Source organism: Paroedura picta, chromosome 1, assembly GCF_049243985.1.
Source record: "Paroedura picta isolate Pp20150507F chromosome 1, Ppicta_v3.0, whole genome shotgun sequence".
NCBI classification, from domain to species: Eukaryota; Metazoa; Chordata; class Lepidosauria; order Squamata; family Gekkonidae; genus Paroedura; species Paroedura picta.
The window spans coordinates 63,496,842-63,634,120 of NC_135369.1; the positions used below are offsets into that span (position 1 = coordinate 63,496,842).

At 43.9% G+C, this 137,279-nt stretch overlaps 1 protein-coding gene across 1 annotated transcript; it reads left to right on the top strand.

The window, feature by feature from the left end:
• The first annotated feature begins 31,588 nt into the window (after positions 1–31,588).
• On the top strand, positions 31,589–78,440 carry CAPN14 (calpain 14). The gene is made up of 21 exons (XM_077310388.1): positions 31,589–31,603; positions 33,306–33,375; positions 35,433–35,554; positions 37,371–37,507; positions 37,653–37,827; positions 40,185–40,250; positions 43,269–43,354; positions 44,065–44,139; positions 47,464–47,627; positions 48,594–48,757; positions 49,513–49,524; positions 55,091–55,296; positions 55,604–55,640; positions 56,836–56,898; positions 59,948–60,002; positions 67,319–67,383; positions 68,666–68,734; positions 68,915–68,993; positions 70,934–71,050; positions 71,849–71,904; positions 75,932–78,440. Exons 1-21 carry the CDS (start codon positions 31,589–31,591, stop codon positions 75,956–75,958), a joined length of 1,860 nt encoding a protein of 619 aa, XP_077166503.1. The 3' UTR covers positions 75,959–78,440.
• Positions 78,441–137,279: the final 58,839 nt, after the last annotated feature.

The following is a 137,279-nucleotide window of genomic DNA, read 5'->3' on the forward strand; positions in this document are numbered from 1 at the left end:
AGGCACCTGCTGCCCCCTGTTTTATCCTCTGGGTTCCTTTCGCTAGCATGGATTGATTTATCGTATGGTGTGTGCAGTGTAGCGAGGAATTCTGAGGATTGTCGCAGCCAGGCAGTGGATGTTTGTTTGTTTATTTACCAATCTCCCCGAAGGCTCAGGATGGTTTACATAAAACAACAAAATGGTACAGGTAACATTTTGGTAACAGTAAGGTGGTAATAACATTATCATATTAACAATAACAGTAAAGGAAGGTGGGACTGCAGAGAGCCTTAGCTCAACTCCTACTGAGACCCAGGGGTTGGGAGGATGTTCAGAGGTGGTTTGCCATTTCCTGCCTCCGTGTCATGACCCCTAGTGTTCTTTGGAGGAACTACCACCCAAATTGTTTGAAGTTTGCCATCCAAGTACTACCCAGGGTCAGCTGTGCTTAGCTTCTGAGATCTGACAGGATCAGCATGCCTGGGCTATCCAGATAATAGTTGCTGATAGACCTTACCCCTTGTCTAATCCTTTTTTAAAGCCAGTGGCCATCGCCACATTGTGGACCAGGAAATTCCCTCCATAAATTATGTGCCGATGAGTCGACCTGAATTTGTTTTTCCTTTGTCCTCTGAACTATGAGAAGTCTGGAGGGACAGCAACGATTCTGAGCATGGTTTGTCATGAGATCATGGCTAGTGTTTGGTCATGGTTACTAATTTTTGGAAGAGGAAGTTACTTGAGTGATTTAGGGTTTGTGGCTCAGATGTCATCTCTGTCATTATTGCTTGCCTTCTGTAAAATTGATACTGTGTTCCAGCAGCAAATGTGGGAAACGTGGTTCTGCAGAAGTTGGCAATGTCCTTGACTTCACCAATGGTAAGCATAGTTCTTCTTTCTGCCAAAGTCCTTTTTACCCCCCCCCCCCTCCCTTAGGACTGCACTGTTAGTTGAATGTTGTGGTCTTTTGTTGGTTTAACAATGAAAATACGTCATGTGGCTGCATTCCTAGGAGAATTTCTGTCTGAAGTGCTACATTAAATAATTAGTTGAACTGTTCGTAGTTATGAAGATCATAAGAAAATGGAATGTTTGTATTTGCAATACTGTGGACATAGTCAATATTGTTTCTTTTTTAAAAGGTATCATAGCAGAACCAAAAATATTATGTATTGTGTTATTGTGGTTTTTAAAATTGAATGACCATCTCATGCCTTGTTGGAAATGAGAGAAGAATTAACAGGGGATGGTTTTGATAGTGGAGGGAGACTATTGTGACCACTAGAGTTGCCAGTCACTAGTGGAAACCTATTGGCATGAGGCATAGGCTTACTAGAATGCCCGCCATGAGATTTTTTTCTGGCCCTGGATTCCAGCTCCTCCCATCCCTCTTCATTGTAGTGGGAGCAAAAATGGAGAGTGGGAAGTGACATCACAAGATGCACAATGTAATGACATCACCTCCAGTTGTACCCAGAATTGATATCACAGTGGTGTAGGAATCACCCAAGTTCCTATAGTATTTTACTCCCAGTTTGTGCTCCCACAAGCAAAGAGGCTGACGAGCAACCCTAGCAGGGCATGACATCTGCATCTGGAAGTGACATTACCTTGTGCCCCCTAGTCATTCCTCCACTGCCTTATTGGGAGCCAACAAGGTACAGCTAGTGCCAGTGGGTGTTTGCCCACTTATAGCAAACAAATGGCAGCCCCAATGAGTATTGTTGGTGCAATGCCTGGCAGCTATCTATACTATTGCAGCATTTATACCTGCTTAGTCAACATTACTATATTTGTATGGTTCTGACACAATGAAGCTTGTTAATTAGAAACTGAGGCGTTAGATCCTGTGCAGGATTCCCAAAACTGAAGGGATTTCTTCATTGTAACTTTTTTGCTTCTTCCTTTAATGGCCAAAAATGCTGTTCCTGGGAGATGAGCCCCCCCCTCCAACAGCACAGGCGGAATTGGAGGTCTGCAATAGGAGGGGAAAATGTTCCCCTTGCTCCCCTTGCTCCCCTTGCTCCCCTTGCTCCCCTTGCTCCCCTTGCTCCCCTTGCTCCCCTTGCTCCCCTTGCTCCCCTTGCTCCCCTTGCTCCCCTTGCTCCCCTTGCTCCCCTTGCTCCCCTTGAAGTCAAAGTAACACACGAAAGATTACCATAACCTTATTTGGTACATTATTAAACTGCTTCTTCACAAAGACCAAATATAGGTGCCAATTTTTCTGATTTTTTTTTTTTTTGCTGTCTTGTATTTACAAAGCTTGTCAATTTTGCCATCTTCCTCAGTTAGCCAATTTTGGCAAGCCAGCCAGTAAATCCCAGTGCATTTTCTTGCTTCTAGTTCTATGTTATTATTAGTCCAGTAGTGGTTGTAGCATAGAAAAACAACACCTTTCTTTCTGGCTTCTCAGAGTTGCTGGAGCACCCTTTTGCTTCCATATGTGCCTCAGGGGTTTCCTCATGAGGGCTTCCTGGTAAGTGTGTCCCTTGTGGAATCTGCTCCTGTAACACACAGACCCTCCATAAAGCCCCCAAAGATCCCCCCTGGGCTTCTGCTGTAAATCAACCTCCCTAATCCGTTACCCTCTAATACAGTTCCTCATATTGTGGTGACCCCCAACCATAAAAACATGAAAGTGTTCTTTCACAGAAATTAAACCGAAACTGAACAATGGCGTTCATGATTGTATATAAATCATATACAATCATGAACGCCATGATCGAGAGCCAGTTTGGTGTAGTGGTTAGGAGTGCGGACTTCTAATGTGGCATGCCAGGTTCGATTTTGCACTCCCCCACATGCAACCAGCTGGGTGACTTTGGGCTCGCCACGGCACTGATAAAGCTGGTTCTGACCAAGCAGTGATATCAGCGCTCTCTCAGCCTCACCCACCCCACAGGTTGTCTGTTGTGGGGAGAGGAATGGGAAGGCGACTGTAAGCCGCTTTGAGCCTCCTTTGGGTAGGGAAAAGTGGCATATAAGAACCAACTCTTCTTCTAAATTGTTTTTTCTGGGGTTTCTCAGTTCAGTTCTGCCTCTTGTCCTGCCAAGCTGCACCACCACCTGGAGCATCTGGTGGGAGACTGCACTGAGCTGGGGGCTCGGCTAGAAGATGACGATGATGGCGAAGACCAAGTATTGGTTCTTATATGCTGCTTTTCTCTACCCGAAGGAGGCTCATAGTGGCTTACAGTCGCCTTCCCTTTCCTCTCCCCACAAGAGACACCCTGTGAGGTGGGTGAGGCTGAGAGAGCCCTGATAACACTGCTTGGTCAGAACAGATTTATAAGCACTGTATCAAGCCCAAGGTCACCCAGCTGGCTTTTCTCAACTTTTTACCACTGAAATATTTTAGCCTGAAATATTCTTTAGGCTTTGACAGACCCCAGAAGTGGTATCTTCAGGGATACCAATCTCTAGGTGGGACCTGAAGAATCCCTACAGAGCTCCTCTCCAAACTACAGAGATCAGTTCCCCTGGAGGTAAGGGCTGCTTGGGATGGGGGGGGGGGTGTAGCACTCCCTTCTACAGACAAACACACACAGAGAGATTACCGAAGAAAAAAGCATTCCTTCCTTCTCAAATAGCAAACCTTATTAACCACAAAATCATGTAGGAAATACCTGAATATCTGCTACCTTGGATTGCTTTGAGAAGCCATGGCTAGAAGGTCTATATTTAAAAGGAAAGAATTCCAAAATAGTCAGTGAGCAAATCAAAAAAGACTTACACCATCCTCCTACAATAGCTTCTTCTGCCTCTTCTCTAGCTACATCTCTTTCAAGCAATGGCAATTTGTACAGCTTGGTGTAGTGGTTAAGAGCAGCAGCTTCTATTGTGGTAACCTGGATTTGATTCCCTTCTCCACAGGCTGGGTGACCTCGGACCTTGGGAACAGTCCTGTTAGAAACTGTTCTCACTGAGCAGTTTCTCTCAGAGCTCTCTCAGCCTCACCTACCTCCCAGAGTCTGTTGTACAGAGAGGATGGGAAGGCTATTCTAAGCAACTCTGAGACTCCTTTGGGCAATGAAAAGCAGGATATAAAAACCAACTCTTCTTCTCCTGGGAAGGTACTACTGGGAAACAGTAGTTATCCATCCACATGACCTCATGGCATTTCTTGGCCCCATTTTTACTTTCCCCATCTTCCATGCCATTGGTCTCAAATTTGCTTTGTTGTGGTGGTCTTAGAAAGACTGCAGCAAGACCAAGGTGGTATCCATATTGAAAGGGAAAGTCTACATCTTCCCAGTCCCACCCACATCAGCATTAATTTCCCTGCTGCAATTGCCTGTGATGGCTACACCCAAAGCACTCCACCCTTCTGAGACAGCACATTGCAAACCTCACATGACTTACTCATGAATAAACATTCCCAAGGCAGAGGCTTTTCCTGGTTGCCCTCAGTCCCAGAGGGTCAGCAGGGAGCTGTTTCTGAGCCTCCCACATCCTCCCCCTCCAGAAGGCACACAAGAGACAGCTTACTTTCCCCCATGTCCTCTGAGGTGAAAGAGGCCAGGGCAACTTACCAGCAACAGGGCATGCTCTGTTCCCCCTCTTCTACCCATCAAACTTCTGAAACTGGCAGGAAGTTGGAGGCACAGAGTTGATTCCTCCTGACTAGGGTTATACTACCAGTGTGGGTCAATTCTGGCAGAGGGACATCTTTTATTGGGGGAATAGTTCTGAGGGGACCAATCAGGTAGGGAGTAAATTGCCTGCATGCAATTTGAGCTGATTGGCCCTCATAGTACAATTTGAACTGACTCGCCCTCATTGGCAGCTTGCAATTTGAACTGATTGACAATCATTGGCAGAGTACTCTCTCCCTATTAGTAGCTCACTCCCAGGGAGGGCTAATTAGGTAGGGGATTGTCTGCATGCAATTTGAGCTGATTGGCCCTTATTGGCAGAGTGCAGTTTGAACTGATTGCCCCTCATTGGCAGAGTGCTCTCTCTCTATAGGTGGGACGACCTCAGGGAGGGCCAGGGAGGGGGTGAGTTGTCAATGTGAGTTTTTATTATGTTTAATGATAATGATGATCTGTGTTCCAGCAATTCTTTTCAAGTTTTACAGATACAAACCAGGGAAAGGGAAAGAGAACAAGGACCCAGGCTTCCTACTAAGTGTAGCTTCTCCACTGCTTTATTCAACAATGTCTAAGTGCTGAAATGAACTCTGACTCTTTAGTCCCTAGAGGCAGAGGCTGACACTTTGTTTTTATTTTCTTTATATAGATTTTGTTAATTTAGATTTATTTAGACTATGTACAAATGTAGGCAAAGGCCTCTGTTGTCCTTACTGGATTTATATGCAGCTTTTGATTTAGTAGGGAATTTTAGGGAGTTTCAGAGAATGGTCTCCCATCTGTACTGTTCTAAGCTCATGGACTTCAAATGATTTGGAAGACTGTAAATCTTCTTAGGATGGCAGTGTTTATGTACCAATGTACTAAAAGGACTAGCTTGGACCACAAACCATTTCAGAGAAGAAACCATGTCAGACTGTCCTGAGTAAAGCAGTCCTAAGAGCTGCCAGATGACACCAGTTCTCAATCTTTTTATACAGTTGTGGATATGTTTGTTTTTACATTGGAGTTAACTACTCATATCTAACTTAAATGGCAATGCAAAGAGCAAAGAGAAACTAAAGAGCCTTTTGATGCAAGTGAAGGAGGAGAGTGCAAAAGTTGGCTTGAAACTCAACATCAAGAAAACAAAGATCATGGCATCTGGCCCTCTCAATTCCTGGCAAATAGATGGGGAAGAAATGGAGGTAGTGACAGATTTTGTTTTCCTGGGCTCCAAGATCACTGCAGATGAGGGACTGCAGCAAAGAAATTAAAAGACGCTTGCTCCTGAGGAGGAAAGGAGGAGGACACGCAGTAATGGAGGACACGCAGAGGAGAGGACACGCAGTAATGGGTTTAAACTACAAGTACAATGATATAGGCTAGATATCAGGGGGGGAAATTTCACAGTCAGAGTAGTTCAGCAGTGGAATAGGCTGCCTAAAGAGGTGGTGAGCTCCCCCTCACTGGCAGTCTTCAAGCAAAGGTTGGATACACACTTTTCTTGGATGCTTTAGGATGCTTAGGGCTAATCCTGTGTTGAGCAGGGGATTGGACTAGATGGCCTGTATGGCCCCTTCCAACTTTATGATTCTATGAAATAAAGAACATCATATACTGTTTCTTCCCTCCCTGTGCCTGATAAGTTCTTGGTGCACATATAGGGTCTCCCACTCTCCATGCATTCAGTCAACATGTCGAAGAGTCATGAACTGACAATAATGTCTGATTTTTTCACTGCCTTTTACCTTTGTTTTCCATCAGACCTAGTGGATGACTCATTCTGTTGTGACACTATAAATACACTAGATCTTCCTGTATTCTTGGAGTGGTTTGTCATTGTTTTATGGCCCTTTGTTTATGGAAGTATATGAGGTGAAGAGAAGAAATCACCTTAGGCAGCAGATTTTAGAACATGGCAACCGCCCTTCTTTCCCATTGCTGCCTTACCCACGCTCCTAGATTGCTGTTCTTGCCCAAGAGCCACAAGCCAATACTCTTGTCTTCCTTTAAAAAAATTAGCATGGCAAACTGTGCATGCTCTGGTTTTGAGAGGCTTGGAGGTAGGGGCACGCTAGACTTTCTCATTTAGTGGGATAAACTTGTTCATCAGTCTTGATTTTACTATTGTCAAATTATCCAGTCATGAAACTGTACCATCTTTACATTACATGCCAAAATCTGATTCTACCAGTTTTAGAGGCAGCTATTGTTACATCTGTGGGTTCAGAGACCAGGACGCTGGAAGTTCATTTCAGCTCTTTATTGACCCAGCTCTAAAGTACAAAGGACCAAAATTGAACTGAGACACACTCCCCCCCCCCAAAAAAAAAACACCAACATATTTACAGGATTGAACTTCCTCCCAGTGCGCACTATTGGTCAATTTCAGTAAAAACTCATTGGATCTGGCAGTTAGGATCCAGTATGCATTGGCCAATTGCAATAACAAGATTACGATCCTACCTCAGATCTCAAGTTCAGATCTTTGGCAGGTCTACATACACAACAACTACATTGTAGTCTTCTCAGAAAGACTCTATTGAATAGGCTTGTAAATAAAATATGAAACATACTGTACATTTTATAAAAGAGACACCAGCCACGTTGATGAGCTGCCAGGAGGTTTCGACAACTGATTTGGATGTAAAATGTGAATTAAACAAGATGGCATGGAAAGTCGACACAAACTACCTGTCAGTTTTATCTGATTGACACTGTCAAGGCTTTTGTTAATCAATGAGTAACAAAAGAGCCTGTGTGTATACTTGCTCGGTCTTTAATTTTCAGAAAGGCAGCTGACTGATTATTCTTTTATTGCATCAATAGACTGAATATATACAAAGTAAAACTGGTAAATACACTGTAGTAAGCTATCTTGAATTCTTTTCACTTCATTCAAAGCTTGTATTCGGAAACAAACCAAACTGACATTATTCGGACTTTCCGCCAAATCATCATAGTTTAGATTTTCATTGTAAAGAAAATAATAAATTGTTGCTATTGAACATGGTATGGATGTAGTCACAGTTGCAGCTGTATGATAATAGCATAAGAATGCATGGAAACGTTTTGTACAATCCAGGGCGGAAAGATGTTCCTCTGAATTTTTGGCCTAATTCAACTAAGGTCTCAAATTATTCTTTTGTTAATTCATCCCTAGACCTTGGCCCCAATAAGTTCACCGTGACCTCTTCCTGAAAGCAATAAAAGGAGGGTGCGTCCTCTCTCTCAGGCCAAGCCTCCCTCCTATAGCTGCTTTCTACTCTGGCCCTTTCTGGCTGCCAGTCCTCACCTTGGCAGATTGCTGCTGGGCTGTCTAGGTCTCCAGCCTCTCTGGGGACCTTTGGTTGGTTGAGGCCCACTGCTCCTAGATTCTCTGCTTCCTGGGAAAGGGCCCTGTAGGTAGATTCCTAAAAATTCTAGCGTCCCATTTTCACATGTCAATTTGGCTCCAGTTATTTCTGGGGCTCGACTGGGTATTTGCTGGTGGTTAGAACTTTGCTCAGTATTCCGTTTGGAAGTGTTCCATTTGTCTTGCCCAAGTTTCCTGACCTTGGTCTTCCTCCCCAGACCATTCCCTTCCTCTCTCTCTGGTATAAGGTCCACCAAAGGTGCCACTGAAACAGCATCCTCATAATCAGAAGCAGGGTACAGACTCTCTGCCAGGGAACTGGAATCTAGGAATGCTTCCTCCACCACTTCTGGATCACCAGCCCCCCTCTTGTGGCCTGCATCTTTCCCCAAGTCCTTGGAGGAGCAGATGTCAGGCTTGGCTTGCTCAGTCCTCTTTACTTTCCTGGGTGAGGGGGTATCTCATCCGAAGAAGTGGTGTCTGCCCTAGAGGTTTTTGCCGTGAAACAGTTTTACATCCACTCAGCCACCCTCTTGCTTCTTTTATGCTGCCATCTCTTCCCTCACTGCCATGAAGGGTAAAAGTGGTGATGGCAGGGCTCCTAAAGGGAAAGGTGAGAGTAGCCCCCTCCCCATGAAACTGGTATTTCCATAATCCCTAATGGAGTTGCCAGATCCATCCAAGCTCCATTTGGAAGGGACCTGCGTACTGCTGCCCAGGGGAAGGTGTTGTCTGGAGCAGCTGCATGCTAGTTTCTGGGAGCTGAGGGGAGGCCAGATTAGATGCTACTCTCTGGTAAAGAGAAGAGTGGGCACTGCTGGTGGTACTGGATGGCGTCATGTTGGTGGCCACTTTTAAACATGTGGCTAGCACTATTTTTGTCCTGAGTCCCCTCACGCCCCATGTGGGGAGAACCAATCTAGTCACTATGATCTCCCGACATGGGGGGATCTCCATTTCTCCTGGTCTAGCTTGGACTGACTCTGTCAAGGTCCAACGTTCCCCCCAGAAAGGAGCAGTCTCATCATCAGGGCTCACCAACCCAGTGACTCTCCCATGTCAGCCTTAGAGTCTTCCTTCTCCAAGCGGCTGCCGTCTTTGTCCTGAAGTCAGGCATCAGAGGAGCAACCACCTGAAGCCTTGGGAAGCTCACTCGGCACCACCTGTTGTGTTTCAAGGCTATGCCTGGTGATTGCTGACACAGTCTACAGTATCACATAGGCAATGTAATAAATCAACTGTCATGTCAGGCCACTGCCTGTTCTTTTACTCTGCCCGGCAGTTTCCGGGAGGCTAGAGGCAAGTACAAGACGGTAAAGCAAAATTGGCTAACCAATCCACAACAGGTCTGGAAGTCAGGTGTTCTGTCCAAAGATGCATCTATTTCCTCATCCACAGAAGAAAAGGCAGTTGGCTGACTCATGACACTACCCTTGTGATTCTGCTGCACACACCACTGTCGCTATCCCCCTCCCCCGGAAGCCTCAAGTTTATTTATTTCATTTATTATTGTATTTCTATTCCGCTGCTCCCAGAAACTGGCTTGCGGCAGTCCACAAACAGTATCAATAAAAATTCTCACCCCCAAAAGTAAAATAATAAAATACAAATACAAGGTGGCGGAATACAAGTGGGGTAAGTAACTGTTTCCTTGCTGGACAAGAATGAGGAGTAAGGAGCAAGTGATGGGTACGCTCTGACAACCCCTGAATCTTACTTTCAGGCGTAACATCACACAAAGACCTTGACCTCTCTGCCCTCTTTATTTATTTTATTCATTAATTGAATTGATATATCACCCAGCACTGTGACAACTTAGGACAGTGTACATGGAAACAGTAGAACAAAAGTACATTGAAACTTTTGCAGCATTATGAACAGAAAGCATAATGATGGTGAACAATCAGTGTCAATTGGATGTTTCTAGTAAATCAGACCCCCTTCAAGGATCGCTGCCTTGTTGTGGCAAGGGGGCTTGCGTAGCTCAGTGAAGCTATGAGCTATGCCGTGCAGGGCCACCCAAGACGGACAGGTCATAGCTGAGAGCTCTGACAAAAGGTGATCCACTGGAGAAGGAAATGGCAAACCACTCCAGTATCTTTGCCATGAAAATTCTATGGACAGTTCCAAAAGGCAAAACGATATGACGCCGGAAGATGAGCCCCTCAGGTCGGAAGGTGTCCAATATGCTACTGGGGATGAGCAGACGGCTAGTACGAGTAGCGCCAGAATGAATGAAGTGGCTGGGCCAAAGCCGAAAGGATGCTCAGTTGTGGAAGTAACTGGTGGCGAAAAGACAGTCCGATGCTGTAAAGATTTTTATTCCATAGGAACCTGGAACGTCAGATCCATGAATCAAGGCAAGCTGGACGTGGTTAAAAAAGAAATGACAAGACTGGACATCGACATTTTAGGAATCAGTGAACTAAAATGGACAGGAATGGGTGAATTTAATTCAGATGACCATACTACTGTGGACAAGAATCTCGTAGAAGAAATGGAGTAGCCTTCGTAATCAATAAGAGAGTAGGAAAAGCAGTCTTGGGATACAATGCCCAAAACGACAGAATGATCTCAGTTCGAATCCAAGGCAAACCACTCAACATCACAGTGATCCAGGTCTATGCCCCAACCACTGCTGCTGAAGAGGATGAAGTTGATCAGTTCTATGAAGCCCTACAACACCTTATAGAAGCAACGCCAAAAAATGATGTGCTTATCATCATGGGGAATTGGAATGCTAAAGTAGGAAGCAAAAAGATAACCGGGATAGCAGGTAAGTTTGGCCTTGGAGTACAAAATGAAGCAGGGCACAGGCTGGTAGAATTTTGTCAAGAGAATACAATGGTCATAGCAAACACTCTTTTCCAACAACCCAAGAGGCGACTCTACACATCGACATCACCAGACGGTCAACACAGAAATCAGATTGGCTATGTGCTCTGTAGCCAAAGATGGAAAAGTTCTATACAGTCAATAAAAACAAGACCAGGAGCTGATTGTGGTTCAGATCATGAGCTTCTTGTTGCAAAATTTAGGCTTAAATTGAAGAAAGTAGAATCATAGAATCATAGAGTTGGAAGGGGCCATACAGGCCATCGAGTCCAACCCCCTGCTCAACGCAGGATTAGCCCTAAGCATCCTAAAGCATCCAAGAAAAGTGTGTATCCAACCTTTGCTTGAAGACTTCCAGTGAGGGGGAGCTCACCACCTCCTTAGGCAGCCTATTCCACTGCTGAACTACTCTGACTGTGAAAAACTTTTTCCTGATATCTAGCCTATATCGTTGTACTTGAAGTTTAAACCCATTACTGCATATCCTCTCCTCTGCAGCCAGCAGAAACAGCATCCTGCCCTCCTCCAAGTGACAACCTTTCAAATACTTAAAGAGGGCTATCATGTCCCCTCTCAACCTCCTTTTCTCCAGGCTGAACATTCCCAAGTCCCTCAACCTATCTTCATAGCGCTTGGTCCCTTGGCCCCAGATCATCCTCGTCGCTCTCCTCTGTACCCTTTCAATTTTATCGACGTCCTTCTTGAAGTGAGGCCTCCAGAACTGCACACAGTACTCCAGGTGTGGTCTGACCAGTGCCGTATACAATGGGACTATGACATCTTGTGATTTTGATGTGATGCCTCTGTTGATACAGCCCAAAATGGCATTTGCCTTTTTTACCGCTGCATCACACTGCCTGCTCATGTTTAGTTTACAATCCACAAGTACCCCAAGGTCTCGTTCACACACAGTGCTACCAAGAAGTGTATCCCCCATCCAGTAGGCATGCTTTTCATTTTTCTGACCCAGATGCAGAACTTTACACTTATCTTTATTAAATTGCATCTTGTTCTCATTTGCCCATTTTTCCATTGTGTTCAGATCTCGTTGAACTCTGTCTCTATCTTCCGGAGTATTTGCCAGTCCTCCCAATTTGGTGTCATCTGCAAACTTGATGAGTAGTCCCTCCACCCCCTCATCTAGATCATTAATAAATATGTTAAAAAGTACCGGGCCGAGCACCGAGCCCTGAGGTACCCCGCTACTCACCTCTCTTCAGTCTGATGAAACAACATTGACAACAACTCTTTGAGTGCGGTTCTCTAACCAATTCCCTATCCACCTAACTATCTGAAAATCCAGATTGCAGTCCTTCAACTTATCCATCAGAACATCATGGGGAACCTTGTCAAAAGCTTTACTAAAATCCAAGTAAATGACATCAACAGAATTTCCCTGATCCAGCAAACCTGTTACTTGGTCAAAAAAGGAAACTAGGTTGGTCTGGCAGGACCTGTTAGAGACAAATCCATGCTGACTTCCTTGGATCACCAAATTGTCCTCCAGATGTTTGCAGATCGCTCTCTTTAATATCTGTTCCATTATCTTCCCCAAAACAGAGGTCAGACTCACTGGTCTGTAGTTTCCTGGGTCATCCTTCCTCCCTTTTTTGAAGATCGGAATAACATTTGCTCTTTTCCAGTCCTTCGGGACATCTCCAGTCCTTAAAGAGGTTCCGAAGATGATGGACAAGGGCTGTGCAAGTTCTCTGGAAAGTTCTTTGAGTACTCTCGGGTGCATTTCATCCGGACCAGGGGATTTGAACTCATCCAGTGCAGCTAAATGCCTCTCAACAACCTCTCTATCCATGTTAACCTGCCACCCAGACACTATCCTTTGGCTACGGCCATCTCTAGATGTGCCTAAACACTTTGACCTGTGGGAAAAAACAGATGTAAAATAGGCACTAAGCCTTTCTGCTTTCTCTGCATCTTCCGTTAGAGTTTGTCCATCCGCACCCAACAGTGGGCCTATTGCCTCCTTTACTTTACGTTTGCTCCTCACATAACTGAAAAATCTTTTCTTGTTACAATGGGCTTCCCTGGCCAATCTTAGCTCACTCTCAGCTTTGGCCTTTCTGATGATTGATCTACAGTGCCTAGTAACCTGTAGGTACTCTTCTTTAGAGCTCTGTCCTTCCCTCCATTTCCTGAACATTTTTCTTTTCTTTCTTAGTTCCTCTTGAAGTTCTCTGTTCATCCAAATAGGCTTCTTCCCTATATTGATCGTCTCCTTCCCCTAGTGGCTTTAGTTTAAAGCTCTCCTGATGAATCTCCCCAGGTTCCTGCCAAACACATTCTTCCCCAGTTTCGATAAGTGCAAACACGTTCTTCCCCAGTTTCGATAAGTAGGGAAAAGCACTAGGCCACTCAGGTATGAACTAAATCATATCCCCGACGAATATACAGTATTGGTGACAAATAGAATTAAGGAATTAGATCTGATAGACAGAGTGCCTGAAGAACTATGGACGCAGGTTCGCGACATTGTACAAGAGGTAGCAACTAAAACCATCCCAAAGAAAAAGAAATGCAAGAAATCAAAATGGCTGTCTGAGGAAGCTTTACAAATAGCTAAGGAGAGAAGGGAAGTAAAAGGCAAGGGAGAAAGAGAAAGATACACCCAATTGAATGCAGAATTCCAGAGAAAAGCTAGAAAAGAATGCCTTCTTAAATGAACAGTGCAAACAAATAGAAGAAAACAATAGAATGGGGAGGACCAGAGATCTTTTCAAGAAAATTGGAGATATGAAGAGAACGTTTCATGCAAAGATGGGTATGATAAGGGACCAAAATGGTAGGGACCTCACAGAAGGATAAGAGATTAAACAAAGGTGGCAAAATTATACAGAAGAACTATACAAGAGCGAGCTTAACATCCCTGATGACCACAATGGGGTAGTTACTGACCTGGAGCCAGACATCCTGGAATGTGAAGTCAAATGGGCCTTAGGAAGTCTGAGCAGCAATAAAGCTAGTGGTGGTGACAGCATTCCATTTTAAGATTTAAAATCTTAAAAGATGATGCAGTAAAAGTGCTACACTCAATATGCCAGCAAATTTGGAAAACTCAACAATGGCCACAGGATTGGAAAAGGTCAGTTTACATTCCAATCCCAAAGAAGGGCAATGCCAAAGAATGTTCAAACTACCGCACCATTGCACTAATTTCTCATTCTAGCAAAGTTATGCTCAAGATCCTACAAGTTAGGCTTCAGCAATATGTGGACCGAGAACTTCCAGAAGTACAGGCAGGATTTCGAAGAGGCAGAGGAATTAGAGATCAAATTGCCAACATATGCTGGATCATGGAGAAAACTAGGGAGTTCCAGAAGAACATCTACTTCTGCTTCATTGACTATTCTAAAGCCTTTGATTGTGTGGAGCACAACAAATTGTGGCAAGTTCTTAAAGAGATGGGAATACCACAGCATCTTATTTATCTCTTGAGAAATTTATATGCAGGTCAAGAAGCAACAGTGAGAATTGAACATGGAATCACTGATTGGTTCAATATTGAGAAAGGAGTTCGGTAAGGCTGTATACTGTCGCCTTGCCTATTTAACTTGTATGCGGAGCACATCATGAGAAAGGTGGGATTAGAGGAGTCACAAATTGGGATCAAGATTGCGGGGAGAAATATCAACAACCTCAGATATGCAGATGATACCACTCTAATGGCAGAAAGTGAAGAGGAACTAGAGAGCCTGTTGATGCGGGTGAAGGAGGAGAGTGTAAAAGTTGGCTTGAAACTCAACATCAAGAAAACAAAGATCATGGCATCCGGCCCTCTCAGTTCCTGGCAAATAGATGGGGAAGAAATGGAGATAGTGACAGATTTTATTTTCCTGGGCTCCAAGATCACTGCAGATGGGGACTGCAGCAAAGAAATTAAAAGACGCTTGCTCCTGGGGAGGAAAGCTATGGCAGATCTAGACAGCATCCTAAAAAGCAGAGACATCACCCTGCCAACAAAAGTGTGTTTAGTCAAGGCTATGGTATTCCCAGTTGCAATGTATGGCTGCGAAAGTTGGACCATAAGGACGTCCGAGCGTCAAAGAATTGAGGCTTTTGAACTCTGGTGCTGGAGAAGACTCTTGCGAGTCCCTTGGACTGCAAGGCGAACAAACCGGTCAGTCCTAGAGGAGATCAGCCCTGACTGCTCTTTAGAAGGCCAGATCCTGAAGATGAAACTCAAATATTTTGGCCACCTCATGAGAAGGAAGGACTCCCTGGAGAAGAGCCTAACGCTGGGAGCGATCGAGGGCAAAAGAAGGGGACGACAGAGAATGAGGTGGATGGATGGAGTCACTGAAGTAGTAGGTGCAAACTTAAATGGACTCCGGGGAATGGTAGAGGACAGGAAGGCCTGGAGGATCATTGTCCATGGGGTCGCGATGGGTCGGACACGACTTCGCACATAACAACAACAAAAGTAAATCAGAAGGGGAGTGACAACAGCTGGGCAGTAGCTTTAGGTGAGGGATAGGTGGCAAGCTGCTTGCTGGAGGATTGGGATGATGCGGTCTGTCCACAGTGTTCGGATGAGAACAGGGGCAGCGGCATTTTGGACCAATTGTAGTTTCCAGAGCAGGGATAAGGGAAGGCCCGCATAGAGCGAGTTGCATGAATGCAGTCTAGAGGTGACTGTTGCATGGATCACTGTGGTGAGGGGTTCTGGAACCAAATAGGGTGCTAGTAGCTTGGCTGGGTGGGGATGGAAAAATGCCAACTGTTCTATTTTTGTGACTTGAGCTTCCATGGTTAGGGAACAGTCAAGGATCACGCCCAAGTTTGTAACCGATTGTGCAGTTTTAAGTTGCACACCATTCAGGTTGGGGAGACACGCTTCCTGGTTTGTCCCTGTCTCAGCTATCCAAAGGAGCTTCATGCGGCTACACTGAAATCATTCCACTACTCTTGTTGGACCTCCAGAGGAAATGGTTGACTGCTGTACGAGATGGGATGCTCAACTAGACAGACAACTGGTCTGATCAGGAGGGCTCTTCTTGTTGCCACTGTTGGCTCACTGCTTTCCCTGGAAAGGTGCTGACTTTGGTCACCTAAGTGATCACTTGACTCCTCTGTAAGAGTGGAGTGGTGAGCTCCCCCTTACTGGCAGTCTTCAAGCAAAGGTTGGATACACACTTTTCTTGGATGCTTTAGGATGCTTTGGGCTGATCCTGTGTTGAGCAGGGGGTTGGACTAGATGGCCTGTATGGCCCCTTCCAACTCTATGATTCTATGATTCTATAAGAGTTTCCTAGTTGGTTTACTGCTTGGGTCTGCAACTGTTTACTTTGAGTCAGTTAAACCAGTCTTTGTGTCTTGCCAAACTGATCTGCACGATTGTCTTACAGCATTTGTTATCAGCGCAGGGGTAACTGTGGCAAGATCATATTTTCTACAGAAGGGCTGTGGCTGGAATTCCTGAAATTGCTTAAAGTTTGTCCTTTCAGTAACCTCCAGACATAGACAATGTGCTTTATCAGAACTTATATTCCCTCAGAACTTGACATTCGGCTGTTGATTCATTGTTTGCTTTCAAGATGAGGCTAGAAACTTTAGCAGTACCTCAAATTAGTCATCTCTGCTGAAAAACAGGAGGAAGCTGGGCATTTAAAAAAATTGTTTTCTCACGTGGACTTAATTTTGAAGATAAATCAGTTGCTATTCCCAAAAATAAAGCATGACTAAACCTACTGGTTATAGGATAAACATTAGAGTGATACCAATTGCACTTAATTAAAAATAGCAAGTGATGTGGTTTATTTTACTAAGCTACCAAATTTTCCAACTGTTGGAATGTGATCTTTTTCATGTATAGGCATTAAAAGCAATTAATTAGACTTTTTGGTTTGTATCTTACCTTTGCTTTGCCTATAGGCCTTCTCCCTCTCCCAGCATGGTGTAGTGGTTAAGGGCGGTGGCCTCTAATCTGGCAAGCCGGGCTTGATTCCCCACTCCTCCTCGATGTGCAGCCATCTGGGTGACCTTGGGTCAGTCACAGTACTGTTAGAGCTGTTCTTACAGAGCAGTTCTGTTAGAGCTCCCAGCCTCACCTAGTGTCTGCTGTGGGGAGAGGGAAGGAAGGAGATCATAAGCTGTTTTGAGACTCCTCTGGGTAGTGAAAAGCAGGATATTAAAAAAAACCCCTCTTTTCTCTTCTAATGCAAGAATCCAGATTCATCCTCTGAAACTGAAGATTGGGAAATTAAGGACAGACATTCATGAAGTATTTCTTCTCACAGTGTCTAGCTAATTTGTGGAGCTCACCACCTCAGGATGTGGTCATGGCCACCAACTTGTAAGGCTTTAAAAGAGGAATGGACAAATTAATGGATGATGCAGCTATCAATGGTTACAAATCTGGTATCTGTACCAGAGATAGCATGTTTCCTTGAAGCAGTTTCTGGTGAGCAGAATGGTGGCATCTTCTTATATTCTTATGATGATATGGGGGGCTAACAAATAAATGAATAATTAATAAATAAATAAATAGGGCAGACAATCATTAGACCAACTAAGTGAAATGACCATGTAAATAAAGGTTAACAAAGGATTAAAAGTGATGAAGGAGACAGTGAATCACCCCAGACTGGGGGGGGGGGGGGGGAGTCTCCGGATCTGCAAGAATCAGCCAACTACCACATCCCATCTTGCATATGGCATTTCTGGGGATGGTGGTTGAAAGGGCTGCTGTGGACCAGTTACTAGCATACTTAGAGGAAGCTTCAGTCATGGACTTGTTTCAGTCTGGTTCTGACCAGGCCATAAAGTAGAGATGGTCACTCTGATGGACAGCCTCCAACAACAGCTAGACTGAGGTGAATTGGTGCTGCTCATGATGTTGGATTTCATGGATGCATTTGACATAGTTGATCATGAGCTTCTGGCTTATTGCCTTGCCAACATGGAGATATGGGGGACAGCTCCACAGTGACAGAATTCCTTCCTCCAGGGTTGCAGATAGAGGGTTGCAGTTGGAGAGAATTTATCACACTGCTGTCAACTCCATTGTGGAATGTCACAGGGTGCAGTTCTCTCCCCAACCTTATTTAATATCTTTATGCGCCCTCTTGCCCAGCTTGTCTGAGAGTTTGGACTGGGATATCGACATGATGATGACACCCAGCTCTACCTCCTGATGAATTGCTCCCCAGACTCACCCCCAGAGTCATTGGCCAATTGCCTGGAAGCAGAAATGGGATGGATCAAGCAAAGTCACCTGAAATTTAACCCTTCAAAGACAGCAGTCACGTGGCTGAATAGGAAAGGACCAGGTGAGGAAGTGCACCTATCCTGCTTGGACAGTGTTCATGAAGCCAAGAATCTTGATGTGATCTTGGATTCCTCCCTAACTAGGGAGGCACAGATCACAAGAGTAGCACAGCTAGAGTTCTTCCACCTCCACCAAGCCAAACTACTAGTGCTCTGCCTGGCCCTAGAGCACCTAGCTATGGTGATCCATGCAACTGGCACCTCTAGACTGAACTTCTGTAATTCACTCTACACAGAGCTACCCTTATCCTTGATCTGGAATTTGCAACTGGTCCAGAATGCAGCTGCCTAAGTCCTCACAGGAACTTCTTGGAGGGCCCACATTTCAGTTGAATTCCAGATCAAGTTTAAGGTATTGGTTCTTTCCTTTAAGGCCATTTGGAGTCTGGATCTGATGTACCTAAGGGACCACCTTTCTGCCTATGTCCCCTGAGGAGCCCTTTGCTCTGCAAATACCAATGGATTGGTAGACCCTGGCCCCAAGGAAGTATGTCTGGCTTCAACCAGAGCTAGGACGTTTTCAGTCGTGGCCCCTATTTGGTGAAATGATCTCCTGGAGGAGACCTCTGTGTTGTTGAAGCTGGCACAGTTCTATAGGGCCTGCAAGTTGGGGCTCTTCTGCTGAGCTTTTGGTTGGGGGCAGTGATCTCTTAACATCAAATGCCCCCCCCCCATAAAGAAAGCCTCCCACAAAAACATCATTAAATGGAAATTACGATAGCAATAATATCTATACTGCTGCAGTTGTGAGTTATAGAATGTGGTTTAAAATGGTTTTACAATGTTAGTAATTTTTTTTTATATTACTGTTATTGCTTACTGTTGTACACTGCCCTGAGCCGGCTTGCTGGGCGGGTGGTAAGTAAATGAATGGATGGATAAACACACAAACAAATAAATAACTAGGGCTGAACCTGCTTAACTTGCAAGATGTGGTGAGATCAGGCTCGCCTGGGCCACCCAGATCCAAGTAGACCTTAGTTTCTGGTTTATTTCTATCTAAATAAGAGGTTTGGCTTTCACTTTTAAAAGACTTGTCCACCATGCAATAATGAGAGAATGGGAGACACAACAGCAGATTTTGTTGTTAGAATGGTATGTTATGCAATAAGCAGTTTATTAAAAATGAAGTTTTGACTTGCCCCCTTAAGAAATAATCCCAGTAATAATCCCAATTTCATTGGGTCCAGGTATTGTGTTTGTGTATGATCTCAGTCTTCGTTAGCACATGCATTCTCTATGTGAAAGGAGAAATTTAATTTTCAAGTACTGGACTTAAGTTGAATAAATAAATCCATCACACACTGACAAGAGTATGTGCAGAAGACTGTCATGTTTATGAGATTTGAATTGAAATACAATTAACTAAAAACAGGAGGAAGTACTTTTTATCTGGGGCAACAGATGTGTCATTTTCTGATGAACGGACTTGTTCCTTCAGGTAAGTCAGATGACTGATGCAGAAATACCAGCTACTTGGGTGCTTCCTTGCCAAGGTTGTCTCCTGCCTTCCACTATATTTTAAATAGTGGGTGGAGATTAGTTCCTTGATTTGCATGGGGAGGGTGTGCATACACATATATGTTTAAGGAAGGCAAGTCATTACAGCGTTGTGAGTGGCAAAGTCTACAACTTAAGAGACATCCGAGAACAGCAGAAGTTATTACTAGCTCTTGGAAACAAGAGGAAGCTACTGGGAAGAAGGTAAGACATTTCAAACTTCTCGGCATATTTTGTGTAGCCAAAGGCTTTTAGAAAATGGAAGCTACATTATAAGTTAGAGTTTAATTTAAAAATCCAGAGACTAACTGAGTTGCCTGGGTTTTCCTAAATAAGAACAGACTAGTGGATGGAATCACAGGCAATTAGGCACTGTAAGAAGAAAGGCAAGGTGCTGGTTTCTTTATGTACCCTTCAAGAACTGGATGGTATGAAAAAATAATAGCTGTTAAAAACCCAGAAACTTTGAAGCAGCTATTTCTCTGCTTCCAGTTCTATTTGGGTATCAATGAATGTTGCTAAGACATTGAAAATAGTTACAGCAAAATAGACTTCCTCGGGAGGTGGTGGCTTCTCCATCTTTGGAAGTTTTTAAACAGAAGCTGGATAGCCATCTGACGGAGGGGCTGATTCTGTGAAGGCTCAAGGGGGTGGCAGGTTACAGTGGATGAGCGATAGGATTGTGAGTGTCCTGCATGGTGCAGGGGGTTGGATTAGATGACCCAGGATGTCCCTTCCAACTCTATGATTCTATGAAATATTGTGTAGCCTAAAGTGGAGTTGCATTTGTTTGCCTTCCTCTTCTTTTTGCCCCCAATCCTGTACTTTTAAAAGATCCAGATGTTCTGTGTGACTGATGGAGGCTCAGCCCAGCACTGAGACTGTTCCAGGCCTTTATCCCTTCCCCCTTCTTCACAAACTTTCTCCTCTTTCCCATAATTTGTATTGTCCCTGGGCTTACTTCCAGAAAGTTAGTGTTTTACAAATAGTGCAGGTACATCCTGTACTCATGGCGATTTGAAAGGGATTGATCTCAGCCTACAGAAACCTGCAAATGTTATTCCAGCATAAAGGAAGTGCAATTAACTGGTCAAAGGGTGGTGGGGGGAGAAAAGTCATGGTGTGAAGATGCTTTGCACCAATAATCAGGGGAGGGGGCAGCTTGCAGTATGTCATGGCCATCAGTTCACATAGAGTGTTCATTTCATGTCTCAAATCAGATTTGATTTTCGGTTAGCCTTGAAGGATGAGTTCTTTTTTCATTCCTTTACCTGCAGAGGAATGTAATTCTTGTATCAGAAACAAAATACTCAAGAGGTTTGGGGTCTATTAATTCTTTTGGCTCAATCCTCTGCCCAGGATACATATAACCCCAACAGGGCAGTCCTAAATAGAATCACACCCTTCTATGCCCATTGACTTTAGTGGATTTAGAAAGCTTAACTCAGTTTAGGATTACAACAAAATGAATCCTTTCCTACTTGGGACAGTCTGTCTTTTCCTGCCACCATTTACAAGCATGGCATTTTCTTTTACAGGAAGGTAAAAATCCCCCACACCATTAATCATGATTAGGAAAATTATTGAGAGCTAATATAGTTGATAAAAAATATATAGGGCTTAATCCAAATTACTACCAGCAGAGTAAAGCTAGCAAGGGAGGCCATCCCTGTCTCCTCATCCCTATGGCAGTCCACTGAGCCCCAAAATGATGTTTTTGGATGTCAAAGGGATGCTCAGGAACAGTGTCAGGAATCTGCAGTAAAAAGGCTAAATAGGCAGAAGTCATTCTCCCTTGCTCTGCTAGCAGAAGGTCTTTGGAGTCAATGCACTAGTGGAATCCAGCCCATGGGCAATAGGTTTGTGGATGTTTTGCTATAACCATTTGTTTGCAAAAATCTATAGACTACATATGTATAGAGCTGGAAAGAAAATAATTAGAATAATAAATGGGGAAAGAGAACTGTATTGAAATGGAAATGTCCCACATGTTTTTTTTATTCTTTGAATTTGACAGTGATACAATATAAATTATTATAGAGGTGGTATTTCATAACTGAAAGACTTCATAGAACTTATGACTTGCTTAACATATCAGGGCATGCTTCCTAGTTTTACATATATGAGACCAAATGGTTCATTTGGGATATTAATTAACTTCTTATTGGAAATTGATTAGCAGTAGTGAAGATTATAATAACAAAGCACTAGGAAACCAATACTTAATTGTATGCCTCCAAAATGTTAGAGGGTTAATTTGTGTGGAGTTAAAATTAATGAATTAACTGGTTTCATTAAACTTTGGGTAATCAGAATTGGCTAAATGTTTCAGTTATTGAAATAATCTTTCTGATTGCTACCCTTAAGAGATTATCTCCTTTTACCTCTTTTTTTTTCTGGCAATACACATTTGCTCTATTCATAGATATGTGTGTTCATGCTTACATATTTTCTGACAGAAATGCTTCTCTGTTCACATAACTGAGATACAGGAATAACCAATACATTTACTCAAATGCACACATGCACAAACATTTCAATTTATATCCAGTGAACTGTATAACATATGAGGTAATTAACGGACACTCCTTAAAAAGGGATTCTTAGTGGACTGTGAACACCCATAACTACATTTGGTGAGGGAGAAAAATGGGTTGGATTCCGCAGAGGATTTCCATGGATGGGAGAGACTGATTTCCACTAATTCCTTAGTCCTAATGTAGACCTGTAGTGGGTATTTTTTTTGGAGGGGGGGGGGAACGTGGGCTTATCCATCAAGAGCAGCATTTGGTTGGCATTTGAGACTGCAATGGAAAGGAGAAGTTGAGAAAGTAATGCTCTGCAGGCAAAAAGGCCTTCCATCCATGGAAATCCTCCATAAGATCTATTAAGTTGATGTCCTCAACTTCCTTGGAGTTGCATAACTGTTGGCAATTATTTTTGGATTAACTTGATCTTTTAACGATTATATTTAAGGCTGTTTGACTTGTATAATAAACCCTTCAAGAACTGCCTCTATATGCTTTCTAAAAATACTATTACAGTCTTGTCCTGTGGGTTTGATAGATATGAATTACTTCTTACTATCCTGACATGGATGCAGAGGGAATATTAGATTGAATCTATATACATAATTAGATCTTTATATTTAGTATTGAATCTTTGGGTTGTTTTTTAGCTGGATGGATATTTCTTAGCCCACTAAAGATATTATGGTTAACGTTGATCAAACTGATCTCATTCTGGGTCATGCAATTATCAAGAGCAACTTTTGCTTCCCTTGAGTCAGCCCAGTTTCTAAGGAAGAGTCAGAGTAGGGTTGGAAGGGACATCCAGAAGCTCTTCAGTTCTGGAACTCTACCTCTCATGAAAAATAAATGGGCGGATTTGGGCTCATTTGCTCCCTCCACACTCTCCTGCTTCTCTCATCACAAGTCATGAATGAACGAGAAAACCTTACATTTGTTTGAATGTGCTGGAGTTTGTGAGGTAAAACCCATCTTTCAAAGGAGATATATTTTCCAAGGTAGGCAAATATTAAATGCAGATAAACATGGGTCTCTTAATTCACACATTAACTTCAGCCAGTGGTAATGGAGGTACAACTGGGGGGGGGGGAGGATGCATAAAATCTTATTTAGGGCTGCTAGCTCTGGGTTGGGAAATACCTGGAGACTTTGGGGATGGAGCCAGGAGTGGGTGGGATTTGGGGCAAGGAGGGACCTGAAGGGAATATAATGCCAGGAAGTCCACCTTCCAAAGCAGTCATCTTCTTCAGAGGAACTGATCTTAGTCTGGAGATGAGCTATAATTGCTGGGGATCACCAGGTACCACCTGGGGACTGGAATCCCTAATCTTATCCCAGGTAAAATCATGATGCCAAATCAGTGTTCGTACAGGCTCCAAGACTCATAAGTTACCCCGAGGAGCTGCCAACTTGTGTGGTAGTACAAGATTCTATCTTCAGTTTGTTTATTTAGAACATTTATATTCAACTTCTCCAGAGAACCTGCTCAAGGCAGTTCACAAGTATGATAAAATCTTAAAACATCATAAAACAAATTTTTGTCTCATCAGTGCTGTTGCCTCCCAAATAGGCAGTGTTTCCTTATATCCTGTGAGACATATTTACAGTTCAAGTCTAACTTGTTTTCAGGCTAAAATGCAATAAATCACATGTCAGAACTCTTGTATGTCCCATAATCTACACACCCAGCTTCATGAACATTTGTCCAACATACAAACCATTTCTGCATGGAGAGCTAAAATGCACATGGCCTCCTGCTTGCAAACATGGGATGGTAAACCTCATGTTTGCAGCCCTCCTTATGGAAGACCCCTCCAGCATTTTCCCTGTTGTGACTTTTTGCCTCCCGACAAAGCTGCAAGGGAAAACAAAACAAACTCACCTCACCCCGTTCCTTGGCTTGTCAATCACAGCAAGCCACCAATCACAGCACAGCAGTTCTCTTGTGGAATGAAACTTTCTTCCCCCTGAACCCCCCAATTTTTTTAAAGGCACTTTATGTTATGCAGTAATACAAAAACACAAGTGCATTTTTAATAAAAATCAACACTTCCACGTTGCTATAGAGAAACACCAGAATGATAAAGCATCCCCCCCCCCTTTGGGATTCATGTTCTTTTGGACTTATGTCTGGGTGGATTTCTTAGATGCTGAACATGATAACTGGAGCTCAAAGAACTATTTTGTGTAAATGGTTCGCTTAAAAACAAAGCGTACACAGGACTGAATGATATGGAGAAAGCTTCTCGATCACCTGCCCCCCCTTCCCCAGCTCCAAAAAACAGGTCTGTGTTTTGCCTGCCTGATTCTTCAGAGGCCGAACATGGGAAACTGGAGCCCATTTGTGTAAATGGTAGGCTTAAAAACAAAGCACATGCACGGCTAAATGATCGGGATAAAGCTGCTCGATCACCCATCAAGCCCTTTCCCTTTTCATTCCCCAGCTCCAAAAAACACAAATGGGTCTGTGTTTTGCCTGTCTGATTCCAAAAAGACCATGGACACTTTAAAGAAGATTTTATTTTACCTTTGACAATGTAGCTTTGCAGTTGCGCTGCAACGCAAACCGCGCCATTTAAAAAAAAAAATACTCGGGGCAGGAAATGGAGAGGGGAGGGTGGGACAATGCTACAGAGACTACCAAACCTTTCTCCTCCATATAGGCTTGCCTCTGGTTGATCACTGGTTGCTCACTGATGGGATGTGAGATAAAAAGTGGCAAATCCATCCTGAGGCAAATTTGGGCAAAACTTGAGCCAGCCCCTGGACAGCCTCGGGATGCAAGTGACATCATGAGGAAGGGGCTCTAAAACCTGCCAGCAACCAGAGGCTGTCTGGGGCAGATTCCCCGTGCGGAAATAGTCACACTGATAGTAAACATTTATTTTTCTTAAATAAAACTTAATTTTCTCAAGATTGGTTTTAACATCAGAGAAACTTCTACTTGTTTTGACAGGTATCAATCCCAGTTCTTAAGTCTTAGTGCAATTCCAATTTTACAGATGGGAATGTGATTTAAAAATGGGATATTTTAAGCTATTTGAGATATTAGGAGCATGGACTTTTTGTAAGCTAAATCACCTTTGGTCTCTTCCAACTGTCTGATAAGAAACAAAACATAATTTGAAACAAAGCTGGTCCTGCACTGAGCAGGGGGTTGGACTAGATGACTGGTATGGCCCCTTCCAACTCTAGCTTCCCGACGCCCTCTCCGGCCCCGTTTCAAGCGAGCCCCCTGGTACACCGAGGAGCTTCGCGACAAGAAACGGGAACTGAGACAGCTAGAGCGAGTTTGGAGGAAGACTCGTGACGAAGGCTCGAGAACATCTTATAGAATGCAGATGAAAGCCTATGAGATGGCGGTGAAGTCAGTAAAACACAATTTTTACTCGGCTACCATTGCATCTGCAGACTCACACCCAGCTCAATTGTTTAAGGTAGTTCGATCCCTCACTGCCCTGATTGAAGGGCAACAAAACAGTAGCCAGTTGGACATCAGCTGTGAGGCATTTACGAGTCATTTTGCGGACAAAATCTCGACACTCCGCCACGACCTCCCTCCAACCTTAGATACAAAAAGTGAACTAGAGGCCCCTTGGCCGTCTTTGGAGAAAACTATGAGTAACTTCAGACTACTCACGCTGACCGAAGTGGACAGGATTCTAGCGACAACAAGACCAACTACATGCCCACTAGATCCTTGCCCATCCTGGCTCTTGAAAACAGCTGGCATAAAGATAATGGGCCCCCCTCCAGGAGATAATCAACCTATCTCTAACAACTGGAGAATTCCCGGAGGGCTAGAAAGAGGCTGTGGTACGTCCACTGTTGAAAAAAACATCTCTAAACCCAGAAGAGCCTAACAACTACAGGCACGTCTCGCACTTAGCGTTTCTGGGCAAGATGATAGAAAGGGCAGTTGCAAACCAACTGACAGAATACCTGGAAGAAGCTTCGGTCCTAGACCCATCCCAGTCAGGCTTCCGGCCTGGCAATGGGGTAGAGACAGCGCTAGTCGCCCTGACGGACGACCTCCGTCGCCATTCGGCACTGCTGATATTATTAGACCTCTCAGCAGCGTTCGACACAGTCGATCACGAGCTTCTAGCTCGCTGCCTCATCGATGCTGGAATACAAGGGACAGCCCTTCAATGGCTGATCTCCTTCCTCCAGGATCGGGAACAGAGGGTTGCAATAGGAGAGAAAACATCAGGCCGCCGGCAACTTACTTGTGGAGTCCCACAAGGAGCGGTCCTCTCTCCTATCCTATTCAACATCTTCATGCGCCCTCTCGCACAGCTGGTACGGAAGTTTGGACTGGGTTGCCATCAATATGCAGATGATACCCAGCTCTTCCTCCTGATGGATGGCCGCCCTGACTCTCCCCCAGAAGCATTAGCCAGCTGCCTGGAAGCAGTGACGAGATGGCTCAAGCAGAGTCGTCTGAAGCTCAATCCTTCAAAGACAGAGGTCCTGTGGCTAGGTAGGAAGGGCCCATGCGAGGAAGCGCGCCTGCCTACCCTGGATGGCGTGCAGCTGTCTACGGCTCACTCCGCCAGGAACCTAGGCGTGATTCTGGATGCCTCCCTCACGATGGAGGCCCAGATCACAAAGGTAGCGCGGCTGGCATTCTATCATCTCCGCCAAGCCAAACTACTAGCGCCCTACCTGGCCCCGGAACACCTAGCCACAGTGATTATGCGACGGTCACCTCTAGACTGGACTTTTGTAACTCGCTCTACGCAGGCCTGCCCTTAGCCCTGACCCAGAAACTACAACTAGTTCAAAATGCAGCAGCCAGGATCCTCACGGCAACACCGTGGAGGTCCCATATCCGGCCTATTCTCCATCAGCTGCAATGGTTACCAGTTGAATTCCGGATCAGACTAAAGGTTTTCGTAATTACCTTCAAGGCCATACGGGGTCAGGGCCCAGTGTACCTGAGGGACCGCCTCCCCGCCTATGCCCCCAAAAGAGCTCTACACTCTACTGCCTCCAATCAGCTAAGGATCCCTGGCCCTAAAGAAGTCCGTCTGGTCTCGACCAGGGCCAGAGCATTCTCTGTTCTGGCCCCTACCTGGTGGAACGAGCTCCCAGAGGAGATCAGGGCCCTGACGGAGCTTAAACAGTTCTGCAGGGCCTGCAAAAAGGAGCTCCTCCACCAGGCATTTGGCCGAGACCAGACGTAATCTACAGTGACCAACGGCCCCTGCTCCCCCCCACCCCCCCTCAGAATTCAATCAATAAGCCACCCCCCTCAGAATCCCATCAACAAGCCCTGGACCTGTATTACGATTGTTTACTGTTATACTGTGTTGTGTTTGGTTGCAATTGTTGGTTATCGATGTACATGTTCTACAGACTGTTTTATGTATAGTTCTCTGTTATAATGTAAACCGCCCTGAGCCTCCGGGGAGGGCGGTATAGAAGTATGATAAATAAATAAAATAAATATGATTCTGTGATTCTAAATCCATTGAATTATTGGATGATCTGGAATTTTATTTCAGACTTTCAGCGTCTATAGTAATACCATCACTTTGTAATTATTATAACAGTCTAAGTGTCATAAAACTGTTAGTACCCATAAATTGAAGTCTATAAAAAGAATACATTAAACCATGTCGAATAATCATACTCCTGTGTACATAACGGCAGTGCAAAAGAAGAAAGATGCCAGTTTTGTTCTTTTAATCTGTCAGTTTTATAGATGCTCAAATCTGTAATGAAGGTGCAGCCCAAAGAAGAATCAGTTCTTATTTGCTATGTTCACCCCTAAAATTCTGAATTCAGATATTGGTCCTTAAATGTGTTGCTAATACAATATTCCATTGCTTTTAAGCTTAATTTTAGCTTTTTTAGTTACTGAGAAAATCTCTGTGACCACACTTTTAAAGATGAACAATGAAAAGATTAATAAAATAAACCTCAGAAATAATTCAGTAAGTATAAATGTTCTTAGAAGTCATGGGGGGCTATATCTGATTTGAGTATGCTGGGAATTAACATGTCCATGAATACCTTCTGAAGCACTCTACACATATGTGTTTAAATAATATTCACCAACTGTTCCCTTTCCCCTTCCAGTTTTGTTAAAAGTCCAGAAGGAGGAAAAGGCATGGCAACCACAGGTCAGAGTCTGACTAATAGAACAGTCATTTCTGTGGTGATGCATGACTTAACTGGCTTTCCCTTGTCACACTTCCTTCTTTCCTTGTTGAGAGCCAGTTTCTTTACCCAAACTGACCTACCAATTTGGTTTCATCAGCAAATTCCACTGACTTCAGTGTAATTAAGGTGTGGATTAGATTTTGGGTTAGTAGTACACATGCATTCACTAAATGTGATCTCAATAGCACATGTTGGCTTGTGAAGCCTGGAATTTTCTACTGAGTAACTTCACTGTGTCTATTTTAAACATTCCCATTAAATGAAGTTATTTCAAAGGGACGTTTTAAAGTAAGGTTGCCAACTCAACCAGGGCCAGGAGACCTCACAACTAGAGGTGCTATATGTTCACTGAATTTGAGTTCCATAATGGAAGAAAATGTAATAAAGGGATAAATCCCTTTGTTTATTGGTAACCTTACCTTTTTGCAATCTGATTTTAATTATATTCAAAAATAAGTGCACATTTTGGCCCTTTGTTACTTGTACTGGTATGCAATTTCTAATTAGATCTGAGATGGCTTTTGAAAGGATTAGACAATTTCATTGAATACAGATTTGTTAATCAGCCATGGCAGCTAAAAGCTTTAAACACCAGATGGGGTGTTCCACCTGAGGCTGCAGCACATCTACAGGTGACAGTGGAAGGACTATGGATAGGGCTCTTGGTGCTTTTTCCCTTAAAAAATCTAATACAGAGTACCATGATTCTGATGGGGGTTGTGGCGCATAGGAAAGGAGTCTTTTAGATTTCCCCTTGCACCATTTCCACAAGTTGAAACATCTCAGGGCAGCAACTATTTTCCTCAGTGGGGCAAACATTCAGGTGCCTGCTTCTCGGCAGCTTGCAGACAGCGGGAGCCACAAGACTGATAGCAGCTGGTCAGTGGTGCCTCTGCTGCATGTATTCATGCAGAATACAATGTATTCTTCATTGGGTGCTCTGAACATACAGTGAATATATCTGCCTAAGTGCCTCTGCACAGGAAAGTGATATTCTACACTAGGAATCATGGATGGGTTGACTACCTCCGTCAGAGGGAAAATATCAGATATTAAGGACTCAAAGGCATGTGAGCTTTCATTTTGTCTGATCATCTAATGATCAGAACCACCTCCTTTCATACGAATGTACCTGACTGGTTGTCTTCAGAGGCTCTGACTTGGGTGTCCCTGCCTTTTGAAATTAGGTGGGTAGCAACCCAACAGAAGGCATTCTCAGTTGTGGTGCCAGAACTCTGGAATTCCCTTCCCAGGGAGATTTGCATCTCTCTCTACTGTTGTCTTTTGCCCTTTTTATATTGTTTGGCATTCCCTCGTTAATTCCCTCACTATCACTGATGAAGAGGCCCTCTGTTTGTGTGAATCTGTGCTCATGTGTTTTATTTGTGTGTATGTATATACACACACAGAATTAAATAAAATGTGTCCGTGTATTTAGTTTAAGCTCAGATTGCTTGATATCCTGAGCACACTGAGTTGGTTAGAAAGAATTAATTAAATAATATTGCTGATTTTTTTGTTCTGTTGGGAGTTTGAAATTACGACTTGCATCTTCAGGCATTATCCTCCTCATGCAACTCTCTGGCTGCTACGGTAGCTTTCCTGTGCTGTGGGCTTGCTTTCTCTGCTGCTAGCACTTCTGCAGGTATAAGGACATCTTGAAATACACGGACCTTCCACAGGTGGATCTCCTAGTAGCAGAGGAAGTTAGTGCTGCAGCCAGAGATGCTCAAGAACAATGTTCTAAGATCCAAGCCTATTAATCTAAGGTAAGTTCTTCCCTTCATTAAACATGTGCGGCTTTCTTTTTGTATCTCTTAAATATCAAAAATTAATCCAAGACTTTTGGGTACAAGTTTTCCGATCTTTTTTTTAAACAGGTTTCAGTTGTATGGATGGAGCCCTATCCCTTCACGAGGCAGTAGGGGGAAAAATAAATCTCTGCAGAGGCAAGCTCTGAACTACTCTTAGGTGGGAACTTCCCCCCCCCCCAAAAAAACATGGCCTTTTGGGAGTGGGTTGCACGGCGAGTCAAGAAGCAACCGCGGCCTCTAGGTAGAAGGAGAATTTTTCAAAAGTCGATTAGTCTTCGCCAGCAGGATTACCAGACATTACTTGAGCAGTGTTTGAAGAACAAATGTCTCTTTGAGGATGAGAACTTCCTGGCTGATATCAGGTCCATTGGAACTGGGCCACTCCTTCAGAAACTCCCTCAGAAACTGCAGTGGAAGAGGCCACATGTAAGTGATGGGGTTTTGTGGGAAAGACATCCTTGGAGCTCAGCTAAATGCGACAGCAAACTTGTGTCTGATAAGGGTTTGCCATTGCCATTTTACAGTAATTTAAAAACATCACAAGGTCTGCTGGATCAGGACCTCACAGAATTGAAAAACCACTACAAAATGCTGATTCTGTGAATTTAACAAGAGAAAAAAAATCTGTCCAATGGCTTAATCAAATAATATTCAAAATATAAGAGTCTCTGGTATCTCTTTATTAAAATTTCCACCTGGACTCAGTCATTGGACAGATTCTTTTCTTCTCTTGTTGTGTTATTGCGATTGTCCACTTTCTTCTTGCAGATTATGTGCATTTAGGCAGATTGTGAGTGGGTGGATGGAAGGAATTGTGCCACTTAGTGTTGGGAAGTGAATTTCCTCCAGGCCAGACTGGCCAGGGATTCTGGGTTTTTTGGGGGGAATCATCTGGGCATGGAATCAGGGTCACTGTGGGTGGGCAGGTAGCTGTGAATTTCCTACATTTGGCAGGGGGTTGCACTAGATGACCCTGGAGGTACTTCCAACTCTTATGATTCTATGAAATGGCAACCACAAATATGTGGTCACTATGACCATTTACACACTGGGAACTTCACTGCTCCAGCTCCCATGAAGGAGCACAAATCAAGGGTGGATGAGCTGCACCAGGCCAAATACTCTCCCATGTGGGTACAGGAAGAGGTAGGACAACCTGCCACAACTAAAATTCCAGCCAGCAGCCAGGCATGAAACCTCCAGTGTGTAAATGGTCCATGTGTTTGGTGTCTTGTTTAACTAGACTCCCAGAACACTCTTCCACACACAGGAGTTCTACATGTCAGGTTTTCTGAATCATAGGTACTCCAGGAAAGCACACAGGACACCATGGACGATAACAATCCATATTTGACAACTGCAGTGCTAAATCCCTGCACTGCTATGTCCTTTCTTCTAGAAATACCTCTTGGCCACACATTGTTTCTTTTAGAGAAACTGCTGCCAAAATCACTGCATGCAACTCACATTGAATTTTGGCAACATTGAACCACAAAGAAGGTGAAGTGTAACTACTTCAATAGATATGTAAATAAACAGGATGAGCAGATGGCCTGGGAGTGGGTGAGAAGGGGAGGGACTCCAAGTGGGCATGTATACAGCTGTGCTCCCCAACCATATTCTGCACGATCATGCCACTTCTGGGATTTCTTGAAGGCTGAAGAATGTTTCAGGGGGTTCGTAACAGTAAAAATGTTGAGAAAGGCTACAGAAAGACGTGTGTGAGGATAAATGTTTCTGGGTTGCAATGGACTCCAGCAGCATAACCTCTCTTTTTGGAGGGGAGGGCAGAATAAAACTGTTTGAATAAAATAGGATCAAAGCAGGTGAGATAGTGAGAAAGGACAGCCATATGGTTTGAATGATTTAAGGGTTGAATTGTGAGGGCCGAGTGGTAAGGCAGCCGTCTGAAAGCTTTGCCCATAAGGCTGGGAGTTCAATCCCAGCAGCCGGCTCAAGGTTGACTCAGCCTTCCATCCTTCCAAGATCAGTAAAATGAGTACCCAGCTTGCTGGGGGGTAAACGGTCATGACTGGGGAAGGCACTGGCAAACCACCCCGTATTGAGTCTGCCATGAAAACGCTAGAGGGCGTCACCCCAAGGGTCAGACATGACTCGGTGCTTGCACAGGGGATACCTTTACCTTTACCTTTTCCACATCCGGAAAATATAGTGAAAGGTTTACCTTTTGTTGACGCCATATTTTTGGCGTTTTACACGATGTCGTCAGCATCCAGCATCCCAGCAGCAAACCAGCAACTACATCCTCCATTTTAAAGCACCAGCTGGGGAATCCACAAAAGTGGATTTATCCAAGTTTGTAGCATGAGCGAGAGGAGAGCAACCAGCAACCACATGCTAAAGAAAGGTGTGGTGGCGATGTAGCACTATATCTGCCTGCAGCGCCCACCCTCACATCCATCTCTCTCTCCCTTCTCCCAAGGATGGGGCTTTTTTTCTTCTGAGGCAAACTGCCTGGAGCAACGAATATGCGTTAAATCATTCAGACAGAGCAAAAAAAAAAACAGTTAACACACAAAGCATTCCTCTCTAACCCCCTCCCACAAAAATCGGGAATAAGATTACTTTTTTAAAGCTTCAAGGCTCATAATTCCAAAAGGGGTGGCAGTAAAATAAGCACTATGTATCTATGATTAGATGCATAGGCATTGCAACTGAGGAGTTTTGCTTAAAAAAAATTACCTTGTATCGCAGTCCCTTTAAAACAGGGATAAAGGTGATTGGCTGCCTGGCTTGATTGACAGGTGGAGGAGAATCATGTGTATAGTGCATTCCTCTCCTCTGCCATTTCAAGCAGGTGTGTGGAGTGCCAAGAAGCACAAGAAGGCAGCAGAGGAAAGTGAGAGAGCCAGGAGGTGAGGAATTACTGGAGGCATGATTTTTTTATAGCATTATGCCATTGCACTGGCGTAACACCATTTTTTCTATGTGTAATTTTGTATATTGTATATTGTAGCAGTTCCTTCCAGATTACAATCCCAGGGGTGGAAAGGAGGCCCTGTATTATCAGTACATCTTGAGTACAGAAACATCAAGAAGCAAAGAGTCATTCAGATTTAACCCTGAACAAACAATAAAAACAATATTTTTAACTCAAAGGAATTGCTTATGCTGTCATAAAAATGCACTTTGGCCACAGGGCATTCTTCTAAAAATGCTTTCACATGCCTCATTTATGCCTTGCTGCCTGGAGCACAAGACTCTATAGCTTAGCATTTTCTTTTGTCACTTTATTTTATTCCAGGAGCTGCATGAGACTCCAGTGTTTTACGACGCAAACACCAAACGCCTTGCTCTGTGTCAAGGACTGATAGGTATGAGCTCCCCTTTGCTTGTTCTGGCTGTGGTACGTGGTGTTGAACAACTGAAACACGGTATCTAAATTGCATTGTCAGCTCCAAGATGTACTGGTTGGGCAAACAAGGGTCCTGATGAAGTTTAGGCAAATTTGCTAGTCCTGTTGCTTAAGATGACAGGAACTAAGCCTTGTATCTCTGGTAGGGTTGTCAGTGGTTCAGCAGTTCCTGGAGATTTGGGTGTGGAGCCTGGGAAGGGCAGGGAGGGAAGAGAAGGACCTCAGCATGGTGTAATGCTGTGGAGTCCACCCTCCAAAGCTGCCATTTTCTCCAAGGGAACTGATCTTTGTAGTTGGGTTGCCAGCTCCAGGTTGGGAAATCTGGGGTGGAGGGCAGGGTTTGGGAGAGGAGAACCTTCAGTGGGGTGTAATGCCGTAGAGCCCACCTTCTGAAATGGACATTTTCTCCAAGTAAACTGATCTCTTTCTCCTGGGGATCAGTTGTAGTCCGAGGAGATCTCCAGCCACCACACGGAGGTTGGCAATCCTATCTCTGTAGTCTGGTGATCGGTTGTAATTCTACTCAGGCTCCACCTGCAAGTCAGCAGGCTCAGCTTTTGCATATCACCAAGCAGCTGCCAGTCATGCTCCTGGGCAGATGGATTAATAGGGGCTTTACGCACCGGGATCTTTGTTGCAAATTGGTCACTGAATGAAAAATCGCCATTTAAAGTAGTGGAATTCGTCGTTATGCATACCTGCCTTTGTGGTGGAATCCAGTTGCGTTTTGTAGCGTTTCCCACAGGCTTCCGGTCTCGGCAGAAATCGCTAGAAAGGAAGCGCTATTGCCGAGCTTGTCCCGCCCCTGGCCGTCAAGCAGCCAATGGGCAGCCGTTAGCATGCTCCCAAACAGCCCCTTTCCCTTTAAGAAAGTTTTTTTAAAAAATAGCAACAAATCTGGGTAGATTCGTTGCAACGGAGAGACCCATCCAGCTGCCTGGTGTGTTTGAGCTGTCGTTTGATCGTTTTATCGTTGCCACGCTGCCTCCGAGTGAAAAAAAAAAATCCCCCCCCCCCCCTCACGGGCCCGATTTTCGGCTGAATGAATGTGTGAAAATTAATGGGAAAATACATCAGCAAACGGGCTTTTCTGTGGTTTGTGCTTAGTGACTAAAGGGGAAGGACTGAAGCCAGGGAAGCCTCTAAACAGAAAGAGGCTCGCTGGTGCGTTTATCCCCGCTCGCTCGGAGAAAAAGAAATGGCGATCGCTTCGCCGGAAGTTTGGAGGACAGGCTCAGGAGGAGGGACTTTGAAGAAACCGCAACAATGTTAACGCACAGGTCTTTTTAGCTAGTGTTGCAGATTGGTTGCAAGAGTGTAGCGCTTTCCGGAGGGTGAATCCACTTTTTGGGATTCCCCTGAAAGCGCTACAAGGAAGCGCTTTTTGCAGATTGGTTTCAGGTGTGTGGCAGATTGTCGACGACGTCGTGCGTTATGGCAAATCAATAGCGTTTTCAATTAGCAACCATTGTGCGATTTTGAAGGCGTGCAAAAAGCCCCCTAGTTTGGTTCGGTATAAGGCAGTATATAACCTTTGTACAGAGATTTCCTTTTGCCTCCTGGCTAGTAGTTTTGGATAGTCATGAATCTGAATATCATGTTTCTTAAATCTCTAACCTGTTAGCTGTCATTGCTTCCTTTTGAACTGGCTCTCTTTACTATTACTCATTTGTTTTTCTATAGAGTGAGGATGGAATTTTTTAAAAATCTCTAAGGCAGCAGGCCAAATATTCAACAGTGAAACTTCCTGGACAGAAACAAGCCAAAGCTCAATGCAACACAGAAAAGATTGTATTGAAAGCTAATTTCAAAATGCATCATTTTATAAAAAGATCTACTTTCTAGTGTAATTTTAATTGCAATAAAGACATTACAAAATTGATTTCAGATGCATTTATGCTCAATTATGTAGTTCCATGCTAATGGTAATAATTAATATATATCTGTATTATCTTTTATTTGAGTACTCAAAATATCACATGCAGATCTTTTGGTCTATTTTCTTTCTTGGTACAGGAGACTGCTGGTTTTTAGCTGCTTTGGAAGCTTTGACTTTTCATCCAGATATCTTGTCTCAGGTAGTGCCACAGAACCAAAATTTAGAGAGGAAGAAGTATGCCGGCATATTCCATTTCAAGGTGGGCCTAATCACTGTATCTAGTAGTAAATTACCTGTTATGTATCTCTTCTTAGAAGACATTCAGATATGCATAAAAATATAGCCCCATCAATATTCCAAAGGAATTAAGGGAAAAGAATACAACTAAAAATGGCTTAATGAAGCTGGAAAATGAATGTTGAGAGCAGCTAAATGTCAGTTAAATGGGGGAAAGGAAGGAAATTATCCTGCTGAAGCCCTGAGAACTTAAAAGGGAAGATTTTCAAGGGTGGGATGAGATGTCTACATGGTCTTCTATTTGTTTCCTTGGGATTCTTCCCCAGTTAGCAAAAGTCTGATAGCATAAGAAGGCAGCTAAGTCAGTTATGCAATAGCTATAAATGTGCAATTCAAGACAAAATCCAGCCTCCACACCAGAGCTGTCCACATGGTTTCTGAATACACACACACACTAATGCTAAGAGGAAGTCATTCTACCGTTATTTTTTGGCGGGGGATGTATTCTACTTTCCCCACATGAAGTAAAAGCAAAAGTCAGAGTCTTCATTCATAACATAATTTCAGAATACTTTAGATTGCCAGAATTTTCTAAATTTATAACTGTGAAAATACAAAGAATTACTTTATTGTCACTTAAGATACTGGCATTTTGAACAAACAAGCAAATACATGGGAAGAGGAACACTTTAATTTGTCATGTGTCTGAGTCAAATATAAATTTGAATACCAGCTTTGAAAATAGAAGTGACATGAGTCTATTGTTTTGATCCATTTCATCTAGTATCAGGCATGGTTATGAGACTGAAATAGCCTTAGTTGCTATGGTAGATGACCTGTGCCAGGAGATGGACAGTGGGAATGTGATGCTGTTAATTCTCCTGACTGTCTTGAAGATCCCAGAGAGGCTCTGGAAACTGTGAACATGTACCTGGAAGCATTGGGATGCATGAAGGCTAACAAGCTGAAACTTAATCCAGACAAAATGGAGATGTTACTGGTGGAGGGAAGTGTTTGGTCCAGGAATTGGGGTGCATCCTGTTCTGAATAGAGTTGCACTCCCTCTAAAGAGACCAATTCAGGAAGACCAGTTCATTGACCTTAAAAGTCCTAGAGGGTTTAGGTCAGCCTATGTGAAGGATAACCTTAGGTCAGCCTATGTGAAGCTCTGCTTCAGGTATCTCCTCCAACAGAGGCTAGATGTGTGATAATCAAAGAAAGGATCTTTCTGGTCATGGCACCAAAACATTGGAACTCTCTCCTGAGATAAATTGGTCTGTTTTCTGCTATTGGGTGGAGACTTTTTTGTTTTGCTTGGCATTCTCTAATTAACTCTTATTGAAGTGCCTTAGGGCAGGAATCCTGAGTTACTTGTAAATATGGCAGAGAAACATTTTTTGATAAATAAATCTGGTGCAGTAAAGAAGACACGTGATGCCATTAACACTAACACATTTATTATAGCAAGAACTTCTTCGGTCAGATCCAACTCTTACAGTGCTATACCTTTCTAATCCCATATACGACACTAGGTTTAGAAAGGTGCAACTCTCTTTAGGATTGCAATGTTAATCTTTAAGTCTGAAATTGAATGTGGCAAGCTCATCAGTGTTCCAAATTCCCATTTGATTATGGCTTCATGTGAGAGCTTTGAAACAAATCTAAGTCTCATACTTCCTGAATTCTACCACTCTGATTTTGTCAGTCATAAAACTAGCACCTATCAGCAATTGGTCAGCAAAATTACAGCTTGCTTTTCTCTCTTAAAAATATTAACTGCTCTTAGAAACAGCTATGGGCTTACCCACTGAAGAATCAAATGTTATTTTGTTTTCCAGTTCTGGCATTTTGGCCAATGGGTTGATGTGGTAGTAGATGATCGACTACCAGTAAATGAAGCAGGTCAACTTGTTTTTGTCTCATCTGTTTACAAGAACCTATTCTGGGGAGCTCTTTTGGAAAAGGCTTATGCCAAGTAAGTGTACCTGCAAGCATTATTGAAGGAATTATCTGTATGTAACATGAGCCCCATTCCCAAATTTTTGTTTTGTTCCTTGGTACTTACCTTGCAATTAGTTGCCCTAATAAATTAAAAATGTTTGTATGAACTTTCTTTACAGGTTGTGTGGATCTTATGAAGATTTACAGACTGGGCAAGTATCAGAAGCTCTAGTGGACTTTACAGGTGGGGTTAACTTCACGATAAAACTGGCTGAGGCCCCACCTGACCTCTGGGATATCTTGACAAGGGCAACATACAGCAGATCTCTGATTGGATGCCAGACCCATTTAGGGGTGAGCATTATTATCATCATTGTGAATAATCACCTTTGTATGCCTGATCTTTCCTCCAAAGAGCTTGGGGGACAGTATATGGAGTTTATCTCATTTCATCCTCATTTCCCTGTAATTTGGCTGAGAGGTAGCAACAGGCTTCAAATCACCGGTGAGTTGAAGAGCTGACCAGTAGAGTCTTCCCGCACCCCAAATTAACACTGTCTATTAAGCCACATTGACTCTTGATAACTTCGTCATGGTTGATAATTCTCTGAAACATTCCTCAGGCTTTGAGAAACACCAGAAGTGGCACGATTTTGCGGAATATGGTTGGGAAGCCCCTCCCCTTCCTCCTCCCTCCAGGCCCATCATTGGCCCTTCTGGGGGGGGGGGTTGGGTCAGGCCGACATGACCATATATGGTCATATAACCCAATAAATGTTTAACATTTAACATTAAAAAATATAGTAAAAATAAAATAATTAACTCCCACACATTCAGGAAACACTTCCAGGGCCATCAAGAAACCCCAGGGTTTCACAAAACCCTGGCCAAGAAAGCCTGAGGTAGTGTTATGCAGGTTGGGTTGTGGCCCAGAGGAAATTTCCCTCCTCAAAACATTAATTCAGCTCTCCAGCCCCCACCGCTCAGTCACCTTCCATTTGTGTGAAGGCTCCCTATGGCTCTCAATACAGTTGCCAGATAGTGGCAAAAGCAACTCCAGGCATCTGTGGTGGGAATAACGCATTGCACCAAGTAACAGATTCACCTCCTGCTGTGCTCACACACAACCCAGGCTGTGAAATAAAGGCCTGTTTACAGCAGCTGTGGGTGGGTGGGATGGAATTAATGGTGAACACCTCCCCAATGTGGCATTCATAAGCAGAGTCTTTTGCATTGGGATTTAATAGATATCATCCTCAGAGGTGGATTCCCCATTTAGGGCATCACACACATTGTCTTAACATGGTCATGGGGAGAAAGGACCTCCAGTCTTATTGAGGCCACACCTTACTTGCACAGCTGAGAATAGATTTAGGGATTATGCATTCAAACTGTGGCCAGGAAAATGCCTCAGTGAAGTTCACAGGCAATAATATCCAGCCACCATGGTTAATCTCTGATGGTCAGAAGTGCCAAGGTACAGCAATTTGGGGGAAACTGAAAATGACAACTGAATGGCCTATATTTGGGTAATCCCTTTGAAACTATTTATGCTAATATGCATGATAGCATCCCCTGGCAATAATTCTGTCAGTTAATTGTGTGCTGAGAAAATAGAAAATATTATTTGTCTTTGTTATTTTTTTAAACTCTACCTATTCATTTGATTTTGAATTTTTTGTTATGCTGGGAGAAGAGAAAGTGAATAATTTGTCACCATTTCATCTTGTCACACTACCTGTGATCCCACCAGCTTCTGTTTATGCTCCACCTCAGCCTTATTTTTTTTTAAAAAGCACTGAATATTTTTCTTTACTTGGCAAATGAGTCATTCTCCCTACCTTCATAATAGGCCCCAGCCGTGCCCCAGCCGTGCCCCAGCCTTGTTACATTTAGGCTTCCCAAAGAAATAACCAAACAATGCATCTGGGATGTGTCACTTCAGTCTGATAAGACCTTTCTGCAGAGGGACCGTACTATCTCACTGCCTTAGAGATCCCTACGTTCCAGAGAATCTTCACTTTGGCATATTTTGGAGCCCCGCTCTAAGCTTTTTGGGGGAGGCAGAGATCTCTGCATTACTTATTCCCAATGGATTTGCCCTTGTCAAATGGGAAAGGTTGAAACCAGGGATAGCCAAACTGTGGCTTTCCATATGTCCAGGGTTCATGATCATTCTAGTCCATGAACATCTGGAAAGCCATAGCTCGGCCACCCCTAGGTTGAGACAGTCGACCATGTATTATCACATTGACATGCATTATGTTGATTTCGGTAAATTCCCCAGGAAGATCAGAGCAATGTTACACTTTCCTCCTCCTTTCAAAATTCTCTAAAGAAATCACTTGAAATGCAACAAAAATGCTCAGCATGAAAGCAGATAATTGGGTCTTCAAGTAACTGACTCCCTCTATCCTGAAATGCATATGAGTATTTTGAAATGTTTTGAAATATGACCCACAAATATTTTGTTGGAATTGTATGTGGCAGTTTTTATTCTTTTTATCAATAAAATGTTGTGCTAATCATGTCTAGAAGTAAACTGAGTCTCCTAAGCAGAGTGTCCTAAGGAATTTCACTCAGGCTGCATAGGGTTCTTATGCAGACTCAGATGCCAGCTGCTTTCTCATAAATGTAGGGAACATGGTTTACACTGAGCATTGTTAAACTAAATGGCTGTGTTTTATTTTTAAAATCCATCCTCCATACAGAAAACAAGAGTCCTCGAGAATGGATTGGTAGCAGGTCATGCCTATACAATGACTGGCATACGAAAAGTGAGTCCATATATATTTTGGATGCTTCCATGTGGTTTTTTAAAATTTTAATTGCACTCTTTATATTACATTTGATCATGGCATTTGAGCATCTAAAATGGCACCTTCTCTGGATCTATGACTGTTTAAGTCTTGTGGTATTTCTGCTCATATCTTTTTTTTCCTACAGGGCCTATCAAGTCAGCTTCTTTCAGCTCTCATCCCATTCTGATAGCTGTACTAGCCAGCTGTCCCTTGTGTCTCCTGACAACTGACCTTCTTTTATTGTCATGCATCTCAGTCCTCTTCAGTTACATCTCACACTTGTCTCCATGCCAGTTGGAATCTCTGGCTCCTCCTTTCCTCTCTGCTGTTATTTCCTGTTGCTTTGATCTTCCTTGTCCAGCTGTAGCCTCCCATGCACACCACATTGTTCCTGACTAGAAGAACTATAGGAACATAGGAAGCCCAAGAAGGGAAAGCTCATTCCTTTTTTGTTACATCAATGAAAGAGTTGCCCCTCTTTCTGCTGCTGTTGAATTTCTTTGACCTTCTCAGTTTTGCATTCATACCTTTAAAAGGTAAAGGTAAAGGTATCCCCTGTGCAAGCAGGGAACCCTTGGGGTCTGACCCTTGGGGTGACGCCCTCTAGCGTTTTCATGGCAGACTCAATACAGGGTGGTTTGCCAGTGCCTTCCACAGTCATTTTACTGTGGAAGCAGTAAAGCTGGGTACTCATTTTACCGACCTCGGAAGGATGGAAGGCTGAGTCAACCTTGAGCCGGCTGCTGGGATCGAACTCCCAGCCTCATGGGCAGACACCTTCAGACAGCATTTCTGCTGCCTTATCACTCTGCACCACAAGAGGCTCATATTCATACCTTTGCTCTACTATATTTGGTTTCTAGCCGTTGAGTAGCGACTAGCAAGGTGTAAACATTACAAATAAGACCCGGTCCTGGTTGCCATGTTTCCTGCATTTCCACATGTAAGAAATAAAAAAATACTATTCACCACAACATACACCAAAGATGTATGCAAAAGCCAACAAAACAAAACATAAGGGGCTTTGAACAGGACAAATGGTCTACCAGAGCTGTGTCTAGGTTGTTGCTCTCAGACAGAGATGTTGCTGCTACACAGGAGCCTTTACAACTGGACATGTCAGAGGGCATGTGGGACCTTTGGCATGTAAGGCATGCAATGATACCCCTGAGTGATGGCCCTTCTCTGAACATGACAATCAAGGTGGGGGAGGGGCTCTTACAGGAATAGCAGATGTGTAGAACAGGTGATGGCCCTGAGGAAGCAGATATTAATAATTGGTGATGATCATTCTCTGATAATTTAATTGGGTACCACCTATCTAGAGTTCCTTAGTTATAAGAATGACCTTGGATAATGATAAAGTTGTAGAGACTATGAGGAGACTTTTGATGTATGTCACCATCCTTGCTTTAAAGACTATCCAGCTGTGTTGAAGATGATGACAGCATTAAAATGGTTTCTTTTTTCAGAGCTGCTCTCCTTATAGCGACATGAATAAAACATAGAGAATAATAGCTGGACCTGCGTGTAAATCAAGAATCAAAATTGATTGACGAGTCTCTGTTGGTAGCAGAGCCCACAAGTATATGCTAAGCGAAGCTGAGTTATATTTATCTTCAGCAGAAATGGAACTAGTGAAGAGTGAACATGTATTTCAGATGCCATGTTTTTGGCCATAATACAAGTATTAGTACCCAAAAAGATGAGCTTCATCAACTCAGTTTTAATCGTTACCAACCGTATTTTATCCCCAGTCCTGATAAATCTGGAAATGCAAAATCCTCTTACGATAGACTTCAGGCCAGGAACCTCCCCTATCCAGAGGCAAAACACACCTGCATTTACTTGAACAAACTGGCATCATTTGGCTAGGAATATTGATCCACTGTCATTCATATAATGGAGTGGAGCTCTGTGCTTCAAAAAGAGCCCAAGAGGTGACACTGGGCCATCTAAAACTCTCTGGCTGCCTATTTGAACCTTTGCTGGTGTGTCTCTGTTCTGTGATGCATTCCTAATGCCCTGATGCTACATTTTGCTTCTGAGGATGGCAGCCATCGCAAGCATGTTCCAGATACCGTCTTTCCTTCTCCTATGTCAATTGAATAAACCTGCTAGATAGAGATGATTCTTTACATTTTTCCTGTGAAAAGTGAATCTAGCCCTTGCTGCCCCACCCTCAATAGATCTTGCTAAGCTTCATAAGGAAGACAAAAGTAGGGACTGAGAGCTGTTTGAGATTGCTTAGTCTAGAATAAAGAATGTGCCAAAAAAGGGAAAAATCAGTGTGCTTCTGAAGAGGCCTGCCATTGCTTGTAGGGTGCACTAAACAGTCTAGGAGAAAGATAAGTCTTCGCATGGACGCAAACTGATATGGGATCAAGCATGGAGGTGACGGCAGTCATCCCATTCAGGATACATATGTAGGGCTGCCAGCTCTGGGTTGTGAGACTTTGGAGATGAAGCCAGGAGTAGGTGAGATTTGGGGTGGGAACAGATCTCAGTGGAATATAATGCTATGGAATCCACCATCCAAAGCAGCCATTTTCTCCAAGGGGACTGATCTCTTTAGTCTGGAGTTGAGCTGTAATTCCAGGGGATCCCCAACAACCCTAGACATGTAAGAATATGATAATTTAGTTATGGCTGTCATTAGTCACTCAAAATGGGAAGCACTTACATGCTCTCAGAAGATGTTTGAAGTTTGTGGCATCGCTAGTGGAGGAACAGTTGACAGATGGGGGTGACCACAGACACCCTTGCTGGTGCAAACTGAATCAAAAGATGATAACTGCAAAAGGGGATTTGTGATCAGTATGACAAAATGTGATGGTGGACCTAGGGGAGAGTACATATTTAGGACTGAGCTGCTGAAAAATATTTGATGCAAAACTTGACTCTTTGAATTGTGCCCGGGTTGTTTTAAGCAGCTGGTACAGCTGGGCATTGAACAGTGGCCTTGGTACAGGCAATCTATTATTGTTTTGACAGGTGACTTGCAAACACGGACCTGAATATTTAGTAAGACTAAGAAATCCTTGGGGGAAGGTTGAATGGAGAGGAGACTGGAGTGACAGGTGAGTATTTAAAGTGGGGTCTCAAGGGGTAGCACAGGTGATATAGGTGGCTTGCTGGCTGCTACAGAATAGCCTGCACAGCCTTAGAAGATCCAGGAAAAGATCACTTAAAGATCTACTCCAAAGTTTTTAAAATGTTTCTGTTTCATAATATTTTTCTCCATGCTGCTTAGCTAATACCCTCCTGGCTGGTGCTATTTAGAGTCTACCTTCTATTTCTGGGGCAAAACAAAACATTGTCACATGCCATGGAGGATAGGGAGTATAGCTCTGAATATTTTTCATTCTCAGATGTAGTTCATACTACAAAAATGTTTGGCTGGTGACCCCTGGTCCACAGCATCAAAAGAGCAAAGATTTGACTGGAAGCTATCACACTGCCATCTAGCCATGGATGAAAGCAATATCATGTGTCATGATGGCATTGAGGTTCTGTGAATTTAGGTGCGCATGACTTGAAAGGCCAAGTTCAGGACAGTGAAACATTGCAGTGTGCTGATATGAAAATGCAGACATCTTCTAACACCTGATGTGCACGGCTGAACACATTCCCAAGCAGTAGGGCAAAGGTGATTAAGGACCTTTCCTATGAAGAGAGGTTGAAGAGTCTGGGATTTTTCAGTTTAATAAAAGACTACTGGGGAATGGAGAGGGGGCATGATAGAAGTTTACCAAATTATGCAAAAGCAATGTTTTTCTGGCCCCACTAGGTCTGGGAAATGGGAACTCCTCAGCCCCAAGGAGAAGATTTTGCTGCACAGAATTGGTGATGATGGAGAATTCTGGTAATTTGAATGAAATATCATATCACTGCTGGATGGAGTCACTGAAGCAGTAGGTACAAACTTAAATGGACTCCGGGGAATGGTAGAGGACAGGAAGGCCTGGAGGATCATTGTCCATGGGGTCGCGATGGGTCGGACACGACTTCGCACATAACAACAACAAATCATATCACTTCTTTACTTCTGCACCTTTGGGCATCTAAAACCAGAGCTTCCAAATCCTCATAAACCTTCTAAACATATGAAAAGCCTTCCCTCTCCTGTTCCTTAGGTCAGATCCTTACATAATATATGCAGTCGGGGAGAAGGAGGTAGTACTGGAATCAATGAGATTTCTTTTCCCACAATGTATTTAGAAGAGACATAAGGGCAAAATTATTAGCTTGGTATGGGTTCCCTCATGTCCATGTCCTACAGCACTAAGATCATATGAAAAGAGGAGGCATTGTCCCAGTGGAGGGACTAATTGGTCAGATATGAGAATCGATTTACTCTCTCTTCTTTGGGCCTATGGGGGGAAAGGCATAGTTAAGAAGAAGAGCTACTTTTTTACACCCTGCTTTTCATTGCCTGAAGGAGTCCCAAAGCAGCCTACAATCACCATTCCCTTCCTCTCCCCACAACAGATACCCTGTGAGGTGGGTGGAACTGAGAGAGCTCTAAGAAAACTGTGACTATTTCAAGGTCACTCAGCTGGCTGCATGTGGAAGGGTGGGGAAATCAAACCTGATTTTCCAGGTTAGAGACCGCCACTCTTAACCACTGCACCTCTCTTAGTGGTAAGAGCCTGTCTTACTTTAAAAATTATGAAAGTACTAGCAAGAAACCTCATTGCAACCAGGAATGCAATGGGCACTATGACCTAGGGAACACCGGCAGGTGCAGATCTCTCTTTCACAGCCATAGGAGGTAATCAGGGCTCCTTCCTAGCAGGGAAGCAAGGGTCGTTTGTAGTTTGGGGGTCGTTTGCAGTTTCTTTCTCTCTCTCTCTCTCTCTCTCTCTCTCTCTCTCTCTCTCTCTCTCTCTCTCTCTCCCCCTCCTTCCCTCCCTCCTTCCCTCGCAGCAGAGCCATAGCAGGTAATCGGGTGGTTTGCAGTTTGGCAGGGCTCTCTGTGTCACTCTCCGGCATCTGAGAGCAAAGTGGCTAGTGTCCAGGGAAAGAGGGCAGGAGCTGGAGTAGGAGAGCCAATCAGGGTGCGGCCAGCTTTGCTGGCCGCACCCTGATTGGCCCTATTGCATCTTGGACAGCCAGGACACTCTCCACCCCCAGGGCTGTTTAACAAATTTTAAGAGGAATAATTTAAGAGGAATAAGAGGAACTGCACTTCTGAATAATCATTTGATTAGGTTCGTGTTCTTTTTATGTTTTACTTTGTAAACTCTTTGAGCAGGCAGCAGAGGACTTATCTAAATATTCTATAGCTTTAGAGACCCCATACCATCTGTAAGAAAGAGATCAAATGTCCAAGTCCTAGTAGAAGGAATTTTTCAGAGCATCCACATCATTTTGCTCCAGTGTTTCCAGAACCAACTAACATACAGATAACAGCGGAATTCTGCAGGGGAGGTGGAAAGATCATGACAACTCTTCCACTACCACCACTCTATATATTTTAAATCTGGCAAAATGCCCTCCAGCACTGCAGGGACAGGGGAATGGTGGGTATGAGAGCATGGAAGGGCAAAACCCAATATCTACTGCAAAAGCCTCTCCACTGGCAGTGGTGGCAGTAAACTCACAATGGGGAATTGTCCCCTCTTTGGCACATCCAGAGGAAAGTGGTAGGGAGAGAGAATAAAATACTGTGGGTGCCAGTTTCCTCACCTGGTTTCTGGTTCCATGGTGTCTTTCACTTGAACAAAAAACAAACATGGCAGATCTGATCACATATCTCCCAGTTTCATTTCTAGATTAGAAGAGTTGGTTCTTTTATGCCACTTTTCTCTACCTGAAGGAGTCTCAAAGTGGCTTATATTCGCCTTCCCTTTCCTCTCCCCACAACAGGTGAGGCTGAGAGAGCCCTGATATCACTGCTCGGTCAGAATAGCTTTATCAGTGCTGTGGCGAGCTCAAGGTCGCCCAGCTGGTTGCATGTGGAGGAGGAGCAGGGAATCAAACCTGGCTCACCAGATTAGAAGTCCACACTCCTAACCACTACACCAAGCTGGCTCACATTCCTTCTCCCTGCCACCCTAATATATCGAAGGACTGGATTCATTACATTTCACATGCTATGCAATTGGGCCACTAGATGGCAATGTTAACATACAGTTGAATGCCACAGCTTGTTCTTTGGCTCACAAACGTTCACTCAAATGCTTTTTTGCCAAGCGATTGCTATTTCTGCCCAGCCTCCTGTTGCTGCTTGCTAATGACTAAGTGTGCGCTTAGTGCTGGCGGTGTGTCAGGCATTGCGCAGGATGAACGGTTGCTTCTTGCAGACCAAGGGCGTGTTTGCTTTGCGTAAATGAAGGTTGCTAAGTTGCATCCCTCTCCTGTCTCCATGCCCAGCAGAAATTCAGCAGCCAAACCTCCCTCTCAAATGGATCTGTAATGGGTGTGTGTGTGGGGGGGAAGGATCAGTGGAAGAGTTTCTGCTTGAGGTTCTGAAGGGTTTTATTTACTTGCTCTGTTTTCAGCCTAAGCCAGCCTTGCAAGATGGTCCGAAGAATATCAAGTCTTTGGAATGTTGCTGGGGAAGGTGGCTCAGGGAGGCTGGCCGATCTGTCCAGCATTAAAAAGGCAGGACAAAAATAATGGAGCAGAAATTCCTCAGTGGAATTGCTATAACTTGACCCCTGAACCCCTTCTCTACCCCGCTGTAAAGGAGAAGAGGGGCCTCTAGAGTCTCCTGTGAGCCTTTCCCTTCCTGCAGATGAGCCACACTGACTCCTGCTCCCAAGGGTCTGGGCTTGGAGGGAGGAAAGTTGCCAGGGCCAAGGATGTGACTTGAAGCTCAGCATTTCTAATTTCAGAAATCAAAACCTGAGTGGGGAGAAGTTAAAATGGTACAAATTTTATTTCCAGTGCTCTGAGAAGGACTTCTGCAGCGCCTCATAAGGGGGTTGTAAATGTAATGGCTGGAAAGTCCTGGTTTAAGCAGTGAGTAAAAAAGAGGGACTTGGCATGCACTTTGAATTTCTACCCAAGTTCCTTCTAATGCTGTCATACTTTTACAGCCACTTCAGCTATAGACTGTCTCTGGAGCAGATACTGACTGCTTTGCTCTCTCAACAAAACAGAATGGTTTTGCCATTCAGATTTGCCTTTTTCTTTGAATACCACAAGTATAAACTCCTAACTCTTGGCTCCTTTATCACAGGATGTCTCTTCAAGATTTTAAAACCCATTTTGATAATCTGATTATCTGTAAATTAACTCCTGACCTGATGAGCCAGGAGGACGGGAAGAAGTGGATGTCCTCCCTGCAGCTTGGCAGATGGGTCAAAGGACTCACAGCAGGGGGCAGGTTGAGAACCCACAAAGGTAAGGCCTTGCTGGAGACATCTGAACATCATCATGTTGTATGTGATTATTATGATTATGGTCTTGGATGGATGTCTTTTTATTCCCAGTATTACTTTGGGTTGGATCTGGCCTCAAATTTCCATCTATGCTCCCTTCCCATTGCAGACCACAGTCAGGTATTTTCTCAGTAGGTTTGCCAGTCCCCTGGCAGACAGCCCCTGGGAGCCATGGAGGTAGGGGGGGGGACACTGTAGAAACTGACATTAAGTGAAGCTTGAGTGATTTTCTAGGTATTGCATTGCATAACATCACTCCCCCCCCCTTCTATTTTTGTTCCCACTACTCCATCAAGCTGCACCAGGAACACGAGGTGCAGGGTGGGAAGTGGCCGGTCACAGTGACAACAGGGCTACCCTGTTCCCCAGAGACTGCTATCCCCCCAGGAGTGGCTTTTCCTGGAGATCAGTGGGCGGCAGTAGGAAGGGGGAGACAGGAAAGTTCCATCCTGTCCCCAGAAAGCTTAGTCTGCATCCAGCCCATGGTTTTACTGCTGAGCTGTTGAATAAATCTGGATGAACCTTCTATGCTTTGGGGACTGAAAAATTCATACATATCCTTGGCACTTAAAAGTAACTGCATGGTGCAGGATACATCACACTAGTAAGCTTTCTTCAATAAATGGCCCTGCCATATTTCCTTCTGTAACCCTACTACCAAGCCAAATATCTACACAGATTTTAGTGCCTCTGAGTGGTTTGCTTCTGAGTTATTTCTTGTTTGTTTAAAACCTGATTTAATACATTATTAATATCACGGCTGGATCCATGAAGCCACGTGTTAGTAGAATGTGCTTTTTGCTACTATCCCTCTCCTGGTGTTCTGCGTTGGCACCACAATGCTACTGCCATTGATAAGCCTTGCAATAATGTAGTGAACTGTGCTCCAGCAGTATGTGGCTCACGTATATGTGGCCTTGCCTCCCAGATACATTTTGGATGAATCCCCAATACCAGCTGAAAGTTCTGCAAGGAGACGGAACCAAAAGATCCTTGTACTCTTGCAGTGTGTTGGTGTCTCTGATCCAAAAACGCAACAGCAAACACCGGAATCAGCTGCCTCATCTTCACATAGGCCTTTATGTCTTCAAGGTAGGCCTGAGATCTTTTTACTGATGTGGCAATTCTTAGGGTGAGTTGTCCTGGGCAATCTGTGAGAAGCCCCTGGATCTTCCAGTCAACAGAAGCACCAAGCAGCTGCCTCTCCCCTGGCTAGAGGGGGATCCTGGCTCACCTTTGTGGCTGTATCTGCACATTGGGACAAGGAGCCCCCACAGGTCGAGTATCTTTTTAGAAAAGTATTGTGTGACAGGTGACACTGAGAGTCTGAGAAGAAGAACCAGGATATCCAATATCCTGTGTAAGAAGGACCAAGATATCCATATCCTGTCCTACACCTTTGTTTTCAACAACAGTAACAATAAAAACCCTATTTTTATAGCCTGCCCTTCCTGCTTGGCTCAGGGGAGATAACAGCAGGCGTGTACATGTAATAAAGTTACATTCATAACAATTAACTTTTTCAATTAAATTATTAAATTATCTTCTTACAATCTCCCAGTGGTATCATTATTGCTTTGTATATCTTCAGAGAGCAGCCTTGTCTCTATCTTCAGTCCAGTTTTCATTCATAAGGTGAAAAGGAGCTAAAGACTTAGGTGGCAGGTTGTGTCTCGGTCTGTAAGCTGAGCAGAGTGAATGAACTGTGTAGGTGTCTGGCATGAAATTTAAAATGCTTTGAATGAGGCTCTCTCTGTTTGGTTCAAGGGCAAATTTCATCCTTGCAAGTGGCCTAGAATTCTTTGAACTGCACCAACTGACTTGTGCTCTCCTCTCTTTCCTTCTAGGTTGGCCAGCAGGTATGTAGAATCTTAACATCCCTTATTTATATATTGGCAGCATCTTTTCATGTCCCATTCTATTCAAATAACTTTTTGCTTTGGGCAGGAAAGAATATTTTCAAATCATTTTGAGCACTTCCAGTTCTGATTCAAATGCAATGCCAGTTCCATTGAATTTTGTCTCAGAGTTGGGAACTTTGAATACAGAAAAGAGATTTGATGTGCCAAAATAATGAAATATGCTACAGAGGTGTGCTGCATTCAAATATAGACTGCGATCCAAACTGCAGGTATTGAGAAGTTGGCATAATTGGTTTAGGGTATCCGATTTAGCCAAGTCTTAATTTGTTGTGTTTGCAGACCTTCTGTTCACATTCAGTATGCAGATGTGAAATTCAGGGCTAGCACAAAGTTTTTTTATCCTATTTAAGGCAAGTTTCTTACGGCATCTGAAAGATAGTTAATATCAGAATACAATACAACTGAATACTTTTCAAGACAATGCAGTGTTATGGTTTAATTATTAGTTGTGATGTTCCCTAGTTGTACCCAGAAGCAATAGAAGGATGAGTGAGAAATGATTTTATGTTTCCTCTGAATGATCAGAGAGACCTGGAGGTAGTTCCTGCATCTTTTTGATTAATTCCTTGCGGGATTATTTGCGAATGCTGCTAAATCAATACAAGCATTTTTGTCTGTTTGATTTACTGAACATTTAAATGATGCTTGTAAGCTCCTCTGAACCAAGATATTTGGGATTCTTCATACTTAAATAGGGAAGGGAAATAGGAAAGGTACGCTCCTTAAGGGTATTTCTGCCTGTGCACCAAACCACACATTGTGATTTGGTGGCTGAATTCTCATTCACAGCAGAGGTATGAGCCCAATCCCAGTGGCAAATTGGAGCAATTAATCTGCATGGGGAATGCCCCTGGTATAGGTGTGTTCTGAGCTACCCTGTTCCTGCCTCATTAGAAAACTGTAATACAGGGAACAAAACAAATGAGAGCAGATTATTCCAAAGCAAATCCCAGGCTTTGGTAGCAAAACAATGAGCAGATTATTCCAACGCACAGATAACAGCCCCAGGTTTTACTCAAGCCTAGTCAATCAAAAGGTAAGTGAAAAATAATGGTGGTTTAGCAAATTATTTTAATTCAAACTGCTAGAGTTCCAGAATGACTGTGGGCTCAGAACATCTGTTCCAGTTAATATTTCTGGTAAGGCCTTGGAGGAGGAGCTGCTCTCATGGCTTAAATGCCACTCAGTGCTTAAGACCCACCCAGGATGGTTGTCCCGTCCCTGTGTGACTCCACCTCCTCCAACTGGCTTGCCTGTCTGTCCAGCAGCCAGCCAATCGCCTTCCATCTCCCACACCTGAGGCTTGGAGCCTGCAGATCTCTGCCGCATGAGAGCTGCCTCTGCCTGTTCCCTCACAGCTGCCTGCAGCCTTTCCAGGTCCTGAGGGGGGGGGGATTTCCGCAAAGCCCGTTTACCCTACAACCGTAACCCAGCACACAAAATGAAATCTGAAGGCACCTGCCAGTTGAGAAATTAAGCTTGGTACCTAGAAAGTGAAGCCCTCTGCCCTCTATGAAGGTCCCACGGATCATCAGCAGGTTGGGGCTACCTAGGTATAAGGCTGAAGCCAGCCATGTTTATCTTCAGAGCTTGGAGTCAACTGGGAAATATCACTTTCATGTTCAGGCTTGTGGAAAACTGGAGCTGGAGACAGCTATGAGGTAAATTTCAGGCTTGTATTGAACGCTGAGATTAATATAGTGAAGTACAAAACCAAGACCAGTTTTAGAATTGGAAATACAATGAATCACAGCATCGACTGAGGCATAAAAGCCTGGGATTTAATATATGATGCATTTGAAGGGGAAACTCCACCTTCTTAGTAGATGACAAATGGCTGCATTAGAAGAAGAGACCTACAAGCAAAGAGAAAGTAGAAGTATTTCCGCAGCTGCTCTTGTGGGTAACAGTCCACAGAAGAGCAAAATGTCAGAGTTATTTTGAGAAATAGCCAGTTCAGGGAGGTTCTTGTATTCTCAGCCAATGTGAATTTTTACTTCTTTCAATACTGAGTATTCTCTTATTAAAACAATAGCAGTGGAGAATGATTCTTAAAGTGTAGTTTGTCAAACAGAAGTTGCAGTTTAAAGCATACAGTTTACACTTGGAAGTAAGTCTCATTGAAACAAATGGGACATTTCCCAAGCCAGCAGGCTTTAGGATATGTTCTTTGTATGAAGGAGAAGGAGAAGGAGAAGGAGAAGGAGAAGGAGAAGGAGAAGGAGAAGGAGAAGGAGAAGGAGAAGGAGAAGGAGAAGGAGAAGGAGAAAGAGAAGAGTTGGTACCCGAAGGAGGCTCAAAGCGGCTTACGGCTGCCTTCCCATTCCTCTCCCCACAACAGACACCCTGTGGGGTGGGTGAGGTTGAGAGAGCCCTGATATCACTGCTTGGTCAGAACAGTTTTATCAGTGCTGTGGCGAGCCCAAGGTCACCCAGCTGGCTGCATGTGGGGGAGCGCAGAATCGAACCCAGCATGCCAGATTAGAAGTCCGCACTGGTGTAGTCTTGAATGTTGAGAGCACATGAAATATGTATATGTTAAGTAGGGAAGTATTTGGACCATTCTGACTATGACATTAGGCTTCAGCACAATTGTTTCTAATCAGCCATGGATGAAGGCAAGGATTCTTTGTCATTTGTAGGAAATACATTAGAGTTGTCAGGTTGCCCCTGGCCACAGGTGGGGGATGGTGGGTAGGGTTGCTAGATCCAAGGGGGAAATACCTGAAGATTTGAGGATGGAGCCTGGGAAGAACAGGGACCTCACTAGGGTACAGTACCATAGACTCCACCCTCCAAAGAATCCATTTTCCCTAGGGGAACTGATCTCTGTAGTCTGGAGATGAGGTGTAATTCTGGGAGATTCCCCAGGTCCTACCTGGAGGCTAGTATCACTAAAAGGTCCCCCGCAAAGAAGAGCTGCAGGAACATAAAGACTTAGGAAAACAAAATATTCACAAATTAGCTTCCAAGCCTGCTGCAGTCAAAATACAGTGGGCACTAGCATAAAAAAGGGTGGGGTGGGGAGGCAGGCCACTGGAGCGGGCGCATGCAGGCTGGGGGTAGGCGGAGGCATACCTGCAAGGTGGCGGCGGGCCTGCCGCGGTGGTGGTGGTGTTGTTGGTGGCTCCCGGTAGGGCTTGGCACAGGCGGAGGCAGACGATTGGAGGTGGCGGGGGATTTTGGTGCATGGGCCATTATGCAGTGGCAAGGCTGGTACACGGGCGGGGGCAGCTTCTGGTATTGGTGTGTGGAATGGGGCTGGTGTGGGTCCAGCTGGGCATCCTCTGTCTTCTCACTTGCATCGGGTGTCACGTCCGGCGGTGGCAGCTGCTTGCGGCAGCGGGGGGACCGTTGGCTCTGGTAGTTCTTCCTTAGCATGCTCCATGTGCATCGGTGCCGCACAGCCACGGGCATTACATGGTCACTGCCACTGGCAGCGCATCCTGGTTGCAGTAGCGGCGGTGGGGAGCCCGTCATCACTGATTGCTCTTCCTTGGCGGGCTCCCTGTGTGTCGGGGCCACTATTGCATGGTCACTGCCACTGGCATCGAGTCTTGGTTAGTGGGCCCCAAGGGGGGTGGTAGATGGTGGCAAGGGCAGCTCTTAAGCAGCGGATCCTGAGGTGGCCCATGGTTGTTGCTGTGTGCGGCAGCTATGCTGCGCTGCAGCAAGTCGGCGTGCAGAGCGGCTGAGGGGCAGTGAGGCACTGGCAAGCAGGTGGCCACGGGGGGCATGAGGTGTTGGGGCCGGGCCAATCAGGGCATGGCCAGCTTTGCTGCCCGCGCCCTGATTGGCCCTATTCCAACTTGGACACCTCGGACATGCTCCACCCCCAGGGCAGTTTCACAAATATTAAAAGGAACCATGGATAAGCTAGGCAGACTCAGAAAGACTGTCTTTGACACCTATGTATGGAGTAATTTCAGGTCTTGGAGCTAGCTTGGTCTAGTGATTAAGAGTAGTGGCTTCTAATCTGGTGAGCTAGGTTTGATTCCCTGCTCCTCCATGCATCCAGCTGGGTGACCTCAGGCCCATCACAGTCCTGAAAATGCAGTTTTCACAGAGCAATCCTGTCAGGGTTCTCTCAGCCCCACCTACCTTACAGGGTGCCTGTTGTGGGGAGAGGAAGGGAAGGCTGCTTTGAGACTCCTTTGGATAGTGAAAAGCAGGGTATAAAAACCAACTCTTCTTCATGTTTTCCAAAAGATTCCTCAACTATCATACAGTGGGTTGATTTTTTATTTTTTGGAAAATGAATTTCACACCTGCTATTGCCTTCCTAATGCACATTTCGATGATGGGGAAAGAAATTTGACCATAGAACAGTCATGATTGAACAATAATCACATGTAAATTTATGCTTACAGCAATTCTTTGGTGATTTGATTTGCAATAACAGGACAGCAAACGAGATGTCCACATTATGTCATATATATTGTCTTCTTCTATTGTGTGGTACTACAGTCCTAAGCAGAGTCACCCTCTTCGAAGTACATTAAACTGAGTTGGCATAGAGCTGACTTTCTCAACCAGAGTTTCATGAAACCCTGGGTTTTCTTGATGGCCTGGGAAGGGTTTCCCAAACAGGTGGAAATTAATTAATTTTTATATATTGTTAAACATTTAGCAGGTGATATGACCATATATGGTCACTTTATCTCCCCAATGGCCAATGATGGGCCTTTGAAGGGGTGGGAAGGGATGGGGTTCCAGGAAGGCTTGTACACAGCTATGCTTTCCAACTATATTCTGTATGACCATGCCATTTCTGGGGTTTATCGAAGTCTGAAGAATGTTTCAGGTGTTCTCAACAGTAAAAACGTTGAAAAAGGCTGGCATAGACCGATTATGTACGGCAGCGGCTTGCACACTTATTGAGTGGAGAATCCTGTTTGCATTTTGTATGTGTGTATGACCCCTTCTTTACCCAGAATAGATATGTAATTAATTTCCTTAAAAAAAACCCATAAATCAAATCACAACACATATAGGTATAATTTCTTTGTTTAAAACATTTTGTCTTTCCTTTGTTTATAAAAAGGAATATACCAAGGTAGCTTACATTAAATTAAGTGAATAACCCATATAACCCATCATAACATGAGACCCTACGTTTACAACAAAGAAAACCAAACAACAGATACCAGAATTTAAAAAATCTAAACTGCAAAACAGTGGTCATAAAACATACCAGCAAGCAGAATACTTTCTAAAAAAAGAAACGATTCCCCATTGAACATTTTACCAGGTAAGTAGAAGTGGGGAGAAGTCTTGCTTGGGCTGATTGACTTAGAACCACTTGGGGCAGTTACAACTTTGTCAGTGCATGGGGTAAGGTGTTTGGTGCTTGAGGAAGCGATACCTTTCTCCAAATCCTTTGTCTTTTAAAAAGCGATAAAGCACAATGGAATGTTCTTCTTCTCGTGACTGTTTTTGGATCCAGTTGAAACTTGCTTGTTTTTCTGTTGTTTTTACCTGGTCATTTGTTTTCTGTTGCTAGTATCATGGGAGCAACAAAAGGCTACCTCCTGAATTCTTTGTCCAGAACTCACCTTTGAATAGCTCCCCGGTCTTTGTGAATGACCGTGAAGTGACACGGGATTTCCGGCTGCCCCCTGGAGTCTACACCATTGTACCCGCCACCTCGGAACCTCATCAAGAGTCAGAGTTCCTCTTGCGTGTCTTCTCCAGGAAACATAGCCTCCAGTAAGTGCTGCTCTTTGTTTTGCTGCAGCCATCTTGAGATGTCAAGCAATCAAAGGTTATGTTGTTATTGTGGGTTCAGTAGGAAGACGCATTCTCTGTGAGCAGATGGTCCCTGGCTCAGCTATCTTTGAATGTTCTCAGGCTGCTTGGTTCCGGGTGGATGACTAGCTCCAGAGCAAAAACCAAGCGGCAGCATAGCATAGTGTCCTCCATGCGGTAACGGTCCCAGTCTTTCAGCTTAGGTTGTTGCACAAGTAGGCTTCAAGATCCTCTGACTGTCTTTCCCATTTTTTCTTTTTGCATGTAGGGAAATGGGTGGAAATTCAAGTCTTGTCCTGTCAAAGGTGAGTTCAAATGAGAAAAGTAAGCCATCGGATGTTCTTTTCACTCTATGTCTCCAACTTTCTCTCTACTTCCTGCCCTGCCAGTAGTCTTGTTCTCTCTCTGTAACATGGCACTATAATGCTTGGTATAATTTCCTGAATAAGATGCCAACTTTCTTAAGGCATCCTGCCAATGAAACCTCTCTGAGAAAAAAAAAATCTCAAATACTTTACAAATAAAAGGTTTGGCACCAGTCTCTGTGCAACCCAGTTAAGGGGGGAATGAACACATTAGCACCATCACTGCAAGATTAATGGGTGCACGTGGCCCTTCCTTCATTTGGATAGGTATCTCACTTACCATGTGGATGTGCCTTGACAGGTGTCTCCTACTCTGTGTGTAGAGTTGCAAGGGACATGCCATGTGCCCAGTTAGAATATTTATTTTATTAGGACTCCAAGTGGCTGTAATGAGTTTCATTGGAAGCTATTCTCTTAGCAAAACATGGTGCTGCCAGTGTGACCTGAGGACACAATGCAGTTTATTTGAGATGCCTCGCATGATGCCAGTTCCACTCTCAAAGCCATTCTAAGCACTTCCTGAGGCAAGCTGATGCCACCTCCACAATTTCCTCCTGGAAGCCACAACAATGAAAGCTCTCTGCTCCCTTTCTTTCCCCTGGTCTCTTTGAAAATAGTGGGCCAAGCTTTGCATGTGGTGGGGGCTTGCCAAGCTCTTCCTCTTTCAAGAGTTTGGTCACCATTTTTGGTTTCCTGTTGCCAAAGTGACAAAATAGTGGCTCAAGTCTTGCAAGAGAAAGGAATGTCATCAGAGTTTGGGAAACCTGTAGGGCAAACATGGCCTATAGGAAAGACCCACTGAAAGTCATGCACAATGGTTTCTCCATATTATAAAGCTGAAGAGAAGTGTTCCTTGACTGCAGAGATCACAAGGAGGGTTTGTTGCACTGGTTCTGCCAGGCAGAGGCATTGGGGCAAGATGGCTGGTGAAAGAAGTGGTTGTGGGGAGAGGGATGGGATGGGAGACTGGTGACAGGCAGGTGGGACAGTGACTATCATCACTTCAGCTCTACTACATGAGACACCTGCCAGAGGAGGCCTCTTGGCAGTACTGCTCCTGTTTTTAAACATTATTGACATGACAAAAGCCCTGCTTCTGTTTCTGACGTTCTTTCATTTTTGTTATTCTCTTCAGGAAATAGTTGACAGATATGATGGGAAAAATTGTGAGGATTTCTTCATGAAGTACTTTGAACAAGTAAGTATGTAGAATAGAATCATCTAGTCCAACCACCTGCGCTATGCAGGACGCTCACGACCCTATAGTTCATCCACTGTAACCTGCCACCCCCTTGAATCTTCACAGAATCAGCCTCTGTGTTAGAATCCAGCCACTGTTTAAAAATATCCAAAGATGGAGAACCCACCACCTCCAGAGGAAGCCTGTTCCACTGAGAACCCGCTCTGTCAGGGACTTTTTCCAGATGTTTAGATGGAATTTCTTTTTAATCGGTTTCAGCGCATTGGATCTGGTCCGTCCGTCCAGGACAAGAGAGAACAACTCTACTCCATTCTCTATATGGCAGCTTTTTAAATACTAGAAGATGGTTATCAGATCCCCTCTCAGTCATCTCTTTTCCAGGCTAAACAGACCAAGATCCCCCAACCTTTCCTTATATGTCTTGGGCTCCAAACCCCTCACCATCTTTGTTGCCCTCCTCTGGACACACTCCAGTTTGTCTACATCCCTCTTCAACTGTGGTGCCCACAACTGGACACAATACTCCAAGTGAGGCCAAACCAGAGCAGAGTAAAGCGGTACCATCACCTCCCATGATATGGACAAGATACTCCATTTGATACAGGCCAAAATCCCTTTTGCCTTTTTAGCCACTCTGCTGACTCATATTCAATGTATGGTCTACTAAGACTCCTAGATCCATTTCACACATGCTACTGCCAAGACAAGTCTCCCCCATCCTATATTGGTGTATATGTTTTTTTTTCCTACCTAAATACAGAACTTTACATTTGTCCATATTGAATTTCATTTTATTCAGTGTAGACCAATTCTTGAGCCTATCAAGATCATTCCGTATTCTGATCCTATCTTCTGTTCTGTTTGCTACCCCTGCCAGTTTAGTATCATCTGGAAATTTAATAAGTACCCCCTCTAGTCCCTCATCCAAATAATTTATAAATATGTTGAACAACACAGGCCCCAGGACAGATCCCTGGGACACTCCGCTTATCACTCTTCTCCAAGAGCATGCTGAACACTGGAGCTGAATAAGTACCCTTTGGGTATGATTTGTCAACCAGTTATCGATCCACCTGACAGAATTAGGATCCATACCACATTTTACCAGCTTTTACCAACAAGAATATCATGTGGAACCTTATCAAAAACTTTACTGAAATCCAGATAAACTATGTCCACAGCATTTTCCGATCCAGCAAGGCAGTCACTTTCTCGAAAAAAGAGATAAGGTTTGTTTGACATGACTTGTTCTTGCGAAACCCGTGCTGAGTCTTAGAAATCACAGCTCTCTGTTCCAGCTGCTCAAGGACCTACTGTTTGATGATATGTTTCAAAATTTTGCTAGCTAACGTTGTCAAGCTGATGGGTTGACAGTTCCCTGGATCCTCCTTTTTCCCTTTCTTGAAGATGGGGACAACATTTGCCCACCTCCAATCATCTGGCACCTCACCTGTTCTCCAAGAAGTGTCAAAAATAATGAACAGAGGTTCAGAGATTACATCTGCAAGTTCTTTTAGTACCCTTGGATGCAATTCATCTGGCCCAGAAGACTTTGTTTTATTTAAAGGAACTAGGTGTTTGTGGACTGCCCCCACAGTGATCCTAGGCCACCATTCTCATCCCTCCTGTCGTGTTACGTGTTTGCCACACTGAACACTATTTCCCTCATAAGAGAAGACTGAGGAGAAATAGGAGTTAAGCAGTTTAGCCGTCTCCATCATCATCTGTTATGATTTTACTTTCTTGTCCTCACAGTGGTCCTATGTTGTCCCTACTCTTTTCTTACTTGAAATGTAACTAAAGAACCCTTTTTTGTTATGTTTAGCACTTCTTGCTAGCCTGTTGAGGTTTAGCTTTTCTAACACTCTCCCTACAATTATTGGTTATTTGTTTATACTTATCCTTGGTAATAAGTCCTTCATTGCATTTCCTAAATGATTCTTTTTTATTCCTCAAATCATTTGACAACTGCTTATGGAGCCACTTTAGCTTCCTTAGTCTCCTTCCATCTTTCCTTTTCAAGGGAATTGTTTGTAATTGAGCCTTCAGTATTTCACTTTTAAGAAATTCTTTTTAAGAAACTTTTAAGAAACTTTTAAGAAACTTTTAAGAAACTTTTAAGAAACTTTTAAGAAACTTTTAAGAAACTTTTAAGAAACTTTTAAGAAACTTTTAAGAAACTTTTAAGAAACTTTTAAGAAACTTGGACTCCCTTCTCTTTAAGTCTTTTTGATCATGGGACTGTATTCAACATACCTTTGACTAGATTCCTGTGGTCAGAAAGACTCATGTGTATGTTGTCTGCGGAAGGAAATGAACTGGCATCATTGAGCTACTCTTTGTGTACAGGAAGGTTTGTAGGTAGAAAGAAAAGTCCCATATTTGGGGAGATAATGTCCCATGTCTCAATAACCATCAACTATGCTAATTAGAATCCAGTACATTGTGCATTCAACAAGATCCTTCAGTTATACCTGATCAACATATTCAGCAGAATGGGAGAATCATTTATTGGAATGCATTTGCCCATTCTTCCATTCTGAAGTGATACAACCCTAGGAACTGTATCATGTTTCTTGTGTGCTAGAAAGCAATAGAAACCTGTTCTGTGGACTTGCTGTGTTCTTGGCATTCAGGCTGTGGCCACAGGTTAGATGAAAGACTCCACTGAACATGCATGCATCAGTATTTTCCTGATTATACAACTGCAGTGCAGTGTTCTTTAAAAGCATGATGGGGCTATCCTGGATTTACAGATAGTGCTTCCCTAATATTTCAGCTTGTTGTCTAGAAGGTGAAAGCAGGAAGGAGTATAATAAAGAGACATAGTAGGGTTCACATGCCGGAAGTGATTCAGAAGCTACGCTTATATATGAGCATTTTCCCCTGATGACATGCCGTGCTGAGTTGTGCATGAGGAAAATGCTCTCGTTGATGGATGATGGATGTTACAGAACTTGAGCATGTGATATTTTTGCTTGATTGTTGACTGTGAGCAGAAATGGTGCTTAGCATTTAAAACTTGCCTTTGTCTCTCCTCCTCTAGCATCCTGAAATAAATGCAATCCAGCTCCAGTGTCTCCTGAACATGGCCTGGACAAGTAAGTACAATCCAGACAGTTAAAAGCTACCCATTCATGCATTCACACCCTTGTTATGTGTATTGAAATGCTAGCATTTTCACACTGTTGTGATTCTGCTGGGATATTTATTTTATTCATTCAACTTATATACTATGACATCTTGGGGTGGTGCAGTAGCCGCTCTCCAAGGCTGGGATTAAGATGGGGACTGCAGTTCACTGGGAGAGACAATAACCTTTTTCGTTCCTAGCATAATGTCTCCTTGGCCCTTAATTATGATTTTTTTTTTAATGTGGGAGAATAGCCACACTGAGATAAAAGCTTGAACACTACTCTCACCCCCCCCCCCGCTCATGACAATCATTGAAGTCACATGTAAAGCCCATGGTTCTCCACTGGGTTACATAGGTATATGCTGTCAAGTTGCAACCAGTCAATGGTGATCCCATAGAAGTGAGGCAGTCTTCAAGCATGGTTCTCCACTGGGTTACATAGGTATATGCTGTCAAGTTGCAACCAGTCAATGGTGATCCCATAGAAGTGAGGCAGTCTTCAAGCAAAGGTTGGATACACATTTTTCTTGGATGCTTTAGGATGCTTTGGGCTGATCCTGCGTTGAGCAGGGGGTTGGACTAGATGGCCTGAATGGCCCCTTCCAAGTCTATGATTCTATGAGTTAGTTTTGCCATTGCCTTCCTCTGCAAAGTCTACCTTGATGGTCTCTCATCCAAGCACTTAGCTTCCAAGATCTGAGAAGACCGGGGTATGCCCTGCCTTCTTCCTTCCCATCCACAGATTTAGGAAAATGCTTTTCCATAATACTGAACAGCTACATTTGAACCAAAGAGCTACATTTCCAGAAAGTAATTGGTTACATTAAGACAATTACAAGCCATGTGTGCAAGCTTTTAAAACAAACAATTCCTGTGCTGAGTAATAGCATGGTAACTTTTTCAGTAGCCAACAAAGCAAAAGCGTGTGTGGTCTTATCTGAACTGGGTTATGGTCATGCAGTGAGCCACGCATCAATATTAGAACAAGGGGTTGGGAGGCAATGATAAGTTAAGAGAGCCAAATCCCACGAAGGAGAATTGTATTGTGAAAAAAATGCACCCTCAAAGAGAAAAAGGCCCAGGTCAATGCTGAAGGATTTGTCTTGGACAGCTACAACCTGAGTAAAGAGAGAAGAAAGGTGAAGAGGTGGCGGAGACTTAGTAGGTTGATGCCGTACAAGACAGGTCTTTGCAGGGATAGATCAGCTGTGAAGCTGGAGGTGGGAAGATGAAGAATCAGACCACAAAAATGAAAAGATGCTTGTTGCTCAGGGAAGGGCCAGCTAAGGTTACCAGAGGCCAATGAGAAGCAAAGAATGGAGCCTGAGTAGATCATCTGGCATTGCATACAGGTGAGAAAACAGTCTGCCATTAACAAATTGAAGTGGCTCCCAACAACATACTTTGGTGAGAAGGTTTAGAAACTTCCTTCTTTGAGATGCTATTGGCTGGCCAGGGCAGGAGGTTGCTGTGCCGTTTTATGAGAAGCAGCAGCTTCCATGTAGTTAAAATAGGCTAGGATGCCTCTCTTTCATCAGTCTTCCCTGCTTTGTCCCAGCAAGGCTGGTCCTGAGAAGATCTGTATCCAAAGCTCTCACTGAACTGCTCGTTATTTATGTTTACTAGAGATATGCCGAGATCTTGATAGAAAGCCTTAATGAGACTCATTACTCCTCCTGCCATCCCAAAGCACTTCATGAAGTGCCACAATGAATAACAATGCACCTTTTCAAGCCACTTTCCTTGAATTTATTATTTTGATTAAAAGAGAGAGAAAAAGAGAGATTGCCTTTGATAAGCTGCAATTTCCTAAGGTGAAAGCTAGTGGGTGCCACAAAAATTTGAGTAGCACATATTGTACATAAAGTTTTGTGAAGTCTTTTAACCCATATCTAAGCCATTCAGTTTTGCCTATGGCTTTTAATTCTTGTAAACTTTTTATTAAGCATCACGTATCGGAGAACCTTAAAACCCTGGACAAATGCAATGCAGTTTATAGGAGCACAATACTGTCATGGGATGATTGCAGTGCTGATCCTTAAAAACGTGTCAAGGTGGTCCTGTGTGCCTCTCGTTTTGAACCTGGGATACAAACTAAATACCAAAAGTCCAGAGGGACAAGTTATATAGAGAGCCAGCTTGGTGTAGTGGTTAGGAGTGCACATTTATAATCTGGTGAGCCAGGTTTGATTCCTTGCTCCTCCCCCACATGCAGCTAGCTGGGTAACTTTGGGCTCCCCACAGCACTGATAAAGCTGCTCTGACTGAGCAGTGATATCAGGGCTCTCCCAGCCTCACCCACCTCACAGGGTTTCTGTTGTGGGGAGAGGAAAGGGAAGGCAAATGTAAGGCGCTTTGAGACTCCTACGGGTAGAGAAAAGCAGCATATAAGAAAGAACTCTTCTTCCTCCTCTTCCTCCTTCTCCTCTTCCTCCTTTCTTCTTCATACAGTAGAGCAGTGGTCTCCAACCACCGGGCCGCGGCTCCCTCTCCCCACCCCCCCCCCGCAGTGAGAAATTTCCCAGGCTGCAAGCAAATCGGCCGCCAAAGCAGCCAATTAGCTTGAGGCCCGGCAAGCTTCTTTTTGCGGGGGGGGGGAGAGGGAAGCGCAGCTGCCGACACAAACGCGCATGTGTGGCATGTCCGCGCATGTGTGTTTGCACCATGTGTTGACGCAAATGCACGTGCGTGGCAGTTTCATGCATGCGCATATGCATGGAAGTGCCGCGCATGCACGTTTGCGGCCTTGCATGCATGGACCTGCTGCACATGTGTGAAATTGCCACACATGCGTGAACTTGCCGCACATGCGCATTTGTGCATGTGCGACCGCCGAATCACCCTCCCCCCGCACCGGTCCACAGCCTAAAAAAGGTTGCGGACCACTGCCGCAGAGAATATCAAACCTTCCAAGTGAATTATCCTTTGTCCCTGTTTACCCTTATGGATCTTTATCTGTCTTCCCCAGCACTGTGTTCTGAGGGTTACTGCCTCTGAACATGGAGGTCATCTTTTGTTATCCATCGTGGCTGATAGCCACTGATGGACCTACCTTGCATGAATTAGTCTAATTCCCTTTCAAAGCCTCCTATGATTACATTGATGCTAAAGTCATCAATCCATCATACTTTCCCCCCTGTTGCCCTTATTGAAAAATATCACCCTGATGAAATATGTTCTTGCTAATCAGTGTAATTCCATGAAAATGCTTTGCTGCATTGCCTTCCTTAGATGGTTTCCCAAGAGTTTTATAACGGGTGACTTGTGAAGCTGTTCTTGTTTATACCACTTTTTCATTCTTCACTCTGTCCCCTCATAGGAAACCATCTGGCCTACTCCACTTTTACCATGTTGACTAAAACATCCATTTTTTACCTGGGAAGTTTTCTAAATCTCTAATGAATTCCTGAGATTTTTGCTGTGCGCACTTGATGTTGCATATTTAATTCAATTCTTACATTTTGAGATGTATCCTTGAAACAGGCAGGCTGTCTGCCCGTTGAATTAAAAGTACCCAAGTGAGAAAGCCTCTTTTTACCCTGAGTGTTCTTCTATCAGCAATGCACCTCTTACCAACAAAACAGCAGTCAACGTGAATAAGCAATAAAGCTGAATAGACAAGGCCAGATTCATAAACGGAAAAAATCTGAAACTGCTGGGGGCATTAATGAGATAAAAGCTTCTATGGCAGACATTCAAAATAGCACAAAAAACCTTTCTTCTCTATAAGGGTTGCCAGCCTTCTTAGATAGCCCAAGAGTGAGCATAGATGGCAATGTTACCCGTGCCAGAGAGCCTTTCCGAAGTAACCCATCAGGCATTGTGAAATCTATAAGGAAACTAACCAGGCTGTGTGGCTCATCTTTTATTCTTCATAGGCAATCAATTTTAAGGCTTTCATTTTCAAACTTTACAGTGCATGATTCATATTTAATAAACAGGACTATAATGAGATTAAAACATCGTCAGTTTCTGTAGAGTAGGGATGGGTGAGTTATGAGCCTGGCGCCTGTTCCATGGAAGTCTGCAGGCAATCTATAATCATGATTTGCAACAAGATTAGACGTTCTTTCTGTTCCATTTCTTGTCAATCACCAATCGCTGGGAATGTTCAGCTCGGTGCTTTTAACTCGTCTATCAGTTCTGTCTCTGAGAGATGCAGAAGAGATGGGAGGAGTACTCAGAGCTGTCAGATTTATCCCTGGCCTTGTTGCAGCTGGTAACGCTACAGAAGGAACAAATCACATAGAGTAGGAAGGCAAATGACTCCTCCCAAGGTCGTTTGGGTTTCCATTTAAAGCATAGTAATTTAGAAGTGTGTTCTGTTGTAACCGAGGGAACTTCTGCTGTGCCTGAACAAAAGACTTTGGTTTATTCCCATTCTAACAGTATCCATCTGAAGAGTCACCTCTATATGGATATCTGCGGAGGAGGGGGGACATTGTCCCCATGAATCCTAAATTTATTGCTATAAAGAGTTCAAGCAGTATCTGCAGATGTAATTAATAGACATCCCCCCATATCACTATTTCTCAACACAACCTTTTAGGGGGCAGGAATCCACCCCCAGGTGGTTTCAGTCAGCATCAGTGAGAATCATAGTGGCACAATATGATACAGAAGCTGCAGAGATCTGGCTTCCAGCCCCCACATAGCATGCTGGGATGGCCTGGGGCCAGCCACTCAATCCACCCTACTTCTTTGGGTTGTTGTGATGGGGCTAGGTCCAATGCATGCCCCTGAAGTGCTGGCACCACTGCTGGGGCTCAGCTTGCTCCGTGTATGGCTGGTCATATACAATCCTCATAGCTTCCACCAACTTGGTTTGCTAGTATGAAGCATGAAGATGTTGCATTTTGTGGTACTCCCTCCGCCCCCCCCCCAAAAATGTTTGCCTGTCTGTAATGGGGAGATAAGATCTGTACATTTTCATCTAGGAAGCCATTATTAGGATTGATGACAAAGTTGATCATGTAACTAGTACATGATTTGAGTCAGGCCTTGAGAGCTTAATACAGAACCCGTTCGCCATAATAATAAAGTAATAATAAAGCAAAGTAACAATAAAGTCCTATATGCAGCTCACTTTTGCCTCACCAGTCAATGAATGTAGTCACTTGTGGTCCTACCTGTATGTAGGATTAGAGGATGGAGTTGGGGTGGCCAAACTATGGCTCTCGAGATGTTCATGGATTACAATTCCCATGAGCCCCTGCCAGCATGGTGCTGTCAGGGGCTCATGGGAATTGTAGTCCATGAACATCTGGAGAAACTACAGTTCGGTCACCTTCCAGGTGAGACCATGTATCTCTAACATCTTGTTTTGAAATAAACCACTGCATGTATTTGTTAGAAGAAAGTTATTTAGGAATGTGTACCCAGAAACAATTCTGAACTGTTTCAATTCAAGCTTAATTGATTTAGGTATACCCAAATCAACCGAATCCTATTATCAGTATAGGGATTTGGATTCAAGTGATTTGAGTACAGCTGCATTGATTCAGCCAGAGCCTGACAAACAGCTGTTCCACAGAGAAAAGCCTCTCTCTGCAGATCAGATGTTTGGGGAATTTAAATGCCTCCATACCCAATACAGAACATGACAAAAATCCTAGGATTACCTCCTTTGGTGGATACTTTTTCTTTTCAGCAGACTGCTCTGAAGTTGCTGAGAGTAGGCTCTTCTGCAGCCTTACAGGGGTCTTCTAGGCAGAAACCCCACCAAGTATCTGATCCTGAGGAGAAAGATCCCAACAAACAACAGATCCTGAGGATCAGCTGTTTGGAAGGTCTTTCTTCCCAGCAGACCCTTCTGAGGCTGCAGAGAGCCCACTCCTCAGGATCAGCTGTTTGGCAGGGTCTTTCTCAATCAGCCAAATCACGAATCAACCGAATCAAACCTGAATCAATTCAGACTTCTCTGGTTCAGCTCACTTAAAATAATGGGAAGTGCAATTCAGTTTGGGTAAGCCTGAAAGTACTGAATTAGCATTGATTTGAGCGTTTTTGGGATTACCCAAGCTGAATCCCGCATCCTTATCCTTATTATTTAATAATTAAGGATCGAACTCCCCCATGGCAATAAGCAAACTCGACATAAGATGCAGGAGAGAATAATCTAAAAGGTTCAGAGGTTGTATAAAATTAGGGAGAATGCTAGTCCTGAGTTCGAGGCAAACAAAAATAGATCACTTGATGGTTATTTTCTCACAGGGTTATGGCCTTGAGTAGATATTTAGACATGGTTCTTATGTTATTCCCGCAGTATGGAAACTAATGCAAGGTTGTCATAGGAAGCCTTGGGTCATGTAAGAAGATCTGCTTGGACAGCCAGTGTTGCATGACACCATAGGGAATACTGGAAGGAGCTGTACTGCATTGAGACTTAGGGGAATGTTAAAATCGGCTGAGAAAGACATCTAGAAATACAAAGCCCATATGTGGTCAGAATTATTCAGAGGTTTGCTTCTGTGGCAGAATCTCAGCTATGACATAGCTCACTTACTAGTCATATTTGTGCTGAAAATATTCGCTTGCCTAATAGCCCAAGGAGGAGCCCAGAATTTAGGAACTCTCAGTTTGTCTCATTCACTGGTAGACCCAGAGCTTGTTGTTCTAGGAGATGGGTTTTAATATATAATGCTGATTAGCTTGCTAGTATAAACCAAAATGTTTACATAACAACAGACCTGCACATTTTGTGCATCACCAAACTGAACACAGACCCTGTATCAAATATGAAGGCTTCCCATGTGTTATTGTTACCTGCCTGGGACTTCAAAATAGGAGTTGTACTCAAGTACCTGGCAGCACACAAAACATGGCTGTCAAGCTTGACTTGGTGCATCTTAAGTTGCTATTTTGCTCCATCTCTTTAACCCAAAACCTTTCATCCTAAGTGGTAATTTTCATTTGGCCTTGCATTTAAAACCTTTTAGTTGCATTCCTCTTGTACATCTTTACTAGGACTTATTTCTATGTAAATATGCATAGGAAACCAGACTGTCTTCTGAACTGACTTCAATATTGTTAAAATGTGGCAATCACAAGTGAAGGTACTTTCTATTTTTGATGTCCCGACTAATGCCAAGTATCATCATGGTATCATCATTCAGGTCATGGGCAACGTTCTAAATCGAATAACAATAACAATAACAATAACAATAACAATAACAATAACAATAACAATAACAATAACAATAACAATAACAATAACAATAACAATAACAATAATTTGGTCTTGGTGTCTAATCATTGCTTCGTTTTGCTTTCCTTCTCCAGATCTTCAAAACAATAGGCTGAGGTTCAGTCTTGATGCCTGCCGGAGTATCCTGGCTGCCCTAGATGTATCCTGCATTTAGCTATATTAGTCTGATACACAGAAACATGTCCTGAATAGCTACACAGTTGTTTACTGGGTGGGCAGGGACTAATGTGTCAGTGTTTGTCTCTTGTGGCCACTGTGGGGTTGTATGTGAATTTTCTCCAAACCAGGTTGGATTCATGGAGATTTTTGGTGGGGAAATCACTTGGGCATGAAATTGGAGTCACTGTGGGTGGGCAGGAAGTTGTCAGTTTCTTCATTATGCAGGGGGTTGGACTAGATGACCCTGGATATCCCTTCCAACTCTATGATTCTATTTATTTTGCTATTGAGAAAAAGGGACCCTTGAGAACAATATGAAGTATGAAACTGGGAGGTCTGTGGTGGAATGTGAGAGTTATTGGAAATTTCCTCCCATCTTGTACAAGTGGTTGTGGGCCCTTGGACCTGGATTCCAGTTGCATAATCCAGTGTGTTGGATCCAGAGAATTGGTGGCATCACTGATGAGTAGAGGAACCTGACTGGAGGAAGGCCAAGGTGCTTTCCTAGGATTCTCCCCTATCCCAATTACGTATCTGAAGCTAATCAGGCAATTTGGCCCAGAATGCATTTATTTAAAACATGTATAGTCTTAGATTCACCTTTCACCCAGAAAACTGAGGTACAAGATGGGTAACAAGAATGAAACCAATACCTATAGCAACATCAAAGAATACACATGGAAATAGCCAGCAATAACAAATTTAAATAGAATGCAAAGTAAGGGAAGACCAAGAGAAGGGGGTTGTGGCACTAGACATCATAGGCGCAAAGTCATCTTTGTACATAGTTAATCTGAGGTGAATGGGGGATGGTCAAGATTGCTTTGATTCCCCTGAAAACCTGTCCTTAGATGAGTTATTAATGGGCAGATTTGAAATTAATAAGAAAATGCTCATTGAATTTTAGAAAACAGAAGAACAGCCCTTGGAGGCAAGATTCAAAGATCTCTGGAATTAATGCATGCCTCCACTCATTCTGCACACTTTGAATAATGCACTTTCAATGTACTTTTGCAACTGGATTTTCCTGTGCGAAACAGGAAAATTTACTTTTCAAGTACATTATCCAACATGTGCAGAATGGTTGCACAGGATCACATTTATAATGGAGGTTAAAAAAGATCCCACTTATCTTGAATTTTAGTACAGTGTAACATAACTGCTTTGGGAGCAGGCTGGTCAAATCTTGCCCAGTATTAGTATCTCTCCATCCCCCCTCCCCAATTTAGTTTTAATTGTTATATGCCTTGACAAATCTGCAGTTTAATGTTACTGGCACACTGAGTATTCAAGAATTCAGAAGTCTGTGGAAGAGACTGCTTCATTACCAGGTACAAAATATTTTACTTGTTATGAGTGCGTAACAAAGTTTATGTCCAGTCGCACCTTTAAGACCAACAAAGTTTTATTCCTGGTAAAAGAGAAGGGCAGGGAAATTGTGCATCTGTGGCTGTGTGTGAAAGGATTGCCAATGTTCCTAACAATTGACCTTTCTCTTTGAACTGTGACAGAAAGTTTTCCAGAAAAAAGACATCCACCAGACTGGAACCCTGGGCCTAGAAGAGTTACATGCAGCCATGAAAGAAAGTGGTGGGTTATGATGAATCGTTTACCGTTAGTGGCATCTATGAACATACAGTATTCAAGTGTTGCAGTGCTCATGTTTTTATTCTTGAGTTAGATATTGAGCAGGAAGTCTGCAACATTCTCATTGTTTTCCTAAGAATCCTCTGAACTATTCAATTCTTGGCCATGGCTAATGCTATCCTGGTTAGATTCCATAACTGGTAAAGTATAAAAGTATAAAACTACTAATACTGTAGATACATGCTTTGCATTCCAAGCAACTTTAGGCCAGTCCTCAGAATCTCCTGGTTTTAACGATCCAAGGCAGCAGGGCTGGGATTGGCCTGTGCCATGGAGAGTTGCTAGATTCAATGGATCAATGGCCTGACAGAAGACAATTGTTTCATCTTCCACTAAGGGCTGCAGAAATTAAAGGCTTTAAGTGCTTATCCTCAAATGGCAAAGTGGGAAAACATGGCACTATGGCACTCATTACCAGGCAGCTCTCATTATCCAAAGTGGACAAATTGCTGGGTTCAGTGTGGGCGACCACTTGCCTCCTAGATCCCTGCCTGTCCTGGCTGCTCAAATCAGGTGACAGGCAAATAGGAAGCCCTTTGATGTGAACCTATCCCTTACAATAGGAGAGTTCCCTGAAGGGCTTAAAGAGGCAGTGGTCCACCCTCTCTTGAAGCAACCATTGCTGGATAGCTGTGACTAAATAGATAGCGTGACTCCCAAGGAAGAGCTGCATCTGATAAACCAACTAAAGTCCCTTAGACTTAAAGACTCAAGCCTTTCACACATTTCCACAGTGGTGCCAGAATTACTTTTCTATGGCTTCAGCTCACATAATAATAATAATAATAATAATAATAATAATAATAATAATAATAATAATAATAATAATAATAATAATAATAATAATATGTGTGAATGGTTGGAACCATATGGGTAGAATAAACTACATTGGACTTTCCAAGCAAGCTGCTATTGTTCCTTCCAAGTTGGCAGCATTCAGATCGGAAGGACCTGTGTGATTGACCCCAGTACCAAATTACAGGCAATGAGCAGACTTCACTCCAGATATCTCTCTGATGACAGTGTGGCATCTGTGTACTTGGGCCAGCCTCACTCTTGGCTTGGCATTCAAAAGAGGAACACATGTAAAGCAGCATCCACTGATCTGATTCTATAAGGAGAAGAGAGGGAAAAAATCAACAGTTGATTTAAATGTCTGTATGGTAGATCTATACAGAATGTATCTTTGTTAAATGGAATTAGTTCAGTTTTTAATGAGGCTGAAGTTGGCACTTAATTAGTTTGAAATTAATAAAAATTACAAGAGTCAGAGCTAAAACTGGGTAATGAAAGAAATGAAATTAAAATCCATTACGATTTGCTCCCTGTACCATCTGACAACAATAAACCAATCATAATTGAAAACACGATGCAATTAACAAATACAGGCTTTCAGATATCACATTAACAAACTTTAAGTGATTTCAGGCTAGCAAATGGGTTATTAATTAGTTTCACTGGGGTTCCCCTGCTGCTCCTTCAATAACAGCTGCTTAAATCCTGAGGAATCTCAGCATTTATTTTTTTGTATGCTGTGTGTCAGTAGCTTCATAATTGGTCACATGCAAACTTCTGTGCCGCTAAAGAAGCTATGGGTAGAGTTGTCAATGGCACTTCATGAATGTGGCTAATGTCCCCAGCTCAGTCCTGGTTTCTGTGGGTCCAGGACATTCTCATTGTTTCTCTGACCAAAAGCCACTGGGCCCACTAGAATGGCCACTCACCCCTTGATATTTCTGGAGCTCTTAGCTAGAGGGAGGAGCATATAATCAACGTAGTGACTGTGAGCTCTCTTTACCAGTATTTATTCTTCCTGGTAATGCTTTGTAGTGTTCTTGTCCCTATACAAGCTCAACAGGCGTCTTTCTTGTTTTATCTCAAAGGAACCTCCCTGAGTGACGAAGTGTGCAACCTGATGGTGCTCCGATATGGGGATCCTGGTCTGAACATCAGCTTTCAGAGCTTTGTGTGCTTCATGTTGCGTGTGGAATTCATTAAGGGTGTGCACGGCCTTTTATTTTTCCTCACACAGAACCCCAAACAAAGTTGACATTTAAGGGAAAGTCCTTGGCTAGAAAATACTGGGTCTGCGGGGTGGCTTGAAATCAGAATAGAAGGAATGGTCTCATAAGCCATCTTTGTCCCCACTATTTTATTCACATCTGTAGATCATGGGAAGTGCAGGGATTCTCAGAGAAAATAAGCTGTAACAGGTTGAGCTTCCGTATTAAGAATGATTTGGGAATGGAGGAAACCTGAGACAAGAATAGAAATCTGATAGGCTAAGGACTTTTCCCCTGGAAAGAGAGTGGAAAACAAGTTCTCCACTTTTCCCAAGAATGTCAGAATACAGGGGCTCATAGGATGGTTTCCTCCTTGCATCTTGGGTTGGGAGGACAGTTCAGCAGTTTCATTTGCACCATTTTTTTCCAGTGTATCCCAAAGCTCCATCTTTTTCTATCCACTTCAAGGATACCCTGAGGGATGTTGATACTCCAGCTGTTGTATTTTTATTGATCCACCTGTGCCTTTAAGATCAGCCTGAGACACAGAATTTTGACCACTGAAATTTTCCTCTTCATTTGCTGCCCTACCAGGAATGCCACCTGATATTTTTCTCAGTGTATGCCAGGCTGCTCTGAAAAGCAGCAGCAGATGGTCCAGTGAAAAGGCAGTAATCTGGGCAACTTTAGCATGTCAAGAAGGAACATGTCAGCCAGGCTTTAGAAAGGGGGTGTGGCATGTTTCTTCTTCCTCTGAACCATCAAAACATTTTCTCCAATTTCTTCCCTTTACAGAGGCCTTCTGCAACCTAACTAAAGATGGCAAAGGGATCTATCTTCAAGAGTATGAAGTAAGCTATATATTTTTCTACAGCAAACAGCTACTTACCAGAGAGAATACTATTTGCTTTGGATCTATATATCTCATGAGTGAATCCAGAAGCAGCGAACTGAGCTCTGTCTACATGAGCTCATTATGGCCAAATTAATGGCATGTGGCTGATTATATACCTCTCTTTTCATTGCATTGTCTTGAGCATGCGGCCTGGATTTCCTTTCTCGGGGCCTGACTTATAAGAGATGTCCCAGGTTCAAGTGATGTTGCTCCTTCCTTTCCCCATTGCTCTGCCTTTTTTCCACCACGGGAGAAGTAAGAAAACTGCTAGCCCTCTAAGTGTAACTTTGATAACCATGTTGTCAGAGTGCAGAATCACAAATGGAGGCTGCTTTTCTCCTTGCCACAGTCCCACTTGTACACCTAGGCAGACCACAACTATTGCGTTGGCAGCAGCCAGTTTGGTATAGTGGTTAAGAGCAGCAGCTTCATATCTGGCAAGCTGGGTTTGATTCCTAGCTCCTCCACATGCAGCCAGATGGGTGACCTTGGGCTAGTCAGAGTCCTGACAGTGCTGTCCCTACATAGCAGTCCTGCCAGAGCTCTCTGAGCCTCACCTACCTCACAGGGTACTTGTTGTGGGGAGAGGAAAGGGAAGGTGATTGTAAGCCGCTTTGAGCCTCCTTCGGGTAGAGAAAAGCAGCATATAAGAACCAACTCTTCTTCATTTATGCTGAAAAGGACTGCAACCTGTCTTAGGTATGCAGTCTGATTGCTTCCTATGATCTTTAGCAAGGGAGGGGAGAAAATCCATGCCTGAACAAGCTTTTAACTATAGAAGAATGGATAAATCTTCAATGTCTGGAAGAAATACAACAGTGAATGCGATAATTCCAGAAGAATTCTTTTAGGAGGCTGTGCAAGCAGTCTCAGCTTATGGTCTTTAGAGCAACAGAGCTGTATCCTTCAAGTAAAGTATCATATGCAGGCACACAGGCAATCCCAGGAGGTCCCAGACTGTGGACCAAGAGTCCTCTCTGAGAAGCTTGAGTTCCTAGGCCCATCATTATTCAGGGGTAGAAGTTATTGCATGAGTTGAGGGATGCTATTTTCCTTTTCCCATTAGCTGCATTGAGCACTCGGCACAACATGTGACTGGCTTTCCCATTACCAGATTGCTAGAGGAGTAAATTAAAATTTCTTACTGAACTATGATCCAACCACATCAGATTCTCTTCCATAAACACATGAAGGTGCTCTGATTATAATTTTCTTTTACTCTGACTGGCAGCAGTTCTCCAGGTTCTCAGACAGAGATCTTCCACATCACTGACTACTGGGGATGTCAGGGATTGAATGGGGACTATCAGCATGCAAAGCAGACCATCTGCCACTAAGCTGTACTTCCAGAACTTTATGTTCCTTTCCCCAGTGCTAGAAGGTCTGAGAGCAGGGGGAAAGTGATATCGCTGGATTTTGACCTCACTATTTTCACACAGATGATGGAAACCTGAGAGCATAGTACGGGTCTGAATGTGCTGCCAGAGATCCCAGGATCTGCAAGAGTGACTTGTCCATCTTTTCTCCTCCCTCTCACAAAGTACCGAAACCGTTTACTTCAGCTGGAGAGATACCTGGGATGATAAAGTAATGGTCTGTTTCTCTGCCTGGGCACATAATGGTTGGTCACTGGGACAATTATTATTGAAAGTGCTCCTGCACTTCGAGCTCTGGCTAGAAATGGAACTAGCTCCTCTCCATTGAAATAAATGTATGGACACAGCCCTGATCTGGATGGCCCAGGCTAGCCTGATCTTGTCAGACCTTGGAAACTAAGTAGGGCTAGCCCTGCTTATTATTTGGATGGGAGACTACCAAGGGTCACTATGCAAAATCAAGCAATGGCAAGCCATTTCAGAAGTCTCTTGCCTTGAAAACGCCATGGGTCCACATAAGTCGGCTGTGACTTGACAACGTTTTCTATCACCACCACTACTACCACTATCCCAATCATAGAATCATAGAATAATAGAGTTGGAAAGAACCTCATGGGTCCTCTAGTCCAACCCCCTCCACTATGCAGGACACTCACATCCCAATCGCGCATCTACTGTAATCTGCCACCCCTTTGCCTTCACATAATCAGCCTCTCCGTCAGATGGCTATCTAGCCTCTGTTAAAAAATTTCCAAAGATGGAGAACCCACCACCTCCCGAGGAAGTCTGTTCCACTGAGAAACCGCTCTAACTGTCAGGAACTTCTTCCGGAAGTTTAGATGGAATTACTTTTGAATTAATTTCATCCCATTCATTCTGGTCTGTCCCTCTGAGGCAAGAGAGAACAATTCTGCTCCATCCTCCATATGGCACCCTTTTAAATACTTGAAGATGGTTATCAGATCCCCTCTCAGTCGTCTCCTTTCTAGGCTAAACAGACCAAGCTCCCCCAGCCTTTCTTCATATGTCTTGGTCTCCAAACCCCTCACCATCTTTCTTGCCCTCCTTTGGACACATTCTAGTTTGTCATCATCCCTCTTCAATTGGGGTTCCCAAAACTGAACACAGTACTCCAAGTGAGGCCGAACCAGAGCAGAGTAAAGCGGTACCATCACCTCCCGTGATCTGGACACAATACTCTGTTTGATACAGCCCAAAATACCATTTGCCTTTTTAGCCACTGAGTCACACTGCTGATTCATGTTCAATGTATGGTCTAGATCATTTTCACACATGCTACTGCCAAGACAAGTCTCCCCATCTTATATTTGTGTATTTGGTTTTTCCTACCTAAATGCAGAACTTTACGTTTGTCCCTATTGAACTTCATTTTATTCAGTTTAGCCCACTTCTCGAGCCTATCAAGATCATCCTGTATTCTGTTGCTGTCTTCAGTTGTGTTTGCTACCCCTCCCAGTTTAGTGTAGAATAGAATCATAGAGTTGGAAGGGGCCACACAGGCCATCTAGTCCAACCCCCTGCTCAATGCAGGATCAGCCCAAAGCATCCTAAAGCATCCAAGAAAAGTGTGTATCCAACCTTTGTTTGAAGACTGCCAGTGAGGGGGAGCTCACCACCTCCTTAGGCAGCCTATTCCACTGCTGAACTATCATCTGCAAATGTAATAAGTATCCCCTCTAATCCCTCATCCAAATCATTTATAAATATGTTGAACAACACAGGCCCCAGGACAGATCCTTGTGGTATTCCACTTGTCACTCTTTTCCAAGAAGATGCTGAACCATTAACAAGTACACTCTGGGTACGATTTGTCAACCAGTTATTGATCCACCTGACAGAATTAGGATCCACACCGCATTTTACCAACTTGTGAACAAGAATATCATGTGGAACCTTATCAAAAGCTTTACTGAAATCCAGATAAACTATGTCCACAGCATTCTCCTGATCCAGCAAGGTAGTCACTTTCTCGAAAAAAGACATAAGTTTGGTCTGACATGACTTGATCTTGCGAAACCCGTGCTGAGTCTTAGAAATCACAGATCTCAGTTCCAGCTGCCCAATGTGAGCTCAGTTATGTTTACTTGGCATACCTGACTCCCAGGCTCAGAAAATCCAGACAGCATGATTATTTTTTGAAGCTCTTTCTTTACCTGCATCTAAGCCAACAGCCAAGAGCCTCTTGTGGCGCAGAGTGGTAAGGCAGCCATCTGAAAGCTTTGCCCATGAGGTTGGGAGTTCAATCCCAGCAGCCGGCTCAAGGTTGACTCAGCCTTCCATCCTTCCGAGGTCGGTAAAATGAGTACCCAGCTTGCTGGGGGGTAAACGGTCATGACTGGGGAAGGCACTGGCAAACCACCCCGTATTGAGTCTGCCATGAAAACGCTAGAGGGCGTCACCCCAAGGGTCAGACATGACTCGGTGCTTGCACAGGGGATACCTTTACCTTTACCTTAAGCCAACAGCCACTCAAACTGAGCTTGACTATTTACTAAGCTGTTCTCATGGTCCCTCTCCTTCTAATCCTTGTATGTTTGTGTACTGTTCACCATAATAAAGCCATTTAATTCTTCTCATTCCTTGCAGTGGTTGATGATGATGCTCTATTCATGAAGCAGAACAAAGAAGAAGAGTTCTTCACTTGAACCACTGGATCTGAGTTACAGATCTGCCAACTGGGGGAAAAACAGACTGACATTGTTATTAAGTTCTTCATTATTTCAAGCTCTTTTGCTGAAAACCAGCTGTTACACTAGAAGGAACACAGTTCAGCTTCACTGAAGGACAGCGAATAAGCAAACAAACACAATTGTCTTATAATCACTAGTGAAATGATCTGCAAATGATAAATCATAGAAAAATGGTGGTTACTTAAAGCATAACAATATTGACTAAAATGTCCTAGTAATGGGATAATCAAGAATTGCTGATCATGTATATTTCATAAAGGGGCACATCACATGTTACGTTTTTGGGGCTGCATTGTTATAAGTGTACATCTAAAAATGCAACAAGCACATTTTCAGTTGCATTTATCATATACAGACTCTAGTCAGCAGATACTGATTTGCTAGGACTCCCTGTAGAGCAAATATCATGTGGAACACATGAACCCTCCCAAATTCAAGTAACTAGGAAGTTCCCCAGATGTACACATCTTAAGATGTATACATCTTAAAGTTGTTCTCTGTTTTAACCTCTGTGACATGGCAAAAGTTTGCCTTGACAGTTATTGAGTTACAATCATGATTAAAAAGCCTCACACCCCCACGTATTATCTGTAGGCAACACATGTTCCCTTCCCAAACTTACAAGATTTTTTTGGAAATCCTGTAGTCAGATGCTTACCATCAAATTGCATCATTGCCATCTGATTCGTGGATGGCTGCTTTACCTCACTGTTGCTATCAAAGGCCAGTTTGATGGTGCTCCCCTGTCCTCATGTCAACCCGTATGAATTAGCTAGAAACAGTTAAAGGACAGGTTCATTTAGTCAGTTCATTTTCGCAAAGCTATCCAGTTAGTAACTCATTTGACCAGGACTATTCTAGAGTTTGCTTTTTGCAGCTCTCCATCCATTGTAGTCTTGAAGGCAGAGAGGGAATGTCCTCTTAGCTATGCTATCCTTTCTCCACGTCAAACTACAGAGGCAAGAGAGGCAATGCTGGGAAATAGTCCACATGTATGGAATTCCACTTTTTTTGAAGGCTGACCCACTAGGTCTTAACATAAAGATATTTTGGAAGTTTTGCAAGAGGAGCTTTGAACAGAATTCAAACCCTTTATCCCATTAAATGCTAGAACTTTTGCTCTTTGCTCAGCCTCCGTGTGGGAAAGGAGTCTGGCTGTGATGCAGCTTCTAAGGGAATAGGACCCCCGCAAGGAGCAAGAGAAGGCAACCCTAACATGTTAGACAGTACTGTGCTATTTTGATTAGCTTTGTCAGGTATTGGTAGCAGGAGTTAAATAGCTGGACTATTTACATATGACATTTTATTTATTTTTTTAAAATTAATTTTATACCATGTTGCTATTTTGTATTAACTGCTCTCTTCCCCCCTCCCCTTAATTTAACGATAAGGTAGATAGACAATTAAAGCGGGTATGTAAGAATGAAATGGGGAAACGTTGAGGAAACTTTCGTACCTCCCAACATGCAAACTTGTGTAACTCTGTTACACACAATGAGAAAATAATTAGGACAGTGTACACTTTAATGGCCAGAAAATCCCCATTGGCCCATGCAGTTGTGCATGACAGCAATGGACAGAAATCCTTCATCACTAAAGAAGCCTTGGAAGTAGCAAAAATGACAAGGAATTTCATTCTGCAAGACTGACCCCCCCCCCCAAAAAAAAGCACTTCTAAAAGTATCTTGCACAGGTTATAGTTGCAATTATGAAGAAAACCCCATGTGAAAATGGTTGTAGTCAGGGTAATATGATGCTCGATGCTTGGTCTGGATTGTTTTCTGTAATCGATTCGAGACCCATTTGCCCGCCCGCTACCTCTTTTAATGGAAAGCACTGGAATTTCAGCAGTATTATGTAGCTACTGACTACTCACTCATGCCACAGAATCCCTCTATACTGTGTATCTGATCTTTGATGATGCTAAACAGCTCTAATCATTTGCGAGTTGCTTTTCTGAAATTGTAAGAAGGTGTTTTGCTGGAATCATTACACCTAAACGTGTGCAATTCTGGGTCCATTCTGTGGATCACAATAAAATTGTTTTGGCAATAGTGCTTACCTGAATGTTTTTCAAGCTTTGATATCTCTAACAGAGAAACGCTTCCTGCATAATGCTGAAGATATACGACTCCTCGTTTTTGTACCGTGTTGTAGAAAATGTAAAAGGTTTCTAAAGAATGCTAAAGCCAGAGATATTTACACAAGGATGCTCATCGCTGCTTCAAGTGTGGCTGCTACAACAGCTGGGTGAAAGGAAGCAGAAGGGATATCGCTGGCGAGTGGGAAAAGTGGATGAGAATCCCTTTCAGAGAGACATTGTACTATTTGATATGGACAAAAGATAAGGCAAAGCAGAACTATGAAAAGAGAAGGGAATCTAATGCTTCTGTATTTTGAACTGAAACAAGGAGTTAGTCAATTGTACTTTCGCTGTGTTATCTCAGAATGCGAAAGGACTACTTGCGCACATCTCTGCATCCTGGGTATATCTAGTGAGGTCATAATTTGTCCTGATAAAGGCCCCCACAGTGACCCATAATATTCCATTGAAAACCATTAAGATATGACTAAAAATAGCATTAATCAGCAAAATAACCCCCCTATAAAACTGCAGAAACTCAACAGAAAAACAGAAATTTAGTATAAAAGTACATCAGCTTAGTTTAGAGGACCTCTGAAACTAGAAAATGTTGTCTGTTCACCAGAAGTCCCAATGGGAAGGGACTAGGCAGATTTCAGCCCCCTTCCCCTTGGTGGGTTTGTCCTTTCACCAAAGCATTTTTTAAAATTGTGGGGTCCACATTTCTTTTGCCATATTGTTTCCTTTTAGCTTGATGTGAATGCATCACTCCATTAATCTTCCAACCATAGTTTATGCCATGCATTCCCTCCTTTTTTCCCTTTTGATGTGGAGGAAGTGTACAGTTCCATCAGGACACTTGTAGGTAATAGAATACCTGTTCTAAAGGTAGATAAAACCCATGCATCTCAATCTGGAACAGACTCAGTCTTTATGACCTTCTTAACAGAATTCTCAGGCTTCTCCTGAGAGTTCTTTTAAGACCCCAGAAGACCAGTCCTGAAGAAACACCATGCCATAATTTCCCCTTGCCCCACCTTCCCCAAACTCAGCCCATGAGGAAGAAAGACTGTGGACAGCTGAGAGATCAACTTTGACTTCCAACTTTCTGAGTAATATAACGAAAACCCCTGTCCATGCTCAAGAACCTCAATTGCCATTGAGATCTTTAGTACTTTGAGGGTTTCCAACACGTTTGGGAAATTCCTGAAGATTTGGGAAGTGGACTCTGGAGAGGGTGGGAGTTTTAAGGGAAGTCAGTTGTAATTTCAAGAGATCTCCAAGCCCTACCTCAAGGTTGGTAGCCTTAAGTTCTTAATGCCTTCTGGCTGAATCAAGGTCTAAACCAGACAGATGTCTCCAACATTACCTGACACAGTTGAAGCACTACAAAGCGGCAGAGCTCTGGGTCATTGTGGTGTGGCTTCTCCCACCCTTGGCTCATTATGTTTAGTTCTTATGACTTTGGGATCTGAGTGAGTAATTCTATGTGCCTGATCTCCAAAACATCTAACAAGTATCACCTGCCCAATAAAGAATCTTGAATGAAATATAAACTCATAAAATTAGGGCACTTTCAAGTGTTATTCTCATAACAGCACCCAACAGAGACATGCATTTCTTAAAACAGTTTGCTGGTAAGAAGAATAGGATCGCACAGAAAGATATCACCTCAGTCCTGCCCGTATCTATATTGTAGGGGCGGTGATGTGGGACTGGAGCTTTCAATTGGTATTCAAGAAAACAGGGAACAAGAATAAATAGGAGTATTGCATCTGAAGAAGTGTGCGTGCCAACAAAAGCTTATACCTTCAATAAAAAAATGTGGTCTTAAAGATGCCACTGGACTCAAACATTGTTCAGGAGTATTGCAGTGCCTTAAAGATGAACATGTTTTTATTTATTCTGCTTTGTTCTAGTACAACATCTGTTTATTTTTGGAGCAAATAGGCTAATAGATTCCCTTGGGAATAAGGGGTTGTGTGGTTTGGATACTGGAAGATTGCACCATGAATCATCTTCCCTGGAATTTGAAAGTGGCTTTTAAAATACCTGCCCTGGTCCCAAGGGTTCAGATAAGTTTCTGAACCTAGTCCGCTTTATCTGCTGCTGAACCACGAGTAGAGAACTGATTTTCCTACTGTGCAGGGTGTGTGTTTTTGTTTTGGAAAATGAAATGCTAAAAAATGACGGTTCCCTTTTACCTTGGCTTCCTGCTGTGTCTCCCAGTGGATTGCACCTGAAAAGGAACCTTGCGAAGCTTGAAGTTCAATTTATCAGCAGAGTCAAGATTGATTTGTTACACCACCTATGCTGGGGAAATGAATGTCTCCATTCTCTTCTCATCCAATCCTGGCAGATCTTTGTTTTCCTCAGGTCACCTGTGTAATGTAAGACGCTGACAGTCCTCAGATAAGGGGGTGGGGGGGATCCAACACTGCAAAATACAAATTAACTGCCTGCTTCTAGCAAAGGCAGTGTCACAAATTAATGCTGCTTGGAATGTAAAAGAAAACCCTGGTGTTATATATATATCTGGCAATGAGGCCATTGCAGCTACTTGGTATATTCAGGAGAAAAAAATGCCAGAACTAATTGAGAAGATGAGATTTGAATGCTGGATATCAATGCTTACATCTGCATCTCACCATGTGATGCAAAATTGAGTATGCTTCTATTGAATTCCCGTGGCAACACTTTGGTTTGTCAACTGATCAGAGTTTTGCTACCAAACACTAGATCTCACAAAGAAATAGACACACTTCTGACTTGTCACTCAGTGAAACTGACTCACAGTAGAAAGAATCATAGTATCATAGAGTTGGAAGGGACCTCCTGGGTCATCTAGTTGAACCCCCTGCTCTATGTAGGACACTCACAACCCTGTCACTCATCCACTGTAACCTGCCACACCCTTAAGCCTTCACAGAATCAGCCTCTCCATCAGATGGCTATCCAGCCTGTTTAAAAATTTCCAGAGATGGAGAGCCTACCACCTCCTGAGGAAGCCTGTTCCACTGAGAAACCGCTCTTTCAGTTATTTCTTCCTGATGTTTGGATGGAATTTCTTTTGAATTAATTTTATCCCATTGGTTCTGGTCCGTCCCTTTGGGGCAAGAGAGAACAACTCTGTTCGATCTCCTATATGGCAGGCTTTTAAATACTTGAAGATGGCTATCAGATCCCTTCTTAGTCATCTCCTCTCCAGGCTAAACAGAACAAGCTTGTTTCAGATTTCCCTTGGTCCCCGAAAGCTAAGGGGTGGGAAAGTGGCCAAAAGAAAGCCCTTCTTCACCAAACAAAGGTAGCTGAAGCAAAGGGTGGTTGAATGGCTGAAGAATCTGGAAGAAGTCTGTAGTCTTGTTTCTCTTTAGACCAACAGTGACAGGAGCGTATCATTTACATGGCAGCTCTATAGCTTTAGAAATAAATGATATGCCATGTTCCATATCCCCATTTGTAGTAGGGTGGGATTAGTATGGTCCTTCCACAAGTGGCTTAGCACAATTTTTGTATGCAGGAAGTCCAGTGTTCAGTTCTTGGCATATATAGTTCAAGGGATATCAGGTAGTGTTTAAAAAAAACCACACACTTTTTCTGCCTGAGATCTTACAGAGCCTCTGCCAGACAGAATAGGCAATACTGAGGGCCATTCCGCACCGGGATCCATGTAGCAAATTGTTTGCTGAACGAAAAATCGCCATTTTAAATAGTGGAATTAGTCGTTATGCATACCTGCCTTTGTAGTGGAATCCAGTTGCATTTCTATCGTTTCTCACAGGCTTCTGGTCTTGGCAAAAATCACTAGAAAGGAAGCGCTATTGCCGAGCTCATCCCGCCCCTGGCCGTCAAGCAGCCAATGGGCGGCTGTTGTCATGCTCCCAAACAGCCCCTTTCCCTTTAAGAAAGGTTCAAAAAAAAAAACACCCGTTGCAACAAATCTGCGTTGATTCGTTGCAACGGAGAGACCCATCCAGCTGGCAGGTGGTGTTTGAGCTGCCGTTTCATCGTTGCCATGCTCCCCCCGAGTGAAAAAGAAATCCCCCCCCCCTCACGGGCGCGATTTTCGGCCGAAAACAGTGTGAAAAATAAAGGGAAAATAAACCAGCAAACGGGCTTCTGTGTTGCTTGTGCTTAGTGACTTTAAACAGAGGGACTGCAGCCGGGGAAGCCTCCCTGGGTAAACGAAGGCTCGCCGGTGCATTGATCGCTCGCTCGGAGAAAAAAAAATGGCGATCGCTACGCCGGAAGATCAGAGAAGAGAGCCAGGGGGAGGGACTTTGCAGAAACCACAACAATGGTAACGCACAGAACTTTCCCGCTAGTGTTGCAGATTGGTTGCAGGAGTGTAGCGCTTTCCGGAGGGTGAATCCACTTTTTGGGATTTCCCTGAAAGCGCTACAATGAAGCGCTTTTTGCAGATCGGTTTCAGGAATGTTGCAGATTGTCAACGACGTTGTGCATAACGGCAAATCAGTAGCGATTTCAATTGGCAACCATTGTGCAATTTTGAAGGAGTGCGGAAAGCCCCTGAGGTATCTATGCTATCTTTGGTGGGAATCATTTCATAAGCTATATATAATGATGTATTTACGAGCAGTTTGCAAGTTGGGTCGTTTCTGACTGAATTGTGTTATAAAAGATCAGATTCCATTTGATCAGATGAATGAGCCTTCGGGGGAGGCAGTGTATAAATATAATAATAATAATAATAATAATAATAATAATAATAATAATGATGATGATGATGATGATGATGATGATGATGATGATGATGATGATGATGATGATGATGATGATGATGATGATGATGATGATGATGATGATGATGACCTGCATTCAGTAAGATTCATGGAAGGAAACATTTTGCTCCTGGAAGGAATTTAAGGAAGAATGGTTCAACAATTTTGGCAATCAAATAAAGGCATCTCCTGCTTCGCATGGTTCTATGACTCTCCCCCAGCTACATGTTGACAATCTAGAGAAATTCTTACTATGTTATGATTTAATTTGTATTTAACTCTGGCAATATTAAAACTAATCACCTATAAAACTACTAGTGTAGGAAATGTGATAATAATGCAAGGCATTCTAGGGCCCATTCCGCACACATAGGATAATGCACTTTCAATGTGCTTTGGCAGCTGGATTTTCCTGTGCAGAACAGGAAAATCTACTTCTAAAGTGCATTGAAAATGCATTATCTATTGTGTGCAGAATAGGCCTAGGTGAAACTGCTCTTGAAATGGGTTTGGAAACTTCAATTGGTGCAGAATGCTGCAGCTAGGAAGTTGACCAGAGTGGGTTGTAGGGATCATGTCACTTCAGTCTTCTTCCTACTGACTTACAGTTTGCTGTTTGGGACCAACATGCCTGAAGGCTGCCTACTCCCTCATGAGTCTACCTAATCACTGTGGATATATTCCAAGGCCCTGCTTTGACTGTTTCCTCCTTCTGAATTTAGGCAGGTGGCAACCCAGGACAAGGCCTTCTCAGCTGTGGCACCAAAACACTGGAACTCTCTCCCCAGGGAGACGCCTGTTCTGCTGCTGCCTTCTGCCAGTGGACAAAGACATGTTTGTTTCATTTAAAGGTAAAGGTATCCCCTGTGCAAACACCGGGTCATGTCTGACCCTTGGGGTGACGCCCTCTAGCATTTTCATGGCAGACTCAATACGGGCATTACCTTAATAACCCCTCTTCTTGCCTTTTATTTTAATTGTTGATTTTATATTTTTGCCTGTGTATTTTAGCCAAATTGTTTTAATCATGTGTTTTTGGTAGGCTTTAATGGTTTCTACAATGTGATTTTATGATGTGTGTTTTTGATCTGTTAACCACTTTGGTGGCCCTGATGAGGACAGAAAGGCAGGTAATAAATCCTGTAAATAAATCATTTCCATCCATTCACTTTGGTGATGATAGAACAACAAATTTCACCCTTGGGGAAAATATTTAAAATGATAATGGGTATAATAAACTATATGCATCCAGTGAATATAATTGCTGTCTTCGTGTAATATTTTAATAAGATCAAGTTAATATGTAAATAAGATTAAGGTCTTGAGGTATTGTGGACTGTAGACTACATATAAGCAAATGCAGTCTTGGGCAAGATGTCATAGTCCCATTGTACATTGCATTGTTCAGACCCCACCTGGAGTACTGTGTACAGTTCTAGAGGCCTCACTTCAAAAAGGATTTGGGCAAAATTGAGAGGGTGCAGAAGAGAGCAAAGAGGATGATCCAGGGCCTGGGGACCAAGGCCTGTGAGGAAAGGCTGAGGGACTTGGGAATGTTCAGCCTGGAGAAGGGGTTGTCACTTGGATGACAGGTAGTGGTTCCTGCAGACAGCAGAGGATAGGACCAGCAGTAATGGGTTTAAGCTCACAGGGGTTTAAGCTCACAGAATGGTATCTTTCAGAGTAATTCAGCAGTGGAATCAACTGCCTAAGGAAGTAGCTAGCTCCCCCTCACTGGCAGTCACCAGGCAGCAGCTGGATAGATACTTATCATGGATGCTTTTGGCTGATCCTACACTGAGTAGGGGGGTGGAGTAGATGGCCTGTATGGCCCCTTCTAACTTTATGTTTCTAAGGCCATTCATGCCTCCCATTATTATGTATGAGTGTGAAAGTTGGACACTGAAGAAAGCTGACAGGAAGCAAGTTGATGCATTTGAAATGTGGTGTTGGAGGACAGTTTTATGGATAAGTGGCTCTAGATCAAATCAAGTCTGAATTAAACTAAACAAATCAAGTCTGAACTAAATGACTAAACTGAGGCTACTGTACTTTGGTCTTATTATAAGAAGACAAGAGTCACTGGATAGAATAAGTTGAAGGCAGCAGTAAAAGAGGAAGTCCCGACATGAGATAAAGGAAGCAAAGGCCTTCAGTTTGCAAGTCAGGAACAAAACTGTTAATGACAGGACATTTTGGAGGATATTAATTCATAGGGTTGCCAGATTTGATGACACTTAATGTACACATAATCAAGAACATTCATTGAACTGGCAAGCACATGGAAAGGCCATGACAATACCAAGAGAAATCAATGAGATCAGGGCCCTGACAGAGTCTGAACAGTTCTGCAGGGCCTGCAGGAGCTCCTCCTGTAAAAGGGAGCTCCTCCACCAGGCACTTGGTTGAGGTTGACCTAAACCGTCGCTTCCAATTGGACCCCTAGCCACCCCCCCCCCCTACTATAACTGCTACAAATCTATCCAGCATACTGGGTCTCAGTAAGAGTGGAGCTGAAGCTCCTTGTAGTTCCGTCATTCCTTAATATTGTTGTTATTTACCTTGTTGTTCTAGAAATGATGTTACCTGTATCATTTTTTGTTGTTGTTCCATGAGGCCAGTATATAAATACAATCAATCAATCAATCAATTTCAGAAGAAATGGGTTCCATGTCTTTGCTACTGGAGCCAATCTGATTATTACATAATTGTGATAACATAGAAAGGTGTTCCATTAATAAAATTAATGAAGACATCCTGGGTATGTTGGCCAGATTCTCAGATACCATGCTGAACAGAAAACACACCATTCTCTAAATCCTTTCAGTTTAGCTTTTCAGCTCAGCCATAAATTCAGCCCTCTATATTTTGAGAACCTGCTTAAGAAACTGACCCTTAGTTTGGGTCTCCAAACAGACATATGTGACCCACAGTGAGACAGACACAAGGCCTTCAGAAACAAGAGTTCTCTTTGCCTCAAGGGATCTGTCAGGTAGGGGAGAAAATGCTTCTAGCTACTTCTCATTAATTCTGGCTATGATAATAGGTTTCTTCCTAAAATAACTCACAGAAAATGGTTTTTCCTCCTTGAAATATAACTTGTTCTTGTTAAAGTTGTATAGGATTTGCGATTCTAATGTTAGAAAGTAAAAATTAGAAATTTTGGATTGTTTATTTATGTTTCTTCCACCTTAAAACTTTGTTTTAAATAGGAAGGATGAATCCTTTATTAAGCCAGTGTGGTGCACATGCAGTACTGCAGTAGTGTGTGTGTGTGAGGGAGAAAGAGAGAGAGAGTAAACTAAATGTTTGGATTCTTTATTTGGTAAACTGAATGTTTGGATTCTTTATTCATTTGAAAAATATATAAGCTTTCATAATAAACTTTGAAGTTTAGAAAAATTTCAATTATAGACACAGCCTATGGAAACACAGCCACATGACTACAGCAAACATATCACAGTGTTTATGTGGTCATGTGAACCTTAGAAACTCTAGGATAGGGGGTCCCAACATGGTGCACTTGGACCCACCAAGTGTCCTGCAGGACTTCTGATTGGCTTTTGGAGATTTGATCTGTGCAGTTTTTTTAAATGCTTTTGTAGCACTGCTATCACGGCACAAGTTCTTCACTGTGTGACTGAAAGTAAGCTGTGGCAGCCATTATAAGGCTGGCTGCACCTCCTATAGCAGCCATTGTGTAGCTGGCTCTGCTTCTTGTGCCTGCCACTGTGTGGCAGACATTTTGTGGCTGTGTTCACATCAGTGTGATAGAATTCCAAAAGTCCTCACAGGCTCAAAAAGATTCAGACTTTCTAAGACTTGAATGAAGAACTTCATGTTGTAAGGCTGAGATTTAACCTAATAAGGGACATGATGTTCTGGACCTAAGACCACATGTAATTGCCAGGAACTGTGAAACCTCTGACTTCGCCAGGCTTGGTACAGATAGAAAGAGCCTGACTTCTACACTCCATATTTCAACAACCAGTCCTAAGTAATCACACGGGCTGGAATACACACACTTCAGGTCTGGGTTAATTAAACAAGTTTTTAAATTGTGGAAGTCACTGCAAGAGGGCTGTGGTGTTGCTAGATATTCTATATAGTTTTCAAAGGGAATTAGAAGGAGAAGAAGTTCATATAATCATAGAATCATAGAGTCGGAAGGAGCCACACAGGCCAGCTAGTCCAACCCCCTGCTCTACGCAGAATATGCCCTAAGCATCCTAAAGCATCCAAGAAAAGTGTGTATCCAACCTTTGCTTGAAGACTGCCAGTGAGGGGGAGCTCACCACCTCCTTAGGCAGCCTATTCCACTGCTGAACTACTCTGACTGTGAAATTTTTTTTCCTGATATCTAGCCTATATCGTTGTACTTGTAGCTTAAACCCATTACTGTGCGTCCTTTCCTCTGCAGCCAATGGGAACAGCATCCTGCCCTCCTCTGACAACCTTTCAAATACTTAAAGAGGGCTATCATGTCCCCTCTCAACCTCCTTTTCTCCAGGCTGAATATTCCCAAGTCCCTCAACCTATCTTCATAGGGCTTGGTCCCTTGGCCCCAGATCATCCTCGTCACTCTCCTCTGTATCCTTTCAATTTTATCCACGTCCTTCTTGAAGTGAGGCCTCCAGAACTGCACACAGTACTCCAGGTGTGGTCTGACCAGTGCCATATACAATGGGACTATGACATCTTGTGATTTTGATGTGATGCCCCTGTTGATACAGCCCAAAGTGGCCTTTTTTACCGCTGCATCACACTGCCTGCTCATGTATACTTTACAATCCACAAAGTCATGAAATCAGACTGCTCCTGCAACTAAACAGGCCTAAACAGGCCTAAACAGGCCCAGCCCAAGAACAACCATCAAAAAGCAACCAAATTGATCAAAAATAACAATAATAATTTTTAAAAAATTAATTAAAAAAGAATCCCACCACTCAGCCACGGAAACCTCAAAGGAACGGAACCGAAACAAGGAATGACTGAAACTTTAAAAGAACGTAACGAGACCTCAAACCCCACAAACAAAAGCCGAAAACAAACAAGAAGAACATCAAAAGACAAAAAGACGAACACGGTAAGGAACTCAACTAGAAATTACCCAGAAAATCGGAGGGAAGCGACAGCGACTCTGAGCTCGACTGGGGGAGCGTAGAGCCCACGGAGGCAACTGAAGGAGTCGACCACCTGGTGCAGCCTACCAACATCAAGAAACGGAGGCTGCCATTGCAAGAGTCCCTCCGCAGCCCCCCAAGACAGAGCCGGACCGCAACCGTCACTACCTGGACCTGCGTGCACCATCCGAACAGAGCCGGACAACTGGCCAGCGCTGCGGGACCACCACCGACCGATCCCACGCCGATGGGCCCACGACAGCTGAGCCGCATCGCGCCGGGCCGGTCAGCCGCGACCGCTGCACCCACTGAGCCGACTCCTGCCAGGGCCACCCCACCGCTGCTGCACCGAGCCCACCACCCGTGCTCCGACCGCTCCATCATTGCTGCGCTGACCACCGCTGCGCCAAGCCCACCACCCGTGCGCCGTTCGATCCACCACCGCCATGCTGAACCGCCGCCCACAGCCCCGGCCACCATCCACCCGCGCGCCCAGCTGCGGCCAAGAAAAACCGGCCTTCGTCTATAGCCTCCCCACCTTCTCAGAACCTTGCTGCAGCCGGCCGGGAGCACAGCACCGTGGGGCCCCGTTGCAGCCGGCCGGTGTATTGAAGTAAGGAGAGGGGAAAGGGAAAGAAGAAAAGGAACACCCACATAGCCAGAACAAAGAAGGAAAGAGAGGTGCCGAACCTTGGGAGGGCGGGGGGGGGGGGTTCGTGAAGTGGAAAGAGAAAGACTCAAACGGACAACAACTTAATTAATTCAACTGATTAACTATTTATTTATAAATTATTTAAATTGATTTGTGCCCAGAGGGGGGGGGAGACTGCCCACGAACGACTGGGGGTCTTGGGAGGGAATAGTGTCTCGATTACGTGGGGGAGGGAGAGGGATACAGATGGACGCTACTCACACCAGAGGGGGGAAGGGATACCAAACAAACGTCGAGAAAATTGAGCGGTAATAATTGAGTGGGAAGCAAATTAGGTGGGGGAGGGAGAGGATCTTAAACAGCGAAAACCCCACCCAAGAAGGGGGAAGGGGCATTAAACAATCTGTCAGAAATTGAGCGGGAACAAATAGGGTGGGAAGATAATCAAGCGGGGAAAAAGGAAAAAAAAACTGCAAACAGAAAACGGAGGGGGGGAAGGAAGGGGAGACGACAGAGAGAGCGAAAAAGAAGACACCGGCCAAACTACCAGCAACAGCAAAGAATTAGACGGGAACATTGTGTTATGCACAGGAAAGAGGGGAGGGGGGGGAAGAAAGGAAAAAGGGGGGAGGGGAGGGGAAGAAGGGAAAAGGAAGGGAAGAGGGGAAAGAAGGACCAAAAAAGAGGGGAGGGGGGAAAGAAGGAGAAAACGAGGAGAGAGGGGGAGAAAGAAAAGAAAAACAAGGGGGAAGGGGAAAAAAGGAAAAAGAGGGAAGAGAGAGACAGGAGAGAAATAAGAAGAGTTCCCTTCACCAACTACCAACCCACACTGAACAGACTCCAAATTAAATTAACTTCTCCTCCCACCCCACCCATCTACCCAACCAAACCAAATTAACCAACACCCCCACCCAGCCAAAACAACAAATTGCCACCAACAGATCTACCCAAACCAATACAATCAACTAATCCTGATTGATTTCACACTAAATTAACACCTGCCCACCCACCCACCACATACACTTAACCACTATCAATTAATCTATTCTATCCCAATTAATCTATTCTATCCCAATACCGAAAACCCCCCCAAAAAACCAACCCCCACCCAACAATCTAAACTCTACCACAACCTACCCAAAACAATTAAATTCCAAAAAATCAAGTTACTTGAACCCAGCCGAAGCAATTAATCCAACCAATCTATCAACTACCCTCCACTCACCAAACAACCCAAACTGCCAACTAGCCACCACCCAATCCACAACTTCCAACCACAATCCAACATGAAATAACACTCAGGCCACTCATACAACATACACCCCTGGACTGGGCAACCCTGAGGTGCCACAACAGGCGATCGGGACCACCCCTCCAGGCACCCACAACGACACACACCCTACACCCAGCACATAACTACACACAAGTGGAACCGGAAAGCCCTGAGAGGCTGTAATTAGCGATCAGGGCCAACCTCCCACAGATACATAACCCACACACACAAAGACAGAACCGGGGTTCAACAATCAACCCCAGCCAAGAACTAAGAATTGAACCAACAGTGTCCATAGAGCTCATAATGCCTAGCAAAACTGAGGAAGGAGAAAAAGCAGGGGCCTTGATAGGGTCAGGAATCCCAATAATAAGGGGCAAAGGCAGGGACAGCGGATGGCAGAGATACATCAAACCAAGGGGGCCGAAAACCAACCATACTCGAGCCCCCTCCAGACTCTGCCCCATCCCTCGTGACACTAGGGTGGAGGCAAAGGTAAGCAACCCGCCTCTGACACTGGTGCTGTGCAACGCCAGGTCAATAAACAAAAAAACCTCTACGCTGCAAAACCACTTTGTAGAGCAAAGAGTGGACCTGGTGTGTGTGACAGAAACCTGGACCAGGGAGGGGGAAACGGTTGCCCTCAAAGATCTAGCCCCTGCTGGGTTTTCTGTCCTCCACCAGTCCCGGACAGCGGGGCGGGGAGGAGGGGTGGCAATCCTAATTTTATTATTTATTATTATATAAAGCATTTACAGAAAAGTAAAAGAGAAAAAGCGACCAGCTGATATGGTTTGCCATCTTCTTTTAACATACATATTCAGTTCCCGTCACATATTAATCCTAATCTAGAAGTTTTTACCATCTTTCTTAGCGAAATAATTGTTAATACATTGTTGTTGTTGTTATGTGCGAAGTCGTGTCCGACCCATCGCGACCCCATGGACAATGATCCTCCAGGCCTTCCTGTCCTCTACCATTCCCCGGAGTCCATTTAAGTTTGCACCTACTGCTTCAGTGACTCCATCCATCCACCTCATTCTCTGTCGTCCCCTTCTTCTTTTGCCCTCGATCTCTCCCAGCATTAGGCTCTTCTCCAGGGAGTCCTTCCTTCTCATGAGGTGGCCAAAATATTTGAGTTTCATCTTCAGGATCTGGCCTTCTAAAGAGCAGTCAGGGCTGATCTCCTCTAGGACTGACTGGTTTGTTCGCCTTGCAGTCCAAGGGACTCGCAAGAGTCTTCTCCAGCACCAGAGTTCAAAAGCCTAAATTCTTTGACGCTCGGCCTTCCTTATGGTCCAACTTTCGCAGCCATACATTGCAACTGGGAAGACCATAGCCTTGACTAAACGCACTTTTGTTGGCAGGGTGATGTCTCTGCTTTTTAGGATGCTGTCTAGATTTGCCATAGCTTTCCTCCCCAGGAGCAAGCGTCTTTTAATTTCTTTGCTGCAGTCCCCATCTGCAGTGATCTTGGAGCCCAGGAAAATAAAATCTGTCACTGTCTCCATTTCTTCCCCTTCTATTTGCCAGGAATTGAGAGGGCCAGATGCCATGATCTTTGTTTTCTTGATGTTGAGTTTCAAGCCAACTTTGGCACTCTCCTCCTTCACCCGCATCAACAGGCTCTTTAGTTCCTCTTCACTTTCTGCCATTAGAGTGGTATCATCTGCATATCTGAGGTTGTTGATATTTCTCCCTGCAATCTTGATCCCAATTTGTGACTCCTCTAATCCCGCATTTCTCATGATGTGCTCTGCATACAAGTTAAATAGGCAAGGCGACAGTATACAGCCTTGCCGAACTCCTTTCTCAATTTTGAACCAGTCAGTGATTCCATGTTCAGTTCTCACTGTTGCTTCTTGACCTGCATATAAATTTCTCAAGAGACAAATAAGATGCTCTGGTATTCCCATCTCTTTAAGAACTTGCCACAATTTGTTGTGCTCCACACAATCAAAGGCTTTAGCATAGTCAATGAAGCAGAAGTAGACGTTCTTCTGGTACTCCCTAGCTTTCTCCATGATCCAGCGTATGTTGGCAATTTGATCTCTAGTTCCTCTGCCTCTTCGAAATCCTGCCTGTACTTCTGGAAGTTCTCGGTCCACATATTGCTGGAGCCTAGCTTGTAGGATTTTGAGCATAACTTTGCTAGCATGAGAAATTAGTGCGATGGTGCGGTAGTTTGAACATTCTTTGGCATTGCCCTTCTTTGGGATTGGAATGTAAACTGACCTTTTCCAATCCTGTGGCCATTGTTGAGTTTTCCAAATTTGCTGGCATATTGAGTGTAGCACTTTTACTGCATCGTCCTTTAAGATTTTGAATAGTTCAACTGGAATGCTGTCACTACCACTAGCTTTATTGTTGCTCAGACTTCCTAAGGCCCATTTGACTTCACATTCCAGGATGTCTGGCTCCAGGTCAGTAACTACCCCATTGTGGTCATCAGGGATGTTAAGCTCGCTCTTGTATAGTTCTTCTGTATAATTTTGCCACCTTTGTTTGATCTCTTCTGCTTCTGTGAGGTTCCTACGATTTTGGTCCCTTATCATACCCATCTTTGCATGAAACGTTCTCTTCATATCTCCAATTTTCTTGAAAAGATCTCTGGTCCTCCCCATTCTATTGTTTTCTTCTATTTGTTTGCACTGTTCATTTAAGAAGGCATTCTTATCTCTTCTAGCTTTTCTCTGGAATTCTGCATTCAATTGGGTGTATCTTTCTCTTTCTCCCTTGCCTTTCACTTCCCTTCTCTCCTTAGCTATTTGTAAAGCTTCCTCAGACAGCCATTTTGATTTCTTGCATTTCTTTTTCTTTGGGATGGTTTCAGTTGCTACCTCTTGTACAATGTTGCGAACCTCCGTCCATAGTTCTTCAGGCACTCTGTCTATCAGATCTAATTCCTTAAATCTATTTGTCACCTCCACTGTGTATTCGTCAGGGATATGATTTAGTTCATACCTGAGTGGCCTAGTGCTTTTCCCTACTTTCTTCAATTTAAGCCTAAATTTTGCAACAAGAAGCTCATGATCTGAACCACAATCAGCTCCTGGTCTTGTTTTTATTGACTGGATAGAACTTTTCCATCTTTGGCTGCAGAGCACATAGTCAATCTGATTTCTGTGTTGACCGTCTGGTGATGTCCATGTGTAGAGTCGTCTCTTGGGTTGCTGGAAAAGAGTGTTTGCTATGACCATTGTATTCTCTTGACAAAATTCTACCAGCCTGTGCCCTGCTTCATTTTGTACTCCAAGGCCAAACTTGCCTGTTATCCCGGTTATCTTTTGGCTTCCTACTTTAGCATTCCAATCCCCCATGATGATAAGCACATCATTTTTGGGCGTTGCTTCTAGAAGGTGTTGTAGGGCTTCATAGAACTGATCAACTTCATCCTCTTCAGCAGCAGTGGTTGGGGCATAGACCTGGATCACTGTGATGTTGAATGGTTTGCCTTGGATTCGAACTGAGATCATTCTGTCATTTTGGGGATTGTATCCCAAGACTGCTTTTCCTACTCTCTTATTGATTATGAATGCTACTCCATTTCTTCTGCGAGATTCTTGTCCACAGTAGTATACCTGATGGTCATCTGAATTAAATTCACCCATTCCTGTCCATTTTAGTTCACTGATTCCTAAAATGTCGATGTTCAGTCTTCTCATTTCTTGTTTAACCACGTCCAGCTTGCCTTGATTCATGGATCTGACGTTCCAGGTTCCTATGGAATAAAAATCTTTACAGCATCGGACTGTCTTTTCGCCACCAGTTACTTCCACAACTGAGCGTCCTTTCGGCTTTGGCCCAGCCGCTTCATTCATTCTGGCGCTACTCGTACTAGCCGTCTGCTCATCCCCAGTAGCATATTGGACACCTTCCGACCTGAGGGGCTCATCTTCCGGCGTCATATCGTTATGCCTATTGGAACTGTCCATAGAGTTTTCATGGCAAAGATACTGGAGTGGTTTGCCATTGCCTTCTCCAGTGGATCACCTTTTGTCAGAGCTCTCAGCTATGACCTGTCCGTCTTGGGTGGCCCTGCACGGCATAGCTCATAGCTTCACTGAACTACGCAAGCCCCCTTGCCACAACAAGGCAGCGATCCTTGAAGGGGGTGTTAATACATATAAGAGTATAATCTGTTATAAGAATATATTCTATTATTATCTTAGGTGATATAAAGTCAGTCCCCTTCATATATTGGCCCTGACCTAAGAGTTACTGCTGCTGTCTTGTTGATACATATGAAGTATAGTTTGCCTTCCTCTTTTAGCATACATATTAGCATACATATTCAGTTCCCATCACATATTGATCGTGATCTAGAAGTTATTACCATCTTTCTTAGCAGAGTAATTGTTGATACATATGAGAGTATAATCTATTATAAGAATATATTCTATTATTGTCTTAGGTAATATAAAGTCAGTTCCCTTCATATATTGGCCCTGACCTAAAAGTTACTGCTGCTCTCTTTCCCACAGGAAACCAGGAGAATGCTCCACTGTTCATCACATCCTTCAGGTGGTCGCAGAAAATGAAATTGTGTTCTTTTCCATAATGTCGCCTGATGGTTTCTGCATAGAGTATTTCTGGTTGCCTTTCTGTCAGGGCCAAAGAAGTCTCTTGCTTGATTCTTGCTTGCAGTCGCCTTTAAGTAGGCTCTGTATACTTTGTCAATCCGGATCTCTTCCTCTGGTCGCACAGAGATATCTCCTGATAGCTTCCTGCGTGCTGTCGCCTTTGAATAGACTCTGTTTATTTTGTTGATCCAAATCACTTCCTGCTCTAAATAGATTTCCAGGTTTTCGGTGCTTTCCTTCCTTAAATCTGTTTTCCCAAATTCTTCCAAGGTGCTTTTGATTTTTACGTCCCTAGCTCTCTCCCCCTCCTGTTGATTAACTTCCAGACATTGAATTCTCGTTTGAAGTATTGTTGGCTGAGTTGTGTTTTCATCAGCTGTTTTTTTCAAACCATCGGTTCTGCCTAAAAGCTCTTTCTAAGTCTTTTGGATTTCCTTTTCCACCTTGTTGACTGCTTTCAGTATCTTTGAGTTCCCTTCGTATAACAAATGGAAAAGCTGTGCCTTAGTTAATTTTTCCATAGTTCTAGGCAGTCACAGATTATAAACAGAAAGTCTCGTGAGGTCTCGCGGGAGCTCGAGGGATCCAAAATTATCAGTTTGTCGATCTCCGTATCAAGTCAGCGTCCCCCACTGAACTCTCTCCAACAAATCTTTAAAGTCTCTCTTTTCTTTAAGCTCTCTCTTTGTTTGATTAATGAGTGTAATTAGCTGGGTGCCTCCCACTCAACGAAAGGATTCACTTGTAAATTGGTTGAGGGGGGGGGAAGAGCTTGTGGGGAAAAAAAGGAAAAACCAGAAAACTCACAGTCTTTACTGTTGCAGACTCCGGCTCCTGTCAGTCTGGTAAAAGATGATATGGGAAGAATGTAGGGTCAGCTGGTCGTTTCAGGCTTAGAAAGTTATTTACGACAAGGGCGCCATCATGACCTTGAGCACATGCCACGGCGATCCGGAGAACTCAGTCTCCACGGATCTGTAGGTCCCTCAGGATGCTGTTCCCGGTTCCTGGGGCGACCGGCGAGCAAGATTTGTGTATCTGCTCAGGTCTGCCAGGTGCATTTGCTCCTGACCCTCAGCATGGCTTAAGAGCCCGGCACAAGCCCGGCTAATACGGCGCCATCTTCAGTCGTCTCCGAGGGGTGGCAATCCTAACCCGAGAGGCTTTCTCCTTTAGAACCATTCCTGCGCCGTCAATACCAGGCATTGAATGTGTTGGCCTCGGATGGGGATCAACCGAGAGCGTGGCCATCTGGCTAGTGTACCGCGTGCCCAATACACCGCCAGATGCCCTGCCTGCTTTGCTAGAGGCGGTGGCGGCCTGGACGCTACAGTTCTCCAGTCTACTAGTCCTGGGGGACTTTAACGTCCATGCTGAGCTACTGTCCTCTAGAACTGGACAGGACCTAGGGTCATCCATGGCAACACTAGGGCTCTCGAAATTTGTTGTTGGCCCCATGCATCAAGCAGGTCACACCCTGGATCTTATTTTCGGCGCAGGTTTGGATGTGGATCTGGTCACAACAACAGCCGTGCCATGGTCAGACCACTATGCTCTAAAGGCTCGGCTAAGGCTCCCACCACCTCCTCAGTTGGGCGCCGAGCAAATTTTAACTCGCCCATGGAGACTTATGGATCCAATAGGATTCCGGAATGCTCTGCGGGAACCAATGCCTCCCGGCACTTCTCTCAATAGCCTGGTCAGTGACTGGCATAACAGACTGCTGACTGCCATTGATGAGATAGCTCCCCGACGCCCTCTCCAGCCCCGTCTCAAGCGAGCTCCCTGGTACACCGAGGAGCTTCGCAACAAGAAACGGGAACTGAGACGGCTAGAGCGAGTTTGGAGGAAGACTCGTGACCAAGCCTCGAGAACATCTTATAGAATGCAGATGAAAGCCTATGAGATGGCGGTGAAGTCAGTAAAACGCAATTTTTACTCGGCTACCATCGCATCTGCAGACTCATGCCCAGCTCAATTGTTTAAGGTAGTTTGATCCCTCACTGCCCTGATTGAAGGGCAACAAAACAGTAGCCAATTGGACATCAGCTGTGAGGCATTCACGAGTCATTTTGCGGACAAAATCTCGACACTCCGCCACGAGCTCCCTCCAACCTTAGATACAAAAAGTGAACTAGAGGCCCCTTGGCCGTCTTTGGAGAAAATTATGAGTAACTTCAGACGACTCACGCTGACCGAAGTGGACAGGATTCTAGCGACAACAAGACCAACTACATGCCCACTAGATCCTTGCCCATCCTGGCTCTTGAAAACAGCTGGCATAAAGATAATGGGCCCCCTCCGGGAGATAATCAACTTATCTCTAACAACAGGAGAATTCCCGGAGGGTTTGAAAAAAACATCTCTAAACCCAGAAGAAGAAGAAGAAGAAGAAGAAGAAGAAGAAGAAGAGGAAGAGGAAGAGGAAGAGGAAGAAGAAGAAGAAGAAGAAGAAGAAGAAGAAGAAGAAGAAGAAGAAGAAGAAGAAGAAGAAGAAGAAGAAGAAGAAGAGTTGGTTCTTATATGCCGCTTTTCCCTACCCGAAGGAGGCTCAAAGCGGCTTACAGTCCCCTTACCATTCCTCTCCCCACAACAGACACCCTGTGGGGTGGGTGAGGCTGAGAGAGCCCTGATATCACTGCTCGGTCAGAACAGCTTTATCAGTGCCGTGGTGAGCCCAAAGTCACCCAGCTGGCTGCATGTGGGGGAGCGCAGAATCGAACCCGGCATGCCAGATTAGAAGTCCGCACTCCTAACCACTACACCAAACTGGCTCTAACAACTACAGGCCCAACTCGCACTTAGCGTTTCTGGGCAAGATGATAGAAAGGGCAGTCGCAAACCAACTGACAGAATACGTGGAAGGAGCTTCAGTCCTAGACCCATCCCAGTCAGGCTTCCGGCCTGGCCATGGGGTAGAGACAGCGCTAGTCGCCCGGACGGACGACCTCCGTCGCCAGTTGGATCGAGGCGGGTCGGCACTGTGGATATTATTAGACCTCTCAGCAGCATTCGACACAGTCAATCACGAGCTTCTAGCTCGCCGCCTCATCGATGCTGGAATACAAGGGACAGCCCTTCAGTGGCTGATCTCCTTCCTCCAGGATCGTGGACAGAGGGTTGCAATAGGAGAGAAAACATCAGGCCGCCGGCAACTTACTTGTGGAGTCCCACAAGGAGTGGTCCTCTCTCCTATCCTATTCAACATCTTCATGCGCCCTCTCGCACAGCTGGTACGGAAGTTTGGGCTGGGTTGCCATCAATATGCAGATGATACCCAGCTCTTCCTCCTGATGGATGGCCGCCCTGACTCTCCCCCAGAAGCATTAGCCAGCTGCCTGGAAGCAGTGACGAGATGGCTCAAGCAGAGTCGTCTGAAGCTCAATCCTTCAAAGACGGAGGTCCTGTGGCTAGGTAGGAAGAGCCCATGCGAGGAAGCGTGCCTGCCTACCCTGGATGGTGTGCAGCTCTCTACGGCTCACTCTGCCAGGAACCTAGGCGTGATTCGGGATGCCTCCCTCACGATGGAGGCCCAATTCACAAAGGTAGCGCGGCTGGCATTCTACATCTCCGCCAAGCCAAACTACTAGCGCCCTACCTGGCCCCGGAACACCTAGCCACAGTGATCCATGCGACGGTCACCTCTAGACTGGACTTTTGTAACTTGCTCTACGCAGGCCTGCCCTTAGCCCTGACCCGGAAACTACAACTAGTTCAAAATGCAGCAGCCAGGATCCTCACAGCAACACCGTGGAGGTCCCATATCCGGCCTATTCTCCATCAACTGCAATGGTTACCAGTTGAATTCCAGATCAGACTAAAGGTTCTGGTAATTACCTTCAAGGCCATACGTGGTCAGGGCCCAGTGTACCTGAGGGACCGCCTCCCCGCCTATGCCCCCCAAAGAGCTCTACGCTCTACCTCCTCCAATCAGCTAAGGATCCCTGGCCCTAAAGAAGTCCGTCTGGTCTCGACCAGGGCCAGAGCATTCTCTGTTCTGGCCCCTACCTGGTGGAACGAGCTCCCAGAGGAGATCAGGGCCCTGACGGAGCTTAAACAGTTCCGCAGGGCCTGCAAAAAGGAGGTCTTCCACCAGCCATTTGGCCGAGACCAGACGTAATCTACAGCGACCAAGGGCCCCTGCTCCCCCCCACCCCCCCTCAGAATTCAATCAATAAGCCACCCCCCTCAGAATCCCATCAACAAGCCCTGGACCTGTTTGTATTACTATATTGTTTACTGTTATACTGTGTTGTGTTTGGTTGCAATTGTTGGTTATCGATGTACATGTTTTACAGACTGTTTTATGTATGGTTCTCTGTTATAATGTAAACCGCCCTGAGCCTCCGGGGAGGGCAGTATAGAAGTATGATAAATAAATAAATAAATAAATAAATAAATAAATAAATAAATAAATAAATAAACAAATAAATAAATAAATAAACAAACAAACAAACAAACAAACAAACAAACAAATAAACAAACAAACAAACAAACAAACAAACAAACAAGTACCCCAAGGTCTCGTTCACACACAGTGTTACCTAGAAGTGTATCCCCCATCTAGTAGGTATGCTTTTCATTTTTCTGACCCAGATGCAGAACTTTACACTTATATTTATTAAATTGCATCTTGTTCTCATTTGCCCATTTTTCCATTGTGTTCAGATCTCGTTGAACTCTGTTTCTATCCTCTGGAGTATTTGCCAGTCCTCCCAATTTGGTGTCATTTGCAAACTTAATGAGCAGTCCCTCCACCCCCTCATCCAGATAATGAATAAATATGTTAAAAAGTACTGGACCGAGCACCGAACCCTGAGGTACCCCGCTACTCACCTCCCTCCAGTCTGATGAAACACCATTGACAACAACTCTTTGAGTGCGGTTCTCTAACCTAGTGATCCCCAACCTGCGGGCAGCGGACCACATATGGTCCTTCGACTAATTGGAGGTGGGCCCCGAAGGACGCCTTCCCCCCCCCCCCGGCCCTTTACAACACACTTCGGGTGTCATTGTCTCGTTGCAGAGAATCAAGCTCAGGATTCCCATTGATTTGTCATTGTCATGAGTTAAAATTTCCATGAAAATAAAATGTTCCTTATGTTCATTGTTGTGGCGTGTCTGTATCTTATTTTGAAGGGATGTTTAAACATTACCATAGCAATCAGAGGGCGTTTGGGCAGTGGTTGAGAGTAGAGGAGTAAACTACCCCCCTCACCGTGCTTCAGTAAAAGGCATTGAGTGGTCCCTGGTGATAAAAAGGTTGGGGACCACCACTCTAATCAATTCCCTATCCACCTAACTATCTGAAAATCCAGATTGCAGTCCTTCAGTTTATCCATCAGAACATCATGGGGAACCTTATCAAAAGCTTTACTAAAATCCTAGTAAATGACATCAACCGAATTTCCACGATCCAGCAAACCTGTTACTTGGTCAAAAAAGGAAACCGGGTTGGTCTGGCAGGACCTGTTGGAGACAAATCCATGCTGACTTCCTTGGATCACCAAATTGTTCTCCAAATGTTAGCAGATAACTTTCTTTAATATCTGCTCCATTATCTTCCCCAAAACAGAGGTCAGATTCACTGGTCTGTAGTTTCCCGGGTCATCCTTCTTCCCTTTTTTGAAGATCGGAATAACGTTTGCTCTCTTCTAGTCCTCTGGGGCATCTCCAGTCCTTAAAGAGGTCCTGAAGATGATGGACAAGGGTTCTGCAAGTTCTCCGGAAAGTTCTTTAAGCACTCTCGGGTGCATTTCATCCAGCCCGGGTGATTTGAACTCATCCAGTGCAGCTAAATGCCTCTTGACAACCTCTCTGTCCATGTCAACCTGCCACCTAGACGTTATCCCTTGGCTACTGCCAACTCTAGATGTGCCTAAATCCTTTGACCTGTGGGAAAGAACAGATGTAAAATAGGCGCTGAGCCTTTCTGCTTTCTCTGCATCCTCCTTTAGAGTTTGTCCATCTGTACCCAACAGTGGGCCTAATGTCTGTTAATCATGGTGGCTTAATCCAGGGCACACATACCCAGGCAGCAAACCTCTGAGCAACAGTGCTAAGAGACAACATCATGGCAAGGCCTTTGCCTCTCTGCCGTGTTTGTTAGCCTGCTAGAGCAAAATCTGGGCCCCTATGTAAAGCAGGATGCTGGGCTAGATGTGCTGGTCCACAAGGACTAGTTCAGCAGGCCTCTTCCTGTGGATTCAAGATCCTTAATCCCCACCCGGCCTTGACAGTGATTGCTGCTTGAAACGCTGCAGTGTGGAAACAGCAGCATCTGGCAAAACGTGTGTGTGCTGAGTCAGTCCCTTCACCATTCTGGTAACTTTAACAATGCTATTGCAAACTCCTGAAAAAAGGCACTGCTGAGGCAGGGAGCATGCATGATTGGACCTCAGAGATACCAGTAATTGCCATTCCCGAAGTGGTAATCCCTGGCATGTTGTACTTTACTTTTCAACTGACAAGGGATTTTAAAGACATTTAAAATCCACATTTAAGACATTTAAAGACATTTGGTTTAAAAATACACAGAAACAGTTGGGAATAACTTTTTTGGAAAGATGAAACTACAATGAGACCAGAGAGCTGTGACTTCTCTCAGCACAGTGGAGCTTCCCCAAATCTCCACAATCAGCAAGATGCAAATTGGATAGACATCATGCCTTTCCCTTTCTTCCTTTCAAGCATACCCAGCTTAATTAGAAAAATGCTCGCTGAGCACATTGAAGTTGCAAGGGGCTGTCTCTCTGTTTTTACATATGGTTGAGTTCTAGGTCTTTAGACAAGTCTTAATCTGTTTTTATAAACAAATAATGCATTCATTTACATGAATGGTCCACATTTCCAATGCAAATCGTCTTCCCTAGTGCTGTTCTACAGAGAATAATATTCTGTATAATTACCACACATATTTACCAAATACATTTACCCAGAGTAGCTTGCGGTCCATAAAAATCTCTTGCTAAACAGGCCAATGGAGCTCATGTTGCAAATATTGTGACTTGAGGCAGCTGTGGTCATACTTTGGGGGCTAATTTTCTCTCTGTGAGGTGCTCTCCCATGCTAAAAGGCATCTATATCAAGGGGCATATGTACACGATCAATTTAGAAACGTGTCTCAGCATACAAAGTGGGGGAAAAAACTGCTTGTGGTTGACACAACAAATGGAAGCATGTCACTAAACAAACCCAGATGTGTGATAGTCATACTGTGCTGGGCACACACTGAGGAGGCCTGACATCCCCTGGAGAAATTCTCCCACGAAGTATATTTACCTTATATCAGGGATTCCCAACCAGAGCTCTAGGGAACTCTGGGAGTTACATGGCCTTTCCCAGGAGTTCAGATTGCCTCTGACATCACTAAATGCCGCTGGAGCTTCCCCTGGTGTTCCACAGGCCTAATCTCTTTCTCCACAATGGAAACAGTAAATGAAAGATTGATTGGCTGGCTCCCACATCTTACTGTCATGCCCACTTCTCTGAAGGGGCATGTCACCACTTCCGGGGTTCCTCAAAGCCTGAAAAATATTTCAGGGGTTTATTCATGGTCAAAAGTTTGAAAAGGCTGACTTACACAGATATGGCTACAGAAAACTCACCACTTCAGCACGATATTGTCTGCCCCACGTCTGCTGCCTCACTGCTTCACAATTATCCATTACCAGATGGAAGCCAAAATCCATGGGGTTTGTGTGTGTGCGTTTTGTGAAAACGGACTTATTGGGGAGTACAAAGGCTTGTCTTGGAAAACATCTCCTCTCTAGAGAAAAGCATCATCTTTCAGTGGGAAATAGGGACTTTCCTCTTTTCTAGGCAAAACACTTTCCATTAAGAGTGGAAGAAGGATCCCATTGGGATGTCAATTCTTCCCCACCCCAGTGGATGAGGCAACCATTGAAGGGGAAGTGAGCCACAGAGTTCCATGTCCAACACAGTCCTTGCATCTCTTGGCAAATTCCCAGGGAGGAGGATCACGGTGGACACATTGATACGGATTGCTTCTCTTGAAAACTGCTGCTGTCGGGGCTTGAAAAGACAGAATCTAGTCATTGCACCCCTTGCGGACAGTGCAATCTTTCGCTTCTTGCTGATTAAGAAGAATGGAGGATCCCATGGCACAAATTGTTGAACCTGTCCTCCTCCAGAGTGGTAATTACCTCTTTAATGTCTGTGAACCCCATTCAGTTGTCCCTCTGATGAATTGCCCACATCGGCCCCGCTTTTTACTGAGGACAAACTCTGTCTCCGAAAGGTTTTGTGTATTTCAGTTTAGCCAAACGTGTATGGATCTTCTATTGACTTTAGACGTTTAAATCTAATACAACAGCTATATGACAATCCTACTGTCTGTGATGTTATGACTTCAAGGGGGCAATTGACAAAAAAAAAAATTCCTTAGTCTAGGGAAACCAAGCAGGCTGTCGATTGGTCCCTCTCCCATTCAATCACTATATTAATGACCTTGTTGGGGCACTAAGATTAGTGAATTCTCATGACTCTATTATAGTAACCAGAATGATTGTATTGGTGCGGGCTATCAGTCAATGAAGCAGGTATCCCAGTTTTACGATCTAGGAATTCTCTATCAAGCTTCTTTCTCATGGAGGGCTCACAAAGAATCTGCCGTCATCTCTATGGTTGGTTCTTCAGTAGTTGTTCATCATTTCTGGGGGGGGGGGGTCAGTTCACCCTTTCAGCAATTAAATTTTTTGGGGAGCAGTGTATGCCAATCCATTACTTTCATGTACTAAGGCTTATCATATTTATACACGTTTAGTATGTAAATAGTAGGGTGGATCCCACCCCTATCCTACAACTTCCCTGTGAAAATATTTTTTTACTTACTCAGATATTTGTACCCCACCTTACATTTTGGCTGCAGTTTGAAACTTTCTTCTACATTAAGTGGCCATTCCTTTGGAGGAAGAGCCACTTAAGTTGGAAGGAGGTTTCTTAAGCTGGAGAAAGGCTCTTTGGAACTCAATCCATCATGGGCCAGATGAAATGCACCCGAGAGTGCTTAAAGAACTTTCCGGAGAACTTGCACAACCATTGTCTATCATCTTCGGGACCCTTTTAAAGACTGGACATGTCCCGGAGGACTGGAAGAGAGCAAACGTTATTCCAATCTTCAAAAAAGGGAGGAAGGATGACCCGGGAAACTACAGACCAGTGAGTCTGACCTCTGTTGTGGGTAAGATAATGGAGCAGATATTAAAGGGAGCGATCTGCAAACATCTGGAGGACAATTTGGTGATCCAAGGAAGTCAGCATGGATTTGTCTCCAACAGGTCCTGCCAGACCAACCTGGTTTCCTTCTTTGACCAAGTGACAGGTTTGCTGAATCGTGGAAATTAGGTTGATGTCATTTACTTGGATTTTAGTAAAGCTTTTGATAAGATTCCCCATGATGTTCTGATGGATATATTGAAGGACTGCAATCTGGATTTTCAGATAGTTAGGTGGATAGGGAATTGGTTAGAGAACCGCACTCAAAGAGTTGTTGTCAATGGTGTTTCATCAGACTGGAGAGAGGTGAATAGTGGGGTACCTCGGGGCTCAGGTCTCGGTCCGGTACTTTTTAACATATTTATTAATGATCTAGGGAATGGAGGGACTACTCATCAAGTTTGCAGATGATACCAAATTGGGAGGACTGGCAAATACTCCAGAATATAGAGACAGAGTTCAACGAGATCTGAACACAATGGAAAAATGGGCAAATGAGAACAAGATGCAATTTAATAAAGATAAGTGTAAAGTTCTGCATCTGGGTCAGAAAAATGAAAAGCATACCTACTAGATGGGGGATACACTTCTAGGTAACACTGTGTATGAACGAGACCTTGGGGTAATTGTGGATTGTACACTAAACATGAGCAGTCAGTGTGATGCAGCGGTAAAAAAGGTAAATGCCACTTTGGGCTGTATCAACAGGGGCATTACATCAAAATCACAAGATGTCATAGTCCCATTGTATACGGCACTGGTCAGACCACACCTGGAGTACTGTGTGCAGTTCTGGAGGCCTCACTTCAAGAAGGACATGGATAAAATTGAAAGCGTACAGAGGAGAGCGACGAGGATGATCTGGGGCCAAGGGACCAAGCGCTATGAAGATAGGTTGAGGGACTTGGGAATGTTCAGCCTGGAGAAAAGGAGGTTGAGAGGGGACATGATAGCCCTCTTTAAGTATTTGAAAGGTTGTCACTTGGAGGAGGGCAGGATGCTGTTCCCATTGGCTGCAGAGGAAAGGACACACAGTAATGGATTTAAACTACAAGTACAACGATATAGGCTAGATATCAGGAAAACAATTTTCAGAGTCAGAGTAGTTCAGCAGTGGAATAGGCTGCCTAAGGAGGTGGTGAGCTCTCCCTCACTGGCAGTCTTCAAGCAAAGGTTAGATACACACTTTTCTTGGATGCTTTAGGATGCTTTGGGCTGATTCTGCTTTGAGCAAGGGGTTGGACTAGACGGCCTGTATGGCCCCTTCAAATTCTATGATTCTATGAGTCTATGATTCTATGGTTTTTAGCACAAGCATTGGAGCCAAAGTCCTAAAACTCATGGGATTTGTAGTCTCCACTTCACAGAAACAGCACTTCAAGGATGAACATTCAGCAGCAGTGGTCACAACTCTGTAATTTTTTATTGGTAGACCTTCCTCCCATTTTGAAACACATTTGTGTGAAGCAAAAACTGAATTCAGTTATAGCAGCAAAGATGTTTTCATCTTTGCCCCCAAACACTGTCCAAATACCTCTTGTGGGATGCATCAGTGGACTGAAACAGCTCTGCAAATATTTAAAGAAGCATACTTCTCCAGGATTCATCACTGTTATTTTAGTCTCATGTGACAGCAGTAGCCAGGAGCACCTACCTCCGTCTCCAGTTGGTTCACCAGCTTTGGCCTTTCTTGGATAGGGATAACTTGGCCACAATGATCCATAATCTGGTAACCTCCAGATTGGACTGCTGTAATGCACTCTACATGGGGCTACCCTTGAAGATGGTCCAGAAGCTGGACCTGGTACAGAATGCAGCATTTCAACTGCTGATGGAAGTCTCTAGCCAGACACACATCAAGCCATTCTTCAACATTCTGCACTGGTTCCCTATTTGCTACCAAGCCCAATTCAAGATGTTGATGTTAACATGATTATGATATTACCCATTCAATCATGTCCAACACCTGGAGATCGTATGGCTCAGCTGTTTCCATGTCTTTCAAATTTGCATTGCTTCTTTTAATTGTATAATACTCTGGCCAGTGTCACTTTTGATCGTATCTAACCACTGTGTTCTTTGTCAGCCTGGTTTCCTTTTACCACTGCGCAGTCCTAGCATAACTGCTCTCTCCATCGGGTTGGATAACATGATATGGCCGAAGTAAGTGAGCTGGAGTTTTGTGATTTTGCCTTCCAGTGATATATCAGGCTTTATGCACTCCAGCATTTCCTTTTTGATGACTTTTGCTGTCCATAGAATCTATAGAAGCTGTCTCCAGCACCAGAGGTCAAACAAATCAACTCTCCTGTCTGATTTCTTCATTGTCGAACTTTCACAGCCATAAATTGGAAATATGATAAATCAAACTCATCTACATTTGGTAATCAGACTTATGCCCTTGCTTTTCCATGCTCAGTTCAAGCTCATCATTGCTGAGTGACCCAGAGCAATTTGATGTTTAATTTCCGTACTGCACCCACCACTCTGATTTGTGGTCCACGAAATATATACACATTTTATCTCTTCACCATCAATTGCTATTGTGATATGTGTTTTTTGCAGTGATCATTATTTTTGTCTTTTTAATGTTTAAGAAAAGGCCAAACTTCTTGCTTTCTTCACTAATTTTTGTAACCAGCTGTTCTAAGCCTTCCTTTTTGTTAAATATAATTTTTTTATTTTATATAGATATAGAAAAGAACAAGGAAAGAATATATTTGATTACAATATCACAACTCCCTCTACCCCCGAAAGTTCCCATTTGCTTGAAGTTTCGTATTGCCAAATATTCCAGATATCTGTAAATATAAAAACAAAGCAACAACAACAACAAAAACCCACTTTAACATAACATTTCCAACACTTACAATCAACCATGGGTATTACAAAAATTACCCTTAAACTTAAACCAAGGCATCAAGATGAGGTCTTGACCTTAGCCCAAAATTTATAAATTTTCTCACATAAGAATTCCACAGTCCTTGAGATTCTTCAACTAATTTTATGTTGGCTATAGATGTAACCTTGTTGCAGTGATTGCATAGAAAATTAGGTTTTTAACATAATTGAAGAGCCTTCCTGACAGATATTCAACACCATATTTCCAGGTTTGAAAGAGAGGGGAACCCCCCACTTTATCACAACATTTCCAGCACTTACAATTATATTGCCTTAAAATCTTTTTGATTACCTTAGATGTTATATACCATTTATGTAAAAGTGTACAGAAAAAGAATAAAGAAAAGATTTCAAACACCTTGTTCCCCCTTCCCTTTGCCTCTCCTTTCCCTTCCCCAATCTTCTTAAGGGGGTCTCATATTGAGGCTTACTGCACCTTGTTGTTCCCATAGACTTATATTCTGTCCAATTAGACTTTGGCATAGAAAGTACAGTTGTACTCTTTTCCACAGAGTATTCACCGATAAATCTTGAGGCAGTTGCATCTCCTGATCTCCAATCCAAAATGTATCAGTACGATTTTTTCCCTGAGAAGCTACTTTAAATCGATTATTTTCAAAACAGATCCATGTATCTTTTGGTTGATTCTTGTGTACTGTTGCTTTGAAATAGCTGTATGCCTTTTTTAAAAGGGTGTCCTTATCTGGGGAGTCATGTTTTCTGAGGGGCTCAGACACCCCCTTTTCCATCTCCAAAATTTCAGATTTCTCTTCTGCTGATGATTTCCAACCTTGTTTAGTGCTATCATCAACTGCTATTTTTGGTCCATCAAGCCTGTTAAAAACTTCTTCCTTGTTGTCTTGGATCTCCTTGAAAATATTCTTAAGCAAACCTTCTGTAAGAACTTTAAAATCTTGGCTTTGTTTCTCTAATAGATGGGCCATTCTTTTTCACATAGACATGTTTTAGGCTTATAAGTCACCAGCCAAGCTCAGACAATATTTCAAATAGCCAGGAGAGGTCCTCCCTCAAAGGGTTTTGATGACGTTGCTTAGAAAGTCATGGAGCTTCAGGAAAGGTGTCGTGCAAATGCCTTATCAAGGAAACAATCTCCATGAAATAATAAACAGACTGGTTAAACACTTTCTTGGTTTTCAGTGTTATTAGTATATCTCACCTTCCCTCTGAAGTTAAAAGAGGATAAGAAGAACTGGCAGGAAAGGCTTTGTAGGAGGTAACTTCACTGCCACTTCTTGATAACAGAGCAGGGGGAGGTGTACAAAAACAAGTTAAAGTCACTGGAGAATTACTAACTCTTAGGCGTTTGTAGTCAGTGATTAAGCTCCATGAGAATTCTGAAGACTCTTCCAAGCAGCTCAGGGAGTGATACAAGAAAAACAGTCTTTTAAAAAATAATAATATGAAAAGACAAAAAAGTTCAAAGATGGTGAACGGCTTCTTCGTGGCCCAGAACACAAACAGCTTGATATCCAGGGAGATAGATCTCCCTAAGGATCAGTATTGGCCGCACGAGTTCCCAAGAACTTCCTGAGTAGAAAATTGGGGAGGTTTGCACACCTCACCCCTTTCTGCCAATTGCAGCTGCAAATCGACCCCTGTCTGGTTCCAGAGTTAACAGAATAGTGAACTGCTCAAGAAGCCATATTTCTCCGCCCCCCCACCCCCCTGTTCTACGCCTTCCTTAGTTTGTGATAGGAGGGTAGTGGCATCAGCACACCAAAGATTATTGATTATTTATTTATTTATTTATTTATTTATTTATTTATTATTTTACTGCCGTTCGCCAGGAAGTCTCATGGTGGTTCACAATAAAACATTAAAATCACAACAAAACCTCATAAGTTCCCATTATATGATAGGCAATAATAACAACGATGGTGTTCTAATCCTATAATCCCCACCTGTTCAGTCAGAGGTCATAACATTGGTCTCACGAGAGAGGGAGCTGGCCAATAGATCTAATGGATCCAAGATGGAACCCAGACCCTGCCCTGGCCTCAACCATATACCTGGCGGAAGAGCTCCGTCTTACAGGCCCTGCAGAAAGCTGGTAATTCTGGCAGGGCCCTTAGCTCTTCCGGAAGCTCATTCCACCAGGTTAGGGCCAGGACCGAAAAGGCCCTGGCCTGGGTCAAGACCAGGCGAATATCCTGGGGGCCTGGGACAACCAGTAAATTCATACCTGCAGAGCGAAGGGCCCTGCGGGGGGCATAAGCAGCCAAGCGGTCCTGGAGGTAAGAAGGACCCAGGCCGCGTATGGCCTTAAAGGTTAATACCTACACCTTAAACTTGACCCGGAAACAGAATAGTAGCCAGTGCAGGTGATGAAGTGCTGGCTGAATATTGGCCCTCCAAGATGTCCTAGTGAGGTGCCGCATTTTGCACCAGCTGTAACTTCCGGATCAAAATCAAGGGTAGGCCTGCGTAGAGTGAGTTATAGTAGTCTAGTCTGGATGTGACCGTTGCATGAATCACAGAGGCTAGGTGTTCCGAGGCTAGTAGCTGGGCCTCGCAAAGATGGAAAAAATCCGTCTGGGCTACTTTTGTGACCCGAGCCTCCATAGACAGGGAGGTATTGAAGGTCACTCCCAAGTTCCTGACCACTGGTGTAGATGTTAATTGTACACCATCCAAGCATGGGACGCATGCTTCTTGATCCTGTCCCCTTCTTCCCAGCCACGGGACCTCCATCTTGGGGGGGTTGAGTTTCAGGCTACTCTGCCTGAGCCATCCAGCCACTGCTTCCAAACGACTGGCAAATGTATCTGGGGGGAGTCCGTCCAGCTGTCCATTAGGCAATAAAGCTGGGTGTTATCGCCCATTTTAATCAACCAAGATGGACAGGGATCTAAGGAGCACGTGGTCGCCCTCACTGACCCCAGTAACTTGTCCACTTTGGTTAAAGAGAGCCACCTGAAGTCATCAAACACTAACCCCCTCGGTGGCCACGGAGCTTCCAGTTCACTCCTTCCTCCAATCTTCATTCCGAAGTTTGATTCTTTGAGTTTAATCTCCCTCATAATGATCTCAGCATACAAATTAAACAGGAAGGGGGAAAGAATACAACCTTAGCACGCTCCTTTTTTTTGAACCCGTCAGAGTCACCAAATGGTGTATGTACCATGGCTTCTTGGTTTGCATTGAGTGACTGTATCAGTTAACATGTTAACACATAAAGCTCTGAATGGTTTGAGCTGTGGTTATTTGAAGGAGTGCCAGTTCCCCTACAGACCAGCCTGAGCACTGAGATCTCAATAACAGAACCTTCTTGTAGTTCTGCCTTTCTCAGACTATTATGCATGGCAGCAGCCACACTAGGCTGCTGCCGTTCCATTGGGGGGGGAAGCCCCGTCATTCCCCATGTGCGCACAAGGGAGGGGCTCCCCCAGTGTACGCTGGCTGCAATGCGGGGCTGGAAGCACCCAGTGTGCTCCGTGGTGGCAGCATGGGGGAAGTGGGGGCATGGAGCCCCCACTGCATGATAATGGGGAGCAGCATGCTGCTCTCCCACCATGGTGCGGGTGGGGGGACGTCCATGGAGCCACAGAGCTGTCAGGGGTGAGAGGTGTCCCTGCAGGTCCGGAAAGGAGCCTGGCCTCCGATTATGCACTGTGCTAGCCCAACCTAGCACTTGCCGGCGCTCGCAGCAGACCTGGGAGCACGGAAGACTCCGCATTTCCTTAATGCGGGCCTTCCGAGTGCCTGGGTCGGGCTAGGGCTTGTCAGCACCCGGAATAGTGCTGACATCAGGTATAATTGGGGATTTTCTGAGAAGCATCTCGGGCATTCCTGCCCATGCATAATCAGTCTCAGAAGCGCAAGGGATGGTGACATGCAGGAGGGCCTTTTCTGTGGTGGCCCCCAGACTTTGGAGCAGCCTCTTTCTGGTGATTCACCAGATGCCTACATTATATGGTTCAGTGCCTTGTGAAAACACACCTCTTCACCCAGGCCTTTGATGTCTAATTTCCTCTGTCCTGCCAGGTTGGGTGTGAAGATGGGGGGTTACATTTTAAATGTATTTTAGATTATTTTATTCTGTATTGTTGTGACCAACCCTGGGACTTTCAGATGAAGGTGCTGGATATAAATTCCCAAATAAATAAAGAAAGAATCAGGTGCTTCTGTGAAATTCATATTCCAACTGGCAGTTCGGGCTTGTTCTATAAAAGCCCTCTCATTCACTGGAAGGTGATTAAAACCATTTGAAGTTTGGAAATTGCAAGGGGAGCTTAAAATCCATCTAAGTCTTACCATTCCTAATTATGTTCTCATGCATATGCATTACCCACCTGCCTGCTCATTCATTGCAAAGAGATCAGAAGGCAACTCCACTGCACCGTTCCTTCTGCTGTGATATCTTGTAAAGAAAACATCCAGGTGAAACTCACCCTCCCTCCCTTCTAAATGGGATAATCTCCTTTGGCTAGAATGGCCGTCGCAGCCCTCTCCCAGCACAATTAAGACAAATCTACCTGCATGCTGCTTACTTCCTGCCTGGATTGTTGCTGGGGAGAGGATTATTGCTTGTTTGCTGGAAATGGTTGCAGACTCGGGATGCCAGAATACTGATTGCCTGTTCCCACCTGTTTGGTTTGCATCCCTTGATCAGTCCAGCCTTCAGAAACCTCAGCACTGGGCCTAGTCTATTTCTGCAGTTTGTTTGCCTCACGGAGACAGGGTTCCAGGCTGTAACTATGATAGCATTGCTAAGCTTTCAACACATCCTGCTGCATAAGGTCCATTTACAAGAAAGTGGTTTTTTAATGAATAAGAAAATGCATTTCCGCCATAATACCTAGAGTCAATATAATTTTTGTTGCTGAAACTAAATTTCTTTAGGGGAAAAGTTATTTTAAAAGCTGCAAAAGGTTTGCAATTTTTTTTTTGTTAAGGTTTGGAGCATTCAAAATCTGCATTGCTAAAACTTTGATTTTATTTCATGACAGGCTTTCCCCCTCATTTTCACATCGAAGTCAAACAATATCTTTTAATCAGAATTATACCCTTCTAAATCCATTGACTTCTATGAATATGGAACGGTGTAACCTTGCTTAGGATGGCACTAAAAATCTGTTAGTCAAGAAATTGAAATCTTGTGGCCCTGACAAATATTTGTTTATTGATCTGCTTGGTAAAGACATGGGTGATAAGTTGACACATTGTTGTTTACTCGGATGAGCTGGCCTTCAAGTGAGAGACAGCTAGAACTCTTTGGGCTCTAATACTGATTTCTGCATACATCTGACACATGGGAGAATTCATTGCAGGCACTAATGGGAGGCCTGCTTTCTCTTTGGCATTTGGTTTTCTGTGTGCTGGGAGAGTCTTTCACACAAGGGAGCATGCTATGTACAGTTCTCCATCAGAGGTACTTTTCAAGAAAGGATTCAAAAGAGATCTTGTTTTGTTTTGACTTTGAATCAGGAGAGTAATCCCTTAGAGCCAATAATAGAACCATAGAATTGGAAGAAACCTCCAGGGTCATCTAGTCCAATCTAGCACAATGCAGGAACTCACACCCACAGTGACCCCAATTTCATGCCCAAATGATCCCTCCACCAAAAATCTCCAGAATTCAGCCTGGCCAGGAGGAAATTCACCTACCATCTCACAATGGCTATTAGCAATTCCCTGGGTATTCAAGGAAGGGCTACAAAAGACAAACACTGGCACATCCCTTCCTGCCCACCCACTCACAATCTGCCTAAGTTCATAAAATCAGTGTTTCTGTCACATGATTATCTAGCCTCTGCTTTAAAACTTCCAAAGAAGCCTGTTACACTGAAGAACTGCTTTAACTGTCAGGAACTTCTTCCAGATGTTTAGCCGAAAATTCTTTTGAATTAATTCCAACCCATTAGTCCATCTCTGCTCCATCTTCTATATCACAACCCTTCAAGTATTTGAAGATGGTCATCATATCACCTCTTAGTCGTCTTCTCTCCAGGCTAAACAAACCAAGCTCAACCTTTCTTCATATAATTTGGTCTCCAAACCCCTCACCATCTTTGTTGCCCTCCTCTGGACATGCTCCAATTTCTCTACATCCCTCTTCAACTGCGGTGCCCAAAACTGAACACAATACTCCAAGTGAGGTCTTACCAGAATGGAGTAAAATGGTAATATCGCCTCATGTAATCTGGACACTACACTTCTTTTAATACAGCCAAAAATCCCACTTGCTTTTTCAGCCACCAAGTCACATTGCTGACTCATGTTCAGTGTCTGGTGTACTAAGACCCCCAGATCTTTTCCCCACATACTACTGCAAAGACAAGTCTCACCCATTCTATAGTGATGCATTTGATTTTTCCTACCTAAATGAAGAACATTTATTGCTACTGAAATTCATTTTATCCCAGTTTTCTAGCCTGTCAATATCTTCCTGTATTCTGATTCTGCTTTTGGTGTGTTTGCTACCTCCCAGTTTAGTGTCATTTGCCAATTTAATAAATACCCCATTTATTCCTTCATACAAATCATTTATAAATATGGTGAACAACCCAGGGCCCAGAACAGATCCCTGAGGACTCGTCACTCCTCTCCAAGAAGATGATGAACCATTTACAAACACCCTTTGGGTGCAATCTGTCAACCAGTTCTTGATCCAACTAACAGTAATAGGATCCATACCACAATTCATGTGATCCCTACTTGTGAGTCCATATATCGAGGACGATTGGTTTGCAAGGGATATTATTGGGCAAGAAACAAAACCCTTGCAATCAACAGCCAAAGTTTTGACTTTACCTGTGTGTTCCCCCTAAAACACTACATTTCCCCTAAATGCTCTCCAAGGACAGGGACCTCTATTTTCCAGTTTACAAGCTCTCTTTTTTAACATTCAATTTTTGAAAAAGCTAAACTCCTGAGTATATTCATAATTTTAAAAAAATGAAAAGTCACACTGGTCAGAAGACCCTTATTGCTCAAATTTATGGCATGCTGTTTTCTGCTCTCTTGACTGACAGCCCATTCACCAATTTTGGGTTTGGAATCACTTTATGGGTCCTGCACAGTACTGAATAATTGAAGTTCAATATTAAGGGGCAGTGTACATTTGCAATTCAAAGGTTAGTGGTGGAACAATAGAATTTTGAACTTTGGTTGCTCTGGTAGAGAATCTGTTTCCTCTATTTTTGTCTTCTACCAACAGGGAGAACTTTACTTTTTAGTTCAGTCTTCCCATGATAATTCTTATAAGTCCTCCTCTTCTTTATGCATTTTATGCATTTATACCTGTAATGTATTTATATTTTTTATTTAATGGCTCTCTATATTAAACCAGAGCCTGCCAGATCCTGAGTTTAGGTTCATAGGATCCTCAGAAGAGGACAAATTATGCTTATAAGATTTAACAAGATGTTACAAGCAGTGGAGGTTATATATAACAGCCTGGACCTGTTTACAGCTCTGACTCCTCTGAGAAAACAGTTTGATTTGGTTCCTAGCAGCTACCAGCCAGCTGTAGTTGAGCAATCAGATGAGGTATCACAGTTAAGAGATTATGTTTTCCCCCCTCCCCCAGCTGACAGTTCAGGGTCACCCAGCTGCCCTATCTCTTCCAGGTTCCCCAGATCCACAGGAGCAGCAGAGGAGATTTACAAACTTGACACAGGTCAACAAGCTGCAGAGCACAGCACTGGAAATCAGTGACAAAGGAAGACAAATCAACAGAGGACATATGAAGCAGTTGTCGTGGGTATGATGTAGGGATGAAAGCATTTAAAAGCAGGAGAATGGAGCCCTCCAGCTTGACTTCAACATGTTCCCTGGGAATCAGTTGCTGCTGTGGGGTTGTTTTTGGAAAACTGACCTTGGCCTTCCTAGATAACACTTGTATGATTTATGGACTCTGTTAGGTAAACTCTGGCATCTGATAAGAAGCTCTATTATCTGTCTGACATCCTCTGAATATGCCGGCAACTGCCTGAAGCAGAATATACCTCCAGCAAAGAGTGCCTTACTACATTCCGCCCAGAAGAGGAAGAGGAGGTATTTTTATATGTGGCTTTTTACTACCCAAAGGAGTCTCAAAGCAGCTTACAATCGCCTTCCCTTTCCTCTCCTTGCAACAAACACCCTGAGAGGTAGGCTGAGAAAGCTCTAAGAGAATTGTAGGTGACACAGGATCACCCAGCTGGCTTCATGTGGAGGGAATCAAACCTTGATTAGAGCCTGCTGCTCTTAACCAGTGTATCATGCTGGCTCTCTACATTATGCTGCAGACTGGGTATTCCTGTCAGGCCTCTTAAGATGTCACTCTGCAACGCACATTTCTTGTCACTAGGGTTGCCAGCAGTGTTGCCAGCTCATCCCATGAGGGTGGAGAATCCCATGTCCCAGCTCCCATTTCCCATTGGGACAGCAGTGGGAGAAAAATATTAAGACTATTGGCCAATGGTACAATGACAGTTCTGGAGAAAACTAAGAAGTGACATCATGCCTCATCAGGAATTGCCAAGTATTAGGGTTGCCAACACTGAGTTGGGAAATTTCTTGAGATTTGGGAATGGACGTTGTGGATAATGGGCTTGGAGAGTGGAGGGACTGTATAATAGAATTCCCCAGAGTTCACCCTTCAAAGCAGCCACTTTCTCCAAGGGAACTGATCTCTGTCATCTGGAGATCAGTTGTAATGCTTGGAGATGTCCAGGTTCCACCTGGTTGTTGGCAACCCTATATATACCAATCTACAAAACCCTACAAAAACACCAGTTTGGTGTAGTGATTAGGAGCGCAGACTTCTAATCTAGTGAGCTGGGTTTGATTCCCTGCCCCCCCCTCCACATGCAGCCAGCTGGGTGACCTTGGGCTCGCCACAGCAATAAAGCTGTTCTGACCGAGCAGTGATATTAGGGCTCTCTCAGCCTCACCCACCACACAGGGTGTCTGTTGTGGGGAGAGGAAAGGGAAGCTGACTGTAAGCCACTTTGAGTCTCCTTCTGATAGAGAAAAGAAGCATAAAAGAGTCAATGCTACCTCCTCCTTAAACCATAGAGTTTCCAGTGATTCCTAAAGAGGATCAATGTTACATCCAGGTTTTCTCCAGAAGGGACATAACACCACTGAGAAAATGGCAATTTTTTGTTTATTCCCACTCCAGATGGGAAGATAGTTGTTGTTGTTGTTGTTGTTGTTGTTAGGTGAGAAGTCGTATCCGACCCATCGCAACCCCATGGACAATGATCGCAACCCCATGGACAATGACAGGAGCCTTCCTGTCCTCTACCATTCCCTGGAGTCCATTTAAGTTTGCACCTACTGCTTCAGTGACTCCTTCCAGCCACCTCATTCTCTGTCATCCCCTTCTTCTTTTGCCCTCAATCGCTCCCAGCATTAGGCTCTTCTCCAGGGAGTCCTTCCTTCTCATGAGGTGGCCAAAGTATTTGAGCTTCATCTTCAGGATCTGGCCTTCTAAGGAGCAGTCAGGGCTGATCTCCTCTAGGAATGACTGGTTTGTTTGCCTTGCAGTCTAAGGGACTCAGCAAGAGTTCAAAAGCCTCAATTCTTTGACGCTCGGACTTCCTTATGGAAGATGGTAACCCTGCTCAATTCCTCACAAACCCTCAAGACCTACTTAGCTTTTAAAAAGTTAATATGGCCTTACTGCATACAACACTGGCTCCTATACACAGGATGCTTTCTCACAGGGAGACACTTTACCATTTTTGGTGTTACCTCTAGCTACGTAGCAATTGGCTAGGAATTGGCAGTACAGGCCTTAAGCCTGGGATAGACTGAAGTCATAAGGTTCAGTTAAAAAAAGAATCACTATCTCCTTGCTATACCATGGTCTTCTGCAAGAAAGCCTGCTACAATACTGCATCAATTGTGTTCAAGGCGGCTTACAACTAAACATTACAGATAAGCCAACAAAACCAACCTAGCCAATAAAAACTGATCAGTAAAGACATTCCAGAGTTTAAGAGCATAGAATAAACAGAGCCGTTAGTAATGATATTGCTGAAACAGTCCTCAGCCTCAGACGAGACCATAAAACTGCTAAAGATGATAGATTCCCCTTGTTGAAAGTCTGGATCAGGGGTAGTCAAACTGCAGCCCTTCAGATGTCCATGGATTACAATTCCCATGGGCTCATGGGAGGTTGCAGTCAGAAGAGAGAGGCCTTTAATCTGATTCACTAGGGCTCTTCTCATTTTCTTAGATGCTCCATAACAGGGATGACCAGACTGTGGCTCTCCAGATGTCCATGGACCACAACCACAACCATAGTAATTATAGTCTATGGACATCTGGATAACCACAGTTTGGCTGCTGTAGAGACTTTTACTGTCCCCACAACATCTGGGCATGTTTTAAGAATGTTGAGATGGTGAGATGTAATCACTTGAAGTCCTGCCACCAACAGAAGCACCAGAGACCTAGGGATGAATAGCTGTGTTTGAAAAAACCAAAAATGATTAGCACAGAGCAAGTAAAATGAAAAACGATCCCCTTAAAAGATCATGCGGTAGGATTTCCTCAACAGCACAGAAGACCTCATCTCCACTTAAGCTGTTAACAGAAAGCATCAATAACATTTAAGTGGCTTACAGTGGCTCTCCACAGTAAGAGTTTTGTGACACCAAATATAAATTAGTAATACATTGAGTAGATTGAAAGTAAGAGACACATTTGGAGAGGTATGAAAAAATCCAGTTCATTAACCCTTGAGTGCAGATAGGTCCTTATCATTATACACTTGGGGGAACAGCATAGTTCTCCAGTTAATGGAAATGATTAAGGAAACTCTTTCTTAACTCCTTTAGATTTTTTTAAAGGAAGGCCTTGCATTTTCTCACAGTTTTAGCTATTAATTGAGCAGAGATGTCATCAAGGAACGTTGACAGGTGATAAAGGGGCCAGTGGTTTAATTAAAGAAGATTCTCAATAGTTAATGGAGAACTCCGTTCCAAATTCTCTCTCTGAGCTGCACGATGGGGGGGGGGGGAAGCCCACAGGAATTCTTCCATTTCTCTGTCTGATGATTTTTAACATTAACACAGGATGAGTAGAAGCAACATGCCAGTTCTAGCTGTTTGAATTTCTGTTTTAATCTCTGTCTCCAACTGAAGTTCTGAGCCTCAGATTAGACATGAGACAGGCATGAAATTCTGTTTAGGGGTGGGTGCAAACCAGTTCATGAGACAAAATTTGATACAAACTTGGCCCGGTTTGGAACCCCTGAATCATAGTTTGGAAAAGGAAACTTCCCTGAAAATTTACTGGACTTCTGTCCAGTTCGCTTTGGCTGTTTGGCCATTTCAACCAAAAAGTTGAGCAGTGTGGTTCTGCAGCTGACCCGTTAGATTTAAATGGCTGTGAACCATTTCTTTAGTCATTATTGCTTCCCCTCACTTCAAGGTGGTGAAATGGACCAGTGCAATAGCTCACAGCCATGTCAGCCTAACAGATGAAATGTGTGCCATTTCATCAATCTTCAAAGCTGTGAGCCATTTTACCCATCCATTTTGCTTTCCTCCACTGTTGGTCCTCCACCTGCCCCACTGTTAGGCTGAAATGTCTGCAAGTCATTAAACTTGTGGGTTTCACTCCCCCACCACCACCACTTGCAAGTATCATTTAAAGCTGATTTACTGGAAGTAGTTTTAGCAAAGGAGAACCACAGAAGAATATATCAAACATTTTAGGTGAACATTTTAGGTGAACCATGTTGGTGTACAGAAAAAGTCCAAAGGTACAGAATAAATCATGTAATACCTTATATTAGGATCAACCCGAATGCTGCAAAACTGTAAAATCATTTCCATGGGATTGTTTTTAAAAGATCATTGTAAAACCAGGTTAGCTAGTGGGAAGCAATACTTGTGGATTGTTTGAGGGCAGATAACTAACAGGATGACTAAGGTCAAACAATATTGTGTCATGGGTATGGCCAGAAATAAAGGAGAATAGTTGTTTTGGCTAGTCACTAGAAGATGTCTTGGTGAACACAAACAAAGCTAGCCTATCTTCCCAGGTAAATCATGCCAAAAAGGGAGGTTAGATATCCAGAACAGAGAGAGGGGAAAGTAGCAACAAAATTATATAGCCTGGGGTAGTTTAGGAGCCATCTAACACATACTGATAGATACTGTTTGCTAAGGTGCAGAGACCATTTTAGGATGTCCAATTTCACAGGGTTGGGTGCTTCTGAGCCTGAAGTGGCTGGTCGCTCCCAACGCTGCCAGCGTCACACCACAGGGGGGGGGGAGGGGAGGCGCGGGCATTGGCAGGCGCACACACACAGGTGTGGAGCTCTGCACCTGCATGTGTGCACTCGCTGGTGCTCTGACGCCCGCATCCTCTCCCCCTCTGGTGTGGCACTGGCTGCATCAGGAGCGACTGGCTGCTTCAGGCACCAAAGCACTCAACCCTAGAAGTGATGATTCAAATATGGCTGTGTTTGGCTGAGAATAAAAAAATATTCATATGTATGAGAATTTGTTATCACTGTTTTTGAATAGACTATGTTAAGATAAAAAGGAGCATGAATGAACTAAGAGTTTTTATATATTTAAAGAAGACATTTGAAGTATTGATAACATTGTATGGTGTTTGAAGTTATAAGTTAATGAGTTGGCTAAGAATGTGCTCAAGTGGTGAAAATCACAAAAATAAATTGGCTATATGGTATGGGTAGCTAAACATGAAGACTGTGAGAGGCAAATATATAATGCAAGTTCCAAATTTCTTTTGTGGTAGTAAGAGCTTCAATAAAGGTTTCCTTATTTTAATTTGCTCATCAAGAACTCCCTTATGACTAATTTATCAAGAATTAAACAGTTTCCAGTAACACTGCTTTCAAATCAAAAATCTTCATCAGAATTCCAATTCTAACTGCACTGAAATATACAAAGGAAAAGAGTCAAACAAAAAAGGTAATTGACACAAAGTATATTACCTAGTCTAGAGAGCTGTTAACTGGCACATACACCCTTCAAACTCTCATCAACGTTAGTAAGCTGTGTGAGCAGCTGTAAACAGTTTCCAGTAACATTGTTTTCAAATCAAAAATCTTCATCAGAATTCCAATTATATCTTGTCAAGAGCTGTTAACAGGAACAGATTCCCTTCAGACTCTGGAACTAAATTAAATTAAATGATCTGATACAGGAAAACCAAGAAGACATCTAGGACTTCTCAAGGGCATGCCCATATCAGAATGAGGTCTGACCTGTGTCATTCAGAACAGTGGGACATAAGGAGTCTCATATTGAGTTGGACTTTTGATCCACCTGAAGATGAGTGTTGGTAGCAAGATCTCAGGAAGAGGCTCTTCCCTTCCTACACAGTTGTCAATTGAAGACACTGACATTTGTGGGAGAAAGAAATGCAAAGTTGCAGAATCTGCCAAGCCAATCTCTGATGTACCTTTTGGAGACATTATAAGTGTAGCATTTTCTTTTGTCTTTTGTTGTTGTTGTTGTTGCTATTTCTATAATCAAGTAAACATATATAAGGAAACACTAAAAAAGCTTTTCTTTCAATCTTCTGATCTTTTCTGAATAACAGATTGTCATAATGTAGGTGATTAAATGTTTTAATGATTCTTTTTAAAGTTAGAGGATGTTTGTAAAAGATTCAGGGGTAGTAATCTGTAACCGCTCCTGTGGAGCGCCCTGCTGGAGGCGACAGGGGTTGGTGGCGCCTCCCAGGGAGGGGCGCCTTCCGCCCCTGCCGGGCCCACCAGCACACTGACTGTGACTGCGATGCCCCAGGTAAGACCCTGACCCCCCCGCGGCCCCCCCCACACCCACTCTCCCTCTGCGCTCTTCCGCCCCGCCAACATGTCCCCGTGAACCGCCGCCGCTCCACCGCAGCTTCCCCGCCCCCAACACCCCCACCTGGCCACTCAGCCTCCCACCCAACCCACCCCGCACGTTGCCGCCACGCTCCCCCCCTCCGCCCTGGAGCACCCAACCCTTCCAACAGACCCATCACCATCTTCCGCACCCACCCCCTCAAAACTCCCCCCTCTGCTGCGGATCCCCTGAGCCACCCATCCACCCGTTGCCCTCTTTCGATGAACACCCCCCAACACCCCACCCCGAGCAGCCCCTGCTTCCCCTGCAGCATGCACCCACCCCTCTCTACCCCATGCTCTCCCCCCGCCCAATTTGCACCCCCCTCACCACTCCCCCCATTCTTCACAACACCCCCTCCTTTCCCCTCTCCCAGTCAACGTACCTCCCTGCCTGCATTCCTTCCTTCCTCCTTCCTGACTTCCTCTATTTCTCTATCTACTTCCTGCCTCTCTCTCTCTCTCTCGCTCTCACTTCCTCTCTTTCCTCCTTCCTGTCTTTCTGCCTTTTCCCTTCCTTCCTTTCTCCCTTTTATCCATCCCTTCACCCACTCCTTGCCTTCCTTTCTCACTCCCATCCCTCCTTCCCTCTTCTACCTTCCTTTTGTGCCTTATTCTTCCCTATCCACTAGCGCCCGCTATATTTTACCTACAGCGGGCTTAATTTCTAGTATGGAGATATTTCCCCATGTTACACAGTTGGCCTAACTGAAACTGTTAGGGGAACATTAAACCACAGGCTCTAGCAAAAGTGTCTGTCAAAGAAAAACAGCCCGACATGTTCATTTCCACACAAAAATGTGCCAATTAATGTTGTGTCAGAAACACTGTTTGTATGCAAAGTTGCTGGTATGATGGGAGTTTTGTCAAGATAATTCCCTGTCACGCACAGTTTATGGCTGGGACGAGGCTCAGTTTTTCTTCTTCAACAGAAAGAGAAAGAAGATGACTGTGAGCATATACTGGAGGAGAGGATAATGATGTAAGCCACTTTTGATCCCCATGATATAACTGAAATAAGTAATTAAAGAAATATCAAAATTTTCAAACTGAATCTTTAGATCTCAGTTCAATGTCAGTACTCCTCAGGTTCTTCTGAGGGTGTCAGTCCTCTCTTATACATTTGTTTGTCCAACCACATTCATAGCTACTTGCCTCAGCTTCTGTGTGTCATTGTACCACTTTGCTTTGACGACTGGGCCCTAAAAGACACTGAGCAGGAGCTTCTACCATAAAGAAGCCAGGCACATGTATTTCCTTCACCTAACCCCCTGATAATAGACTGCAGTTGATAAAGCTGTCAGATCTATAATACTACAGTGACTTGTACCCTTGGAATGTTTTGTTTGATGCTTAAAGTTCTGGGAAACCTTTTGTATTTTTATTTGTTTTGCTTTGTTTTCACTTGCGTTTGAATTCTTTCTTGTACTTGAGCAATGAAGGATTCATGAAGAAATAGCAGGAAGGAATAACAGAAGGGCCTGTCAAGGTTCAAGGGGGGGGAAGCAAATGAATTATTTAACAGCTTTGAAACCTTTGTCATTTATACTAAGAGCTTGACATTTGCTAAAGAGGTTCTCTTGGGATCTCTGTTCTACTTGGTGCTACTCCCATGAAAATATAATACAGAAATTTTGCCAATAGTCTCTGAAAAATCCACATTTGCCAGAATGCAGTGAATTATGGCATTGCGGATAGAACAGGCAAGCAGAAAGGAATAATAGAAATCTTAGATCTTTACCACTCACAGAGTTTTATAATCATGTTCGGTGATATAATATTCACATGATCCTCATAATAGTCCAACATATTAAAGGAACAATATCTCACAGTTACAGCTTTAAAGCCAAACCACAAAATGTAAGAAATATCAGGATAGAGAAGTGATTTGTCAGGCGAATGTTCACATTTCCTCACATCAGAGACCCCATTCTGAGCTGAATGGGTCACACTAGCCTGATGGCATCAGATCTTAGAAGCTAATTGGGTAAGCCCGGGTTAGTAATTGGATGGAGAGTCCACCAAGGAAGTCCAGGGGTGTGGGGGAGGGGAGAGAGAGAGAGAGAGAATGGCACACCACTTTTCTGTCTCTTGCCTCCAACACTATATGGGGTCAGGTTGATGGTACTTTCCACCACCAACCTACTGTCAACTGTTTTGAAATCAACCTTAAAGTAAATTTTAATACAATTTTGAATGCACAATATTATTTGTAGAATCTGAAAGTGTTTTGACTTGTTGGAATCCCATTACAGAGAAAAAAAGAACCTTTCCAAGGCAATTCAATAATTTTTTAAGGACCAACCAAAACAGTTTCTAGATATACTCCATTTTCACAATTTTTCTTCATTGGTTGATTCCTTATACTCTGTATATGTTTTGAACCTTTCTTCCTGTTGGAATCCCTTGGCAGGATTCAATATCAACCCTCATAAAGCTATTAATTATCAGTGGCCATTTATTTTATCCACCAGGTGAGAGAAGGAAACACCTTCCTGCTCTGAAATGTGCAGGAGGAGGAGGAGGAGCATTTTTCTCTATGTGCTTGTTGGCAGAGTTTAAATAAGAGAGAGAGCAGAGCACCAGTATAGTTTTATTATTGAGAGCAGCTTAGTGCTTTGCCCTCTTGCACATTTAAACTCTGCCAACAGGATTATGGGTCCAAGCATTCAGGCTGCAAAATAAGAGAGAGTTTTTTATGGCCAAAGAAGAAGAAACAACTTTGGAAGGAGCGAGGCTTCTAACTAACTATTGTTCTGCATTCATTCTGTCTGTTGTAGAGGCAAACAGGTAAAAGGGTGCTCAAAGGAGCAGGAAGTCCCAAATGGACCAATCATAGAATCCTCGAGTTGGAAGGGGCCATACAGGACATCTAGTCCAACGCCCTGCTCAACGCAGGATCAGCCCAAAGCATCCAGGATAAGTATCTGTCCAGCTGCTCCTTGATGCCTGCCAGTGAGAGGGAACTCACCATGTCCTTAGGCAGCTGATTCCACTGCTGAACTACTCTACAAAATTTCTCTCTCCCCCCCCCCATATCTAGCCAGTACCTTTCTACATGTTGTTTAAACCCATTACTGTGGGTTCCTCTGCTGCCAACAGGAACCGCTCCCTGCCCTTCTCTAAGTGACAATCTTTCAAATAAAGACAGCAATCATATCCCCTCTCAACCTCCTGTTGTCCAGGCTGAACATTCCTTAGTCCCTCAGCCTTTCCTCACAGGGTTTGATTCCCAGGCCCTGGATCATCCTTGTCACTCTTCTCTGCACCTTCTCAATTTTGTCCACATCCTTTTTGAAGTGAGGCCTCCAGAACTGCAGGTTTATTCCAGGTGTGATCAGACCAATGTGGTACACAGAGGGACTACGACAGCTTGCAATTTTGATGTGATGTCTCTGTTGATATGGCCCAAGACTGCATTCACCTTCTTTACCACTGCACCACACTGTTGTTCATATTTAGCTTACCGTCCACAAGTGTCCCAAGATTTCATTCACACACACTGCTACCCAGAAGTGTATCTCCCATCCAGTATGCATGGTTCTCATTTTTGACCCAGATGTAGGACTTTGCACTTCTCCATATTGAATTGCATATTGTTCTCTTTTGCCCACTTTTCCAGCATGTTCAGATCCTGTTGACCTTCATCTCTATCTTCTGGGCTATCCACTACTCCTCCCAATTTGGTGTCATCTGCAAATTTAATCAGGATGCGGGAGATAATTTGAAAAATATCAGACCTATTCAGGTCTCCACCGATGCCCCCTGTAGGATATTCTTCTTATGCTCTTGGATCATGCACGCTACAGGTCTTGCATATTCCAACAGTGCTGAGTGCCAATAAAGTTAGAGCAGCATAAGCTCCTGTTGTTTATACTGGTCACTCTGCAGTAGCTTCTGTGGCATTCCCAGCCCTCTGGCAGAAGGGGGGCAGTACGGAATGCATGCCAGAGCAAGATCCTCAGGACTCGGGAGTATTCAGTATGTGATCTTCTCACAGCACTCTGCTTTTTCCACACAGCATTTCAAGATAGTCCAGTAACCAACAGAATGAAATCCTATTCCCAAGTTAACCATGTTGCCAAACTGATCTTTATAGGCAGACAAATTTGTCAAATTGCTTTGTGCGAGCTTTGCTCAGCATTACTGAAGGAGATTACTTCTAGAAAGAGCCTCTTGTGGCGCAGAGTGGTAAGGCAGCCGCCTGAAAGCTTTGCCCATGAGGTTGGGAGTTCAATCCCAGCAGCCGGCTCAAGGTTGACTCAGCCTTCCATCCTTCCGAGGTCGGTAAAATGAGTACCCAGCTTGCTGGGGGGTAAACGGTAATGACTGGGGAAGGCACTGGCAAACCACCCCGTATTGAGTCTGCCATGAAAACGCTAGAGGGCGTCACCCCAAGGGTCAGACATGACTCGGTGCTTGCACAGGGGATACCTTTACCTTTACAACGATATACGCTAGATATCAGGAAAAAGTTTTTCACAGTCAGAGTAGTTCAGCAGTGGAATAGGCTGCCTAAGGAGGTGGTGAGCTCCCCCTCACTGGCAGTCTTCAAGCAAAGGTTGGATACACACTTTTCTTGGATGCTTTAGGATGCTTTGGGCTGATCCTGCATTGAGCAGGGGGTTCGACTAGATGGCCTGTATGGCCCCTTCCAACTCTATGATTCTATGATTCTATCTCCTGCCACTTACCTATTCCCCACTGGTCCTTCCCAGATTTACAGGAGAAAGCAGTTGAAAATGTGGGGGATATGCAGGTGGCATACCACCACCTGTGGCCAAAACTGGAAGAAATAGCATTACATAGAGGAGTGCTCTAGGATTTATCCCAAACCCCATGGTTGCACCCGAAATGATGTCACATGACAGCATACCTCTCTCCGCCATCCCGTTCCTCCAGTGGGCTGACGGCTGTGTGCCAGCCCTAGAGGTACATAACATCACCTGACATTTGCTCCTGATTAAACTGTTATTAAAGGGACAGCTAGAGGGACCAGTTTAAAAGGTTTAACCCCCTTGTAATGCTGTCGACCTCCAGGTGGGGCTTGAACTCTCCCAGAATCACAGCTGATTTCCAGACTGCAGAGTTCAGCTCCCCTGGAGGAAATGGAGGCGTTGGAGGGTGGGCTGTACAACATCAGGGCCTGCTGAGGTCCCTCCACTCTCCAAACCCCACATCCCCCCAGGCTCCACCCCCAGAGACCCAGGAATTTCCCAACCCACAGTTGGCAACTCTACAGCAACATCACTAATTAGATTTCTTACTTGTCGCTCTCATAATATGTCTTGCGGCAGGTTACAGAAATAAAGTAATACAGAGGATCTAAAGTAGCACAGAGGATAGCACAGTCTGTTTATTCGGAATGTAGAGGCCAGTTTGAAGGATTCTTTTAAGTTCAGGAAACTGAAATAAAGAGAACTTGTAAGACAGAGAGAGAGAGAGAATAACCAGTATCTTTTGACTAATCAGGCCCAAACTATACATCCAAGGGTCTTCAAAATATGAACACGCTTGGTTCCTTTTGTCACAATCAAAGGAGTAAATTATAAGTACAGCTGAAAATGAGATGCAGATAAAAGGTAAATTAGCAAATAGCTGAGAAGGGGAGAATGAGGCAAGGAAAGGGGGGTGGATATGAGGGGAATACACAGGGGAAAGTGCAGTGCCACCCCACAATTCCTTCAGGGTTCCCTACCATGCATGTAGGCCTGGTCTCGTAATCAGCACCACAGAGCTTGGCCACAGTTTTTCTGGGCAGAGGCTGTTGGGCAGGGGTGGTGGTTCCTCAGTGGAACTATGATTGTCAACCTCCAGGTGGGGGATTGGAGATCACGCAGCATTGCCACCATTCTCCAGATGACCGATCAGTTCCCTGGGAGAAAATGGCTGTTTTGAGAGTGGACTCTATGGCATTATACCCTGCCCAGGTCCTTTCCTTCTCTACAGCTCACCCTCCCAAGGCTTTACCCGCAAATTGCCAGGAATTCCCCAACCTGGAGTTGGTAGCCCTTAGGGGGAGATTCCTGGACATCTCCAGGCCCCACATGGAATTTGGCAACCCTAGACGAAGAGAAAGAAACAGAAAAGGGGGAAGGCTAAGGGGCCTTTCTGGAAAGGGAGAGGAAATAGTAGGGGAGGGGGAACTATGATTCCATCAGTCTTTGTATTTCCCACTTGTATGTATATAAACCTAGATTCAAGTGGATAGCTATGTTGGTCTGAAGTGGTGCAACAAAACTTTGAGTCCAACGGCACCATTATGACCAATAAAGATATGTTCAAGGTGTGAGCTTTTGTGTGCATGCACACTTCCTCAGACAATGGAACAAGGATCATAAGAGTATAGATATAAGGAGAAAGTGAATTAGTAGCAAATTAGTAAACAGTATCACAACATCCTAAAAATGCAGTATGGTAATTATTTGGTAGAAAAACTTTGGGGGGACTCAAAACTTATTTATAAACCTTTTAAAAAACAAAGGGGGACTCAAAGCTTTGTTGTTTATAAACATGTTCAGCTCCTTCGTAAGCAGCTGGGTCAGTTCTTTATGGAAGCTGGAGAACCTTCCTAGATTCCCATTATAACATCCATTTCCACACATTAGTCCTCTGTTAAAGGGATGGTACATTTTTCACCAAGCCTGTTGGCAGCCCAAGGTATCTAATTTGAAGAAACACTCACCAAAAGCATCTGGGGACTGGGGGAATTTGGTCCACAGTAATGGCCAGTAAAGAAAGAATTAAACACACTTTAGCTGCCTCTTTAATGAGAAGCATCTTTTCAACAGCTAGAGGAGCACCTTTTCAACTGCACATCAATTGCACTGATTAATCTGAGCTATTGTATCCCAACTGCTGGAAATAAATACACCCAACACTATGTCCTTTGAATACTGCACACACCAAACTCCTCCTGAAATTATTTCTCAGGGCCTCGCCCTGGCCTTTAAATCTCGTGACAGTGGACCAAATTATCCCCTGCTCTATCCATTCAAATGACTCAGCTTCAAGGGGGCTGCACTAAAGTGGCTGAAGGGAATTTGATCTTTGTTTTCCCAGTATTCAGTCTGCCTGGCTTAAAATATAATTAGCCAGCCAGCAAGTTAATGGATTTTCCTCCTCCTCCTATCTGTGCAGCATACATGTCCATTTGCTAAATTTATTCGTAGGCTGCTTGTTGCAATCTACATACACAAAAAAGTAGTACTTCTCAATTCATAACATAAATAGAACAATAGTGTAATGTTTTTCCCCCACTGCAGGAATCAGACAAATGGAACATCTAGATTCAAGTCCAGGAGCACCTGTAGCAACAGAAGGGAACAAAGACCTCTGTTGTTCAACCACTCACGGTTGGCATTTCTTTTTTTTTTTTTTACAGCAGGCCACCACAGGCCATCCCTCCAATTAGCAGTGAAGTTTTCTCCAAACAAAGAAGTTCAATGCCCAGCAGTGCCAGAAAAGCAAATTTCCACATAGCTCAAGCAAGTAATCTAAGACAGTCTTCCCCAACTCCCGGGTCATGGCCCGGTACCAGGCGGGGGAAGGGAGGTGCCAGTGCCGGCGCACCAGTGGGCACACCTCCCTCCTCCCCGTGGTGCAGTGCTCACTGCACCAGGAGCGATCGACCGCTGAACCCTGCGCCTCTCTCTCTACCCCTGGTCCCCAGGTCTTCCTCTCCGCCCCCCCGGTGTCCGGCCCAAAAAAGGTTGGGGACCACTGAAGCCATATGGGGCAGGGAAAGGGTAGAAAACAAACACAACATCAGTTTGCCATTATGAGGGCCGGAAGCAGCTGAGTGTGAATCAAACCATTCCAGTGAGTCAAGCTGTAAGCTGGCCAATGTCCTGTCCCTTGGAAGCAGACAGTTGAAACTTTTCATGGCATGGAGATAAATAACATCAATTGGTATTCGCTGCTGATCAAACAGATATTAAAGGCATAGCTCAAGAGGCCAGTTTACAAGTCAGCAATGCTCCCTGGGAGTCATCCCAAAATTGTGCTGGGTGCCACCTAACACATTGCTTCCAGCATCATGCTGTTGCTTGGCAGCAGACAGTTTTCCAACAGTGTTCTGGGGAAACCTGGCCTCCCTCTGAAGCCTGGCAATAGTTCCTCACTCACAAAAGATCAGTAGAGGTGAGTTCTTCCTGGAAATACTGCTTGCTCAGTCCATCTTCACCTGTGATGTACAGGTGGTGGAGAGGAATGTTTAAGGTGCATAATCAACTGAGCTGGCTAACCAAAACCTGAATCTTGAACACTTTGCAGTGATCTGGTTTCATCAATAAATAACTTGAGTGAGGATGACTAAAAAACTCACTGCTCCAGAGATAGTTCTGTACCCCTGCTAGATGGTTATCTTCCTAGTAAAGTTTGATGACTCATCTGGAAAGCTAAGAACTCTTCACATCAGTATGTGAATCAGTAGGTCCAACATTCCAGGGCAGGGAATGTTAATGTGGAAGTCCTCTTATGTGACTAATATAAAAATGCAGCAAGAAGAAAGCCAAGGAATAGAAGTGTAATTGAGATAACACATGATCTTGTGCTAAATCAATCGTTTTTCAAGGTCAGCACTATCTACTGGGCTCTCCAGAGTCTCTGACAGAGCCTCCAAATTTGCTTGAAACATTTTCTAGAAAACGATTTCTATCAATTTGACTCCAAGCACTATGAGCAACCATAGCAGTTTGTATTTTGAACAGGAAGGATATTACGGTAAACAACCATTTTGGAGCATGTTTTCTCCTTCCTCAGTTTCTCAAGCGATTCATATGGTGCATGTGCCCTTTTAATTTTGTTTCTCATTACCACCCCTCCAACCATACCCTCTTCCCCATCTGAATTTTACATGTGTTGTTTAGCAGCTATACATATATTTAACTTGAGGAGGCTATTTCATGGGAATAAATTGCTGGATATTTATTGAAATTGCTGGGACCTTGTCAATATCTCTTTTTCTCAGCAGAGGGAGTTGTTTCTCAAAGAAGCAAGGCAGCATCCCTTAATTGCATTTTTGTCAGACAAGCTGTATTTATTATCTTACCTGTAATTTAATTTCTACTGCATTCACCTTGCTGCTTTCTCTCTTTTTCATATATTTTACAACTTTCAATAAAGGTTTGTTCTATAAAGAGAACAAGATTTTAATCTCTTCTTCAGGAGCAATATACAAGTTACAAACACCTTCTCATTTCTTAAGCTTTCTTGCTTTTTGACCTCTGGTGTGTAGCCCAGTTCTATGAACTAAACCCACTTAATTCAGTGGGAGGTTTTCTTCCAAAACTGCGTAGGATTACAGCTTGACTGAACCCAATGCAATTTATTCCAAGCAACCATTCAAAAGATAAGGGTGTTGGTGCAACCTTCTCAGTAAAATTTGAATTAGGATACTTTGCAAACAAATTACTGCTTTGTAATGTGTTCTTCTTCAACAAAGGAACTTTAGAGGGAGGCATTGGCAAGAAATTGCTGGATTAGAATTTATCTATAGAGCTGACTACATCAATCAGGGATTAAACACAGTTGATCCCCATCTAAACCACTATAGGAGTTAAATTGCTTGGCAGAACCAAGTATTGCCAATTAAGTCTGTTGTGAATGGTCACTTGGTTTATCTGAGATTTGTTTGAACATTGTACTGAATTGTTAAAAGTGCTTGCATTCCATGGCCTTTTAACCCCACATTTATTTCTTATGCCCTGTTGTGTATATTTTGGGATGTGCCCCTTCTGAGTCACCCAGTGCCAACCTAGTGCCTTTCTCCAACCACTAGATATCCTTGTGTTTGCATTGCTTGTGTGACAAAAGCCTTCCAGTCACACATTGGCTCTTTCCTGTTTGCAATTTAAAGCAGGCAAAGAGGAGGAGCTTTATCCTCTTCCCCGTTCTTATTTTTACAAACTGCCCCACATGCTGTCCCCATTACAAAAATCACATTACTTCTGTAGCTTCACAGCTGAGCCAGCCGCAACTCCACAGGGCAACACTACAGAGGCTTCTGGGACAATCTGTTATTCTTTGTTCACACTGGATGTTTCAGGCAAGGGCTGGTGCTGGACCTTCTGCCTGGCTGCAGGCAGCTTCCCAGCCAAGCTGAGCCTTGATGCCAGCTCTGAGTACAACCTTAAACAAAGTAGGTTGGAATAATGACAAGTGCAATATATGGTTCTATACTACTTACATTCAGGTTGCCATTTCATTGGACCACAGAGACATAACTCTTCTGGGCCACAAAGGATGAACACAGAACTTTAGGCTGTGATTTTGAACATCCTTTGGTAGATGTGCAATTAAACTATTATTAGACTGTAAAACTAAGAATAAACAGAGGCCTTTGTAGGAGAAGGACTAAACTTAGAAAGCCAGAAGCACAAAGCTACAGCAAGCTGCCTAGAGGTGTTAGAATATGCAAGATCTGTTGTGTGCATGAGTCAGTTGCACGAGAAGACTATCCTACAGGGGGCACTGGAAAAGATATGTAGGTAGCATATTTAGATTAGGAGGCACAGGTCAAGAGGGTAGCTGGCCAGGCTTTTTACCATCTACTAGCGCCCTACCTGTCCTCTGATCACCTGGCCACAGTGATCCATGCGACAGTCACCTCCCGAGTAGACTTCTGTAACTTGGTCTATGCGGGCCTGTCCTTGTCCTTGACCTGGATATTGCAGCTGGTACAAAATACAGCTGCTCGGGTCCTCACAGGAACATTTTGGAGGGCCCGCATCCAGCCTGTGCTGAGGCAGCTGCATTGGTTGCCAGTTGCTGTCCGGATTAGGTTCAAGGTCTTGGTTTTGACCTTCAAGGCCCTTTGTTGTCTGGGCCCCACCTATCTGAGGAACTGCCTGTTGCCCTATGCCCCCCACACTCTGCTTTGCACTCTGCGGACACCAACTTGTTGGTTATTCCCGGCCCTAGGGAGGCACGCCTGGCCTCGACCAGGGTGAGGGCCTTTTTGGTCCTGACCCCAACAAGGTGGAACAAGATCCTGGTTGAGCTATGGACCCTGTGGGAGCTCTCTGCATTCTGCAGAGCCTGCAAGACAGAGCTCTTCCATCAGGTCTACAGTTGAAGCCAGGGCAATGAGGAATATCGTGAGGCCCCTTCCCCTAAGGCAAGTGTTATTGTTGAAAACACTCTGGCCACTGTGACATTGTGGGCCCTCCTCCTACCCCCGATACTAGGTATAGGTGAAGGGGAGATGAGCATGTATAGGTTTAGAGCCATGTTTGCTTGTTGTTGCGATTTTATATTTTTTATTGTATTCTGTAATATCCATTTTTAATGGGGTTTTATTGGGGTCTTTTAATAGTCTTTTAATGACAGACTATTGTAACACGCCACGAGCCGGCTCGGGAGTGGTGGGGAATAAATATCTAAATGAATGAATGAATGAATGAATGAATGAATGAATACATGAAATTTCCTGATGTTCCTCAAATATACTCCTCCCAGTTGGGGACTTCCTGCTCCTTTGAGTACACTTCTTCCCTGCTTCCCTCCAGAACAGACTGAATAAATGCAGAAGAACCACAGTTAATCAATTAGATTTCTCTCTCCCCTTCAAGATAAGGTTTGTTTCTCTTCTAAATAAAACTATTTAGAACTGGGGCCCCTCCTCCAGCCAATACTGTACCATCTTGCGAACCCCCATCCTGTGGTGATTGACTGCTGACAGGGGAGGAATGGGGATGATGACGCTTCTTGTGTTTTGTGCTATTAAGGGTTTATGAGTTTTATTGGGGCTTTTATCTGTTTCATTTAACCCGCCAAGGGTCCACAGAGAGCAGCGGGATAGAAATCACAATAATAATTTTTATTCTTTTAAGCAGTCTGGTGTTGAGCTCTCTTGCATATTTAGACTCTGCCAACAAGAAGGTGGTGAAAATATTTGGCCATTATAAGGGGCCTGGGGAATTATTTAGTCAGAGCACTGGACTGTCTACTGTTCTCCAAGATCCTTGGCAGAAATCCACCCCCACCCCTGCTGTCCAAACTGCTTTTAAGCAGGATCAGACTTGGGGCCTTTGAACCACACAGCATGTATCCAACCAGTGATCTTTTCATATGTGACCCAAACCATGGTAAAGTTTTGAAGGCATTTTGAAACTGCAGTTATTGATGAGGTAACAATTCTGAAGTTAGACTGTGGGAGCTCCATTTGAAGACCCAGCAGAGCTTTGGGGGAGAGAAGCATTCCACAGAGCTATAACAAGGACATCAAGCTGTAGCATTGTTCTTTTTACCTAGTTTTTTTTACTAGCAATATTTTCACAGGGGTCTTATTTTCACCAGAGATGGCTTTGTACAAGACTGACAAAGCTCCCTCAGGTACTTTACGACGGGGGTGATGCAGTATGCATACAGCTCTGGTATTCTGAAAGCAATTTTATCTCCAAAATAAAGTACTGTCTGATTCAAAGAAGGATAGATTACCTCAGGGCAAAAACATCTGAATGCTATGTGGCGAGGTAAATGGTTGTTGCTGCTAGATAGATATGGCCAAACTGTACCAGATAGGCTGACAGTGATAGATCCCTGCAAAACATTAATATACACCCCGATTAACTCCAGTAATCCCGATTAAAACAAGCATGAGTCCCAATGCACACAGGGTGCCCTTAGGGTTCCAAACCTTTTAAAACAAAATCATGGCCAGGCTCCTGAGCCGTTAATAGCTACATAATGGAATGGAATGGGTGAAACATTACCACTCTGGCTCCACATGCACCTGTTGGATTTTAAAGCCTGTGTGTGAGACACAGTGTTTGGTGTACTGTGCCAGGCCTTGGTTCAAATCTTTGTTTTGTTATGAAGCTCACCGAGTGATCTGGGCCTAATTATTCTTTCAGATCCCAACTTCCTTACATGGTTGTTGTGAGGAAAGAATTTGCAGGGGCGGGGGGAGAGAAACCACCTATGCTGCTCTTAGAGGAAAGGTGTGACAGAAATCAAGTTCATCAGTTTATGTCAGAACACTTTTAAATGCACAAAGTAAAGGTGGTTAAACTATTCAAGAGGAGTCTGCCCTGACAAGAGTGATTTAGTAACATGTTCCAGAAGTTCAAAGAAGCAAGTAAGCCATGCAGTATTTGGAAAGTTAGGGGGAAATCTTAGTTAGGTTACTAAAAGTACTATCCTGAGCAGAGTTACAATCTTCTAAATCCACCAGAGTCACTGGCCTTAGAATGCTGTGTGACTATATTTAAGGTTACACTGTAAGCAGATTGAATTGGAGAAAAGGCATTCATGGGAATGGATAGACTTCAGCAGAGTCATCAGCTTCAGGTTGGGTAACTTCTACAGATTTGGGGATGGAGCCCGAGGAGGACAAATGCCAAAGGAGCCATTTTCTCAAGGAGAACTGATATCTGTAGTCTGGATATAAGATTCCGGAGATTTCAGAAGATCCCCAAGCCCCACCTGGAGGCTGACATCCCTACTTCGGCATGAAGGAATCCCATAGGATATTCACGGAGGCCATATTCCCTTCATCATTATAGCGTGAAGACTGCTGGGGCCTCTTATCCCTTTTGGGATGACAGCAGAAACTTTATAATGATGTCATCACAGGATCAACATTTTGGACATGTTACCTGTTAGGCTGCCTAGGAAGACAAGGAAGCCTCACTGTTTCTGCACAGGAACTGTAGATTTTGCAGTCAAAATTCTCTCCCTGATCTGAAGTACTCGGAACTATACTGAAATCTCCCTAACTGTAATCCTGGGTGTAAACTGCACAGAGCTTTTATTCCAACCCCAGATCGATTCAGTCCCTGCCCTCTACACAGAATGCGATTTCCGTTTGGATTTTGGGCGATTTAAATTTTCCTTCTGCAGCAAGAAGGATTGATCCGGAGTGACCCTACCTTTATTGTGCTATATCTTAGAATGCTTTTAATCCTTAATATCCGGATTGGGAAACCAAGCTCCATGGTAGAGAACCTCTGATAGGCCACACCTGGTCATGTGACAAACTTGCCTTAAAAGAGAAGCCCCTAATTTCTCTCAACTTCTGTCGGTCCTGGATTTTTCCTTTTTCAATCGTCTCCCCCCCCCCCCCCTCCAAGAAAAGAAAGAGTCTCTCTGCTTGGCTCCTCTCCCCCCACCCTTCAAGAAAAGAAAGAAAGAGGCTTGGCTCCCTCCCCCACCTGCTGAACTACCCTAACCACGTGCAGAAGACTTTTCTGTTTCAATGGGGAGGGGGGGGGGAGAGGAAGATCCGAGTTCAAAGCGATCTGAATTTAACAGGATTGACAATGGAATAAAGAAAGTAAGTGCAGACTCTGCCCTGCAACCTTGACCACTACAGCACACTGGCTCAGCAGTTGGGAGTGTTCAGGAGGCCCCAGCAGTCATGATACTCATGTGATGGCCTCTGAACCAACCCTACCTCACCAACCATTTCTCAGGTAATGCTGCTGCAGTACTTCTTTAGTGGAAAGTGAAGGAACCAACAATTTCACTTGATACAACTCCCTGGATTCCACTGGTCTCACCCATGTGCAGCTCTTGCTCCATTATGCAAAGATAGACTTAAACAGTTCTTTCGTCATTTGCCTGACGGTTGTTGGCCTGCCCACCGGATCCCGTTTCCCTCTTTCTCTCTCCTGAGGCACAACAAAAACAAAGCAGACTGTCTCTTTTTTTGTGATTGCTAATGAACTTTTAAAAAAGATTGGAGGCTTCTCTCTAAGCACATCCAGCCAGAGACATGGATCATGCTAGGAAAACAGAATAATTTAAATTCTAAAAGAAGACTAAGGATGGAAAAATGCAACTATAGTTAATGAGCAAGGGGGGGAAATCAACTGGAGGAAATAATTCAAAAAGGAATGCACTGGAGAGTGCTTACAATGTACACTTTGGACTTTAGAGCTCTCTGACTCTTATCTCAAACTTTCTCCATATGTTATTTTACGTATTGCTTTCCGTACTTATGGATGTTTCTTTCTAGTTTTTGTACTGCCATAAATGACTCACATCTGCTCCAATTCCTAATTTATTCAGTTTTCTTCTGTGAGGAATACTGGGATGAGGGATGCTCTGCGGTGTCATTTTCTACTAGGGGAATGTGCCACGCTAGCAGTGCAGTCCTAGTCAGAGTAAAGCCTATTGATTCCCATGAGCTGTGTGCAGTGGGCTGTGCTGCAAATCAAGTAGAGTTTTAAGAGTAGGAGAGCCAGTGTAGTTCAGATTTGGATCTGGGTGACCATGGGCCCATCACACACTCCCAGCCTAACCTATCTCACTGGGTTGTATTGAGGAGAAAATGGAGAAAAATCTAAGCTGCTTTGGGGGCTGACTGGGAGGAAAGAGGTATATACATAAATAAATATATTTTGCTTTTAGGGTAAAGGTATCCCCTGTGCAACCACCAAGTCATGTCTGACCCTTTGGGTGACGCCCTCTAGCATTTTCATGGCAGACTCAATACAGGGTGGTTTGCCATTCCCTTCCCCAGTCATTACCATTTTTCCCCCCAGCAAGCTGGGTACTCCTTTTACCGACCTCGGAACAACATAACAAATTCCCATTCATAGTAAACATGATTACAGACTTAGTATGTTTTAATTCCAGATACTGAGCAAAGATGATGGGTGGCCAAAATAGTAACTTATCACCAAGGACATATGACCCAATTCCAAATACCTTTACAGGTGTCTTAGAAGCCCAAAGATCACTTACCTTTCCAGCCTCACAGGTTGCTCTTGAAACTGCTTCACACACTACACAAATGAATGGACATTGTACACATGTACACCAGTGTTGGCAGGATGTATAAGAGGAAAGTCTCATCTATGGCCTGTTTGCTGCTCCTCCAGTTAGGTGCCATGTGAAACAAGATGCTGGATTAGATGGACCACTGGTCTGATACAACAAAGCTCTTGTTATGTTCCTTGTAACACACCAGTTTGATACTCAGTTTTCTGACCATATGAACACTGTGTAAAGCCAAGAATTAACTGCAGCACACACATGGTGTACACGCCGTAAGAAAAACACAGGTACGTTTTTTTACAAATTGCAGGAACACAATACATGTGACCGCTATGTTTGCGCTGTCTAAAGCTTTTGTCATCCACAAGGCAGGAAGAGAATTCTTATTCTCCAGGTATCCCAACAAACATTATCAACACCTTTTGATACAGAACTTCATTTACTTGAAACAGATTTGCTCAGTGCTGAAGATTATAATTTTTAAGGGCTCATGACAGCACTAGACGCTCACATCTTTGCTTCCAAATCCAGTAATTAAATTCCACCTACCTGAATTCCCCCTGCTGTTTCAATCGGATGCATTACTCTTCATACTATGTCTTTAACAGCTATTTGGAAATTTTAAAACAGTTGCTTCTCTTCTACTAAGACATGGGAATGCAAAATTGACCCCACCTTTGTGTGTTAATGGTGTTCAACACTTCTGCGAAGTGCTTTAGGGTCCTTGAATTCAGAAACAGGTCTCTCTTTGTGTGTGCATTAATTTACAAATTCTAAAAATGTCTCCAAGCAGGATAATCTTGCCCTCTTCAGAGTTGGTGTGTGAATGTGTGTGTGCTGTAACATTTGACAGCTCTGTGCAAACTGCCTGAATCACTTTGCCCATAGCTTGCCCACCCTTTTCATGAAACACACTGTGTTTCTGTCTTGTGAGCTGTCAGCCTCCTTGCCATAAATTCCAAGAAAATATATACCTTCACCAACAACTCAAAAAAAGCTCCATTAGTAACCCTCAGTGTACTTAGAAAGCGAACTAAAGAGTACGGCTTTTTGTTGCAAAGCAGAATGGTCACTTGCAGAAACATTCTAGGCT

Coding starts and splice junctions, on each gene's coding strand:
- CAPN14 (XM_077310388.1), top strand. Junction 67,384..68,665: donor GTATCCTGGCTGCCCTAGAT/GTATCCTGCATT, acceptor ACAAATCTGCAG/TTTAATGTTACTGGCACACT. Junction 68,735..68,914: donor AGAGACTGCTTCATTACCAG/GTACAAAATATT, acceptor GAACTGTGACAG/AAAGTTTTCCAGAAAAAAGA.